Source organism: Xiphophorus hellerii, chromosome 7 (genome assembly GCF_003331165.1).
Source record: "Xiphophorus hellerii strain 12219 chromosome 7, Xiphophorus_hellerii-4.1, whole genome shotgun sequence".
In the NCBI taxonomy this organism is placed as follows: Eukaryota; Metazoa; Chordata; class Actinopteri; order Cyprinodontiformes; family Poeciliidae; genus Xiphophorus; species Xiphophorus hellerii.
This window is the reverse complement of record NC_045678.1, coordinates 17,479,418-17,586,132: the sequence shown is the minus strand read 5'-3', so window position 1 is coordinate 17,586,132 and position 106,715 is coordinate 17,479,418. Positions and strand designations below refer to the sequence as shown.

Below are 106,715 nucleotides of genomic sequence, written 5' to 3'. Positions count from 1 at the left end.
ACATTAGATTAAGCACAACTAACTAGTTAGATGACTTCTCATGGCATTGTTTTATTATCTATTTTACTGTAAAGGGGCTGTTTATAAAGCACCACATATTTTATGTTATAATTTAAAATGAAAATCACACATTTTCAATTTACAATTTTACACTACTATTGAAAATGACAACAAAAAAAAATATACCAATGTCCAGACTGTCAGAGAGTCTGTAGAAATAGTTGGTTTAAAGTACAAATCATATGTATTGGCTTGAAAAGAAACCAAATTTTAAACCGATTTGTTCAGAAATTGTGCAAAAATATGTCTAATATTATTCAGGATAAAGAGAAAAAAAAAAACTATGGTTGCCTCAAAGTTGAGGTTTCTCTCTGTGTGATGCTGACCTCCTGTGGACTGATGAGTATCTGCACTTAAAAAATGCATAAATGAAACACTGCAGATTCCAGCACATTTCATTGAAGTACATTTGAAATTTTATGGGCAATGATGCAAAAGAAGATTAAGACCTTTCTTTAAACTATTTTAATATGTTTTAATTATAAGACTGTTGTAATTATTTAAATGTTTGGATTTGAATGCTCCTTTGCCTTCTGTAGGGATCAGCTATTTTCATTCACAAAATCTTATAGAGGCAAAACTGCAGCGAATTTCATCGCTCAAGGCTGAGCTGTGCCGCTGCTGGATGCTGTGACGTCAGTCAGCTGTGTGTGGGCGGATGTGTGGGTGAGGACGACTCCCAAATGAGCGTGTGTGTTGAACGAGAGCGAGGAGGGAATGGGGCGGGGGGTGGCGAATTTTTCCTGACAGGAAGCAAAAGGCGGATTCTGTTCAACTCTGCTGTGCAGGATTACCTTGAGCTCTGAGTGGTGCATGTTGAGGCAGAACAAACACAAACCTGCTTTCAGGCTTCTGCTGACCTTCCGCTGCACATCTGCCAGAATAAATTAAGACTTCAGAGCTGCAAGAACATCTTTGCCCTGTGATTGTGCGTGTACTGAGATGATAAAAAAAGCCCCAATGCTGATGTTTTTACTTTAGTTTATTGCACAAACAGCATTGACAAAATGTACTCAATGTTGATGTTAAGAGAAGTGGAAATTTGACAAAAAAAAAAAAAAAAAGGTAAAAGCTACAACATTCAATGGCGAGTTTTTTGACACATGGGGTAAAAAGTCAGGTCTCAGAGATTAATTTATCTGGAGAGGGTTTTATTGTTGTATTTAATCAACATACGACAGAGTGGTCCAGAAAAAATGAGGCAAAGATCAGAGAACGAGCAGCTAAATGGGTACAAGATCAGTATCAAAATGTAGCACATTACAGTATCAGTTCATAAAAGCTTTTGGACAATATAGAAACACTAAACTACTCGACTCTTCAAGGAATCTTTCGAGAGACAAACTTATTAAAGACGTGTGGTTTGAGCAGAATGTTTTAGCATGTGTAACAGTCATAAATATTTACATGTCAGGATGGTAATCTTTGCATATACTAATAGGAAAAAATACAGTTTAGCTGATGAACTGACTGCATGACAATGAAGTATGTGCCACTAAGAGGTTTGCACTCATCATTGAGAGAAATCTCCATAATTAAAAATGTGCTTAATAACAGATTTTTCCTTTAAATAACCAAAATCTTAATGCTAGCCTACTTTGTGTACTCTAGAATCAGTTTGATGTGTGTTTGGGATCATTGTCCTTTTGGAACCAACTGTATGACAGCAAAACAAGCCCACAGCATGATGCTTCCACCATCACGCTTGGCATTTGGTACAGTTTGGAAGACTCCCCCAAACATGAATCTCATGATTGTTTTTGAACAGCTCCACTGTTGTTTCCTTTGACCATAAAACCTTTCTCGAGAGTGGCTTCGGTACAACTGTGTAACTGATAATGTTGATTTAAATTGATAGGCTTCTTGGTTGTTAAACATAACCCAGCATTTTGTTCCAGCTGCACTCAGAGATTCTCAAAAGCTGACCTAAGTCTGCTTTATCTGAACCAAAAACTAATTTGGTGGTTTTTGGGATCACTGTCTTGTAGAAAATTCTAGTTCCCAACTTCCAGTCATCACTGTTGCTGTAAGCTGAAGTTGTAGGATTAGGAAGTAGTCCAGTTACTTTATTATTCAAATCTACTTTGTGTAATTAACCAGTAATAATGGCAGCAAAGCAGCCCCACAGTATGATGCATCATATTTGACAATTCGTTTGACTTTGACTCCTGATATCAGAATTTAAAGGTTTTCTCTGGGGTTCAGGTAAGCAACGTGGACGATAACGCCGATTTCATAATCGTTTCCAATGCACAGTCGGCTCGATTCTTTGTGATTTTTGGATCATTTCTGATCATTCATTCCAATTATCATTCATTTGAGGGTGAAAGTTTGAGTCAGATAAGATTTCAACAGGAAATGGTTATAGTTAGTTTTAGAGTCCATAAAGCAGGCAACACTGAGCTTTAAAAAAAACCCTTACATTAACTATAGCAAAGATTTGTGGACTATGCTACAACGTCTGAATTCATAAAGAATCCTGCTGAATCCTTTTAATGGCTTCATCTAATTCTTGATTCTAAAATTATTTGAAGTTGTCACATAAGCATTCCAAGATGGAATAAATCAATTAGAGATCAAAAATCAAGATTAATGCCAATGATGAGTAAACGTCTCACGTGCACTGCATCAGACAATCTGATGATTCAAGTCTTTGGTTCGACGTGAGCACCGCCGTTTACAGGCCCCTCCCTCCAAAACAGAAACATGTTTAAAATGGCTTCATTTCCACTTCTCTTCATTAGTTACAAACCACTCCGTGTAAAAGCTTTCAGTACAAAAACTAAACACACAAACGTATGCTTATTTCTTTCAGCAATCGTACGAAACATGGGCTTGGAATCAGTGAACCCAAACTGCTTGGGCGGGAGGACAGGCACCCACAGATACACTCGGTCCTGAAACACGTCTAATATGGCATAAGGTCAGAATGACAGGAGACGAGAAAGGACACATGTTGGACACGAAGGAGAAGGAAAGGCAGACACAAGCTTTAGAAAGGCACAGAGCTTTAGAAACTTACCACTAAAGTAGTGCCAAACACACACTCACTCACGCACACACACCCCCACAGGAGGATCATAACACAGCTTCTTCTATGTTGGCAAAGGTGTTCAGGAAGCAAATATGAGATAAGTCAATGTTTTGCTGCACCCATTGAATCTTGTTAGAAGAAGCTGAGAAGATTAAGTGCGATGTAAGGTAAAAGAGAAGAGTGAATCATTAAATGGCACCGAGAGACATGTTTGATGGAGATCTGTGTTTTAAATTCACATTTAGTAGCTGTTAATCCAAAATGCACAGGAAGCTTTTAGAAAAAATAAAATAAAAGGTGAGATAACAAATGGGAACTTGGACTTAGAGGAGGTTCCTGTTGCCGAAGATGTTATTTGGGTCAACATAGTCCTTGACAGACTTGAGCATCCCCACGCCGACATTGGAGACGGTCTCCCTCATCCACTCCTTCCGAAGTTTCCCCACTGAATGGCAGAAGAGAAAAATAAAATAAATAAGTGGAGGAAGACGACCATGGGGGAGAAACGGCGGAATCGGCATGGCTGATTGCTCAGCAGGCTGCTGGGAGCCAATCAATCTTGTGAGAGTGAGTGAATAAACAGAGGGTGATAAATGCTTTTATTCAGAGAGGAGAAATGTTTTGCATGGCATGATTTATGGAGCTCAGCAGACTATCAAACTCATTAGGCTCTGTGTGTTCCCAGAGGAGGGGCCAGTTGGCGGCCGCGGCGGTCCGTTCCCGGCTCCCTCACTGTTTGAGACCCCCGCTAAAGTCAAACTCCCTCCCTGCATATGAGCACACCGCTCTTTCTGACCTACAGGGCCGAGCTGTCCTGAGCTCTGCTCCCTGGCGTTACCATGACGGCCAAGAAGCTGCCACACTGGCTCTATGTTCCTCTGTCAGCAGGACTTTGGCTCTCCGCCGCCACCGCCGAGCTTCCCTATGAAACCTAAACCTGAGGAGGGAGAGCAGCTTCACCACAAAACCTGGCGAGGCTGCCTTGGAGGTTCGCAGCTGTTCACACACACACACACACACACACATAAGCGCCCACATGCACACACACCAGAGTCAGCGCCCAGTGGATCTGCAGGACCAGCAGGAGGTCTGGTTGGGAACTTTGAAGTATGCTAAAGAAATGAACCAAGACCATTTGCTAGTTCTTGTTGTTTATAAAGTCAATAAAGCTGAATAACTTAAAAATATTTACTTTTTTCAGCATCGGGCAGAAAAGTGAGAGTAATGTGATGCTGAAAGCTGATATTGCTAAGATAAACTGCACAGCAGCCGAGGACTCCCTCTGTGCTTTAAATGGTTTTCCTTATTGTTTGATATAAAGCAGTAGTCCTTAACCGTGGTTCAAGTACAACTGATGGTGCTTCACTGGGCAAATATAAACAAATATTAATACAGGGTTTAATTTTCCTCTGAAGTAAAAACAAAACATTTCTGCTTCACTCCTTGTTTTACAGCCAACTGGAGCTCATTCCTTCAGTATGTAGAATCTAAATGCACATGTTCAAAGGTTAAATCATTTCCCACATCAACTGAGGTCATGTATGAGCAGGGTTGAACTCAGGTGAATCCCCAAAAAGAATTGAAGTTTGTTTTTGTTTTTCAATAAAATGAGTTTAAACAGCAAACCTTTCAAATGTAGAAACAGAAATTTGTCAATTTCTTGTTGAAAAATAGTTCAAATTTAGTTAGATTAGATGGAGGTATCCAGTGAGATCCTCTTCTGGCCACATTTGTAAATGTTTATCTTTCCACTTAACATGCTAATTAATTTGCTTGCATAAAGCTTCTCTGAGAATCAATTTTTGTGACTTGCCATTATTATGCGTGGTGTCAAAAACTGTTGACATACCATTTTTTATACATTAATGTCATTTCTTTCTTACAGATCTTATATAGTAACATTACCTTCTTTCAAACTAAATCTCAGGTTACTAGCTCCAATAAGTGATGATCAAAATTAAAAGAAATAAGCCCTGTAAATATATCACTGTCTAATAAACTTATATAATGTACATATCACTTTTTCAAACTACAGAAATGAAATAATTTAGACGCACCTGTGAGCTTACTTATAGAGAAGCGAAAAAAGATAAATCTCTAACAAATAGATTTATCCTTCCACGCCAAGTAAAGCCAAACTGAGTAACCACACCGTTTCCTAAGGTAAAAGTTTTAGTTTTAAAGAAAAGGATCTGTGGTTCCACTAACATAAGCGTTACTGAAAAACATATTATAAACAGCACAGGAAAGAAAAGAGTATACAAAAATGCCACCACAGTTTGATAAATATAAACAATTCGAAGTTGTGTCACTGAAAGAAACACAAAGTAAACAGAAACAAGAAACTTAAACAGGTGCTACTCAGAGTCAACACCTGAGATTAGACATAAAAGCCTGAAACAGAGTCAGCGTGATGATTTCTTCCTCATCCTTAGCAGGGAGCCGCAGTGTTGAAAGAGTGTCAGAAGGGAAGGACCCTCCCCTCAACACATTACATCCCCATGATATCACACAGCAGCCAGGAAACCCAGATGGGGATCAGCCATGAGGGCAGCAACGCCCGTCTCCTAACAAAACAGGGCCGACAGCAGGGTCACCAGGGACTCTCGGCAGCACACAGCCCTCCAGATGGTGGCAGAGGGACCAATCAGCTGCTGCCCAATAACCAAGAAAGTACCACGCCCCCTACAACAACCTCCTCCTCCGAACTCCGTCTCTCTTGTCCCACCTCCGTCCCTCCCTCCTCTCAGGAAAGAGGAAAGAAAACAGAAGGTTCTGGGACTGCATCATTGCCTCCATCACTGTGATAATTTACACATCTATCTTGTCATATTCTCTCCTTTTTGCTTTCTGTTGCAATCAATCTCCCTAGACCTGGTCTGTGCAGCTGAGACATGCAAAGCAGAGCAGGTAGCTATTTCAGAGATTTCCCCCAACCCCCCCCGTTCCAAAATAAAGAAACAGAGAGAGAAATTCATATTTCACATGTGGAAAAGTCTACAGAAGTTCCGGCAAGGCAAGAAGTGAACTTCTCTAAATTAGGTCATTTATTTGCCTCCTACGGCGCCTTGAAAATCTTTTTTCCCCACATTTTGACATGTCACAACAAACCTCAGTGTTCAATGTGTTTTTATGTTACAGACAACGTACGTAGAACATATTTGTAAAGCGACGTGAACTAATAAATAGCTGTACTTTTTTTGCAAGTTAAAATCTAAAATCTACAAAGTGTGATGTGCTTTTGTGTTTTTCAATGAAGCACCTAAATAAACTCCAATGCAACCAACTGCCAGGAATAACCCCGTCACTAAATATTCCACCAGTCAACGGGGGCACGTTCCAGCCCGCCTCTTTTGTCCCCAGCTTTGTTTTGCCGGTCTGTGCCACATGTGTTGATGCTACACGCTAACAGTCCTGCCTATGTTGTTCTCCCTGGTTTTCCTGAGCCTGCTGCGTGCAAAAGATGAACATAAACAAACACAACATCTCCATTACACCAAATAGGTGGCTGTGGGAGGGAAACTGCATTTACCATCTTTTTATATTTATATCCCGGTCATCAATTTCACTATATAATGCTTCTAGTAATATTATTGTACAGGAATAATTACTGTTATGCTGAAAATGACAGTAATTTTGAGCACTGTGTATGTATTTGCAGAGGTGTGGCTGGATGAAAACAACCTCACATTTAAGAACTGTTAGCTTTAAGAAGCCAACAGTTCTTATAAGAACTTATAACTTATAACTGTAAGTTCTTATAAGTTATGTTCTTATAAGTTCTTGTAAGAACTTATAAGAACAAGTTGGCTTATGAGATAAAGCCAAATAAAATCCTAATAAGAAGTAAAGAACTAGGCCTGTGGGGAAGTGCATAAGCAGAGGAATCCACCCTGAAGTTATGCTGTTCTTCTCATTCATGCAAAGAAAAGAGAACGTTAGATGAGCCCCCGTTCCTCAACACTGCGCCTCTCTAACAAAATGGGGCCAGGACACGAGCAGGAACTATTGTCCAAGAAGCTGCAATGAGGAGTTAATAGATTGATGATTGATGTTGAGGAACTCTTCATAACTACAACATGGTGACCTGGTTACAGATGACATGAGGCCCTGGACTTTTGGGTTTTCAAAAAGTCTAAAATTTTATTTAAAATGCAGATTCTTGAGTTTTTAAATATTTTTGTCAAACAGGAGCGAGGTGGCCAAGCGATGTAGCTGCAGAGGAAGTGTTCAGAAATCCTTCCTCTGCCCACTCAGCACAGCAGTGACCTGTTGTAAACACGGGGCCACAGAAATGTATATTTCCTGCAGTGCCCTCCCACCTCACCATTCTTGACTACATCTGTTTGATACACAAAACCTGCAGGAACAGGCTCCATTTGTCAAGCGCTGATTGTGGGCAGACAAACCGGCCTGTCTGCACTCAGATAGTGAGCCCCGCTGGTATTAATCACAATTACAGAGTGGGCCTCGCACACAGGAGCTGCATCAATATCCCCTCTTCTCCCCCGCTCGTCACCTCCCCCGTGCCGCTCGGGGGTGACGGGGCCACCGCTTGGAGGTCAGCGTAGAGCCGGCGATAACGGCGGCATCATTTACCCCGACCCACTGCCTCCTTTTTATTAGCAATCTTTTAATTTTGAACCCGTCCCCGCCTTCGGGAAAAATTGTGATTTAATATCGCAGCTGATTCACTGCATACTGTTTTGGACAGGTGTGATGAATAGCCTGAAGTGATGTATGAAAACAGCGAGGCGGATGGCAATATAGATAAGGCAACCGATTCGGTTATCCCTGATGGGGCCCATGGAGTCGTTTCGCTGGCCTCCCGCGCTTACGCTTTGCTGAAGTGAACAAACGAGTCGGAGTCATTCATCTGAGCTGCAGGAGCAGATTCTGGACGTGTGAAGAGAAGCAGGGTCCGAACACACATTTAGAGCACGGTCGGCTTCATGGCATGCAGCAGCCCGCATTGCTATCAGCGGGTCCCAGATCAACATGTTTGTATATGATGGACAGAGGACTATCCAATAGGAAGGTTTATGTATATTTGTGTAAAATTTTCAGCTTGTAGTACCTCCATGATGATGTGACAAGCTCCCTCCATTGGCAAGGATTTCTTCTCTAGCTGCATGCTGAAAGTAAAGACCAAAACAAGATCATTTCACTCATGATTATGGAAGAGAGTGAGAATTTCCAACTTGTCCATCAAAGAATACAAAAGAAACCAAAGCTGAACACACCTCCACTTGTTCATACACATGCACCGGATCACTGAGTCCTCTGTAGTTGAAGGCAAAGTAGAAGTAGACACAGGCGCCAGCGTCATACGTCTGAGTTACCCTGCACAAACGGGACACGTTTAAGCAAACTCATTAGTGAGAAACTTAGAAGCTGGATTTTCTAATAGGCTACATTTGAATTTAATGTGTTTTAAATTTTTTTTATCTGTCTGCCACAGCAGGCATAATAGTGATAATGAGAAGGTGGGAGGTTTGACCTCAATTTCATTCATACTAGAAACCACAAACAATCTTAAAGCACTGCCATATTCAGTAGGAGAAAGTCAATTGTCAGAGATCCATCTGCATTGCATTTTAACAAAACAAGCAGCTCAGGTGTTGTAACAAGTTCAACAGCCGCTGTGCTGCAACAAAACTCTCCAGTTTGCGTGTGGTTTTATTTTCTGGCTCTACTCCCCGTGGAGGCGCAGGGTGCAGAGCCCTTGTTCATTTGACATGGCCCATCACGTGGCACACTGACTGTTCTAGAGGTTAAATGGACAAATCAATCATGTGACAGACTGCAGCAGGGAAATGAATGGCTGCAGCATAATCAGGCCGAGGCTTAATCTGCACGCAATCTGCGAGCGGCAGCCTGGTGCTCCTCAACTGACCAGCCAGCCAGCCGTCTGTCTGCCTGTCTGTCTCACTGTCCGTCTGATCAAGGCAACTGGGATGGGAGTACAGAACAAACCATTTCCGGTGGAAACAAATGAGCCTTCATAATGTAATATTCATTTTACAGAAGAGTAAAAAAAAAAAGATTTTTAAAAGAAGGAAAAGAAAAAGTCAAGTCATGCTACTGCTGTATTGTGGATATTTGTATTTAATGACTAGAAAACCCTAACAGAAGTACCATTTTATTTCTAATTGAAAAAGTGTCCAAACTTTTTGACAAGTGGGGCAAAAGTTGAAAGAACTTAATAAATTATGTTCTCAAAAATAAATTAAATACTTATTATTTTAATAAAACAAGATAGATGGATTTTTGAAGGCAAAGGATCTATGAATTATTGTAAAGCCAAAACCCAAAAAGGGACTAGCAATGTCAAAATGTTTTGCGTGGATTTTTTTCTATAGTCTTTAGCAAGAAATATCAACAGGTTATGGATCACTCTCGGCTGTATTTAGCCATTTTTAAAGGAATGAGTAAATCAAAATCTGCTTTTGAATAAAAGTTACTGGACGCTTGTGATTCAGTTTAATATGAAATAATAAAATATTCATAAAAGATAAGTCCTGAATTCAGGCCTAATATTGAAAATTATAGATAGATTTTTAGACCTTTATTTTTTCTGAAAATGGGATCCATAAAATGTTTTTCAAGCAATGCACTAGGGCAAATTTTAGAAAGAGTGAGCAAGAGCAAGACTGCTATTCCACACTGTAGCATGACAGCAGGAGAAGGCCAGAAAATCTCTGCATCTCTAGTTTCATTTGACAATTTTACGTGACACATAAACATCACTTCTGTGCACCTTTAGTTTTCACAGAAAGCTGTTTTTTTGTTACCTGCAAGTTGATAAAGGTGGAAATTGAACTCCTTTGTCTTTACACTCTCGTATGATGCGTGCCTTCACATTCCGGCAAATGTCCAAAACCCTGAAAGAAAATTCATGTGAAAGACATGAAAACTCAAGAGCTCTTTTCTCGTACTACCAAATCTAAGCCCTTTATGCTTGTAAGGAATATCCATATGAATAAATTCATTAATGGCATAAAAAGGGTTAATTTTGTGAAAAAAGGCAGGAAGCCAGGAAGGAGGAGGACAACAGACTGACTGACAAGACGACCACTGAGCGAGAGATTCCCACTGGTGTGGAAATGGCCGCCAGTCCTAAGCATGTGCAGCCGGGTGTGGATTGTGCAGGATGGGGAGGAGGGTGGTTAATGAGCCAGGCACATATGCTTGCCTCAGTGCCTGATCTCTTGGTCTCTCCCGTCAGGCATCTTACACAACAGGGAGCTGCACGTGCTCGTGTTTGTTGTGCGAGAAAGCAGGGTAATAAAACATGTTGGAACTGCAGATCTCACAACATGGATCTGAGGAAGATCAGCGGCTCATGGTATACACGTTACGCCGCCCCCACACAGCACATGTGGTGATAAACCCACGTCCTTTTATATATATGCGTGTTTGCGTGGGTGTGTGTGCGTGTGCCAGCAATGCTGAGAAGGAAAAACAGCCTTTGATGCAGTTGTTTAAATGGTTAGAGAAAGCAGACATGAAGGTGAATGTCAAAGAGAGAGGCTGGGAATTTGAAAGAGAAAGAGGGTCACATCAAGAAAGCAGAGTGGTCTTTCAGAAGGAGTAAAGAACAAAATGCATTAAAAATTAACAGAGGAAAGCCTGCAGCCCTTTTTAATGCACTTACCTGTCCCAAGGCACAGAGGTTTCAAAAGACTCCCCTATCACATAGTAGTCCATTCCCAAGTCCTGTATAGAATACAGTATTAACATTAGGAGTCTGCAAAGTTAATGGATTCAGTATATTTACATGCACCTGGCAGAAATCACTTTTTGACCCTTTGGTCAGTAGCTTCAAAAGATTTTAACCTAGTCAAAATAATTTGTGGGATTTAGTGCGAAATATAGCTAAAACATGTCTAAAGTTGTGTTTTCTATGTAATAAATAATAGTTTTCAGTAGTGGAACAACTGTTGGTCTCCTTTACAATTACTTTAAAATAAATGAAGTTTTTATAAAGTATACTTTACCTTTATAAGGGATCAAAGTTTCTGTTATGTTTTAATTAATAATCAATGACTTTCTTTACTTTAACAGAAAACTATATATCTGGTCAGATGAGAGCAAGATTTGAGTTTTTTTGGTAACACATGAGGTGGATTTTGCCTGAAGCAAGGGATGAATATGTAACAAAGCAACTCACAGACACTTAAGTACGGTGGAGGATCTGTGATCCTGTGGGTCTGTTTCTGTTCTAAATCTATGAACATGTGGCAACTAAATTCTAATACAAATCTGCCGTTAAACAGAAAATAGCTTGTCAACGGATGCTTCAGCATTATACTGCTACAAAACAGAAATATATATACATCTTGTCCTATGACCATCTCAGTCCCTAGACAAAAAATAGAATCCCTCTGTGTCTGCTCCTGATGAATTAAGTGCCGTACTATTTATTGGCATAAGTGGGTTTTATGAGTTATTAAGGGCAGCAGTGTCAAATATAGAGCCACCTAGAAATGCAAAATATATCACAAATTTATTATTTTCTCCATATCTCTGCAGACAGTATGTCTATCTTAAATACTGCCTGGATTAGAATACATTTATTCTAATCTATTCTGGATAAGAATAAGTTCTGATTTTCTATGCCTGCAATATATTTGGTGACACTTATTGTTTAATGCAGTGCATACATGTTTTAGAGGCTAAAGAGGTGGTAAGGTTGCCAAGTTGTGAAGAAACTATAAGTTGTTTCAGTATCAAAACATCGAATGTTCAGATGCAACTTTAATAAAAATCTTGAGATGGAAATACCGTAATTACGGTAATTGTATTTTTTGTCATTATCTGGGGTTTATGTTTACTATGAACTAAAAGCAGAAAGATATTAATGCTTCTTACTTCATTAATCAAAGCATTTCAAAATTCTTTTGTGTTGCTGTAACAGTAGATTAAGGACTTTTTTACACTTACCAGTAAACAAATTTGCCCCCATTTGTATTTCCCTCCAAGACTCTCTCTTTAATAGAAGCTAATCTTTTTAAAACAAACCTAAAGAAAACTTCAATGAATGGAAAAACTCAATCTCTAATGGAAACTATCTGAAGCAAATGTAACTTCATTTGATGAAGTAAATGTCATCAAACACAGCTTGTTGTTATTTGGATTTGCAGAAGTCCTATAACTAGAATGAATGGAAGACAAGCAGGAATCAAGCGAAGAAATTATATTGTGACAGCATCAACTTTGAACCCCAAAGAAGTGAACGGATCAGTCAAACTAATGACTGAAAGATAAGATGGAAAAAATAAGATGAAGTGACAAAAAACTATAAAGATATAAAGCCCCTTATGCCCTCCAATGACTTTTTTTGAATTCATAAATACAAAAAACATTACTTATGATGAAAACACATCCAATAAGTTCCCCTTTTATCTCACATTTAAAATTCAAATTTAGATCCTTGGATAAAGCTGTCAGTAAGAAGCTTACTGAAATGTACACCCGTGCTCATCAGAACGGCCTCCATCAGGACTGACCTGCGTAACTCTCTATTGTTATTGTGTCAGGAGCCACTGTGCCCTCCTTCCACAACATTAGACACACTGATAACTGTGACCGATGGAGGACCTCCTGAGGTCATATTCTGCAGCCCATCATCTTCATTTTCTATCCTATCTTCTGTCAACCCTCAGCCTCCCTGCCCATCAGCTCAGACGGAGAAAAAGCCAGAGCAGTGACCCACCCGGAGGTAAGCAATGACGAAGGTCAACATGTAGCCCCTCTGTCCATTGTCCTCTCCTGCTGCCAAGCCCCTAGAAAGACACAACATGGTTAATATTTAACTGCTCCTTTCTTTCAAGCTTTGTTGCCCAGACTGCTGGCCCTCACAACAGCTGTCCTGGAGCTCGTCACTCCAACAATGTACAGATCAATGCTGCTGCGCTCCACGCATCGCCACAGGTCAGCCACACATCTATCACCGGCTGTGGGTAATCACATTTTCATTTACCATCCAAACTAATCAGGCCGAGCTCATTAGAAAATCACTATATTGATTTTTTTTTTTTTACCCGTCTTCCTGTTTCCTTACACCAGAGGAAAGCATTCCTTACTGGCTTAACCCAAGTAATCCATCACTGACACTTGATCTGATGGGTGTTCACCATTTCTTTGAAATAATGCAATTATGGAGAGGATGCTACATGAGACTGATGCGCCTCTTCTGCTTTAATAGCTTTCTATGATCCAAGGAAGCCTGGAAGTCTGAGCACAAGGCAGCAGAGTAAAACTAGAAAGGAAGGATGTTAGAAATAAGCATCATCCAAGATGAAATCATTGACAGGTGAAGTATTGCTTGAACACTGCGTAACCTACAGAGACAGGTTTTTGACATTCATAAGGTTGATGGTTGGAATGTGTTAAACATTTAAGGTACATGGTAAATACCAAATACATCACATTTATTTACAGTAAAAGCTGAATATTTATGCAAGCAGTTTTTTGGGCCATTTACATCTTCACTATACTTTTTATTTTTTCAAATTTTGTGCAAAACATTTATAGGGACAAGAAGGAGCCAACTGTTGAGTCGACTGTTATCTTCTTTGTGGACTTTTTATATTTACTTTGACAACAAATGAATTAAAACAGATTTCTATAATGCGGTTATGCGACTAATAAAATACACCTTTCAGAAAGAGGCACGGTGTGGCAGGAATCTTATATTTTTGGCCAAACATCCATTAAAGGTTATTGTTAATATCTAATATTAATTCTTGTCGTAATATTCAATTCTCAATTGCATGTGATAATTATTGCGTCATCAGTCATCCACAGTATATATTACATAAATGTCTAGGACACAGCATAATAAAAGTTGTCGAATCAGATGAAGATGTTGTGATTACATAAACTGCTATATTTCTTCAAGATCAAAGCTGTGAGCCATTGTTTACTTTATTTAAAAAACAAACAAATAAATAAATAAATAGAAATCAGCTGCATTAGAAGCTGCAAATTTCAGTTTCCATTGTCTGACTTGTTTGACCCTTAGGTAAAGAAACTAATTTTGAATAAATTCCGTTGAATCTTCAGAGATTCTTAGAAATTGCTGAAAACAAATGAAAGGTAACAGAAAATAAATGGCAAGAGGAGGAGTTTTATTCCCAAAAGAAACCTTAATAGAAATATTTAAAAAAATATTTAGACAAGCCTGTCTGTTTAACCTGCAATGTCTGCTATTATTTAAAAAATAAATAGGAAGTTGTAACTAAAGTATTCCTTTTTATTTTCAACTTCAAATTCAGGTCTTGAACATGGGAAAGCAACTTTAGGTTGAACTTGTTGAACAGGCCGGTGTTTTAAAAAGGAGGGCTGGGACAGTGGTTTCCTCTATAGTGGGAAGTCCCAGCTGTTCAGTAACATGATCAATCATATCAGCTGAGGACTACCAGGCTGTGTCATCTTCCTCTGTGCTGTCCTCAGGGGACTGCTGCTCTACTATCACTTCCCTCCGCAGACTCGCTTTAACATTACAGCTGTGCTGGAAAAAGGACATCTTAAGGTGACTCAACAGTTCACACAGATCCACACTTCTTTGACGCAGTAGTGTGTTAAAAGAGTTTTCTTTTAACCCAAGTCACTGCTACTCCTTATTCTAGCCTGCAATGAGCGAGACTTAGCTTGTTTTCCTCCTCATGTAAATACATTTAAAAGGATAGAATAGACCAAGTGTTCGCACCCAAATTTTGCTGCAATGTCATAAACTTGCTTCTCGTGCTGCAGCACCTTCTCACGGGCTCCTTCAAACAGCAGGGTGGCCACACACAAGCGGTTAGGGTCAAACCCTTTGAACTGAAAGTTAAAAAGGAGAATGTTTTTTATTTTTATTTTTTTTACAGAAAACACCAGAGACAAAGATATCCAAATTATGTTATGGTGTGTGTGTGTTTTTTTTTTTTTACCTTGGTGATGTAAAACTTCTTTAGTCCGTCCAGAAATGATGTGAAAATTGATGATACTTGTGGCTTCAGGGCATGACCTGTAAAAAAAAAAAAATCAAATAAATATTACTCAAGTGAATCAGACACTAAAAAACAATCAACGTTTCACTGGAATTTTCAGGCTGATTGACCAAGACTGATGACAACTGCAAACTCCAAAAAAAGTCCACAGATTCTGCTGAATTTTAACACTGTTTGGTAAGGAAGTCCTTTCTCACGAAGGAAGACTAAAGAAAAAAAAAAAAGTCGGTCAACACCAGTATCTATGAATTTAATGTAAATAATTAATGATTTTATAGGGGATAAGATAATAGTTTAAGACAATGAAAATTTTTCTCCCTTTACCATAAGTCTTAAAAAGAAATTGTAATCCTCCAAAATCAGCACTGGTGCTGTCAAAGCTTGATAAAAAAAAAAAAAAAACGGAGATCACATATTTGACCTCAAAATTCTGTAAATCTTGAACTAAAACTGACCTTTGTCTGATTTTTAGACAAACTATTTCGGCTGCCTCGTTTCCCATTCAGAGAGGCCGAGATGGTCTGATATACAAACCAAAAAAATAGGAAATATAAATAGTAACATTTGAATAACTTCATAACAGGCCCAATAGCTGCCAGCGACAGCAACTATAAATCAGGCAGTTTCCAAAGGGAAGTGGGGTTGACGCAGTGATATCAGTCTTCCTCACCCTCACTTTTTGATTTATTCCTGATCGGACGCACAAAAGCGCCTGTGGACAAGCGAAAATGAGGGGCTGGGGGCCGATGGGATGGTTATCAATCACAGCAGGGAAGTCATGGGTGATGTCACAGAGACTTAACAGTTCATTTATTTCCCCCCATGCCGAAGTCTCTTCATCACTTAGTGTCCTAATTGTTTCCATTCCAAAATTTGATTGTGGGTCTTGGGGTCTCTCACAGCTATCAAAGTCATTAATTAAATACTCAAAAATCCAGATACAAAATGATGCACACATAAACAAAAGCTCGCTTAACTCCTTTCTCTGGGTTTCTAGGTTTCTTATTTATTCCTTTCTTTCAACAGAATGTTTTAGTTAACATATAAATTAAATGATGTAGCATACAAAAAATGTATAGGTGATGTCAATGGTCAGGTATTTGTAGCCAGCATTATTAAAAGTAGAGGGAAAACACTAAAACCAATGAATACAAAAAAGAGCCTTGTGTTTGATGTAGGGGTCAAAGATAAATATACAAAGACAAATACAAAAAAGAAAGGAGAGGGTGAAAAAAAACCATTGGTCACCTCATCTTTCCTACTTAATGCTAAGAAGTGCCTACTCCATGAAAAGTGGAAATACAGGGGAGATAACGAGATCCCTGGGGACGGGGGAACTTTACAGAGATCTCCGGTAATGCCAGATGCATTCCACAAGACCTCAGGAAACAACATCATAAAACTTCAACAGAGCAACTACTTCATTCTGGCCCAGGTTATTTGTCATTATGCCTTCAGTCCTGGTCTCATTTCGTACACATGCTGCGGTTTTGTTGCAAATACAATAATCAGATTAACAATTTGGAGCTGTAGAAAGTGACATGAATGTTTGCAGCACTCTTTTTTTGAAACGTACATTTACATGAATTAAATGTTTGAGAAAACTCAATTTAAAATAAAGAATTTTGCAGTTTAAAAGCTGCCACGTTGTTTGTGTAGAAATGTCATAGATTACAAAGGAGTGGTAAAGAAATAAACCCTTAATCATAACTTCATACTCCATACAAGAAATAACTCAACACACTAAACACTGACCAAAGTGCACCAGATATGTTGGGTACAAATACAAATAATATCTACTTAAATCTACAGAGCTGGTTTATGTGGTAATTTTGAGTAACTACTGGGGTATCAAATCTTATAAAGTGGAACGCTGGATCTTTAAGGCAGCAGTTTTCTTAAAACTAGTTTAAAACAACAGAGCTAACATGAGGGCCAAGCTAGCTGATGGACATGCCTAGTGGCTGATGCAGAATGAACTGTTGGGGCAAAACTAAATGTATTGCTATTTTTTGATCTGGAGATTGAATGCTGCATGATTTATTATTATTATTATTATTATTATTTATTTATTTGCAAAAGCTAGATACTACAAACGTTTGCAAGTTAGTAGTACAGATTTTAACTGAGTAGGGTTGTTTCTTTATTTTTATTATTTTTTTTATTAAAAACCCTAATCAGCTAAAATTATTCTTTCAGCCATGAAAGGTCCATTATTCATAGAAGCAGAGGTTGTCTCAGACCATGAGTGACAAAGCAAAGGTTTAAAACAAGGCTTCACAATTTTAAAACAAAGATGGCATTTTAAGCTACTTTTAGGACCATATACTGCTACTATGAATAGCACAGTTAGCATTATTAGTATAGTAACCTTAATGGGTGTTCCAAAAGATTTCTTTACCTTAACTAAGATTTTCCAAAAGGTGCCAACATTTCTAAATCCAGCAAGTGCTGTTGCAAAGGATGTATTAAAGCGCAAAAGGACAAAACAAAGACTTTTCTCAACTCGGCCTTCCTCTTATCTGTTAATGGTTTCTCCATAGGAACCATTAACTTGACATCTTGAAAATAATTTTTATAAAAGCTTCCTTTCAATTTGCTTCTTATATCTTTGATGATTTTTAAAGCCTCCCACTTAACATAAGACAGAATGCCGAGGCCACAAATAATCTAATCTAATCAAGCGTTTGGTTTCAAGTTTTGGATCGTCATACTCACAAGTAGTCAAAGTGATCAAATACAGTATTTATGGCATGAATAACAACATACTTGAAATATGACAGATTAGAGCATACTATGAAGAAGCAAACTAAACTTACCAAATTTAAACTGTTCATTATCCATGAGCCGTATAGATGCTGGAGCACACCTCTGGAAAGCAAAATAAAGCTCAAATACATAAAAAAAAACATTATATAACAAAAAACAGTGTAGATGTTACAGCAGGTTGAAGGTTTAGATCAGGTTATCTTATTATAATGTAAGAAAACAAAAACATCACTAAACAAGTAAAACATAAAAAAACTGGTGACCGGATAGATGCATACATTGTAACAAAGAACAATATAAAGAAACGATGGCCTTCATACCTGTCTAGCCACCTCTCGAAGGCAGGCAACACCCTGCTCAAAATTGGGGAACACCACAGAGCCGTACTTCTGATACTCTGGTATGGGACGGATTTTAATTGTTACCTCAGTAACCACACCAAGGGTTCCTAGAGGAACAAAAAAACATATTTTGAACATGATTTTTATTTTTGCAACTTGATTCAGATCTGGGTCAAAAGTGTTCATTTCTGTTTCACTTTGTCCTTTATTAGTCATTTGTTTACAATCTACTTGCAAACATTTTTATTTTTTTCTTCCTTCTCTATGTTTGACACTGCTTATTGTGAACATGCCTGAGCATAGGCTTGTTTATGGTTAAGCTACAGATGCTGCCTTCCTGGGACTAATAAAGTTTTTCTGTATCTGAATGCAATTTACACCAGCTGAGCCTTTTAAAGCAGAGTTTAAAAGTATTTTACAAGGCTTTCCGGTACATGTCCTCTGGGTCATTCGTATGACCTTGGTCTCACATTTCACGGTAGGTCTGGTGTTCTACCACACACAGGGGGAAAGCTAAGATTTATCTGCATGAATGCAAGAGGAAATAAAGTGGGTCCCTATCAAGGGCAGTGGGGGCCATCAACAGCAACATATTTACACGTAAAGCAGCCACTGGTTGACATTATGACCTTGGCAAAAGTCTTTTTCAAGTTCCTGCTGAAAAAGACACAAAGCTCTCTTTTAAAACGTTAAGTTAATCTTCCATCATACAGGTCCAACAGTTTAAAGTCATTTAAGTGAGATGCCAGAATAAAGCAATAGGGTGGAGAAGGCTTACTCCAACTCTATAGAGCATAGAGTGTTACAGTGTTGCCCCTCGCTCACCTGTTGGGCCAGATTGTCAACAATCTATTTGAAAGAATACTGAGAAACTTTTCTCTTGGTTACAATAAAAATAGCCTAACTAATTCACAAACTAAATATAATGTTACATAATGTTATAATCCAAGTCTAAGATTTCCTTTATGAATATCAGACTGGCAATATATATATATATATATATATATATATATATATATATATATATATATATATATAGACAGTACAGACCAAACGTTTGGTCACACCTTTTAATTCAATGAGTTTCCCTTATTTTCATGACTATTGACATTGCAGATTCACACTGAAGGCATCAAAACTATGAATAACACATGTGGAAATATGCACTAAACAAAAAAGTGTAAAACAACTGAAAATACCCCTTATATTCTAGTTTCTTCAAAGTAGCAACCTTTTGCTGTGATTGCTGCTTTGCACACACTCTGCATTTTCTTGATGAGCTTCAAGAGGTAGTCACCTGAAATGGTTTTCACTTCATAGGTGTGCCCTGTCAGGTTAATAAGTGGGATTTCTTGCCTTATAAATAGTCATGAAAATAAAGAAAACCCATTGAATTAGAAAGGTGTGTCCAAACTTTTGGTCTGTACTGTATATACGTATATATACAATAAGCACTTTTACCTAAGAGCATCTAACAAATGTAGCAGGTGTTTTCTCCACATGTTAACACTATGTATCAAAATGACAAGCTTGTGATGTGGAGAGCATTAAAATAATTGTAATGTATATGTTGGGTTATATTTGCAGAAATAGGAATCCCTGAGAATAGAGAACCTCATATCTGTCCATACAACACATAAACACACCGGATTCAGAGGATTAGGAACGGTTACCATGGTAAAATAATCTCAGAGGGTTAAGCATTTCAGAATTTTATTACCGTTAAACCTATGTTCAGCAAGCATGGTAAAGTTTCTGCATATCAATTAGACTTGCAGAATATTTTTCATGGTCCCTCAGATAAAGTATCTTTATAATAGCTTATAGTGTGACATAAAATCATAACTTCTGTCAACATTTATGGTAATAATGAATTAGGAACCAATTATTGGAATGTACACCATTTTGTACATATTTTGGCCTTTTAAATCTTCAGACATCATTTTTTCTGAGATTGATACACATTAACAAGCAAGCCATCAAATACATCTGGAAATCTGTCAATCTGTTACTTTTTTGGTGAGTCCTTTGTATTAGTTATGTATCCTCTTTTGACATAAGTGTGGAAATTTACACATATCCTGAGGGGCTCATAGCAAACGCTTATCTTTAAGTCCCTACTTTTCTCTGCTCTTCTATTCTGGCTCAGTCTGTAATAAATACAACACATTTATTTAGATGGATACGTTGATTTCCATATTACTACATTATATTACAGATAACTAGGCATTCTGGATCATATAGTGGCTTTTATGGCGCCTGTAAAGTGGATATATATGCCACACGCTGCTCTCTAGTGGCCCAATGGAAAACATATGATTTCAATCGCTCCTCCTCGTAGGCACAAGGAGCGCCAGAGCATGGATTGGGATTTAGAGAAAGGGGAAATGGAAGGAGGTGGGGAGGAGCTGTAGTGCAACAAAGTGAAGGAGGTTGTGGGAGTGAGGATAAATAGGAGGTAAATGAGAGAGAATACAAAGAACCAATGCTATGATGCAGCAACATTTTGTAAATAAAGTGTTACAAGATTTTCCATAACAATCACCTCAGTGACGCCCTCCCCTCATGTAATAATCATTTGGCTTCAAGCATTAGCTCATTCATTTGTTTCACTGAAAGGAGTTTTGGAGAGATTAGTGATCAATCCAATACTTCTTCCTCCTGGTTGAAACCAGGAGGAAGAACTGCTTTGTATTCAGGCTACTCCAAGGTCAGAGAGATAAACAGTTCCCTTTGTTGTGCAGAGAATGAGCAGATTAAGCTTCCAGACAAATTCCTAATAAAATGGATGTGGTGCTATTAGCATGCAGGGCATAGCTGGTGCAGAGTAGCTGCTGTTTAAGTGGCCTACGGTCACACTGCAGCAAGGCGTTCTTAGCTTGAGGAGGTTGATCATTTTAATGAGGCTACATGGTGGGCTGACCTTTAGCTTCAATGTTAGGTCTCCCAGAGAGACACAAAGTCCAAGAAACGTGATTTAGTCCTGTTCTATCTCTATGTTGTGCACTGGCCCCATTTAGCCAGCTTATTTTCTACCTCAACTTAACTGGTTTTACTAAGTTCAAACCCAAACTTGGGATGTATGTGGAGGTGATGAGCTGATTTGCATTAATAAAAGTTGTTTATGATTTTAATTCTGATTCATAAAGTTGTCATATGAGCAAATATCGTGTAGTTGCTGTAAAAGTAACTATAAAACTTCTATGTAGTTTGTAGTTGTACGGTATATTAGTGGTATTATATATATATTAGTGGCATTTTATGTGTCTGAGCAACACAAAGTTCTGTCTGACTATAAAGCGTGTGGAAAATCAGTTAATGATTTTTACAAATAAAAATCTGAGAAGTTGGCAAGCATTTGTTTTCAGGACTGAATTACTCTGATACCCCTAAATTTAGTCCCATGCATGCAACTGCCTTCAGAAGTTTCCTAATTAATTAACAGTCCACATAAATTATATTCTTATACTGAGGCTGCAATTTATTTTCAGTATAAATCCAGCTGGGATTTTATGTGGGAAGATTTCAGAAGTTGCAGGAGAACATTAGTGAACAATCAGCATCAAGAAGACCAAGGAACACAGCAGATAGGTTGAGATTAAGTGACCTTTAATCTGACCTTTAACCTATCATCTTTAAATGGAAAGAGTATGGCCATAACTGCAGATCTACGAAAACCATTCATCTCAGAAGCAGTCAAGAAGCAAATGGTAACTTAGGAGGAGCGTTAGTAATCCCCAGCTCAGGAGAAGAGAGAATCTGTCAACAGGACAACTACTAGTCCTGCATTCTGAAGATCTTGTATTTATATAAGAGTGGAATGAAGAAGATAATTGTTTACAAAATACTTTAAAAAGTATTGTTTACCTTTTCCAGAGCCATGAGTGGGACATAGCAAGCATGTGCAAAAATGTGTTCAGGTGAGAAGACAACAAAATGCAACATTATGGACAAAGTGCAAAAACCACAGTGTTGAGGAAAACTGACAGCACATCACCCTGAATACAGCATCCCCACTGTCAGACACGGTGGTAGCAGCATCATGTTGTGGGGGAGCATTTCTTTAGGAGGGACAAGGAAGCTGGTCAGAGTTGATGCAAAAATGAATGATACAAACTTAGGAGGTTAAATACACTTACTCTAAGTGCAGTTACTGTGTGCAGGCTAGCGGTACAAATCCCACTTCTTTATGTAACTGGTGTCCTAAAAAGGTGTATTAAATTTTTTAAAATGTTTTTTAAGAGCAGTATTTGTGTTTGTGGGGATATGACTGCTCTGCCACACGTTTACAGCCATACTGTACAGTTACCTAAAATAGAAGTAATAGGTAGTTCTTGTCATTAGTTTTGTTGTTATCACAATAGCAACACAAAATATGCCAAAAAAAACTAAGTCCATATTGCCAACCCTTACATCAGACCACAAAATAGTGTACCAAGCTGCACCAACCTAGGTTGTAGCTCTCGGTGTAAAAGGGCCATAAGTAGCCCATTTCACGTACCCAGAAATTATTTGGTTTAAATATCTAAACAATAAATAGGCTGCTAAATTGTAAGGCTAAGCAGCCTTGCCAACCTTTAAATGCGTGTGTGTGTGCGTCAGGGTGTGTATGGGTGGGTGTGTGTGTGTGTGTGTGGGCATATAAAGCAGGAGGAGTTGGCATCAAACAACCAATCACAATCAGGATACAGAAAGTAAAGCTGGTAAAAAAAAGAGAAAAAATAACCCTGGCTATTCAAATGTGTAAAGTAACACGTCTATCTGTATCGCCGCTATATTATTGTACGAAGAGCAGAGCTGATTTACTTGTGTATTAAACTAATGTACCGTGTCAAATTACATTTCTGTGATTTCGATCCTACATACTGCTTTGCACATCCAATCAGCACAAATTGAGACTTATGCAGCAATCCGCAGCCAAACCAGGCAGCAGATTGTTGAGCTTTGCACAGCCAATATAAAGTTGGTATCCACAGCTGTTTAACATAGCAATGCCAAGCCTCTCTGAACCCCCTCATTATGTAGGAAAACTTGGCATATGGCACTATTCTCTGTGGGCATTCACAAGGACAGGGCACTGCAGATGGAGTGCAGCAGCGCTTACAACCTCCTCCCCTTGTTTCCTTACATATACCACTTCAGATGAGTTTAAACCAAAGCTAGTAAATGTGTAAAAAAAAATGCTACACCTGAGAACTGTCCTGATGTTACTGTTTTATCTCAAAGTCCTCACAGATATGCACAAGTTAATGTGTACTGAGAACATGCAAGCCAGTTAGCAAACCTTCGGAGCCCAAGATGAAGTGGTGAATGTCTGGACCCGTGGACATCCGTGGTCCCTGGCAACTCTTTTCAATCACGCCTCGAGGAGTAACCATCTTAATATGGACGACCTATTCAATCAGAGGACATCAAAACAATCAGATACTTTTGCAGAGCTTTATGTTCTCTTTCTTTGTTTTCAAATAGAAAATAGAAAATTTAAGCATGAAACAATGGCCATTTCCTTAGTGGGAAGGACTGGAACATGGAATGTGGAAAAACTACAAACAGGAAGAAAAGAAACAAGAAATAAAAAAATAATGAGGGGAAGGGGAAAATGGAGGCAGGACAAAGGGAAGGAAACAGAGGTAGGATACAAGGACTAAAGGGAAGGAGAAAAAAAGAACTAGAGGGAAGTAAAAAAAAGCATGAAGGAGCTATTTTTTCCATAAATATCACTTTCCCAGACTGTGTAAAAACCCCTCATGTAGTGTGTTTTTCATAACTTATACCATAACTACTGCAAAATATAAGTTTAGAAGTGAAGGCTGAGTCAAAAACCCCGCTGCCAGTTATGTTCTCTCTAATTACTGCGCAGTAACTTGTGTTCCCTCGTTGCGTGGTGTGGATCAAACACACAGCAAGGCAAAAGGGAAGGGAGGTGACTCACCAGATCTTCAATGTTGCCATAGATGTTCTTCTTCATGCCCGATGCTCTCGTGGCAACCCACCCCCCCAGGGAGCTGAACTCCATGGAGTCGGGCTCGTGCCCCGTACAGTAGCCGCTCTCATTAAGCTGCGATAAAAGTGAAAGAGCATGTGTCTGTTGTGGTAGTTAAAATTTTTTTTAAAAAAAGCAAAAAATGCTTGGAAACATTTGATGCTGTAAAGCCACAAGAATGTTTTATGACAAACAAAAAAAAGAGCATGCAGAGGGGGAAAATATAATTACTGCTCTGTAGCTGCAATTATAGTTAAACAGCAATGTATAAACTTAGGCTTTATAGCTCTGTAGATTTTTACAGCAACTTCACGTCACCCAAGAGGAATAAAAAAAGCAAACAATAACAGTCTACATGTAGCACTAATATAATATATAAAACAAAGGCTTTAAACTGGACTTTCTTATAAACCTACAGCAAAACATGTTCAGCCTCAATAATAATAAAAAAATCAATGGTACGTAAACATTTAAAAACACTACCGATGAAGCGCAATAGAATTAAGCACTATTTCCTCAGTATTACCTGGTCTAAACTACTTTGGTGATTGCATCTCACTTTACTCATTCACTAGAGGTACTATGGGTGCACCAGTATGGCTCTTTCTTGACAGTTGCAGATATTTTGAGTTTGAAATGAATACCTTTCTGGTTCTAAAGATATATCTGACTAATGCATACAGCTGAAGCTTGATGTGTAAAAACAAAATAAAATAAATCAAAAGAATACATAAAAAATACATTGTAAGCTTTCAATAAAATCACATCTAGTAACAAAGACTTTGTGCGTGTCTGGACATCACCATGTTTACTCTGTTTTAAATTATTCTTTTGTAAATTAATTGTCCCTCGGGGATAATTATGTCTAAAACAGAATATTTGAGTGTTTTTAAAGACAAAAACTACAGATGAAAGCTTTTGTCTTTAAAAGATGAAACTTTTCTTTGAATATAATAAAACATGACGACTGTTTTTGCTGGGACTCCCATAATGATCATGTAAAAAGGCATAGGTCAGGAACCCTGATCCAAAATTTTGGGCAGGGTGTGGACAATCTCTCTCCCTCTATATTAATGTCCCTTTTCTGACGCATTATTATATTAATGCAATGTAAACTTTATGTGCAATTTTATAATGCACCTCAAAATGCACTTGATTTGTGAAAAACAAACCTTACAAGAGAGGTTAAAAACAACCACTGATGGTATTCATGAATGGTCCCTCAAGATATTGTTTAGGTCATTAGGAGAATATCTAAGCCATGATTGTAAACGGTAATGAGAACAAAGACCTTTAACAATAAGAACAATACTCCCCAGAAGCACCAAAGGAAAGTCAGGTTTTGTTTTATCACAGTCACCCTCTGGAAAGCAGTTTATATATCAGACCCATCTGCTCCATCACCTCAGTTCAGTCTAAATGCAGGGGTGGTGTCTGCTTTAGATGCTGCTCACGCATTCCTCTACATCAAACGCCTGCTCCCGCTCCATTTTTCTGAATTAGCTTGATGGTGCCATCTGCTCACGACCACCGTCTCACTCACTAATCTCCCTCCTTCAGCACTCTGTTCTCTGCTACCTTCCTAAATCCCAGGAAATCTACTGAGCAAAGAGAGCCAAGGTCAGCAGGCAAGAACCAGCAGCATCAAAAAGGAGACACAGCTGGGGCACTGGTGTAGTTCTGGTGTAGTCTGTCTTAGCTCTTTGTGAGAATCATTACGGATGGATAAGCTGTATTTACCAGTCTCTCCAGATCCTGACCAACGATCCCAGACTCCACGTGGGCAGTTAAATTTTTCTCGTCAATCCACAAAATACGGTTCTGTAAGAAACAAGGAAATTATTGAGGAAGTTAAAAATGTTAAACAAATGCTTTAACCTTAAGAAACAAATATAAAAGGTTTTGTGTCATTTAAATGGCTGTAATCAAAAGTGCCGCTAAGAATCCTCAGACCTGGTCAACTCTTTAGAAAGAGTTGGCTAACACCATTCTTTAAACGATGCTCATATTTTCTCCACTGGTATTTGAGGGTAACAGCATGCAGATGTGCTACAGGATGAAGATAACAGTTCTCTTAATTGAAGTTAGCATTTGAATCCAAATACAAGCCTCTTGTTCAGTCCCCTGGGCATGCAGCTCAGCCATACTTGCAGGAAGTCATGTCATTTCTTCCATCAATCACTCCTCAGAGGTAATAAACTTTATGCTCCTATCACTTTGCTACTTTCATGTGATTTCATGGTTGCCGCTTTACCTCTGGCCCCTGACACCCAACACTGCTGTCTATGGAACCAAACAACTCTAACAGCATCCTAACAGCTTGTATATCACCACTGGATCAAAGGGCTGCAGTGCGCTTTTACATAGTGGAATATAAAGCATTATCATGGCTACAGTGACTTCTTCTGGATCATTTAAAAAGACCTAAATTTGAGAAATGTGGTTTTCATTTGTATTCATGCCCGACAACCTTTCACAGCAGTTACGCTGGCAAGTTTGTTCTGATATGTCTGAACCAGATTTGTAAATCTAGAGGCTATTCTTTTCCATTTTTGCAAAAAGCTATAGCTTAATTAGCTCCATTCAACTTCTACATCTCTGCTGAAGAAACGCATCCCCACAGCATGATACTGCCACCACCAGGTTTCAGAGGGCCGTGATCAGGGCCATTTGTACCGTTAAGTTTCCTTCCACCTACTGTGTTTTGTATTAGGGATATTATTTTTTTCTTTTTTTTATCTGATCTGACCAGAGCACCTTATTAAACATGTTGGGTGTTTCCTGCACATGGTTTGTGGCAAACTTTAAAGAAGACAAGACAATACTGGCTTTCGTCTCACCATGCTTACATGGCGGCCATTTTTGAGATGGCCTTCTTGGCTGTTTCCCTGGTTTTTATGATCTTAGTTCACTATTGTTCTCCTACAAACCTCTGAGCCTCTCACAGAATCTCTAGGTTGACATCTTGGTTGCATCCAAACCCAAAACAAATGGGTTTGTATACAAATGCATGCCACACTTTTTGGATTGTTATTTGTTTTGCAAAACAGCACCCAATAAGTGTTCCTATAAAAGGCTGAAAGGCTGTGGTTGCAACATCTCAAAATCTGAAACAATTCAATGGGAATGGATACTTTTAAAAAGCAATATTTATACATTTCTCTTCAGCAAATGGTGAAGAGAAATTCCTTTTAAGTAAAATGGTCACAAACCCAAATGTTTCTTTCTATGCATGATACCCAAAAACCCTCCTTAGAAAAGCATGTGAATGAATATGTGATAGCTGAAATAGCTTGACGTTGTATTTTACTGAAGGCATTTGTTTGAGTATTATTTCCTAATTAATCAACTCTTATTTCCTTACTGCATACAGTGAGCAAACATTTTATTGACAAACTGAAAAAACTTGTTCAAAACTGTTTAGCCAAACTCATCTGAGATTTGAAATTTCAATTTACTTAAATAGTTCTGACAATATGTGGTGCGTTTTATTTCATACACACAGGCCAGTAATTACACACCATCTGTGATGTATCCAGAGAGACAATCGATCGAGTTTCCTCTGGTGGGCACTCTAGGGCACTAGACACACTAGTCCCTCCTGAGAGAGACAAACAACACTTTAAAAACACACATTTTTCTCAATACAGGTCTCGTCTTGTCATAGTAAGGCTTGTGCAAGTGGAATCAGGTATTGTTTAGGTTACATTAAACAGAAATTTATAAAAGAAAAACTTTTGTTGACCGGAATACAGCCATCTTCAATAAAATGTTTTTGCGAGACAAACTCTCACATAAAAGGTCAGTGGGAGAAGCTCTTGAATAAGCTATGAACTGTGATTGAAGGCCAGTGTCCAAAAGTTCTAGATTCATGCTTTGCTCAAATGTCTTGGATATTACAACTTTAGGTATGATGCCCCTTTTGAGTTAAGTGCATTTTTGTTGCCCGTTAAAAATCCAGGGGGAGTTTCTAGTTGTGGAGAAAATTTCTTTTGGAAATACAAAAGCATGGAATTCCAATTCATACATTAAAGGAATATGTCCCAAAAATATTTTGTATAATTTAAAATAGCAAAATAGCAGCGCTGTGTGCGCCACTATTTTAACAACACACTGTCAGAAGAGCAATTTACCAATTTATTTCTGCAACTTTGTTAAAATTTCTACGACTGCACAATGGTATCGCAAAAAAAGGCATCACAGTATCAATGAAAAACAATATTTCAGAACACGAGATGAAGTATTTGATGGCCGGTATACTTTATACACAGTGTTATGTGTAGACAGTTTGCATGCAATTGTGACATTCAGTCTGTTTTACGGAATCTCAGAAAATCTCAGAGATTCCCAAAAAAAAGCCTTTGAAACATGTCTCAGAAGCATAAACTAATGCAAAAACTTACAAGGTTGATGGAGACTTTTGATTCCATGACTTACCTCCATAAGGTATCAAACAAACATTATGTTTGCAAGCCAGCTCCACAATTTTCACTACATCATTATGACAATCTGAAAGAAAAGTAAGCATTATTTATAAACACCAGTCGAAACAACAGAAACATAATCATCATGCAAAGCAACTACGACATAATAGACAGATTTACTCAATATTTCCTGAATCATTACATCAAGCAACCAGAAGTCACACTGGCTATCTTTTAATGTCTCTGCTCGACTGCCCTCGAGTGCTTCAAAAGGTGATGAGAAATGCTTCCATTCCTATCATTTTCTTGACTGAATACGCTGCTCCATGTAAGGAGAAACCCTGAATAAAAATCATAGATCAAGCATAATCATTTGAATCGTATAACTACGCATGCTGCAAAGGGCTGGAGAGTGAATATTCCACACCAGTTTCCATTTGAGTTTGGGTGCAGTTTCTTGGTGATTTGCTGCCCATTTGGGAGATTGCTAATCAAGTTCCAGCCATCAGTCAACACTCATTTGCATGATAAAATAGTGCCAGCCATAACAAGAGAAAACCAATCTGAGAAACATAATTCATGATTGTAGTGTGGAGGGCCAGACTGTGGAGGCTTGGATGACAACAGTCCTCCCCCCTGACGCTTCCTATTAAGCCTCCACTCATACATATTAATATTCCTGCCTCTGCAGAGATTAACCCTTTAAATCACCAAAGCCAGCAGGAGGATCAGTTATGCTAGGTGGGTGGAGGGAAAAACAACCTCCCACCCATAATGACGCTTTTCCACTCACTTGGCCACACAACCATATCTGGAACACGGCCGATTTTTCCATCTCTCAGGGCAAAAATCTCATGTAGGCAGTGGCCTGCAGCAAAAAAAAAAGTGTGACGTTTATGAATAAAACTTTTTCACACCAAAAATTGAAATGGTAAAAGTGAGTTTTCTTACCGTGGGCACGAAACACCCGATCTTCTGCTTCATGAGAGAAGGGAATACCTGTGGACTTCAGTTCCTCCACAAAGGCTTCATTTAGCGTAGGAGGCTGCACAGCACTGGTATTCAGAACAGGCTGAAACAAATGAAAACATTGTGGTTTCAGCTGCTGTGTGCTTCTATTCACTGGAGACACAATGGAAAGAATGGGAAAAAAAAAAGAATTGGACTCACTGTTGCTTGAGTTTTATGCTGCAAATTGGCACCAAACGTGCCTTCCATCCAGTCCTTCAGGCCAGGGATGATCATCCCACTCAGTCTATACCTGAGTTAGAAAAAACAATGCGAGTATAAAATCACCAGAGCACTGTGCATTCACGGCTTAGTTGAGTGGGGGGTGGGGGAGGGGGGGTCGGTGACTAATTAAAGAGTACCAAGTCCAGAGAGGTTAGACAGGCAGAACAGCAGTGACAGTCCTGCTCCTCTGATCACATTCACTGTTCCTTGCATAATTGAGCTGCTGGCAAAGACTGGGCCAGCCCATCAGGGAGCAGCAGAGTCCAAGACGCCGAGGAGCAGATTTCATCCTGATAAACCTTCTGTCACAGCAAACACCGAGGAGCAGAAGACCAGATCTTAATGTTGAGGTTGGAAAGACTTAAGACTTGGGAGGAGGTTCACCTTCCAGTAAGATTAAGACCCTAAATATGCAGGTTGTGTAAATATTTTTGCAACAGGTCATAGATAGGTGAATAGGAGAAGAGGTGGACGTGCTTCGACAGCAGGAAAGGAGAAATGCAACATCCTGTTTAGATAATAATGAAGGTACATCTTTCTGTATGTAATTCTAGTTCTGTGTTTCGTTTCTGCCTGGAAAAAAACAAAAGATGCCCATGTTGACCACAAAAACAAGAAGCAGCTCCAATTCTGCCAACACTGCAGAAGGCACGTAGATTTTTGAATACGTAATCATTTTCTACTCTAAACATTTAGGATAAACAGGGTTCATTTCTGTCCACTTCCATCCAGTTAAACTGGTACTTTGTTCCTTCTGTACCTGTAAACTAAATATTTTCACCCAATACCAAATGATTAGTAACTGAACAGGGTGAGAGGTCGCTCTTGTTAATGAGCAACAGTTTAGGAAGGCTGAAGAATCACAACTGATGACCTTCTCAAATGACAATGAGCCGTTTAAATGCCAACCACTAGGTGGCAGAAGCACCACGCTGTTGTGAGAGAAGGAGGAACTTGATTAATTTCACAAGCTGAGTTCAAAGCTGGGACTGTGAAAGAGATCACTGCACTGCTTCAGCTGTAAGTCATACACAGACAAAAGGAAGCTTAAAAAAATTTGAATAAAGTGAGCAAACATGGCTCTCTGAGTCACAAACTGATAAGAATGATCAGAGAAATGGATTTTGTTTTCCATTTTACCTTTTCCCAGTAAATTCTGCTTGGCCTTTTTTGTTGAAGAGGAATCTGGAGTCGCTGTATCCCCAGCCGTTCCATTTCATAATCTCCTGCCTGTGGAAAAATAAATATTGGAACAGGTTTGTAAAGCCACTTGTCCTCTTCAGCTTGGTCTAGAAGTATCAGAGCAGATTGTATTAAACAAAAAAACAAAAAAAAACATGCAACGGTTATTTTAAGGTACCTTAACCTGTCAAAACCTTTGCATATTATTATTTAATCTTCAATCTTTTAAATAAATAATAGATCCACACATTTCTGTCAAGCTTCTTCCCTTCTAAACAAAACGGACAAATAACTGTATATGTTCTGAATCTCTATTTTGACAACAGAAAAACCCTAATTCTGTGTGTCGAACTAAGAAAATATTACAGTCTTGGAAATTTGGTGAAACCTTCTCCATTCATCTAAAAACAGGCCGACTAGGAGCCATTTTATTAGTGAAGGAGGCTGCATCTGGCAGGCAGGCAAACATTTTATATCCTCTGGGTGCCTATCAAACCAAAAATATTTTACACACTGCTTTATAAAAGCACAATACCAAGGAAACGCATGAAAACAAAATATCCATCTACAGACAGAGCTGTCTGAATTGCAAGTTGGGATGAGTTAGTCCTAGCACTGAGGTTATGCAAAATTAAGGTTTCATAAATGCTCAAATCTTTCGTCATGCTGTTTCTACAGAGAAAATGATGACTCTACACACTACTGACGAACCAAAACTTTCTACAGCTGCTTAGAGCAAAGAGTAACACAAAAACTGCCTCTCCTCAACATGAGCACTGCCACTCAGATGGCTAAAATAAGGCTGCAACAGTTCAACCATGATGATAAAAATAGATCCAGCTGTTCAAAAACACTTAAACACCTAAATGGTGGCAAAAAACAAATAAAACAGTTAGTGTGGCATGCCATAAATTACTGTTATGGTAAAGCAGTTTTGAAACTGCAAGTGCCATTTCTGTGAAGCAGATAACTTCAGACTGAGTAACGGAGCAGATATCTGAAATAATTGACCAGATATAATTAAAATGCAATAATCAAAACCATTATTGTGGCAGAAGTCTGAACAATTATTGTTTTAAGTCCTAACAAAAAGGACTTAGATGATTCTTAATTAGAGTAAATACTGCAATTTTAGTATTTTCATTTGCAGTTGTTATACTGTGTGAACCTAGTGCCTACTCATTAAGCCTTTTTTTTTAATATGTTACCTATTTTTGACCTAAACTAATAAGAAATTCCTCTATCTCCGTCTTGTTTTCCAAGTACAAAGTTCTTCTTACTCTAGATTCTTCAAAAAGGAACCATGAAGGGTCGAGACAGATGTTTATCTTTTGAGGTAAACATCAATTTATTTCCATGTGAAGGTGATGCTTCATTGCAGACGCGTCAAGCTCAAGGTCCACAGCTCACGAGTTTATCTGGGCCACCAGATTAAACAGAAACCACTTAAAACTAACCTTAAATCCCAGAAGGCACTGGAACATGCAGCACATTTAAATATCAACTCTAATCCTTATGATTTTAGCAAAGGCTTCCCCAAAACCTGAAGATTTAGGCAATGTACTGAAAAGTGACAGAAGAAGGAGTGAAAACTTATGAGAGGGAGATTATTTGTCACTGCTTATCTTGTTCATGTACCTGTTTGCCAAACCTGAAGCTGAGGGAAATTTAGCAGGACCTTCTCAGCCAACCATTAAAACCATTATGAAGTCAGTTTACAGAAGTCCAAAAATCAGCCAGTGTAGCTGTGCAACTATGTGCCCTGCAGGGTTTTAGTGTAATTACCCTCATACTGTACGAAAAGATGGCACAAGAAATGGTTGTTTTAGACTTTTATTCTACTATTTTTACTATTTAACTAGTAAACTTTGTCAGGAGAAACATCGGTTCACATTTCTGACAAATTACTTTGGCACAGGTCATCTGATTCACAGCTTTGTTTGTGGAAAAATATAGATTGCTGCAGTCAAAACAAGTTGACGCCATCATAAGACTATAAAGATTAATTAGCTCTAGAAATGTGAAGTTTATGTGTAGAATGTTGCTCAAAATGTTCATTAACACAAATAAAATGAAGCTGAACTTAAAAACCCATGCGGTTGGTTAATGCATCTGGACTAAAAATAATGTTTCAGTATCTAGTGACTAGCGGAAATGGGGATTTTTTGGCTTTTGACCAATCAATGCCAGTCAAGGGAAAATGGGTTTATTCTGATCCTTGCCTGAATGATTGCTGTATTTCTTATTAGCTCAGCTACTGTTTGATGTCTTTCCCTACTTTGCGTGTGTTTCCAATTATAAAATGCAGATATAAAGTTAACTGATAATTCTGTCCAAGCTAATGAAGCCAAAAACACTCTGAAAGCTGCATTTGTGTGCCTCTGCCAAAATGTTGGGTTATAGCTGTGTAGTAACAAATAAGCAAGTTTATGTCACATGGTTCTGCAACTTGAGATGTGAACTCAAGTTTTCTTCTTGAAGTTTATGCACCCCATCCCTCACCACGGTTTGTTGTTTCTAAGCTGTAAAAAAAAATAAAGGATGCCAGGTGTTGTGCTGTTAATGACAAAAAAAAGAAGAGTAATTAATCATTAGATACAACATGAAGGAAAGTTAACAAATGGGGCTCAGCGTGAGCATCTGGCAGAAGGATCCTTTCCAAGGTACTTCTCAGTGCTTTCCTTTGCACTTTAAGTCTAGGCTGCATCAAAATCAAACTACCACTTCCTCTATCTACCAGGTTTACTGTAACATAGTTCAGTTCAAGCAAGTCGTTGCTCTTAAACTCCTATGTCTGCCTTCAGCTTTTGACTTTGGCAAAGGAAGTATCCCATTAACACTGCATCAGTGGAAGTTGCAGTGCCTGAAGCATGCACTCCAACAGCAAGCACACCCTACAATTCAGGATTGTTTTAGCTTGAAAGCATCTAAGAAACAATGCAAGAACAGTCCGAGTAAGGATAGATCTCAAAACATATCTTACGATCACAGAGAGGTATTTGGTTATGCAAAATTAAGCAAAAGCCAAAGAGGAAAGATTGTATGCAAGAACTGCTTCGTGGACCTGAACACACCGTAACAGCTAAGGCTCCAACCACTCATCATCTGCATTCATTTTAGGTTAACTTTAGTTACGCATGTGAAGCGTCATTCATGTTGATGCCATAGTTACACAGCAAACAATTTTTAATAAAAATCAAAAAGATGAATTTGGGTGAAAATTTGGAATGAATTTTAAATTTCATCTGTTTCAGTGCTTGTCAAAATTATGCAAAGACCTCAAATTTATAACTTCCACTATGAATTTGATATTTGCTTAAATGTCCTTTAGCACATGGTTACCACACCCTGTGTGTAACCATCAACATGCTCCTGGCATAACAAATTACGGGTATAGATATTTTCTCACTCTTCGTTTCATAAAGGGCAAAGCTCATTAAATATTTTTTTAGCCATGGAGCTAGCTTTTAAACATTGTTCATAGACTTTCAAAACAGTTTAGGTATGGGTAATAATAGAGGCGTTGAGATAACCTGGTTTCTCCCTTCCGAAACAAGTTTGGATGTGTTTGGGGTCGTTGCGATGTTGAAACACCCAATGTTTAAACCGCCTCCTACTTGTTGATTCAACATGAATATGGAGGTAGTCCACCAAAAGTTTAGAATTTTGCTCTATAAGCCAATTTTGTTTTTATGTTCAGCATTTTTATTTTATCTTAGAATTAACAGAAGATCCCAAACAGGTACCGTTTGCCAAAAGTTAGAACAGGGGTCTCAAACTGCAGTCCTCGAGGGCCAGAGCCCTGAAATTTTTAAATGTCTTTCTGCTTCAGCACACCTGGCTCATGAGCTCAGTAGAGCATGACTGCATGCAAGTGAGGCAGTTTCATCATGTAACTCAAGTGTGTAGGACAAGGGACAGATCTAAAAGTGGCAGGACTCTTGCAGTTTGACAGCACTAGGTTTGAAGGTCAATGTTCAGAAAAACACACACCAATTGAATAAATCAATTTGTGACAATAAAAAAAAATGTGGTGCGGATGTTTGGAACCTGGTTGGTGACTTTAAAAGTGGTTTCTCTGCAACTTATTAATACTTATGCAAATAATACTGAGACGTGTGTATGGAGTGGGAGACGGATAGACAGATTGGAGCAGTGTCTGCAATGATGCAAACATATATTCATGCAGAAACTGCATGAATATATTTTAACTTGTCTAGATTTGAGAGTATATGGATTACTAAAATTTGAAATTAACTGAAGATGTATCGTTTTTCCATCCCGGCTAACTTAATTGCCTCACTAAAGCTTGACACAATGTCAAGGCTTAATAAAATCTTGTTTTTAAAGAAACATATCAGCACTAATGAACAAATATTTAATCAAATTCTGTAACAGTCAAGCTATCGCAGTGTAAAAACAGATAGGGATGAAGAAAAATATCAGTTTCATGCGGGTCACAACATGATGACAGTACTCTCTACCAAGGCCAATTTATGACATTTTGGAGTCACAATCATTATCCTAAACTAACACTAGATGTCAGCACATAGTGGAGGCATTTCCTCAGCAGAAACTCAGCTGATAATAGGTTGAAAGTCAGGCCACCACCAGCCCTGGCCAATCAGATCATTGGAGAGGACTAAAGTTTTTGACATTCATATGAGCGATATGTTTTCACCGATTCTCCTCATAGGTAATACATAATTACTGCTGACATATTTTACAACAAACATTTATAAAGCACCCAATAACTTAACACAAAACAAATACCGTAGCTAGTCCTAAATTATTTGAATATAAAAAAGATAAAAAGTTTGCTAAAGTAAACGTTCAATAAGAGACCAGTTGGGGAGGTTTAAGTGGCACTCCGCCTACTAGTTTCGTAATGTTTGCCATCTCGGGAGCTAAACATGGAATAAGCCGTTATGTCAACATATACCACAGGCTTGGACAACTTTGCTGACTCCGAGGGAGTCTCACATGACAAATTAAACCATATAATAAGCTCATGGAGAGTTTACACCAAACTCCAAGCCGCACCCACTCACTAGCAAATGAATGGCTTATCTGTAGTAGAGACGCGTTAGCCTAGCCTGTCAAGCTAACCTATATCCGCTTTATTAATATTCGTCAGCCTTGTTTAAGTCCAGAGAGGAAGAGTGTATCAGTCTGTGGCTATGTGATGCACATTTAGGTCTTATCTAGCATGTTAATTAAACTAAACAGCAAGCAAAAGCTAAGAAGGATGGACAGTAGCTGCACCGCTCCATCACAGCCTTGTACCTCCTCCTAGGCACCGTCCTCCCCTCGTCCCTGTCACTGGTTTTGACATTCGGTTTGCTCCCCTGGGCTTTGCAGTCCACGGCTAGGAGGGCCGCATTACGGTCTGAGGGTCTCTGTAGATGCCCGGCGATAACGCTTAGTCTGTGCCGTGCTGTTTGATGCCTGCCGGACTCGTCTCCGCTGCTGTTGGACGCCATGCTGCTTCCGTGTTGTGGAGGGAGGGAACTGATCTCATGGAGCTCGCCTGTCAGAGGTCAGCGCAGAGAAAGTGTGCTGCCTTCACATCATGCAGGAAATGTCGCTTTCATGCCACAATGTTTACATTGGCAAGGCATTTAAAGGTGCATTCAATAAGAAATACATTTTTTTTTTAAAATCAGATTTTCACTCTTTCAGACAGTAATTATAATGCATAGCCGCGGCAACATGTTACTGTTTTTACAACTAGGAGCAACTGATCAGTATCTGCTCCAAATCCCAGGGGAGTTGAACAGGAAGCTTCATTGATGCTGAGCAGGGTCAAAAAGAGAGAGGAGAAAGTTCAAAAGAAGTCTGCCATCAATCATAATGGGAAAGGATCAGATCCCGGACTCCAACTTCTCTCTGTCCTGCTTTCCAGCTATACGGACAGAAAGACATTTAAAGAGGAGTGGTAACAGCAAATGGGGTGGATTAGCAGTGCTTGTCAACAACTGATGGTTTCATCCAGAACATGTTTCTGTGAAGCATTGTCCTCACTGCCCAAATATTGATCTGTTAGCATGTTTTGACAGTCCTGAGACTGTCATACATCAACAATGTCCTCTTAAAATTTGTTGCAAGATTGATCGCCATTGTAGATCGATCCTAGCCACAGCATCCCACAATGACTATTTGAAGATACTTGGAAGATGTGTTGCTGCAACATTTAATTTCCCTTTGGCTTGAAGTATTTTTTTATTGAGCTGAAGTGAATCCATATATTTAAATGTTTATTACATAAAGATGATATATTTCAAACCTCTGTATATTGTTAATTTGAAAGCTTTTTCTCACGTCTAACTAAAATTAATAAAAAGGATTTTAATTACAGAAATGTTATCTTACATGAAAAAAACAGCTTACTTGTTACCCAGCTGACAGTTCTCACAAGTACGGTGGATTCAAAAAGTTATTGCTGAATGACTGTCCAAAGATAAATCTCTCTAAGCTTAAGAATGGAAGATTGAGTGGAAGGGAAAAGTATGGCAGAAAACTGTGCACAACTAACAGGGATAACAGGCTTAGCTTACAAAGCAAAGTCAGTTCTTAAAGAGTCACCGCAAACAGATGTAACAGAAATATGGGCTACAGCTGTGCTATTCATTGGGCTAGGTCAGTGAACAACATTCACAGATAAGTAAAACTCTTGTTTTGCTGTACTTGCTTGTCCATTTTGAGTTTCTGATATAAAGGATGATATAAAACTAGGCCACTAAATTTTGATCTTATTAATAGTGTTATTTTTAAAATGGCCTTTCAATGTTTAATATTTTACTTTTTATAATGAAACAAAGCTAAGATATTAAAAAAAACCATTTAATAATATATGTTTGTAACATTGATGTTGGAGACAACGCAATAACTTTTTAAAGTAAATTTAGATGATTACCAATATATTCAAATAATATAAATATTGTTATATAGTAATTTGACAAAATGAACAGTGTAAAGGACTTAGATCATTATCTACGCGGGACCAGTTCCTCAACTTTCACCAAAGCTTCTTTTAAACAGGAAAAAAAATGTTACTTTTTACTTAAGCTTTTCCATGAAGGCAAATAATTATTTTGTCTCAGTTTTAAATCTCATTTATTTTAATTAAATAGTTTTTCTATGTTACATTTTTATTTTGTCTCCTTTGTTTTGAGTGTAGATAAAGCACTTTGAATTGTCCGATGCTTGCTTTACTATAGTTATAATTTCAATGAAAGTCTAATTTACCTCATAAAACTGTAAGTATTTGTAAATATGTGTGCCACATTAAAAAATGCACATCTGTAATTTTGACCCGTTGTTTTTGAAATACTTTCTAATCAATTGTAAATACTAATTTAACTATTTTAAAACTTTTTAATAAAAAGGCATTGTAGATATGGTCTGTGCAGGCAAAAAGAGTCATAACCATCAGAATTGTCATCTTTTGGCAGTAAATTTCAAAATATACAACACCACATCTTAAAGCACTGGAAATTATCTTATATAGATGAATGCACCAGCCCTTTGTAGATTTGTATTCTTTGATATTGCATTTTTTAGATGCGTTTAATTTGGGGAGAGATACTATACATAACAGAAATTCAATTGTGCCTATAATTACTGTAGCTGCCAAAATCAAAGAGTTACAATTTAGGGTTTTTCCTCTTCCAAGCAACAGTTTCCTCACAGATGTAAAACTAACACTTTGTTTAAATAGCAAACGAGACAGACCATTGAAGGCACCACTTCCCAGCATGCCTTGCTTACTTATTACCGGTTGAAAATGCTCCACAGACTGTGGAGACTGGAATTTCTATTACAGCCAGTTTGCAGATGTCAAGATATTTTACTCAAAATTAACTCAGTTTAAATAGAAATTATTTCTGGACACAATTATCAGGAATGTAAATGGAAACTGACACGTATAATACTAGATTATGAAAATAAAGTCCTAACCGAACCCAATAAATCTACATTTGCTTGACTTAGTTCAGAATCATTACATTCTGAAACATGTGGCAGAACTGTTTACCTTTCTGCCTCACCTTCCCTCAGTCACCTGAGCAGTGTGATTAGTGTTTCCATATGGTACCTTCCCTCTCCTTTAAGTAATACTTTAACATAAGCTTATAGTGTTTAAGTGACGAAACACACATAAAAAGACAGCACAGCACCGCCCCAACTCTCCATAAAAAAATAAGACTCAGAACACAAAAAAGACATAAGACATTAGGAAAACTTTAATAAATCAACATGTAAAACATATAAACACACCATGTTATACTGGAAAGTGAAATGTCCAAATGTTTGCAGATGCATTCACTCCCAAAACAAAGTTCTGTAATGCACTGACTGCAGGGAGTTAGAGTCTGAGTGTATCACAGAACTTTATTTGGAAAGCCACAGCAGTGCCACCTCACAGGTTTGTCCTTGTGTGGAACCTTAGTCTCTTCACTACTAGGTGCTCCTTCAACCTGCAGGTAAAAGAAAAAAAAAGAAAAAAACCTAGTAATGCTGAACAGTCATGTTGACTGTCCTGTGTAATTTGTGAAGAAATATGGAGCAAAATGTAGCTGAAGGGCTTGGAGAAGCAGGGCCTGCGGAGCATAGCTGCAATGTGGCTACCCTATGGACACATACACACACACACGCAGTGATGGCAGACAGGTTTGATCTTTTTACAGAAATAAGTTATCTAAATATAGTTTTAGTTTGCACAGTTTTCATCAAGGCCCCTCATTGATAAAGTGCATCAGGCTTGAACATCTGGGTGGTTGCAAACTTAACATCTGCACAATCTCTACACTGGCATGTATGATTCAAATTTTAAGAGTCTGCTTATGTCTTTCTCATTATTATTAGATTCTTGTGTATCCACAGCTCAACCTGTTGAACTTCACCAACTTTCAACACTAAAGAAAAGCCACTGAAAATGAGCTATTCCCCAAACAATTTAGACAGAGGAAGAAAAATGGGCTGAAGAAGGTCAAGAGTATCAAGTTGTTTCAGTTTGAGTATAGTTAGGAGACTTATCAGCTCACAGCAACTTCAGTTATGCAAAAATTATATCATAGAACAAACAGCAGAATGTCTCAACCAGAAATCATGGCAATGATTTCCAAAGTATGTGATGCATAAATTTGTTAGTTCTGCAAGCAATACTGTACCTGAAATAGGTAGACGTCATGAACCAGCTGCAATCCAACACGAGGTGGTCTAGATCAGCTCATAAATAAAAAAAAAAGCTAAGAAAACTGAAAACGAGCTGAGCCATAGCTACAGATTCACTGCATGCAAAGCCCCCTTTTTCAGAGCGGTAAATGTCCGAGTGTGGACTTGCAGCGCTCTGATCCTAAGGTGACTAGCTCCGCTTTTACCTTTTCTTCCCCCAGTGCTGTGCTGAGTAGTTCACTATATGCAGCTGGAAGAATGTCGACGTGGAGCTGCCAAACGTGAACGCGACTCCAGGAGCGCGCACCACACAGACTGAGAGGAGAGAAGAGGAGGGAAGGAGGGGTGCTTTTTTTTTTTAGGGTAATTTCACGCAGCCGCGTAGCGAGCTGCACTTTGGTGAGAAGTTTTGTTTTTTTTTTTTACAGATGAGTGCTAAATCCAAGACTAAGTCCTTCTTTTTACCCAGGCATGTTTCAGAAACCTGGTATTTTATTTGGGTGCTTTTCGATCTCACTTCTTACACGGATGAGTCAGAAAAACTCAGATGCAAATAACTGATTTTTTTTTTTTTTTGTATGTTTAATTACTTTTTTTTTTACATCCTTATAATTCCTGGAATGTGGAGCATGAGATAGGTAACTAAAGCAAGACGAGTAATTTTATTTGGTATAAGGGAAAAAGAACGAAGAAAGGTTATAACGTCACAAAGTGACCAGTTTGACATATTTTTCTACAATGATAGTGGTGGATGAATTTATTTACAAATGCAAAATATAATTTTAACATGTGAAATGTAAAATATAGCCAACAACTATAAGTGTCAGTTAAGAAGTATTCATGAATCTTGAACTTCTACGTATTTTCTCAGGTTACAACAATACATTTCAGTGTATTTTACTTGATTTGTATGTGATAAACCAATACAAAGTGGAGCACAACTGTGTAGTAGAGGTAGAATAATATATCTAAAAACCTTCAATTATGTATTCAGTCTCCCCAAATTATTACTTTGTAAAATCACTTTTTAATGCAAATCTGGGAACAAAGATTTGGGCAGGCTATTTATTTAGGAGTTTTGCACGTTGGACAGAGACCATCTGATTTTTAAATCTTACCACAGAGTCTCAAACCAATTCATGTAAGTACTTTGACTTGTTCATTTTAATACAAGAATATGCTTCCGTTTTAGTTCCATCTGAATGTAGTTTTGTTGCCTCTAGCAAGTTTTCTACCAAGATTGTTTTGTGTTTAGCTCAATTTATTTTCCCATCAGCTCTGACCAGCTTCCTGGTCACTGCTCAAGAAAAGCATCACCAAAGCATAATGCTGTCACCACCATATTCCATTGAGGGAATGGGGTGTTCGGGATTTTACTCTTTGGCCACATGTAGCATTTTTGATATCCAAAACATTAAATTTTGGTCACATCTAATCAGATGTTTACATTTCATACAGTCTTTTCATGGCTTTCCTTAACCACTTTCTTCTTGTAGCTCTTCATTAGATGTCAGATTTGTGAAGTGCACAACAAATAGTTGCCATGTAAATTCCTCCTACCTGAGCTGTGGGTCTCTGTAGCCCCCTTATGAGCCCCTATTGGACTCTTGTCTCTTTCATGCTCTTTCTGCCCGGCCTGTCAGTTTAAGTGAATGTCTTCACAGAGTTTACAGTTGTGACATACTCTTTCCATTTTCAGATGATGAAATTAACAGTGCTTTGTGAGAAGTTCATATGTGTTTAATTCAGCCTTCAGTTGTCTGTACAGTGGTACCTATCTCCGGTGGTCATTGGGTGAGACGCACAGCATTTACTACTCCTGGACGAGTATGTGCCGACAATGAACAATCCCTTGCATTGTGTCGTTAACTTTGCAGCAATCCCTCACACTGAGTATGCATATAGCGACAGCGGAGAGAAATACTCTCCTTAAACAGGAAGAAACCTCGAACAGAAACTGGCTCATTGTGAGTGGCCATGTGCCACCACTGATAGGAGGTTTGAGAAGACAGACACACACAAAAAAAGCAGAAGCACTGATCCAGGATTACTTTTATGTTAAAGAAAAGTAAAAAGTCAATGGCAGTAGTAACTGGCTTAATTTAGGGTAAAGTACAATTAAACAGATAAGCTCTTACCAAGTTTTCAAGTCTATAGTATGAAAGAGAGCATATAGAGTTAGTTGCAGTAAAAGTTCAACCAACAGCCATAGAGAGAAACAAGGTTAGATGCTAAAAGACAGTGCTAAGTGCATCATCTAACAAAGGAGAACACTGGGTTGTTGGCAGCAGTAGCTCAACTGATGCCCTCCTTTGGGAAGGCGTCACAGAGAAACAGATCAGCAGACCAAGTGGAGCTTCTGTGAAGAAAAAAACATGAAGTTAAAAGTTTCCATAACAGCAAATAACCCAGCACTGGAGAGTACAGAAGCAGAAGCATAGTGAGTAAAAGTGGCCATTGTGTTTTTTTGGTATTCATGGTGCTGATGTTTACAATCCAAAATGTCATCTTTGTCCTGAGTCCAGCTAAATAGAACTTGTTTAAAGCCAAAACTGTTACATGACCTTTGGAAAAAAGACAACATATAATTTTTCAGAAAGAATCTACTTAAGGAAAAGTGTTGTATTTTTGAAGAACTACAATTTTATTTCTATTTTCAGGTTTTAAATGAAAGAGATATCTAAAATGTAATTGGATGGATACATTTTCTTCTATGTGACGTTGACATTTATGTAAAGTATTGATTTACTTGAAGTACCAAGAAAATACATCAAAGTTTTGGTGATATTATGATTGATGAAGAAAATCAGAAAAAAATTCTGTGAAACACATCCTTAAAAAGAAGTTAATACGCCACCATTGCAGCAATGATTATGATTATTATTCTCTATAAACAATGTGTAATTTAGCTGGAAACCAGAGTAAATACACAAATACACAAACTAAGATCATAAATGCAAGAATTAAGATAGATCCAGTTCTGACAATGAGCAAACCCAATACAGCTAAATGCAGAGTAAGTTTTAGATATTTTACTGAAGATCACTGAATCTTAAAAACTATCAGTTTATTTTTTTCCTCAAAAGGTCAAATCTTTGACAGTAATGATTAATATCTAAAAATAAATGGGCAAGTCATCAAACACGTCTCAGAAGTAGAGTTCATGCTGCAGTTTCACTTAATATAACAAGCATATCAAGATGTTGAGCAGAGTTGCAAAAGCAAACTTGCATACATACAGACTGATCAGGAACTATCTACCATTTCATGCTGCTAATGCTTTCAGCAATATTCTTTCTCATTTTATTTACTGTGTAACATGCAACCTGCAGCAATCATGAAATGGAGAAGGCTATATGATCTGCCGCTTCAGTTATTAGACACTGTGCTCACAATGTGTTACTGTTACCTTCTTTTCTTTTTTTTGTATTTTTAAATGTCTGTGGTCAGGCTCCTTGGGTGCTTAGTGATCTAGTAGTTCCGCTTAGTGGAGCATCAAGTTGTAATTGTAAAGCACCTTTTACGCATAACTTCTCCTGGCTCAAACAGCTTTATCATACAAGAAAGGCACACAAGGGGCTCTTTCCCACAAGCGTGAACTGTGAACTGTGACTGGTATCATTTTAAATTTAGAATAAACAGCATCAATCATTGAATGATTTCTATTTTTCCCTGTTTTGATTTGGTATTTTGTTTATTATTATTATAAGCATTGTCATTTTTTTTATGTTCAGATTTGTTTTATTTTTGTCTTTTAAAGCTTTTTAGTACAGTCATTTTATGTTCCTGTAACCAAATACTGAGATAAGATAAAAGGGTTCCTAGACTTTTTCAAGGTAAAACAAATCCATGCCTTTTCATATTCCAGAGGAAGTGAGGTAGGAAAGAAAGCAGGAAATAAATAAAGAAGGAAGGAACAAAGAAAGGAAAGAATCTAGAAAGGGAGGACAGAAAGGAGGAAGAAGGGAATGGAAGGAAATAAGGAGGGAAGGAAGAAATGAAGGAACAAAAGAGCAAATAATAGTAGTTAATACACTGCACCTGTGTATAATTTGAAGCCCTGAGAGATTTGTTGGAGACTCCATGACTCCACCATGAATATCACCCAGCAGATAGGTCAGAAAGTTATGGAGTGGTTTAAGTTCTAAAACAATATCTTTGGAACAACTACTCACCTAAAATGACAAGTCAAGCAAAAAGATCAAAGAAGTTGCCAAGTACTTACTCTAGGGGAGACACAGAGACCTACTGTGTCTCCCCTAGACACAGTAGGGGACACAACATCTCCCTGAACATAGAATCTGCATAGTGAAGCATGGTAGTGGCAGAGTTATGATGTGTGGATGCTTTTCTTCAGCAGATACTGAAACTGGTCAGCATCAACAGGAAGATGGATTGAACTACATAAGAAGAAAACCTGTTAAAGGTGGGAAATGACTTATCTCACAATAAAAAATGGAATGAGCAATGGTTTGGTTTAAATCAAATCACATATGCATGTGCTGCAATGACCTAGTCAAAGTACAGACGTAAATTCAATTCCAAATCTGTGGCAAGACTTGAAAGTTAAACCTCACAGACACTCATATCAGTTTAGATCCACTTAATAATTAGCACAACTTTGTGTTGTTTAAAGAGATATGGGTAGGATATGCAGAAATTGTCCTCAAGTAAGGCAAGTGTTGCTTTAAAATACTTTCCTCAAGCAGAAGTAAAAGCTAGTCATTCAAAATGACTCAGGAAGAGTAAAAAATGATTTACTGAAATGAATAATCAAGTTCTGAGAAACTGCTAGTTTTTCTTTTTAAACATTATGTAATGAGATGAAAAAGATATAAATAATGTGTTAATTCTGGTGTTAAAAAACTTACAAAAATTCAAAATACTTCCAGAGAGAAAAGAAGAGAAGAAATACTATAATATTGTAAGGTCAATTTGCACCGGAGGCCCTGTAGATACAAAATAACACTAGAACAAAACTGCTTGTGAACATAAAAGGAGTATCACTTTACCATAAACTAGGTGTGCCTGTGCGTGTTTGGTTAAAATGTGCCTTTTCTTTACTCTGTAAAATGATCACTGGTGGGTAAAGTAGTCAAACATAGTTGTCAGTTAATAGTACTTCAAAATAATATTATTTAAGTAAAACCACTTGGATAAATAAGTATTTTCCCTCCCAAAAATGCTACTCAAGTAACTGTGAAAGAGTAAATGTAACTTCTTGGTCACCTCTGTTTATCTAACACATAAAAAACAATTCATTGATGTTTGTGGTTTTTACATGGCAACTTGTGAAAAAATTCAGGCTGTGTAAATACTTTTGCAAAGATACCTTGGTTTATGGTTTATTTTCCGTTGTGTCATGCTGTGTTCTTTGGTCTTCATGATGTTGTTTCTTCACTAATGTTCTCTAACAAAAGCTTTAAAGACTTCACAGAACAGCTGCATTTAGATTAAATTAGACACAGGTTGATTCTAATTCTACGTCTGAGGGCAATTGTTGCACCGCATTTCTTTTTAGCGGGATCAAGGTAAAATGAGCTGCCACACGTGTGCCACTTTGCAAAAGAAAATTCGAGCGACTGAATGACTTTCAGAGGCCATTTGAGCCCCAAGGCGTTTACTTCCATTCTAAACAGCTCACCGGCAGGGGGGGCTATTGTGCTAGATAATACTTGCATGATGAAAGAGTTGTAAGAATGTGACAGACCCTCCAGTTGTTTTGTGAGCTTGCTCAAAGTCAGTTAGAAAAAACATTATTTGATACAGATGACATATTATTTATTTAGTTTATTGTGTTAAAGTCTGTTAGTACGTTAAAAATAGACGCAATTGTATTTTATAATAGCATTGCTTGGCAGTGAGTGTGTTAAACAGTAATTTATCAGTCGCTTCCATGCGCATGCGCGCGGAGTCATTATCTCCAGCCTCATAGGTCGCCGTGAGTGGGACGATCCCGGCGCCGTAGCTCGGTGGGCAGGACCGTCGGTTCCGTAATATTCACAAGCTTCGGAGGAAGCAAGGTTTCCCGAAAGTCAGCTGCGGCGGCCCCGGCGGACAGGACTGGCTCTAGACCGCTCGCCATTTTTGAACCTGGCCTTTGGGGACTAACACGCTTATTTATCGGTCACAAGGTTTTTTTCTTTAACAGACAGGACAACTCTCCATGATGATGGAAATGGAAGTGATGCATTCAACTCAGAAGGTAAATAAAATTATATATATAATAAACCGATTCCTTCTTGAGATAAACCTTCCCACCCAACTTCCTTTCTTATACAATCTGCTAAACTGTTTAAAGTAATTATTTATTTTGTCTTTCAATTAATTATTCGAGACATGGTTGCTCACTTGTTTCTTAGTTATGATCTAGTAATGTATAAATATAAAACCAATCGCTGTCAAAGTAAATGATAGTTTAAAATAAGCTGCACTTTCAGTTCTGCGAGTCATTCTCTTGTGACGTTTATTCCCCGACAGGAAATAAAAAAAATAAAAATACATATATGGTCTTATTAGGGTTTCGGGCGTTTTAAATATATGGTCTTTCTATGTATCCTCTTCTTCGCTGAGGTGAAGCTTGGTAAATAGACAACCTGGACTCCGAGTGTTTGTTCATAATTATGCTCCCTCCTCCCCCTTCCTCCCCTTCAGGCATGTGATCCCATATCTGATTCACACAAGCTTCTTCTAACCACAGTGTAGGTTTTTTTTCCTTTTAGAGCATATGATCTTTTTGATGTTCAGCTTTTTTTTAAGCTGATCTTTGTAACTCCAAAAAAAAAAAAAAAGTCCACAAAAACACAGTTATTTACATGTGGGTTGTTGAAGACGTTTTTTTCTTGTGTATATGAGCTATTTTTGCTTTTAAATTGACTTTATTTAGATTGATGAAATCATAAAAGGTTGTTTTGGAACTTGTCCTGAGTGATGACAGAAAGGTGGTGGGGGGCAGTAGCCACCCCTATAAATTTGCTGGCCTCCCTTATAGCCTCACAGATCTTTTAGGCAAACACTTACTTATGGAACCCATATAGGTAGGAAATGGGCTAAATAATGAGCCCCAGATGGCATTGTCAACTGCCCGCATGTTGTATCTGGTTGGATAAAGGAAACTATGTTACATACCTTTTATAAGTTTTGATCAGAAAAACTTTGTATAAAAGCGGGATGTTTTGCACATTTTGAGATGATTTTTTTTTTAATGCCCATTTGAAATTAAGCACTACCTAGCCTGCCCCACTGGTGTTGCTGAGGTGGGTAGCATTTACTCAACCTAAATAGGTCCTGTAGGAAACGAAGTGAGCCCCGGCCCACTTTGGACTGATCCAGACTGAGGAAAAAATCTTGGTAAATATATGAAAAATGTTTTGTCTTTTTAGGAAAGAAAGAGACCAGTTTAAATCATTTGTAACATTTATTTACTTTCTAAACCAATATATAGACATGGGTCTGTTAGGTGTTGGAAATGAGCTTCTGTTTGTGATAGTCAGTTTCATTCAATGGCCTTATGTAAAATGTCCTTACTGGCTTTAGTACCAACACAGTTTGAATAAAACCCATAATCCATGAAAAGGCTGACTAGGTATATTTTTCCAGATTTCTGAATAAATTAAATGCAGTTAATTTTAGTGACCTACTTCTTAAGAGCTATTGCCCACACCTACACATGATGAAACTCTTGAAATTGTATAATGGTTTTCAGTACTTGAGATCATCAGTAGCTGGCCCTTTAAAAACTTTCTGGAGACGCCCCTGCTCACTGAGTTTCATCACTGTGGGTCTAAGGGTGGATTGTTCATCGAGCTGCAATGAAATAAGGTGTAATAAACCATCAGCGTTTGAGGTCTGTGTGGTTAGATAAATGAATTTAAAAAAGGCAATTAATACGTAGACTTGACGTGGAAAATAATCAACGAATTGATTGATGTGAGTAGTATTTTAATAGTACTTTTTCTTTTCCTATGTTAATTCCTGGGAACAGTTGCCTGACTGGTATGGCTGCATATTGTCAAGGAGAGACATTAGGAAATTTTAGTCGTTTCCGTATTCTGGTGCCAGTTGGGAAATCTATGTCACAAATGAATGTATTTTACGTCTTTACTGCTAAATGCTGTATCTGGCTCATGTGCTGTACATAAGGAATACACTGTTAGAAATGTTTGACATGGTGGACTTGTATAATTGCACATTTATAGTAAAAGTGTGAAGTGTTTCCACTGTGTAAGCAAGCTTTTTAGGTCAGGGTGTTTTTCAGGAACTTGTATGACCTGTTTGATGTGCTTGAAAGGCATGACTAACTGAACAGAACCCACTGTTTTTTTTCAAGCTTGGAAAAACATCAACAACCACAACTGTGCCTTCAGATACCCTGCAGACACATTTCAGTGGACTTCCTAATTCTGGTAGATGCCATAATTTCTGGTTGTGCTCTCACCTTTCAGTCCAGCAGTCTGATTTATACAAGGCAGCCATGGTAATGTGTAATCCATTTAGCGGTCATGGTTCTGATGCAACACTGAGGCAAAGAGGGTTAGAGGGTTCCTATTTTGCAAGGCCAAAGTCAGAAAGAGTGTGTCAACAGTGTCCAAAAATATATAGAGGTACTTATCTTTTGGTTTTCATTAATAGAGAAAGAAGGCTTTTGTCAAAAACAAAACAAAACAAAACAAAAAAATAATAATAACAATACCCTCTTTACAGGCCATTGTTCTGTTTTAGTTCCCATTCGGTTTCCTTTTTCCTGCTCATATAACAGAATAATAAGTAGCTCAAGTCTTAAGTGGGTTTTTATAAGCAAAACAGAGGAACAAATCAGTCACATGCTCAGTGGTCTCCATGCACGCCCCTATCTCGTGTTTATGCAACATCCTGAAGCTTGGTGAAACTGTTTCCTTCTGTAAATAAAGTCTAGTGAAAAAGCCAAGGAGAGCTGCAGAATAATTTATCTTTCTCACTGTTGTTTAAAAAAATGGCCAAATAACATCCAGCCATGAGGGGAGAAATCTCCAGGAAACAGTTTATTCTCATGGTTGTTGTCTTGCTGAGCTTCATGTGGGCTGATGTGAATATAATCATGGGGAAAAGATTTGTCTGTGTAAAAATAGCAGGAGGACGATGTTTTACTGAATCACAAACGTTTTAAATGTTTGTGTATAACAAGATCAAATCAGTTTTATTTAAAATAGAAGAAGCAAAAATTATTCTTACTGCTGCAAAAATGTTTTACAATATTACTAATGCTACTTCTAACATATATTAATAATAGTTTTAGTACTTTATACTTAAACAACACCTGTATTTAACAAGACTGGAAATATTTCAAAATATACTAGCCTTCATTCATCCAGCTGACAGTTCGCAGCAACATATAGGGGAAGTTAAATGCAGTGTAAAGCAGCAGTTGCTAACTCTAGTCACGACATGTGTTTTTGACATTGTAATAAAAGGACTATTCAATTTGGAGTTGAATATAGTCAAACTCAACATTAGTGTCTTTTTGTTTAATTAAGGTGCTCTATGAAATTTTATGACATGGTTCTCTGGGTTTAAAGTCTTTTTAATGAGATGAAGAGAAAGTGCAGGGGTGATCATGGTTTTTTCAGGCTGTATGAAAAGACTAGATGAGTAAGGTTGCCTCTCCTCTCCTCTACTTGTTGATGCACATTTCCCCATTTACAAAAAACACAAATTCACCTGTTTAGAAATTATTTCAATTGAGTCAAGTGCAGACAGTTATGGTGTGTAAACTAAAGGAGCTCCCATTCTCATTAGGTTAATGCTACAAGTGGCAGGTCTGATAAGCAACCGACTGCCGGCTCTGTCGCAGCAGAAAGTAATGGTAGTTAGTTGTCCAGTTTTCTTTTAGGTCTGATCTGATGATTTGGTTTTGTCCAACTAATGTTTAATGTTTTTATTCTAAGAAACGTAAACCATAGAAAATACAAAAAAGCTCCAAGAAATCTAACTGAAAATGACCATATTGAACAATTTTAAGCATGAAAGCAAGTCTCTATTTTTTTTCTTTGTGCTGAAGCCTATAACAAAATAATAAATGCTATATTATATTATATTATATTATATTATATTATATTATATTATATTATATTATATTATATTATATTATATTATATTATATTATATTATATTATATTATATTATATTATCCATACATTATATTACATCTGTAAAGCAATTTGAACATGTAATATAGTCATGGTTATCATTTTAGCTTCTACCTTGCTGAAAACATTTATGGCATTAACATCAGCTTTTCTGTGGAACAAGAGGATTCACACCTTTGTATAATTAGATGGGTATACGAGGATCAGATTCAGATTTCAAGGGTGTCTGATGGCAGCAGTGGAAACAGAGAAGTACATTTATTATTCATTCGGCTTCTTCCCCTTGACACTCGTGCCAGCTCTATTGTCGGTGAGCTGATACACGGCGACAGGGTGTGGCACGAGCAGCAGCCACGTATATCACAGCAGGGACTCTCGGTTTTGTTCCACTCCAGCCTGTGGTATCGCTGCAGAACTGCAGAGAGGCTCGCAGCACTCTAAGGTGATCTGTGTTTGTTTTCCCAGGACATGGACCTGATAGACATTCTGTGGAATCAGGACATCGATCTTGGCGCCAGGCGGGAGGTGTTCGACATCAACCACCGCCAGAAAGAGCATGAGCTGCAGAAGCAGCGCGAGCTTGAGGAGGAGAAGAAGCTGCACTTGATGCAGGAGCAGGAGAAGGCCCTGCTGGCGCAGCTGCAGCTGGATGAGGAAACGGGAGAGTACATACCCCGCCCTCCACCAAGCACCCCTCTGCAGCCGACCATCACACCCCTGGAGGTTACTCAGGTACAAGAAATACCATCATCACTCATGCTAGGAGTGTGACACTCCCACCTCATCTGATAGGCTGCTCCTCTGCTGTAGCTTGGTAACCTCTTCTTCTAGCATAATTAATGCCACTTAGGTGGGTCTGTTAGTTCTGCATCGATGTAATGTGATCCAAAGGCTTCTCTAAGGAGACCTAAACTGTTTAAAAGCAAAATCATCTTTAAATAGATGCTGTCCCACAATGAATTTAACAGCCTATTGTGCCAACTTCTGTTGCAGAATGCCGGCTTCACACAGGACACAGGTGACAGCATGTCATTTGATGAGTGTTTGCAGCTCCTGGCAGAGACGTTTCCCGTAGAGCAAACTCCGGTAAGAAAAGAGTCATACATAAGTCCAAAATTTCAGCCTAAAGCAGAACTTGTTGGTTCTAACACATTTTTCCAATCTCACAGACTCCCCCGGTTTGCCTGGACGCGCCTGCTGTTTCAGTACCCATAATGATGTCCCCAAAGCAGCCGGTTCTGTTGCCAGCCACCCTGTCCTCAGGTCAGCCGACTCCGCCACAGAGAATGTCTCCCGATCTGGAGGAGGCTTGGATGGAGCTTTTGTCACTCCCTGAGCTGCAGGTATAATACATGAGCTATAGTACATGGGTTTGTAACACCGCAGGCCTGTGTTGTAGAACAAAAAAGTAAAGAATGCATGAGTAGCCAGAGCCTGGTATTAAAGGGACAAATGCTTTTTTTGCATGGAGGTGGGGGTTATATAAGTCACGTGTTCACAGCTCATTCTGCCGTGCTCAGGTTTCATTGTTGGGACCTTTAAGAAGTAGAGATGGATATACTTACATTGCAGTGTAGCTTAACTGATTTAATAGCTTTTGGCTTAAGGTTGTAGAACCAGAGAGGGAGAGGCAGACGTGTAGCCGTTGCTCACTGGTGGAAAGGTGAAGATTTGCGTACTGTACCTTTTCATAGCTGCACCACTTATTTGCATCAGCAAATGGGTGCAGCAGACTGGCAGTTGCAGCTGCGACATGCCAATCAGTAGACTGAGCTAATATCTGTACCATACAGTCAATATAGCAACGTATCACTGAAAAGTTCACATATTTCTGTAACTCATGAAATGAAGCACATTATATAGATTAATTACACACAGACTTATGCTTTAAAGCCTTTATTTATGTTAATTACAGCTATTAAAACACATTTCAGATAAGAATATTACATTGGAACAATAAAAAAAAAATGTATACATCATTTGGGGACAAATTAAAAGTATGTTTTATACCTGTTATTTTCAAAAGGTAATTTTAATGTGACAAGCGAGCCTCATGGGAGGTATATTTTAATTTACTCAATGTGACATCACAATGTAATGTCCTTAGGAGATACCTTTTTATAGTTCTTGAAAGTTTTACACTTGAAGTTATGACTTTTTGTCATTTAAATTGTTCTATATATTTGGATGGCATGTGGTAAAAACTAGCTTCACCAGTTGTTTCCTGTCAGACATAAGTGAAGTTGTGGAACCGGTTCAGGTCTCACTACCCAAAAATGGCTTTAGATAAGACACCGTAAACTGTAAACACTCTTGTGATGATAAAAACAGAAATCAGCTAATGCATTGCAGAAAATTTCTCATAGTTAGCCAAATTCCCAGCATAAACCTCATTCTACTATATTTGGATTCTTTGACTTTGACTACTACTACAGAAAAATGATACATGGTTACAGAAAGATTTTACTAATAGAACTCCAGAAAGTGTAGGATGCATATATATTCAGCCACTCAGAGTCATTTCTATACTGGCCCACCTGTCACTCCAATTACAACTTCAAGTTTTGAAATGTTTGTCGCATAATGTTTTCTTTGCAAAAAACAGCTCAACTTCAATCAGATTGGATTTAGAACATCTATAAATATTAGTTTTAATGTATGGTTGCAGATTTTTAATTGGATTTAGGTCTGGAATTTGAGTTGGCCATTTAACAGATACATTACTCTAAACTACTGTTGTAGCTCTGGAAACTCTTTCTCAGTCTAAAGTCTTTTGCAGCCTGTAACTATTTTTTTATTGCCTGTGGTGGTGGCAGCATTATGGCGATGGTGTGTTCAAGGCAAAAAGTTGCATAAATGTGTAAATTTTTAGAAGTAATCCTTGCATCTAAATTAGCAATATCTAACTTTAATTTTTGTCTTAAAAGTTTGTTTTCTTAATTCATCTGACTTTTTTCCCTCCAGCAATGTCTGAACATGCAAATGGAAGACACGCTGCAGACCACAACATACCCTCTCCCAGCCAACCCTGAAGCACAGACTCCAAGCTACCCAAACTATCCCCAAGTCCAAGCTCCTATTTTTAACCCCCTAAACAGCATCAACAATGTCAAAACAAACAGCCTGAATGTTGGCCCCGCAGAGTTCATGAATACATTCGATGGCTCCATTCCCAGCGTGGCTCCGTCAAATGCTTTCAGAGAGATCAAAGTGGACACCCCCCAGCTAGATACAAGCTTCAGTGGAGAAGGTTTTGGTGGGGTGTTTTATCCTACAACTGAGCAGGATGAGTGCAGGAGTCAGCACAGCCAAGAAGAAAATGAAAGAATGTGTGACTCTCCAAACAAAGTCGCCTTTACGCAAATGGAACTTTACAGCCTCTCCCCTGGAGATTCGTTCGACGGAAGCAAACAGAGTCTGACAGTAGAGCATCTAGACTCGGATTCAGGAGTCTCCACTAATGGCAGTCCAAATGAAAGATCACCGGGCAGATCTATGTACGGAAGCGGGTCCTTCGGTTACAGTGATTCAGAGATGGAAGAGATGGACCAGAACCCCGGCAGTGTACAGTCTGACTATTCTGAGATGTTTTCCTTGAATTTTGAACCTGATCACTTTATGGTATCAGAACCAGTGTCAGAAATGACCGAGCAACCACAAGAGCATGAAAAGAAACCCAAACAATTCAATGCAGACCTGGCAGAGGACAGTGGCCATGATGGTGCTCCTTTCACCAAAGACAAACTCAAAAAACGCTCAGATGTGCGTCTCACCCGAGACGAGCAGAGGGCCAAGTCCCTTAACATCCCCTTCACCGTCGACATGATAATCAACCTGCCCGTTGATGACTTCAATGAGCTCATGTCTAAGCACCAACTGAATGAAGCCCAGCTGGCCCTCGTCCGCGACATCCGCCGCAGAGGCAAGAACAAGGTGGCCGCGCAGAACTGCCGCAAGCGCAAGATGGAGAACATCGTGGGCCTGGAGGGCGAACTGGACTCGCTGAAGGAGGAGCGAGATCATCTGCTGAACGAGAAGAGCAAGAACGTGACGAGCCTGAAGGAAATGAAGCGGCAACTGAACAGCTTGTACCTGGAGGTCTTCAGCATGCTGAGAGACGAGAAGGGAAATTCGTACTCTTCGTCGGACTACTCTCTGCAGCAGTCGACGGATGGCACCGTCTTCCTCGTCCCTCGCATTAAAAAGACTTTCAGGAGTGAAAAAAACCACTTGTCTCCTTTGTAACCTGGTACTGCATCATTATAGGATACTATGCAATAACTTTGTATTCACTCAGCTTTAAACTTTAGCAGCTTGACAGAACTGTTGTAATTTCTGCTTACTCCTCTTGAACGTTCCAATGTTTTTTGATATTTTACTTTTATACTCTTATATCCTCACAGATTCCTTCACCAATAGTTTGTAAATATAAACATTACCTGCTTCTGAGATTAGGAATGTTACTGTATCTGTATATATATATCGTGTGTGTGTGTGTGTACATATAAATATATAAATATATTTCTGTATGCTCATGATTGTTTGAATCATATTTCTTTTATAACTTCCCTCTGATTTGCTGCCCAGTTTTTTTTTAACCCTGTCTTCTATGCTTTTAAATAAACTAAATATAAAAGTGTACATCTTGTTTTCTCGTGATTTAGACACAACTTCGCGCTCGGGGCACAGGCTGACACAAATGGATGCCAGATGCATTGAGAGTCTAATGAACTGTTGCATAACACACCGCATGGTAAAAGTCAGTTCTGAACTTGGAAGCTTTACCAAACCTTTACAAGAAGCAGCAAGTAAGATGAATTTAGCAGAAAAACAAGAGAGCAACTGCGCCAGTCTGTTTTCTTTTATCAGATCAAGCTTTTATCCGACAGTAACCCGACTCTTGATTCAGTTGCTCCTGCCTAAAAATCATACCCACCCCAGTCATTATGTTGCGCAACAAAGAGCACAACTGCTAGCAAGATGAGCTCATGCTCAGTGTGATTACCTGCGTGACAGCTCCACAATTGAGCAATAAGCTGGCAAAGTCAAAGGTGAAAGCCTATGCAATCAGTCTGACCCCTGATCACACTTTCACACTCAAGATACTACAGAACCTCTGATCACCAAGCCCAGCTTGTGTACATAAATTTATCTGGAGAAAAGAGCACTTTAATGAAATCAGTTTTGTTGTTATAAAACTGAAGAGTCTTACCTGCAAAAACGCAGTGAGTGCTTTGAGATGAACAGAGAAGCTCAAATTAGTTGAAAAACCACAAGCATAAATCCTCACAGGGATTGACTGTAAACAGTGTCACAATCAAACAATATCTTTCTAGAAACCAGCTAGAGTATAAGCAGAATAGTTCAACCTTCTGTTTGTTCAAAAAGGCAGAGCTAGGACTGAACATGGCAGACTATCAAACTGAGGAAGTAAGGTGGATGGAATTTCCTTGTTTCTTACTGTCTGACATCAAATCAGACAAATTTCCTGTTTTAGTTCAGATTTTTAGATTTTTAAACTTGCTTTCTTAAATTTCAGAAGTTTAGCATGCCTTGGGAAAATCCAGATTATGATGTCATGACTTTGCAAGCTTCTGATAGGTTAATTTAGGATGGTTGAGTTTAATGAACTCTGAATGCTTTCATTCACCTGTGAATGTATTCACATACTTTCTCGTGTGACATCATGGAAACACATGAGACATCAGCCAAGATATGAAGAAGAAAGTGGATGGGTGAGATGCAGCTACACCCAGAGACATATTTCAGGAAGGTACAGAAATTATCTACGTTCATCTTAGAAACCGTGTCTCACCCTCTGCATTGCAAGTTCAGGCCATGTTCCTCCACAGAAATTTTACCTCTAAATATGAAACTAAGCCATAAATCCAGTTTTGTCCCTGATGCCATTAGCCTCCAAAATTTGATTTAGCGTAGTTTTAACAGTTTTTGTCTTTATTCTTTTTCTCTTATCTTGTCTTGTTCAGATAGGATGTTTTTGTTTTATTATTTCTATTACCTGGTCACTTTTAATCACATTCGATCTATTGTGTGTTTATGTTGTATGTCCTGTTAGATAAGGATGATTCACCTCACTACAGTCAAATTTATTTAATGATATAAAATTGATTGACTGATTGATTGACTTTCAAAAGTCTGCTTCATCCTTGGGTGAAATTCACAGATGCCTGAAGGTGCCATGTTCATCTGTTCAGTCATTTGTAACACCATAAAAATATCCACTTGTCATACCATTTAGGAAGGGGACACATTCTGCTCCCCAGTGATGAATGTGTTTTGGTGTGAAATATGTGAATCAATGCCTACGGAAAAGCAGAAAAACTTTGGAAGATCCTGGATGAAATAAGTCTTGTAACAGCAATGGCTAAAAGGCCATTCAGAGAGGAAGAAGCCACACCTCAGCACTCTAACCTTAAAAACCAGGTTAGAGTTTGTAAATGCACTCAGTGTCTGGGACAGACCTTAATTTTGGAGACGTGCCCTGTTGTCTGACGAAGCAAAAAATTAAATGTTTGTGCTGTAATGATTGTTTTTACAATTGAAAGTAAAACCGGATCCTAGCAAGTCTGGAAACACAATCCCAACAGTGTGGTATAGAGGTATACTCAAGGAGATGTCATCACAAAACTCTGATCTTAATAAGATCATATTTTGGGGCAGCACAGAAAAAGTGTGTGTGTGTACAATGCAGTCTACATTCTGACTTAGTTACATCAATTCTATCAGGAGGAATAGGATTCAGGAGTCAGAAAAACTGCTGTTTTAGAAACATATACTGTAGAACCATAAGACCTAAAGACGTATGATGGAACTTGGTTATCAAGGGCTTTATCTTCAACTATATTGTGAATTTAACAGAATAAAGGGAAGCTAAAATAGGGTAAATATTATCTCTCTTCATTTTCATCAAAACTCTTGTTGCAGTGTTCTGAATTGGCTGAAGGAGTTTGACCTCATTTTGTGGACTTCCTAATATTAAATAATTACAGTCGTCCAGCCTTGTGGTATAAAATTCATGGAATAGGTTTTCAGTAACACTCCAGGACATATTTAATTTTGGCAATATTCCAGAGAAGAAAGAAGGAAATCTAAGAAATCTGCTTAATATGGGATTTAGCGAACATAACCAGGTAAAAAATAACACCAAGTGTCTTTACTTTATTATCTGAGGCCAATTTATTGCCATCCAGATAAAGTGGTAGACTAAGCAGTTTCTTTTTCAGAGGTTCTGGTCTAAAGACAACTTCTGTCTTGTCAGAATTTAAAAGGAACCTGTTTTTTATGTCTTAACATGCGTGTCATCTACCTAACAGATTGCATTCATCAGGATTTATTGAAAGACATAGCTGAATATCATCAGCAAGGTTCTGGGTGGAAATTTATCCCACACTGTCTTAACCATTGGAATCATACATAAATAATAAAGAGAAATAGTCCAAGTGCGTAGCCCCGTGGTACTCCACCAGTAACCCTGGAATATGAAAATTTATTATTCACATGAGTAGAAACATAAGATTTAAACCAGACTAGTGCTGTTCCCTTGATAACTACGTGTTCAAGCCTTTCTAAGAGGATATTGTGGTCAACTGTGTCAAAAGCAGCACTGAGATCTAACAAACAAAACCAGAACAGACAAAAGTTCCTCATTTGAGGCCAAGAGAAAATTGTAACTTTCATAAATACCGTTTTAGTGTTGCGATGACCTTTGAAACTTGATTAAACTCTTCAAACAGATTATTTCTATTTAGATGCACACACACACTTGATTAGCAACTATTTTCTCAAGGATTTTAGATGAGAATCCAAAGTCATAAAATTAAAAATGCTCCATATTCCTAAGAAAATGTATGTATATCTGTAAATCTGAAACAAACAAAAATATTCTGCCCTAAAAAAATCATTTGGTAATCTTAACTAAGAAAAAATGTACCTGTAGTATGATTTAATATTATACTAAAAGTTTTTTTTCCCTACTGTGAAAATACATACCTGATTTCAACATATTGGAGCTAAAGCTAGCTAAGTCAACGTCAAAGCTGAAGGTCACACTATGAAGACAAAAATGTCCAACATTGTTAACTATAAAATGTTGATTTGTGGTTATTGTTGGTAGGGAGGCATGAAAGACATAGTTGCAAAAAATTGGAAATGTCTCATTTTAACAATGTAATGGATGTCATCAGCTTAGGTAGAAAAAAAACCCACCATCAAATCAAAAAAACATGCAGCAGAAAAATTAAAGCTGAAAAGTTGTGACTTGTTTAAAGCTTAATTCGTTTTCTAGGTGAAAGTTGATTCGCACATGTCTGCAGAATGACCTAAACCTCATAAATTATGAATGAATGAAATATCGTGAAGCATATTCACACTATAAAGGAGCTTCTACGACATCACACTGGGTGTCAAATTCATAAATAAAAACAACCACCAATAGAAAAAAAGTACCTTTTATTAAGATGAACACAACACATCACAGTTTACATGAAAATCAGAGCAGTTGGTAAACACTGTCGTGCTGTTGCGGAGCTGGGAAATATTGTTGGTAACAAGAGAACAGGTTGTTCCAGTCAGATAGCGCTCTAAAAGCACAGGCTCAGAGCTGCACGTAGAGGTTTGTCAAAACAACGATCAGTCTGGACCTGTTTGGCATACTGATGTTTCAGGGCTCTTTTAGGGATTATTGTGAACTTAAACATACAAATATGTCAGTGCTGTTTTTGGCCAGCTAAGTGAAACTGAGCACCAAATTTAATTACTTAATTTGTTCCAAAGACTGACAATCTTTAAATGCATGATGTGTTTGGTTTGCAACTCAAGATTCAACATTACTTAAGTAAACACATCTTTTAATAATAATACCTAGAAGTAACATTCCCCGGAAATTGTTATCCATCTATACAACAAAAACTGTTGCCACTTATACCTGAGTAGGGTTGGCCAATATAACAAAATACATTATATTATATCAGTGTGATATATATTCCCTTATATATCACACTGTGATAAGATTGATGCTGTCCATTGCTTTTTTATGCACTTGTGTAGACCTTTTGATTCTTTAACTAGTTTTTATGTTGCAAAATTTTACTTTACTGGGATGCTTTTGCTGTTTACATCTTAAACTAAAACATGCTTTTAGAATTAGATCAAACACATAAAGACTGAGCATACTCATGGTGTATTTAATCTCAACTGTACCTTGGCAAATGTTAGCAAAATGTAAGCTAATCTGTTCAAACATGTTCTCTTTTGTACAATTGTGATAAAATTGACTGAATATAAAAGAAAAGTATCCTTTTTTGGCCAACAAATTATGTGTTTCATCGCTATTAGGATCTCTGACAATTAAAGTGTAATAAAACATCAAGAATTGGTGAACAAAAGTCAAACACTGGGCAACATTCTTTAAGACACATTTTTATATAAGATGACTAGTCAGAACAAGTAGCACTAATACATGACATTGGAAAACCTTTGATAATGTCAAAAAATGTCTTACCCATCCAGAACCTCCCATGTTATCAGGCCTTTACAGCATTTTCAGCAAGAAGAGAATGCCCATTTCCACATCTGTAAATCAAGCAAAGTGGTTACTCTTACCTGCTCCTTCTTCTCGAATCAGCTTTTTCTGTGAAATACTCGCTTCCCTTTTCTTGTTAATGTCTGACATCTAGCATTTGAAGGTTAAACTTCTGTATCTCACTCAACAGGATCTCGAGTGTGTCCAGGACCTAAGTCTTTCTTCGCTAGCACCATCTGCTGAGGAGCTTAGCTAGCCTTGGAAACGAGATAGATGCTCACTACCAGGAACGACACTGCAAGCTTCTTCCGTGGGTGTTGTGCTCCGTGCTGCCTTCTCCCTTCTCTCTCAAATTGCTGACTGGTCCACTGTGCTGGGGGATGAAGGTGTTCTGTCTGACAGTCATCTGCAATCCTTCCACACTAGCGATGCTGAGGGCCCAACTGCAGGAGGTTGTAGCTTTCAGTCCTATTCCCCTCTCCAAACACTGTCATTTGTATGAGCTGTTTTCTAGAGTCAGAACCTCCCTTTACATTAACCCTATACACATTAAGAAGGAAATACACACTGTATGGAAACATATACACCACAGTCACCCAAAGAGATACTCCTTGAACTTTTTGTCTCATTACAACAACAAATTCCAGAGTAAATATATTAGATTGCTGATAGGCCAACACAAAGTTACTCATAATGGTGAAGTTGACAAATAATCTGAAAAGTGTAGTACATTTGTATTTATCCTCCCCAAGTCTTTAGATTGCAGAAGAACATTTTACTGACATTACAGCAGCAGATCTTTTGCGATACAGTATATCCACCAGCTTTGAGCATCTAGATACTGAAAATCAAGCTCAAGCTTTTTCCGACTCCATGGAGTGCATCTGTGAACATCATTTTTCAAGTTTTAGAAACAGTTTCTCAACTGGATTAAGGTCTGGACTTTGGTCATTCTGCTTTAATGTAAGTTGTTACATTGTTACTCTACCTGTATGTTATTGGGTTAATGTCTTGCTACAAGGTAAACCACCGTCAAGCCTTTTGTAGCCCTCTACAGCACTTCCTTTCAAACACTTCAGAAAAGCGTCACTCCAGAATAATGCTGCCACCACATTTCACGGTGATACACCACATATGTGGTTTTGAATGTGAACACAATGTCTTATCTGCACTTATGTTTTTACAACATGCTAAATGGCTAAAGGCAAACTACAAATGAGACTTCCGATGGCTTATTTTCAACAACAGCGCTCGTCGAGTCGTTGTACATGTTATAATTCTAATCTGGCTGCCATCAGAACTCAGTGTGAACATTCCTCAAGTGACCTGCATTCTAAAAGATGGCTAGTACACATCAACGTGACTCTACAACAATCTGAAAACGTTGCACAATAATAACTGTCAACATCCTGATAAGCTCCATCAGTGGTGCCTACCAAACCTGTTTTGTCTGTTTACATCTGATCTTCCAGCTCTCTACCTTATTGTGAAATTTTGACGATTAATTGAAGAAAATCTAATTATGCTGTTCAGGATGTCAAAGTTGTATTTGGGTAACTTTTACCTACAGTGTGAATGTAGCCTAATAGTTGTCTTGTTGACAGATATCCCACCTGGGCTATAGATTGCTGCAGCTCCTGCAGAGTAGCCATGGGTCTCATTAGTCCTTAATAGTTCAGGTGAATTGCCACATCTTAACTGGTTTGCTAATTTGAAATAAAGATTTTAACAGTTCTTCTCCAGAGGAAGTTTGGGTTGTTTTCTAACTTTCTCCCAGAGCTGTCTGTTGTGCTCCTTGGTGTTCATAATGCTGATTTATTACAAATATTTCCTTACGGACCTCTGAGTCAATCAAAGAACATCTGAGATTAAATTAGGCACAGGCGGACTCTTATTTACTAATTCGGTGACTTCTGAAGGCAACGGCTTGAACTCGATTATTTTATTTAAGGATCTGAGAGTAGATGGGGTTCAACACAAAAGAATGCCACAATTTTCAAAATGATTTTTGGTATGTAAACTTCCCAAAAACCATAAATATTTTTTCTTACACTTCACACTTATGTACTACTTTGTGTTGGTGTATAGTACAGAATCTCAACAAAATACATGCAAGTTCGTAGTTGTAACGGGACAAAATAGGAAAGAAAACACTACTTATAAAACCTCCACAGTTAATTTCGACAGGCTACACCAACATTTCATTGACATGGAAAAACAATAATCTGTGGCTTATTTAAATCTTTGCTGAACCAATAATGCACCGAACCTCATGTTACTTTACTACACAATTTTATTTTGTCTTTTTTTATCTAATGAAAATATGTGAACAATCTAGATTCTGGTTTGCTGGGAACATAAGGAGTAAGGGATTCTGTTGGTTCTAATCTAGGCTCTTTATACTTGTACACTGGTACTACGAAGGATTTACATACTGTGCTTTACATACAAAAATTAAAATACACTTGACACTTGCAATCAATAAATCATAATAACTTCAGAAAGAAGTAATTCTAGCTCATCTAAAGGCCTGATGTAACAAAAAACAACTTAAAGACAAATAATTGACTGGCAGAAAACCAAGCCATAAAAAAATTAAAGTAAAAAAAAAATGTAGGACTGAAGTTTAAATTTTTTTTGCTTTTTATCCCCAATACCATAGGCACAATACACACACACTTTAGACGCAGAAAAAAGGAAAAACTTTCTCAGCAGGGAAACATCTAGCACAATTAGGGAAGGGCATCATCTGCACTCATGTCTTGTTCTTACAGTCCTTCTTCCTTTAACTTCTCCGACTTAGCTGCAGTTAAGTCTGACTTCTGTGTTCCTCTAATGCTTTCAGATGACTGCCTCAAAGTAACCTGCAGCTTTCCTGACAATTCCTTTGCTCACCTCCTCGCCTCTCCTGCTAAGAACTGAAGCCTGTTGAATGGATACAGGATAGAACAAATAGTTAATCTGCACTTTCATGAGGCTCACTCTGTACTGTGCTACGAGGCTGGAGTGAGACTTAACACCGCTTACCGAAAACATGCGGCGTTCAATACCGCCGTGAGCCGTAGCCTCCACCACTGCCTCCGGAGCTGTAGCCACCTGGAATTAAGGAGTTATCGCCATAAAATGATGTTGTTCTTAATCCAGATATGTGTTTAAAAGTCTGGATTATGCAGACTTTTAAAGGTAGAACTCACCACCATATGGTCCACCAGAGTTTCTGCCACCAAAGTTATTTCCCTTCATTGGCCCATAGTTTGACTGCTGTCCACCATAATTTCCAAAGTCGTTGTAATTTCCACCCCCTCCATATCCTGAAAAGGTAACTCAAATTTGAAGTAATACATTCAAAGTGCAAGTGGCACATTTGTTTTTGAGAGGATAAAATTTTTACCTCCCCGGTTGCCTCCATAACCTCCATCACCGCTGCCACCAAATCCACCGCCCTGGTTTCCGTAGCCTGGACCGCCACCACCGTAACCCCCTCGGCCACCTCCATAACCAGGTCCACCGCCATAATTTCCTCCCGGACCTGGGAAAGCAAAGAATGACCAATTCGGTACTGCCTTACCGTTTACAACCTTATTCTGCAACATCATCAAAATGATAAAGGATTAGTTCTGGTGTAGGCAATAATAGTTCATCTAACTGTCGTAGGCTTGTAGTACTAGCTTGTAAAAAATTTTAAATTTTCTTTACTTCCATTTTAAACAGAAGCTGGTCTCTCTTTTTTACAAGACCAGTCCACCTATGGGTATTAATGAAGTTACTTACCATCCCTGATTTTAACTTTTGAAAACAACTCAAATTATGGTCATGTTGGTGAAATATAACCCTGCATTAGCAGTTAATACACATCAGGGAATCCTAATCTTTATGTATATAGGTCTAATTCTAATTCTGTTTCTAGATTAAGTAAAATATCCAGAGCAATTGGTGATATATAAACCCTTCGAAGAAAAGAAATGGTACATTATGCATACAAATATTTGTGACTCTAAGCTGTTACAGTCTGTACTGAGGGTTCCATTATTTTAGATTAAACCATTTTGTTCCTCAAAAAAAATATATAATTTCACACTACAGTTATTTTCAGACACCACAGACTAACATTGGCCCTCAACCTCCAGCTGTTTTTATGACTTGTTGGTAAAATGTTCTTTCTTCAGTTCAATTTAAACTTACGAGAACAAAACTTATAAAAAGAGCTTTTCTCCAGCTTCATCAATGAAGTTTACTGTTTGCATGACATAATTAATAATAAATGGGTTAATAGGAACATGATGCACCGTCCTCAGGTCTCTCCCACTAAGTGAGCGGCCTGAGTGGGAGTTCATTACAACTGACTCCCTCTGACTGCAAACGTCTGTGAAAAGTTGGAACCCTCCCGATTTGTTAGATCAAATACCATGATATTTCACATTCTTATATGCTAGGTTTTTAATATGCAGCTGATCAGGGGGCTGATACAAGTTATAAATGGTTTTAGTTTTACAATGGCCTGGAGGTTGAATCACTTCTCTAAAAACTCACTGCATGATGACATCTGTAATACAGAGAGGAGAGCTACTACTGATATTAATTTCACAGCACTTCATTTCCAAACATTCTAAGCTGCACTTCAAGCATTTTGCACAGAAATAATGGTGGCAGTGGTACTAATTTAACTCTAAATGAGACTAAAGTTAAGTTTCATACCATTGTCAAAATCATCATTATAACCACCGCGTCCTCCGTAGCCATCTAGGACAAAAAAGCACATAATTGTCAGACAGTGCATTTAAAATAGGTTAAATTCTTCACATATCGGACCTTCTCTAAACAAAAGTAGGTTCTTTCCAAATCATTATTAAAGTCAACAACATAACATCTGACATATACAAACCTCGACCGAAGTTACCGCCGCTTCCAAAATTTCCACCTCTGCCCATGAAGTTTCCTGATCCTCCGCTCCTTCCTGATAGGTGACATTTTAGAAACATTCATTACACAGCTGACTTGCCACCTACAATTCAGGCATAAATAGCTGCAGTTTTACATTTTTAGCAAACTCACCTCGGTTACTGGATATAGCATTCATTTCCTGTTTAGATAGCGCTTTCCTGACTTCACAATTGTGAAAGTTTATTGTGTGAAATTTCTGCGCTGTAAGAAAAATGGAAATTTAAAACACATAATCATAGACAGATTTTTTTTTTTTTTACAAAAAATTTATTTTCTAACTAAAACAAGTGCGTACCGACGATTTTGTCCACAGTGTCATGGTCGTCAAATGACACAAAGCAGAATCCTCTCTTCTTTCCTGTGGATCGCTCCTCCATGATGTCGATGCAGTCAATCTTTCCGTATTTCTCAAAATATTCCCGAATGTGGTGCTCCTCTGTGTCCTCTTTGATACCACCAACAAAGATCTTCTTCACTGTCAGATGTGCTCCAGGTTTGTTAGAGTCCTTTAAGAGAACATCGAGTGAGTGCAAATGCCAACCACACCAACATAGCTGTAGCATCTGAAGTCTGGTTTGAGGTGTAGATTTTTACCTCTCTGGACACAGCCCTCTTGGGTTCAACAACTCGCCCGTCGACTTTATGAGGCCTCGCTTTCATGGCCTCGTCAACTTCAGTTACAGAGGAGTAAGTTACGAAACCAAACCCTCTGGATCGTTTACTATTAGGATCCCTCATCACCTAAATGCGATATAAAAATAGACAGACTCAATTGTGTGCAAGTGAATTGCTTGTGTTATTACTATGTGGGAAAGTCTTTTATACACTATGATAAATCTACAAACCACACAGTCTGTCAGAGATCCCCATTGCTCAAAATGGGCCCGTAAACTCTCCTCTGTGGTTTCGAAGCTCAGACCTCCGATAAACAGCTTTCGGAGCTGTTCTGGTTCTTTCGCCTCATGGTCCTGTCAAAGCAAAACACAAGAAGAATTGCAGCAGAAAGTCATACAAGTGGAGACAGTTGTTGAAAAACAAAACATGACACTTTTAGTGTTTCAAAAAAATGCAAGAGTACAGACATGAACAAACTGTAAATAACTGGGCCTTCCCTTAAAACAAAAATATTCACATTATAAATAGGAATATTATTATAATTACATAGACTGACAAACAAGCAAAAAAAAAAAACCAAGCCTGTTATTTTCCAGGTCGACACACAACATTTTGCTTTACTGCAGTTGCTGAATCTTGCAGATGCTCTCATGCAGCAAATAGTGCATCACGTGCTATCAAATTACAGGATGGAATTTCATTTTACTTTAATTTTAAAAACGTTTTGCTCTAGAAACACTGATCTGAAAAGATGGCATCAGAATATTTTGAAACAGGCACACTGTTCTTTGTTTGTCTGGAAGGGAAAAAAGGCACCCAGCTGTGCTGACCCTCTGCAAGATACTTTATCACAAGAGTAAACGGTGAAATTAATGATGTCTTAAATGCAGTGTAAAGTTGCTGCACAGCAACAACTTTACACTGTTGCGGTGTAACACACATTGAAGATATCAATGTGTGTGTGAGGCTGTTATCATACAGTCTTATGTTGATGTTAACCCTTTCAGAAGCTCATGTTTAAAATGTGACTACCACACAGACTTATGGCAGACTGACCAAAGTGTCTTTACATTTCAACAAATTATAACTCTTCTTGTGTGTAAGAAGAGTAATAGACCATAATGACTCCAATAAAGTTTTTACTATTACAAAAAAATGTGGATGTAGCAATTTGTGATTTTGCAATCTGGAAATAATATTCCCTCCAAAATCCTTTTTTACTCACTAAGGATTGAAATTAGCAACTATTTATTTTTCAAAAGCATGCCTGATCTGCTGGAGGTGCATATACCTATTAAACTGACATATAGTTTTTTTTCTAGGATTAAGAAAATGGCCAAAGAATTGTTATGACATATTTTTTAGATGTAATGTTTTTGATAATTATAGGGACACAGTTTCAAATAAAGTCTACTTTCTATGATGGGATCTGTTTCAATAGAAACATAAATAAAAAAATAACACAGGTAATAAAATATGAATTACATTTGAACATTTATTTTAAAGTAAACACTTGAATAATAATGACACATTCTCAAAAATGTGTCATTATTATCATAAATCTTATGTAGAAAAACTGAAAGCATTTTTAAATGTGATCATGTTTTTCTTACACATTTTGTTTCACTACGAACTATGGTCTATGTAAATATGCTCAGTGAATAGTCAAGATGAATCAAAAGTAATGCAATAACATAAATACAGACAAAATAGGGTGCCTGCTGAACACTAGAACTTTACGTCTAGAGACCCCACTGTTGTTGGTCATTTTTTTAATCACTGCGAGGCTCAAGCAAAACGTATATCAACCTAAATATCAACAAATATGTTGCAGGAACTGCCTATAGTACTTGTTTTTGACTATTGACAGCAGAATCCCATAATGAAAAAGTCCTTCAAATTTAAATAAGGTAACCAAAACTAATGGGAATCAGCTACTTTTTTACTCACTATGGAGTAAGACTCTCAGATATTACGTTAAAGAATCTTAATAGCTCAGCTTGAGAAGTGTCACCTGCCTTTACATCGTATTTCATGTCAAAATGGCTGCTGCAACAAGAATAGCACGGTAAGAGCAGTAGCTAACATCCCTTTGCTGCAATCATGAGAGCTGTGGGTTAGAATACTAATATATAACAGATACATATATATATAAAGAGACATATTATAGTCCGTTTTAAGCGTTAAAGTGAGGAAATAATCATTATTTTTAGGTACACTGCTAGCTGTAGTAATTATGAAGAAGTTAGCTTAGCATTAGCGCTAGCTAATAACAACGTTGCTAGGCATAGTCAGGTACCGAGAAGGAGTGAAATCGCGGGATATAGACATGCAGCCTTTACTTAAATCTTACATTTTTGTTGAACATAATAGAAACAGTGGCTTTAAATATTTCTGCATGTATATGTTTGTTTTTAATGGTTAACAGCATCTTACCTCCATTTTGCAGATATGCAGGGCGGAGACGTTAAGTGTATCACGTGACCTTCTTACGGTAGCTTGTGGTACTTCTCTAAAAGTTTTACAACAAAAACCTTAAATATAGACGACAACGACTGGTTTATGCATTGAGCAAGTTGCACAAATTGTTATACGTATTGCTATTTGACTTCAGTTCAATTAAAACTGAAGTATGATGATTGGTAGCCTTGTCATTGCTATTTTGTGGTCATTAAAAAATAAGAATTGTCGCCACCTTCTGGCTAAAAATGAAAAACACCTTGAGTGTGTCTCGTGTAAACAGCGGTCGTGTTCAAAGATGAAATATCCACGTTTTTTTTCTTTTCCAGAAAAGATATTTAAAAACTAAAATGAATTTTAGAATTATTGCTAATGTTATATTTTTTTAATGTAAAAATAAAAATGCATTCATAAGTGGATGAATATAATATAAATGGATGAATATAATTTTACAATTGTTGGGTTTTTTCTTGCCTTTATTATACTCTAATTGAAATTTGAATTTAATGCTTTACTTTGGTTTTAAAAAAAGTTTGTCACAAGTGTCTTCCACTGTTATTGTGTGAATTGGAGGAGGAAAAGTCTGATAAAGCAGGGATGTTATGATTTCAAATATCTGTACTGTCATTTACACAGCTTTTTCATGAGTTAATTACTGACAATACATACAATATTTTTTTATTGCACAAGTATACATGCACATTTGGTAAATTTTTTTAAATGACAGTACTCAATTGCACACGCACATTTCTTTGAAACAGAATATGCTATTTTTAATAACTTTACAGTATATTTTTTTATGTTGTAAACTTTCCCTTACTATGCAGTCTCATACTTTTCTTTTTTTAATATCTTTTACTTTAGTTTGAATATGTGCACTCCTATTTATCTTTAACTTGCTGCTGGTACACCTGAATTTCTCATGGGACAATAAAGCACACTTCTATTTTGTGCTCTTAAAATGTATGAATAAGCTAGTTTATCTACTGTTTCCTTGTCAATAGCTACGCCTGTGAAGCATATTTGAGGAGCTATCAGACTCTATGAGTATGAAAAGTCTGATAACTTTGGACATATGTACAAAATGTTAGAGATAAGTTGAGGCAGTATTAATCAGTTGACATGGGCACTTTATCTAACTCTATGAACTTGCTTCTAATGTACTGAGTGCAAACAGCAATAGTGCGCTGAAATAAATAGCTTAAGATAATTTGTTAATCCTAGTGCCATAGAAAAAATTCTGGAGGAAAGTACAACATGCAGCACGAGCTAAAATACATGTTCAGACTTTTTCTTTGTAAAGTAACTTGCCAGTAAACTGCCATGACTTTAAACTACAGCAAAATTCCAGTTTCCCTCTGCATTTTTTTCATGTTAGACATTAATTTGTACTTCCAAAATAAACAACACAAACCTCATTTTAAAACTTACATAATTTGCACTGAAATGGACTTTTATATCCGTTTCTGAACTTTCTCCCACCCACCCCAACTTCTTTGGAGATTGGGATTTGGAATAATTTCTTCAAACTGCAAATCCGATGAAATTGACAGAAAACATTTACATTCTTTTTAGCTGCAGTTCTGCATAATATTTTTCCATCTGTATTTTCAGAACAGGTTGAAGAAAGATACTCGACTGGAAAAAATATGATGCATGAGCCAGATGCTACTTAGCCTTGTTGAAGCTGACTGGCATCTTCAAAATATATGACACTTTTACGGTTTAAACAATGTCCATCATTAACTTTATAGTAGTATGTGAGGAAAATACAGCCCCAATAAAAAGGGGTAATGTTTCTCTGACACTGTTAATGATGACTATTTATGATCCGTCCATAGTTCAAATTTAAGAGCATGTCTGATTTGATTCTTTTAGTCCACTGCAATTACTTCATTTGCCCAAACACTGATGCATTATTGTTTAGTACAATATTTGTGTTTATATAATATCAAAGTATTGCATAAGCATGTGAACATTATCTTTGGCTTAAACAAGACCCTGTTTGACCGTTACTAGATAATAAATGTATTGGAGACTTTAATGGTAATAAATCACTCACATATTTGCCGTAGTCTCACATATAACGCCCTTAGTAATTAAGCTCTGTCAGACATCAGAGATCTGATTGTTTCATATATTCCTAGCAGAGCACTTCAGCCTCAGACTGCAGGTTTGCTGGTAGTTAATAAAAAGTCTCTAAAAGCAGAATGGCAGGCTGAACTTTAAGTTGTCAGACTCCTGTTCTGTGGAAACAGTTCTTAGTTTTAGTTTATGAGTCAGACACACCTGTCTACTTTTAAACTTTCTGTCTTGATTAAGCCAATAGTTATATCTAAGGATACTGATCAGTTAGTTAGGAAGTAGAGAAAACATAGTCAATGTTTTTGGAGTGGTCATCAAAAAATTTAACTTTTAATTGCAGGGCCTTGCCTCAGCAGAAAAAAATAAATATTACATTAAGAAATAGTTATTAAAATGAAAGGCAGCATAACCATTGAAATCCAGAACAATAGAACTGAAGGATTAAGTTATTAGTTCTAGCTCTTAAAATGATCTCTATGCTCAAACTTAATTAAGTAGTAATGGAGCATAAACACAGGAACACAAGAAACATGCAATTCAAGTAAGGCAATAAGTTACTTTTTGATAATAAAGGAAACTGGTAGAAAGAAAAGCTACTTGCCAAACCTTGTTCGTAATTACATTGAAAACAATAATTTAAAAGTTTATAGCAACTCAAATTATGACAAAGATGAGGACACAATATTATATCTGGTACACAGGAAGAGCAGGATGAAGATCTTCATTTAGTAAAACTATATAGAACAATGTCTTAAGTGTTTGGGACTTAAAAACTCTGATAATTATTGTTTCACTGAGACCTGTTATTTCAAACATTATTTAACCCATTGTGAATCAAACCAAAGTGAAAATCCCTCACAATAATAAAAAAAGCCATATGAGTTCTATGATTGTACTGCTCAACCATTTGTAAATGCATTTCATTGTAAGACAAAAGCTTGACCTTTCAACCCTATAATCTGAACTGGCTGCTTGCAAATGTCTAATAAATATGACAAGGTTGTAAATTGTGACATCTTAATGAAGATTAGCTATCGAGGAATATTTTATCTGCTTCTTATGTAAATCAGAATAGGCAACTTGATCAGATTAAAAAAATCAAGTTGCCAAATATGGTCAGTAGTGTGATTTTAAGCTATATAGGTAATGTTCTATAATGTCTTTTGTCTGCTTCTATTTGTACCATATTTCAATGTTTTATATAAGACCTTTAAATTATGTTAATATTATATTAATAAAAACTGGACACATTTATGGCTGGATGTAGTGGTCCTTTTATGAAAATGGTCTGGCATCCAGTAGGACAATCAAACACAACAAACCCGGTGGCTTGTTTTTACATCCCAGAGCCACCAGTGCCCACAACAAACCCACGCTCAGCAGCCATTGCTGCAGCGTCTCATTGCTGAGACTCTGTGTGTGGGATTTGCAAGGAGGAGATGAGCTCAGCGAGTTGACTGCAGCAACAGTAAACAGGGCAGTATCAGCCTCTCACAGATGTGGTTTGATGGATGCTCGGCGTACACCTTCTCGCCCTCGCCTCGGCACAACATGTTTGTTTGGTTGTTGATCACACCCCCTCAGTCTTTATGCCTAACTGCCCCCTGACACAAAGATACATCACCGGTCCCACACATCTCTGCTGGCCACGGACAATTCGATTCAGTGTTCTTGTGGAGGCTGCTTTTGACTTTCAGAAAACATTTTAGGAAAACAGCTGCACATGATGTTACTTTTCCAAATCACACAGCCACTGTTTTAACACCACAAATGTGTATCCCGGGTGTTCCGAGGTGGGATTTAGGTTCAATTAGCAGTTCATTTGCATTAAATAAAAAAGAAAATGACCAAAATTGTTGGTTAATTATGCTCATAAAAGTGTTCTCTGCCCCAATTTACCATAAAACCCTACAGTCTCGGGCTTGGCAGTAATTTTCTTCAGCAACAAATGAGTGATATAATGTCCCGCTGAGATAGAGAGGGATGACATCCTTGCCTGGGCCGAAAGGCAGTACTTACCACAGAACCACGATTAAATAATTAACAAGGGTTTTATTCCTATTTTATGCCCGCAAATTATGGTTTGCTATAAATCCGCAAAGCCAGCTATAGAGAACCGTGTCAGCAAAAAATTCAAGTGCAGTAAATCATTAGAGGGAGGAGTCAGTGACTGCAAAATATCTTTGAGGTGAATATAACCTTTTCCCCTTCAGTCTTATCAGGAGGCCAAGGTGAAAATCAGAAGCTCTGGTCTTTGTGTTGAAGGCTCTTTTGATTACCTTTTCACTTTGTTGACAGAGAAAATTATCCAACAGTAGGTGGCACCAAATCATCATTCTCAATATAAGTGATTCTGAAACTATATCATGCAAGCACTCAGGAAATATTAAGCTGTCCAAATACCAGCAAACATTTTAAATTGTTTTAAAATATTGTTTTACTTATATATTTATGAATGCTTAGATTTTAATACAAGACGAAGATAATCTGAAAAACAATATTTTTTCAAATAATTTCTTAATTTATATAAATAGCTCCCTCCCCTTCTTAAAACACGAGATAGCTGTGATTAATCACATTGAATCCATTGAAAACCTGTGGTCCATTTCATTTACCAAATCAAGACCTGGATAATGACAGACCTTTTGAATAAAAATAATACATTTAATAGAGCCTGTCTGACAGCATGAAGTAGGCTTGAGGATCTCAAAAAGCTACACATTGTACTGTAATCAAAATAAATCTAAGATTAAATGAGAAACATTGGCTTCTATCTGTCTGAAACAGATAGTTTTAAATCATCTCTAAGGCTTTAAGACCCCAGTCTAAGTTATTCTCCACAATTGGAGAAATCATGAAACAGTTTGAATCTGAGATGCCACAAAATAATCCAGAACAGCTTCTAAAGCGCTGCAAGCCTCATTTGCTTCAGTTAAAGCATATGCTTCTGATTGAGCAATTGGAAAAAAGATTCCAAGGCTAAAAATACTTCTGATATAAACCCCCAAAACAAAACAAACCCAAACACAACAAACAAGCAAGAAAAAAAAGAAAAAAAAACAAAGAGTCATTTCCTATTTGCCAAAAACATCACAGTGACTCCCAAAAGTTATTCAGTGAACTGAAGAGACAAAACTGGGCAAAGTTTGCTCAGGTTTGCCATTTCAGGACTTGGACAACTTGTTGTAGTTGAGTTCATCTTTGTGACAGAAGATTCTGTCAGAAAGTCCAGGTTAATTAAAATCATAAGGTGAACCTCAGCAGAACAGTGATTCAAAGTGACCTATCAAGCCCACTTCTGAATAACTGAAAAATATATATATATATGTTTTAAGGTTTTGGAGTGATATAGTCAAAGTCCAGGTTTTGGTCTAATTTAGATGCTGTGTATGATTAAGTTCATTCCCATATGACCTCACTGTGGCTGAATTAATAGAAAATCTGCATGGGTAAAGAGTCTTCCAAAGCAATTTGAGAAATACATATTTTAAATAAATTATTGCAAAAAGTTTATGGCAGTTTTGCTGCCAAGAGAGACACATTCAGTCATAAGGTTTCTAGGGCAATTGCGTTTTCCACTTAAGGTGATTTGGAGAGCCATAATAAATGAAACCATCATTTGAATTCTACTTTTTATATTTAATCTGCCTATCTATACAGCTTTTAAGATTTGTTTGATAATCTGATAGATTTGTGACAAAAAGTAAAACAGAAAAAAGAAAAGATAAACTCCAAAATCTCCAAAGGTTAATCCATATTCAGTATTAAGACATGATTAAGCATTCATCATTACTTGGTTACTAAGAACCAATAAACCAACCTTTCCTCAAACTCAAACTTCAGAATGTAACTCAAACAACAACAAAAAAACCCTGCACAAATGATAAACTTTTAACTAACACCAAAGTTGTTCCAGAACCACATTTTGTTTTGGATGTCCTCTAGATGGCGCCATGGTCCATGAAACCTTTGGCCCTCCAGCTGCAAATCATATCACCTTGTAAATGTCACACAATATTCTTTGATAGGAAATTACTGTTTCCCCCTGTGTCAAATGTCTGGGTACTTGATTATGTGCAATAATTCCAAATCCTAATTAAAGTTGTTCTATTAGTTTTTTGCCATTAATATAATTATGAGGGAGTGCATTTTTATTATTGACCTATTAACTGTTGCATTGCGGATCCTCCTTTGAGGGATACTGCCTGCAAATGATTCATTCATTTAAAGTATTGCTCATTAGCTTTAAAAACATTTCCACCATTTGTTACTGTTATCTCTGTCACTGAGATGATGTTGTGAACCTAATGCTCTTTTCAAATACAGCCTCCCTCCCTGCTATTTGTGCCTGAGGGCGTTAAGGTTGACCTTGTCCTGAGAAAGCATAGACTGGCTGCATGACTCCTCTGGGGAACCGTGTCGCCTCTAACCTGGGCTTGGACGGACGGACGTACGCAAGTGGAAAACTGTGAGGAAATAGACATTTGGAGCAGGGAAACCATGGAGTCAATTTAGTCACTGCCTACTACCTTTTCGCATGCAAGTACAAAGCCAGCCTCACACGTTGGTGTTGACAAGAATTTCTCTCTGAGGAATTTAGGGACACAACAATTCCTAGCATCTGTTTCCTGCTCTCTTGCTCTGTGTGAAGGAAACAGAGTGTAAATCACACCAAATATAAATAGAATCAGGATTACATTTTTCAGAAGCTAAAGTTGGTTGCTGTTCCACAGTGTTTTGGTTTGTCAGACACCAAAATTTGTACCTGCTGTAAGAGGAGAAATAATAAAAAATTATTTAAATAATTATTTCATATTTACATGAGTAATATTTAATTTACTCAGGTAAATTAAATATATTGCATTGATAAGCCTCAATGATCTAAAGTATATTGAACCAAGGATCATATTTTCTTCACGTGCTTTAACTTAGAAACTTTGGATTCAATGTAATCTTTGTGTTAAATTTTAAAGCACAGCAGGAGCCTCCTCAAATGTAATTGGATCAGAGTTCAAAGAACCTCGTCCACAGCAATGAATGCTAACATGGTAGAATAATGTATAATCATGCTAGTAGGTTGTGTTGATGAAAAATAACTAGTCATTTAGCTGAGTAGTTAGTGCAAGCTAATGCTAGGCAGTCCAACATGCACCCCCCCCCCATCCCAAAAAAAACATCAAATATTTATAATTACAGTATTACAATTATAAATGTTCATGGCTAAGTTAATTTATCAATAAAAGCACACGTTTTTATGCACAACTGAGTCAAAAATATTAAATAAATAGGATCAATTTAACCCAAATATTTCTTGCTTATTAATTTTGGAAATGTCTATTTCTTATCAGTGTAATGCTGGTAGCCTTGACTGCCACTATAAAAAATGGCTCCGTTTTGTCTTTGGTTCAAAGCTTAGTTATCTGGATTTTGTACAGTGAGTGCTTACTCATATTTGTGTTCTCTTTCAGTCACCGTGTGCATTTATTTTTTCCCATGGACAGCCACTTTCTATGGTTTTGGGATCATTTAATCACGCTCATCTGCTAGTTGTCCCAGTAGTCACTCCTCCAGGTATTCATTCTCATGGTTTGTTTTCAGTCAGTGTTGGATTTGCTTGTTTCCATACCTGTTGCCACTCCTGTTGCCTCATATACCTCCCAGTATTTCAGCCATGCTGGTTTGTTGGACTTTCTATTATTAAATTAAGCTTTTCATTAAGTTCTACCTTCCTTCTGCGTGCATTTCCATTCCATTCCAAAACAAAATACATTAATTTTTGACATTTGTTGGCCATTTGTTGGTTAGCATAACCTTGTATATTGTGTCATACCTATAATCCAGTCCTGTTGTGTTAAATACTGTCAGGGCTTTGTGATTGCATATTTGACCAGGGACTGGGTCACCAATATAACTCCAGTGAGTTAGGTTGCTTTCTTTTGTTTTCTTGGGGTTCTTCCTTTCTTATTAACCAAAATTCCTGGTTGTTTTTATTTAAATCTACAAGGGTTTAAAGGATTCACCACTGTACACCAATGGTGGAAAAATTCAAAATATATCTAAATCAAATAAAATTATGTGCATCTCTGTAAGGTGTGCAACATTTTTGATTAAAAAATAATGAATGCATGTAGTGAAATGATGATCCAAACGGAAAAAAAACAGCTCATATTTGCAGGATTTCCTTTTCCAAATGAAATGGATTTTCTGAGATTAATTCTGATACAATTACAAAAAAAAAAAAATCAAATATTAGTTTGTTTTTTTTCTCACTTTTGAATAACTTTCTATGTCATTTTAAAAGAACAAAAAAAGAGAGAAGTTTATTATGCCTGGAAACCGTCCAGTGCACTGGCCTATTGATGTCCAAAGAAGAGACACAGATAGTGTGTAGTAATAAAAGTCTTTATTTACAGCTCCTCAGCTGAGAGCAACAGAGGAGTGCTGTGTTTCCTTCTGGCACTAATTGACTGCCTGCAGCAGGAGAAACATAGACTCTCTTCCCTGCCCCTCTCCAGCACACTTGTCTCAGATGTAATAGTAAGCACAATGCAATCTCTTATTGAACTTTGAAATTCATTGACCTTTACACATGTAAGATTAAGAAGTATTCCTTTTGATTACTCTGGATGTATTTATTAGTACGAGGATTATTCGGGTAAGGTGCAGTTTGTTCCTCTGTGCCACCCTGTAAGACTAATCTTTTTAAAAGCTCGTAGTGATCTGTGCAGCCCAAAGGCAATTGTGTGCGGTCCATTCAATGCGTGTCCCTTCTTCCTGGGTGAGAAATAAGTAAGGGGGGAAGGATGGGGGAGACAGGGGAAAACCATCTTTGCCGTCCCTTAATTCCTGTGCACGGAGCAACAAACGAGCACAAAAGTGCTGCTTTCACAGTTTTCTGTGGCCCGACGTTGAGCTCCAGGCACAACGAGACAAAGGAACGGCGGGATGATGAAGTCCCGAGCAGCACAGGGCAGGTGTTTCCTCTGTCTCCTGGGAGTACTGCGGAGTACACCTGCCCACCACTAACCCACCGTGATGGATCGATGAGGCAGTAACTGACTCAGCACTTTAAGAGCCCTACCTGGGATTAGAGCACCAAGGACCTGATTGAAACAAACTGTCATCCCACAAACAATAACACACATCCATCTTGAAGGGTCGACTCCTTTTCTTTCCCCTGCGCTTAACCGTCTCTGAGAATGATTGTGCTGTTGATGATGAGAGAGAGCAGCTACATTTCTGTAAACATGAGGTCTGATGCCACTGCTTGGACTCCATATATACAATCTGCATCATTATCAAGCAGATGAAATATGACCTTTGCACCTCATGGGACATGAGGGCATGTTCAAAAATCTATAAAACTGGTGTATGGATTCCTAAACATGAAGCAGTTCTCATTCAGTCAAGAATTTGCAGGAAGAAAAGGCATGCGTTTCACAATGTTTGGAATTAGATAATAGTCTGTTTAAGGACGAATGAGCATAAGGCCTGCAAGGTCCCAGGAGTCGGTGACTAATTCAGTATAATAGCCACTGCTGGCGTGGGTCATTTTGCAAGTCAACCCAGGCAAATACTCCACAGCCCTTTATCTAGTTAGATTATGATTACTATCAGTGAGCTTTATAGAAAACAGTTTTCATTATGTCCTCATAAGAAAAAAAATCCAAACAAGGTTTGTAAAGATTTCAAGAGGAAAGCCTCATCTATTCTAAAACACCACAACAAAAATATGACAGCAATTATTTTTCCTGAACGTATCGCATACTTTTGACAGAACTTATTCAAGACATAACTTCACATTTTCTGTCTTGAATTTTTTCTCTGATAGGTGCTCTGGTCAAAACAAAGGGGTGGCTTGCAATATTCTTCAGAATCCGCATGCAGTGCTTAAATTCAACTTTGGAGGGAGCCTTAAGCCTGATGTTGATCTTCAAGCTCACTATTAATTTCTTTTACTTGTCTTTGAGTATTGAGGGAAAGCCTCAAGAAACCATTCACTTTTCTCTTTATTTTGAGCTACATGATCTTTTTTTTAAATGAAATATTAATAACACTGACCTTTCAGTCTGTCTAGTTTGTGATTTTAAAATGAGATGTTAATAGGTTATAAGCAGGACTATCTTACCTGCTGTAGGTAGCTCTTGTGGTATGTTCATTTAGCATAAATTCAGATTAGTTTGTCCATGTTTCAATGCATGTTTGAAACATGCATTGAAACATAACATGTAGGGTTTTCCACCAGAATAGTTAGTCAAGAGAAAATTAAGGCTGTGTAATTTACACTTTATTTGAATTGCTTCAAATAGAGCCAATTCAATACTGTTAAATGACTTTAGCAGACTTTATTCTGAGGTCTAACCAGCCAAAGCAGCCCCATTTACTGTACAGTATATCCCTTTAATATTGATCTTGATCATTTTTGCATTCTACATTTAACACAACTTAAAATAATAGGATAAAGCTCCTATTATAAATATTTTTTATCTGATTTGTTTTTACTTCACTTCTACTTATAGCATTTACTGGTATGGTGACCACTCAAAGCAATTTACACTAGAGCCACATTGACCTGGTTGCACTCAGAAACATTCGTCAATTGTCTATACTGCCTACAAAGTTTCAGGGCTGGTGCATATCTGCAGCAGTCATTGTGCAAGAGGCAAGATTCGCCCTGGACACGTCACCTATCCAGTGAAAGAGAACATCAAAACAAAAAGGACAAAGAAATATGCACACGCACTTTATTGTTCGAGCAGTTTTTGGAGTGAAGAAGGAAGCTGGAGTACCTGGAGAGAACGTACACATGCAGAGGAAGAACATGCAAACTCCATGCAGAAACACCCCAGGGCAGGATTTGGATAAAGAGGATTCTTGCTGCAAGGTAACAGTGCTACCAACAGCCCAATAAAAAAAAAACTTCTAGGCATCCTTGGATCAAGTACCTTACTCAGGGGGATATCGACATGTGGCAGAGGAAGAAGCAGAAATCAAAACCTACCATTTTCCAAATGCAGGACTGAGCCACAACCACACCTGTGGACTTACTGCTGTAATATCTTTGGTTTTTACCATCCCTATCTGCAGTGGTAAGCACTGTTAACTAAAAAGTTAGCTGTGCTAATCCTATGGCACTAAAGCGCTATATCAATGTTATTTTGCAAAAGCTAATGCAGAAACGCCAAATTCATCTATGTTGATACATGCTACATATCAGAAAGAGAACATGAGGATGCTCTCAAAACAATTAATATTGTTTTAAGGAAGTAGACGTCACCTGTGGTCTCAGTTCCTCTGGGATTAACAATTAGCTTTAGCCTCCAGATCTAGCTATAGTTTGTAATAGAATGTACAAAATGAACACAGTAATTGTTTAAAGATTAATAAAATAACACAGAAAGCTATAATACCTTTTAGGTGGAAGTTGATTTATGGTGATTCTGACCTTAGTTTTGGCTGGCTGTTAGTTTCAACCTTTCTAATACTTTATTCTGGATTTATACCAAATGAAGATGCCAAGAGTTTTTAACTGCAGGTAAAAAATGATTTACTGTCCATAACCTTATAACAGAGATACACTTCAAAAATCCTTAAATATCTCTTATAGTGACATCAGCCTTTAGCTGCTTGGCTCTCTTAGAGACAAACAGTAGAAATGAAGCATTTGGCAAAGCCAACATTTAAGCAACTTTCTCCTGTGGTGACTAAAGTACAACAGCAAGTAGTTAATTAAAGTCACGCTATCATAACTCATATACTCATGGCTAAACAGTGGTGTAATTGTTTAGACGGGGTGCACAGGCTGCTTGATCTGACGGCAGAATCAGAGTATCTGCAGTGCTTTGCTGTATTCAGCCATGCTCTCTTATCTCGTCTTGTTCTGCTTATCTGGCCCGTGTACAGAGTTAGGTTTTGCAATGAGCGTCACGCCCACACCTCGCCCCATGTGGATGGGCTGGCACCCTGTTCCCACACATCCGTCCACACATAAAGCAGACTGGCTGTTTTGAGCTTCCATCTGCAAATCTCCCTCGATGTCCACGGTACGAAGAAGGAGAGGGTTTGCCTCGGTGACACGTCCCTCGTCCAGGTGGCAGTGACAGATTTAGAGGATGTTGTGGACGGAGGTGGACAAAAGGCTGGCCTTTCTGAGGATGTGTGTGACATGTAACATGCAGCGGTGGCGTAGAGTGATGACATCCTCTGTTTAATGAGCACGACCCCATGTTGGAGTGAGCTTGCCTGCCGCAGAGAGCTGTAAATCTGCCTGCTATCAGTGCTGCCCCACTAATACAGGAAGTATTATCTAATGGGAGCAACAAGGAGGGCTAATTTCAATGGAGCCGATACCCCCCACCACGCGGCCGTTCATATCTTCTTGCGGTTGTGAGGATAACCCAGTTAAAAACTTTTACTGCTTTTAAGAGAGTCTGGTGTAAGTTTTGTGGGACAGGCAGAGACTGGACACATCTCTCCCCTCTGTAGGTGTAGTTAGTGAAATCTAACGCGTTGCCAGACAAATCCCAGATGTCTGCTTGTTCTGCCTTTGCTTCGTTACATTCCTGGGTCATGGTGGAACTCTAAAGGACCTCTGTGTCAGTGCCCCCATTCTGGCCTGCAGCTCCCCTTTCAGCCCTGATTTGTAGAGTGCTGGTGTCAAAGGGGACTACTTTGTAGATGGTGTGCTCTGCTTACCTGTTTCCACACAGCAGAGGCAATAAATGTCACTCCATGACACTCTCTGGACTGTCTCACTTGGACCATTATCAGGTTCAGATGCAGAGACACCACCACACTCAGGGAATTAAAAATAATAAAACTTGTTAACAGAAGTCCTATAGCCCATCAGTTTCCCTGAAACTAAAAAAGCTATTTAAAAGAGGAGATAGCCACTTTCTTTGTGGATGTAGTGTCTGGCATTTATCTACAGCTGTAATGCAATTGTGCGTTCAGAGTTTTCCTCCACTGAGCAGGGGGTAATTGCTGACTAGTCTTTTAACCTTATTAAATCATCCAGAGGCGGTGTTGGAGAGAAGATAGAGTTGATGATACTGCACCTCTCATGCTTTTAGGAAAAGGAAAAGATGCTGACTGCACCTCATCCAGGGGATTATACACCAAATTCAAGCAAAGCTGCAACAGCTAATTAGAGGGAAAAGGAGGCACTGTGACAATCACCATGGGATGAACCTCAGGCTATGCACACACTGATTTTTTTCTGATTTTTTTGCACTTTTGTCCAAGTTAACTTGGCACAGTCATTATTGCTACAGTTTCTGTTTTTTGTTTTTTACAGCCCTCCTTTGCACTTTCCTATCATTTAAATTTATACGATCCTCCTGCCTGACAATTGTCAGTTTTATTGCCACATATCTATTGACAGCTATTATTCTATCATTTTGATGCCTGTTCATAAAAAAAACAAAAACAAAACACACACACACATTAACAGGTCTAATCACTCGTGGCCATTTTTCAAAACCTGATGTTCACAATATGACTGCTGCAACTCTGAAGAGCTTTGGGCTGGAGCTTAATTAGATCCTGTGGAGCTAAATCAAATCAGTCTAAACGAGAGCAGAGAGCTGAACCCTCCCCAAACAAACGTGTGTCTGCTCTTCATGATTGCTATCACAACAGGACTCAGTCTGGAGTACAGAACCATGGTTCTATCAAAGCAGAATCACTTTGTCCTTTCTTGTTCCAGTTTATATTCACCAGCTTCCCATAGTCTTTCATGTCTTCTTGTTCAGCTTAAAAACCAATGGCTAAGAAAGCTGCAGAGTTTTCACCTTTTACTCCTTCCTCCTACTCATACTGCTTAACCTTGACAAGTCAATACAATACAGATGCAATTTGCTTATCTCCTCCTGACATTACCACTGTTCTCCCTGCTGTGGGGGACATGAGGTCCTCTCCATTAGCATAGTTTACAAACAGATTGCTTTCTCTTACTGAGGCACACATACAGTATACACAAGAGCACACATACAGTATACACCCCGTTGCTTAAGAAATAAGTCATGCCATCTAATTGGCTTTCTTTGACATGAAAAAGATTGTTTCCTGATATTAAAAAACTTGCATAAAAAATTCCATTATATTTTTTTTATTAAACAATTTAAGCAACCCTTGTTTAGATTTTAATCTAAACAAGATGACAATAGTTGATTCTTCTAATGTGTTTTCCCCTCTTATCTTCCAAAGAGCGGTTTGAAATAACCAGAAACTTATGTAGAATTATTACATTAATTGTGAAGTAACTTCAATCCACCAATTTTCTGTCCCCATTTTATCCTTGCAGGGTAGTTTGACAGGGCTGGTTGAAATCTCCAGCGTTCATTGGGTAAGAGGTGCGACTGCACACTAAGAAAAGCATAAAAACAAAAAGTCCCAGAAAAGCATAAAAAAGAAAAGTCTCACAGTTTGCCTCTGAGGAAACACTGCAAATCATTTATATGATTTTCAGTTTTTATTTCACTTGTGCATTCAAAATTATGAGGTACAAAATAAAGACAATAAACTTACAATGTGTAATTCATTTATAGACAAACAAATGAATTTGGTAAATAAACTCGATAAATGATATAATGATACATTATAAGAGGAGACATTACATGTCCCTGGATTAACAAAAATGAAACAAACTAAGATTTTAACCATATTCTTAAGGAACTGATTAGTCACAGATTTTTTTGTTTTACAATTACAGGAAAAAACTCTACAAATCACAAATACTTTATGTACATGTTAGTTTTACTAGAAAAAAGCACAAGGTTGCCTGTGAGAACTTAGGGACAGGGGAAGAGGCCCTCTGCACCACCTTCTACTTGTTTAAAAGTACAATATACACTTTCATGTCAATTCAATCCAACTACTTGCAGCATTTTTTTCATAAGTCCTTTTTTTGAAAATTGGTTTGTAGGTGGTTCTGAATAGTTGCTATCAGTCTATTTAAAATGGCAATCTTTGTTAACCTTCTCACAGTTTCCTATATCACCCAAAAAACTAGGCCACAATTTTTGACTAACTAACTAACTAACTAACTAACTAACTAACTAACTAACTAACTAACTAACTAACTAACTAACTAACTAACTAACTAACTAACTAACTAACTAACTAACTAACTAACCAAGGACTTTGGTAATTAAGTAATTCAGCAAGTTTTTGGATGAAAGATTTCAGAGTCACACTAGCATGTAAATTAAGTCTTGTGTTGGTACAGTATACCTGGCTGGCAGTATACCTTGTGTTGGCTGGCCAGTAAACAGAGGCTTTTAGCATCTGGTGGGTACTCTTGGGCCAAAGGAACTGTCCGTTCTTTGGTCTCCAGTTGCAGGGTGGCTCTAACCCAGGCTCATTAGTCACCAGGCTCTGGACACCCCTCGCTCATCCCATCACATACGGTGGGGTAATTGATACACATCAGCTGCAGCTATAATCTCTATGGTTAGAGACAGGATGCGCACCTCGTGTTTGGTTAAGAAGGTGCTGTTCGGGGTCCAGAACTCTCGGCCTGTCTCTTTGCCATCACTCCACTTGAAGGTGAGATGATTTAGGGGCCTGGGAGAAAGTTAATTTCTCTTGATCATTGTGTGCAACCTGGAGCCTTAATGGCGGGCGTAATTAATTCTGCTGATGTTAATCACCAGGGCTGGTCCCCACAATTATCAGCCCTGTGCAGATGGGGCGCGGCGCAGACATGAAAAATTAGGAAAATGAATCTGTAATGGGGTGGCAGATCTAATCTGCGTCAGAGAAAACAAAGTTAGGGAGAGGAAAGAGCCCCGGCATTCCAGGTGAAAGCCACCAATGTCGACAAAACCTGTGTGGCAGAGCTGAAAAATGTCGCCTTGTCCAAAGTGTTTTGTAATTACTAGGGCATTGAATTGTTCTATTGTTAATTCATCACTGCTGGAGGGGTTAGGTTCAACATCTCTTTCCTGGGCTAGGGGTTGGTGAGGAGAGGAAAAGATGGTGGTCACATGTTTCTGGAGTCACTGTAAGGTTAATCAGCTTCCACACTCAGTTGTGTGGGCTTTGCAATCAACCTCCATACTCGTCACGGTCTGCAGGATAAAACCTGTGTGCAAACTCTCCTAAATGTGCACGCACACACACACACCCATACTCTCGGGTAGGCACACACTTGAATTGTTTCAATCATGGATTCCACTGATGGGGGAATTACTAAAGCATTAGCGGTCAAAGGACAGATACTCCCGGAGGACGTATCCTCTGCCAACGTCAAACAAAATTAAGCAAAATACAACTGATTAATTGAAATTGCAGGGGAGCCATTTTTCAAGCCCTTACTTGGCTCTGGCAGTTGGGCATGCCGTCATTCCTATTTGGTCAGCTTAATTAGTTTTCTACCTATTTTGTCTTTAATAAAGCATGCTATAGGCTCTGAGAAAATCTGGGATGTTAGAATGAATCATTACTCATTATCGCTGACGGTGGAATGGTGAAAACCAAGCAATAGACTGAACTGCTGGCTATGATTTAGTTAAACCATATTATTAATGAGTTGAACAGGCAAGTCTGTTTCATTGTTGGGCCTCACAGAAGCAGTTGTGTCTTTAAATATCAAACTGATTTAAATCTTGCACATGAGCAAGAATGAATCTACTTCACAATGAGAGTAATCTTATCTTTTTGTCCCATGTTTTAATTTATTACTCCCCAGCTGACCTCTTGCCCACAGAAAAGCCACCCACCACTCGATTGTCAAGGTATTTAGCTGTAATTACGGTTCTGATCAATGCACACATTGACAATATTACCCCTAAAGTTTTTTTCCAATGTGCAATCAAAGGTCAAAGGCTCGTTTTTGTGTAATTACTCACAGGGGGAAAGAAGCAGCTCTTAAGGTGAACTGCAACAAACAATAATAGATGGAGCAGCTGGCTGTCCATTGTTCTTTGGTCAGATGTTGCATAGTGGCAGTGACCAGGTGTTTATGCAGGGCACAGCCACACAGCCTCACGGCAAGGTAGGACATGGACAGCTTTTAAACGAGCCACACAAAGATCTGAATCAGAAAAAGCAAGGAGTCTGATACACTGTTTAAAGCTTAAGAGCCAAAACAAAATTAAAGGCACCAGAATTACTCTTTTTTTAAAAAATTATAATTGAAACATTAGGTGTTCCAAGGCAAGTACTTATATTTTTACATATACCATACATGCATAGGTATATGCACTGTCTACTATTAGTAATACATGCCAAGTACAACACATTTCCTTCATTTTGCATTCAGACCATAAAGAAACATATTCGGTAACAGAGATAGGTCAACACAATGTATGCGAATGGTTTAATGAGATAAAACACCTAATAAAAAGGTTAAACATAAAAATTCCACTAGATACATACTGGTAAGTTTCAAAAATTTTAATATTGCATAAAAGAAAAGAAAATCCTATAAATACTTGTTTTCTCATCTCATTCAGAGGAAGTCAAGTCATTAAATCTTTTGTGCAGACGTACTCTGAAGGGCACAATGACAAAAATTACTACAGTCATAATTCCAGGGGATTATATGCAAATGTACTTTCGCCTGTTTGTGTGAGAAAATTGCATTGTGGTTATTAGCATGACCCCAGAGCTCTGAGACGCTATCTGGCTGGCAAATGCCGCCACTGCTCAGGTGCTCTCCAAGGATTTACATTTTTATTACAAGAAGATAGGGGGAACAAAGACATGCTGACTGAGATCAAACCCACAATTTAACGTATCTAATTGAATGTATTCAAATGTGATTCATTGAACAATTACACTCCCAATCCACGAGCACACAGTGCAATTGTTTTGCCTATACCGGGCTCTCCTCCCCTTCCCTTATCCTCTTGCTAACGCTCCTACTCCCGTTAAATTAGAAATCGGACTGGCCTTTGTAGGAGACACTGAGGGGGAATCAATAGGTGCATTAATTACAGCAATTCATTACCCAAATAAACATGGGACCCAACCTTTGCTGGATACAAATTCGGGGGATGTTAAGTGTTTGGCTGGAGACAAAGGCCTGGAATCCCCATTGAATTAATCTGACGAATCAAAGTCCGCTGAGTGCCAAGGCTCCTCATGGGAGTGTCCAGCTTGGGATCAATTCCTATGTACCGGCAGTGAGTTATGGCTACAGGATACAAAAGGTGGTCATGTGACGTGGCACCAACACAGCTATGCTGCTGCTGTGTTGTGCTCTATCTGTCTTTCTCTTTCCTGCCCTCACTGGCACTTAATGGGAGTCCTGCTGGCCCAAAATGTAGTAGGCTAACAGGCCTGGCTCCTGCTCCCCAGATCCCAGGCTACCCTGCTCTTTCTAAGCTTGGTTCTCTTGCAGAACAGGCCTCAGAGACTCCTGAAGGCTCCTTGCAGAGGACGAATGTAAAGGACATTCTTCTCCCTTGCTGTCATCTCCACAAACGTGTGCCTATTTGTGAATTATATCTCTGGCGGTGGCCATAATAAAACATGATAATGATGGATCACACCAATAAATTACTGTTGAGTGAATTGTTAGGTCGGATGCATTGCTGTGTGCAAAAGGCGCAGAAAATGTGTGGTTTCCCAGTACACTCAGACAATTCTAAACTACCCCCAGTAACGAGGTAGTTTAAAATTGCATCCCTTTCTTTAAAAAATAGTCCTAAAAGTAAGAGAATGAAAGAATACAATATGGACTGAATGACAGGTGTTAATAATTTTGTACATAGATGTTAACCAGGAAAATTAAGCACTTTCTTATTTTGACCTGACCACAAAGGTAATATGAAAATACAGCAAATAAAACAAGTTGTTGATAAACTAGTAGGTCAAGCTGAAGAACAGAAGCAGCACAGGTCTTTAAACTTTCCCCGAGAGGAGAGGAGACACCATCTCAATCACAGCAACTCATGTAGCTGAAAGTGTTCAGCTTTGCTCATAAATCTGAACCAGTATTGTTGTTTCATAAGGCATCATGGGGACCAAAAACACATATTATGATGTACATAGTTCTATATAGTAAATTTGTCATGAAATGTAAACAGCTGTGGTAAACAGAATCTAAATTGCAGAAAATGCGGCATGCATGAAAGTAATGTAACTTATACTCAAGAACATTTAAAAACAACCAGGACAGGTTATTTTCATGATTGATCATTTAAGACAGGGTTTATTTGATTTAAAAAAAGCCCAGGCTTGCCTTTAGCATTTTTTTATTACCAAATAGTTCATATGCACCTAAAAAGAAACCATGTCACCCAGAAAATACTCAATTGTGAAGTAACTCTCAAGAAGGTTCCCATGTGGGATAAAGATACGAATATCTGAGTTATGGAAGTGATTCTTGGGAAAATTAATTTAGTTTAATTTACATTAAGGACCAATTTAAACCTCAAATTAATCTCTACAGCAGCTGAAAGGCTGTTTGCTCATCAACTTCAGCTGTACAAAGTATAGTGGGTGTGATCTGCAGGAATCTGTTTTGACTGTAGAGGAATTGTTTTCATTATTCATCTTAGTACATTTTTTAATCTCTAAATTAACAGATGTGAAACACTTTTAATCTGAGTGATGTGTTAAAATAATTGCATAACATTATTTTTCTGATGTTCTGAATTTATCTGCGACTGCATAGCCTCTACTGACTCTATAGACACTGTGTATATTAGTGAATAAATAAAGTAAATGCTCTAGATTTAGTCAAATGATAGTTTTTATTTCTTGTTCCGGGACAGGTGTTACAAAGTTACCCCCCAAAAAACAGCAGCAGCAACAAATCCAATTGAACACTTCTTATAATTGCGAGATAATAAAGATAAAATGCTATCAACATATAAAACATTACACTAGATGAAAAAGAGTAAAAAATAAATATGAAGTCTCAAGCTGTTTATTGGCTTAGAAGAAAAAGCTGTATAATTTAATTTTATGTCTTTGTCCATGTTATTATTACTGTTTGCACAAAATGCATACAAGAAGAGTAGATAGCATTATTGTACAGAAATTAGTTCACCAGCCAAATAACACAGCAAACTGCTGGATCTTGGAAAGCAATGACAACAGGGCTTGAAGACCTTGACCTCAGCTGATGTTAAAGGACAGGGTTAGTTTGAGGAAACAGCTGAAAACAGATTTTAGCTCCTCTTTCAGCAACCTGCTCCCTCTGATGGAATCTCGCCAGTGTTTAACCCAGTGTTGAATCTATGTTTTTTTGGGGTTTTTTTTTGTAGTGAGTTTCTGATTATGTATCATTTATAGTAGATTACTTTACAGTTTCAAAAGTCAGTATACTATTTATGATTTTACGAGTTAGACCAACCCAAAGTAGCTCAAACTTGTGAAGTGGAGCATGTCTGGAGGCTAGTTGTTCAGCTTTTTTTTGTAACTGAAAACATTGATTTTTAATTCTGGTCATAAAGTTACAAATTTATTTAAGTCTGAACTTTGACTGGGCCAAAATGAGTCTGATCCATTCAATACCACATGCTTCTATATATTTTTTATGTAATTCTATGTAAAAAATGAAACCATCTGCAGTATATACAAATATATGTTTAACTATTCCATTTGATTATTCAAGGGTGTTAGTTTTAACTGCATCCATTTTCCCATCAACTCTAACTGGCTTCCCTGTCCTCACATGGGGAAAAGCATCCCCATGCAATGACGCTGTCACCAATATGGGGTGATGGTGTGTTTAAGGTGATACACATAATGTTTTGCATGCAGGCCAAAAGGTTTTGGTCTCATTTAACCAGTGCATTTTCTATGCAGAATTTTTGAGGTATGGTTTAAGACAAGACAGTATGTTGTAAAGAATCCAATATCCAGATAACAGATGCAGATATCATGTTTTTAGTGATTGCTTGCAACACAACTTCAATTTTCCCGGGTATCAAGAACCTTCATACACTGAGCCACTGGGATATTTCTATATCCCTAGTGCCAGAAGTCTGTTAAGGCCTCCTGGTGTCATGTAAAACCCGAAGGGTCCTCATGTCGGACTCTGATGTTCTGAGATTGTGGTCTATGCATTTACAAAGCCTGCACTGTGTTTTGACTGACTGTTGGATGTTTTAAGCTACCTCCAAATTAGGCTAATTAGCCAAATTAGGCTAATTAACTTATTAGCCAATAAGGATAATTATGAATTTGAGTACATTCATAATTTTGATGATTTGAATTCCTATGATAAAGCTAAATCGATGAACTGGGAAATCTGTTCAAAACCCAATATAAATAATTTATTTCTGAATTTTATGTGCAGTACAAGTCATGGGGTCCATACAGCTTTCCCCACTGAGTCCATCTGGATATAAAATGTTACAGATGCTGTTCATTTCTCTTTTTGCTATCATAAATACTGCCCCAGTTTGAACAAGCTGGGCGCACTTTAATAATGAACGCGAGCCAGCTGAACTCAAAGGGTGCACTCTTTTTAGCTCATCTGATACAGAATCTGGCTAATGCGAACTGACATTTAGCTGGCCCTAAACTTTCAGCAACCCTGAGATAGTATCTGACCTGACCCATTTTTCATCTACTGCACAGCCACTCTTCTCTTAACTTGTAAGTCTTTAGCATCACCTTTGCACTAATACATGGGTTTTTCGCTTAAGAAACACTTCAAATTCAATAACTTAAAAGGATTTTAAACTTTAGGAATATTTGCTTCATGCTTTTGAACTTTGTTAAACCTTGAAATATTTAATTTCCACCTCTTAAGGCTTAAAGTTAAAAAGTGATCAGTTTTTCATAAAAGTCCAGCTGAATTGGCGCCCATCCAGAAGTGATACTAATTAAAAATCAATCTGTGGGCCATTAGCGCTAAGGTGTGTGCCAAGGTTGTGTGTATCAGTGGATCATTTGTAATGAGGCTGGCTTTAAATCTGGAGGAGAACAGAGAAAGGTTGGGGAGCGAGGGGAGGTACAGATCTGAGATAATCCTGGGACCTTCTGTTGCTCTGCTTAACAATTGATACTATGTGTAAAGATGCTGAACTTGTAGTCTTCACTAATTGATCCACTTACCCTCATCGGGAGAAAGCAGAGAAATAAATGTGGGTGTTCATTACATGCGAGAGAGTCCATAGATAACTATTAAAGCTGGATTTGTTGGCCTGATTCTGATGGCTGGGGAAGGGGTTGCAGAGCAGGAAGGCATTTGTCTGCTTTAGCAGGAGTGGTGTTAGATGTTTATGTGATAAATGTTGGCTAACTCGGAGCAGCACCTTGGGAGCTGCAACCTGGAGCCATGGACTCTTATTAAAGTTACACGAATTTGTTTCATAGCACCTTTCTAAATTCTGACCAATTACAGAAGTGCAGCTAGTACCTACGTTTTCCAATGTAGTCCAAACTCTGAAACAGAAAAACTTTTTCGCTTAAACAGTGAAGTTAACAGAAATTTAATCATGATGAAGAAACCCTGTAACATAACCAATAATACAGGAGGATTTGAAAAACAAAAGTCCTGGTTTTTTATACGAGTTTATATGAAACACAAGGTGACCTTTCATGCAGATCATGTCTATCCTCTTAATGCCCTTTATGGTAGAACAGCAGCTAATGTGGCATAAAACTCTGCCCTCTAAAACATTTACGGCAGTAAAAATGAGGTCTCACACACATTAACAAAGAATTCAGGGGAGTACTATAAAGATGGCTGGTCAAACTGCCCTTTACTATAGCACACATGTTGACTTGAGGTTGAACCGCAGTTAAACCTGTGTAAGTATGGTCCTCCCTTCTTCTTATAACCACTAAATTGTGCACCGTCGTTGGCTATAAATATTCAAGAAAGTCAACAAATTAATGTGTGCAATCAATCAATCTGACCTTAATTTATGCAGGTGACATAATATAATGTGTTTGAAATTTCTGATCACCTACCTGGTGTAAGGAAGTTTGCCCATGCTTTGTAACGCAGTACAAAACATGGGCAAACTTGCATATGGACAAAGTCTACGAGAAGCTCATATAAAAATACTGAAACAAATAGAATAAATTGAACTTTAAATTTTTTTAAACTTGATATTGCAATGACAAAAATTCTGTTCCCCGCACCATCACCATGCTCACACACTCATATATGCTTGCATGAACATGAACATGCACACCCCTGCTATGTGCACGAATGCCCAGAAGAAAGCTTTGCTATTTATTACAGCATTTTTTCCAGACCTCTGTGTCAGACTTGACTATTAACGAGCTTATAGAAACTTGTTCTTATTGTGACCATCATTTCCCCCAATGTGCCACACTGGAGGCTTGTTTAAGGTTATTCCACAGCATCTCAGATGGAATTCAGTCCAGAGTTTGACTAGGCCAATCCAAAGCACTCTGTTTTAATATAGAGGTGGATGTGTTGAAATGCACAAGCCAACCCACAAAATGAAGGGCTTTTTCTCTGTTTTTATTTATTTATTTATTTATTTATTTTTTTATTTTTTTATAAAAGATATGACAGGACAAACATCTTCCACAAAGTTTATTCTTTGCCTGTCAGTCCACACAATATTGTCCCAGACGTTTCTTCTTTTTGGTCATCAGTAGTTTAAGTTTCGGATGTCTTTTGTGCCCACTCTCTTTGTTATTGCTGAATCATTAACATTGACGCAAATTTGTTTTGGGTTGTTTTGTGACCTACTGGATGTGTTGTTGATATACTCCTGAAGTACTTTTGGTAGATTGGTAAATCCTGAGAAGTTTACCCATTGTTCCATGTTTTCATTTTTGCTGGAGACCCAAAGCCCCAGGAAATGACATTGTAACCCATTGTAGAATGATAGGTGCCAGTTACTTTTTTTCTCATGTGCTGTTGTTTTTTGGGGCACAATGTGTTGCTTTATAAGACATTTCAATCTATTTTATGTTGCTAGAGATGTTCTATTCAAGCGATTTCTTGATGTAAAGTCAGGCCAGGGTCTGCACAATGAAACAGGAACAAAAGACCTGGTAAATCACAGGAGAACTTTTATTTTCCAGTAAGGTAAGCTTTTTCTCCCTCACTCTGTGATGATGTGAAACATTTGCAAATGATGTGACTTCGACAAATGTTTTGTGTTGGAAAACTTTATCCAGTGTGCTGAGCCAAACCTGAAAACAAACCCTCGTGTAATAAACTCAGGCTTGTCCAGTCCATATTAGACCCAGGATGGTGTTAACAAAACTACCAGAAAACTGATGTTTTAACCCATCAGTTTTTTGCAGTGCATATTTCTCAAAGTGGAGCAACAAGTTATTGATTTAAATTAAGTTGTTTTTATTGATTTAATAACTATTGTAGGCTGATTTGGAAAGTGTTGTGGTTTCAGAGTGATCAAGATAAAAAAAGGGTGACTGTCGGTAAGAGTGGGGAAATGTGTCAGAAGAGCGATGCGTGAGAGTTGTTGCATGTTTTTGATAATACATGAGCCTTGAGAGCGATCTGTGGCTGCCGTGTCAGAAGAAGCTCAAGGAGAGCTCAATAACAGAGCTGTCAATGTATTCCCTGCTTGAGTGTATTTTTAGTGCAGGCATCATGGCTCTCATGCATATTTCAATAGATACTTTGTATATTAGGTGCGAGAGCACACACAACCTGGAGTGAGGACTTGTACAACATGACTCCAAGAAATATGGGCTTGATTCACAGATTTGACAGAACAGCACTGAGTGGCCCCAGATAGGTCGGCTTTGACTTTCAGTGGATGGGGTGGGAAGACCTTCATTGATTGCATTTTGAGACAACAAAGAGATGACATTGAATCTACAATAAGGGATGAGACAAAAAAAGATGCACAACATATTAAAACGGCAGCGCCAGCAAATGTGCAATAATGCAAAACAATGCAAACAGGAGAAAATTAATCGATGCTTTAGCGTTTAGATGACGATGGTCATAAATGCAAATACGTGAAAGGCGTTTTGTTTCATGGCGCCTCAGATTAGATTCTCAAAGAGTGGACACAAAAGTATGAGGTATGAATTTTTATCAGTGCCATCTCATATCACGTTGGAGATATATCACTGCTGACTTGTGAGTTATGTAATCTAACAGAAAACTGGACCGTTATGGGTCCTATAGGGTTGAGGTTTTCTGTCAGATTAAATAAAATCTTATCTGGGTTAAATGACAGTTTAAAAACCTTTCCATTGGTTTGGTGGTGATAGTCTGTTTTAATATGTAGATTTAGGGACCTCAGCCCCTTACTCCTGAATTTAGCTGCTGACTAGCAGATGCAGTTCAACAACAGCAGCATTTCAGATTCCACTCAAGCGCTTTGAGAGAATTCAGCAGTATTTTCCATTACATTGCAGATCAGGAATTCATTGTCAGTGATACCTGGGTTTTATTAAAGCCCCCTCTCAGTTTCCTGCAAGGCTTTTGTTTAATATGCATCTATGAAATGATGGTAAATGTGTTCCATAAGTGATTCCTGTTATCTGACAGGTGGATGACATGCTCCAGGTCTGTGGAATGAACTGACCCTAACTTTTGTTGCATGGAAGTCTACTTTCAGATTTTGGCTACAGTGAACTTTGAAGAGTTAACTTTTCTCAGATGTGTTACATTGCTTTGGACAAAACAAGGAATGTTTAGAAAAAGGTGATTTTCTTTTTCCTATACAACAATGGTGCATTGTTTTATGGCTCCATAATGTAGTTCAAGCAGGAATGGGTTTGACACTTTCTCCATAAATCTTTTGCATCAGCCTTTTGCACTTAGTCCAACTGTTCAGTGAGCAAAACAGAATAGAAAACAAAATTAGCTTTTTATTCTGTCGCATTCATTGTGACAACCATATTTTACATCAAATAGCGATGAGAAAAGAAAAGGACAATTTCAAAGCCAATTGGTAGCAAAAGAGCCACTTCACTATTCCATATTATACACTTTTATTTGTAAAATATGCTAATTTTCCAATATAAGTGGGAAATAGAGAAGCTGGGCACTTCATAGTACCGAGATATATGGAGGTCAGTTTTGGAAGAAAACCTAATAGAGTTTGAAAATACTTGCAGGTTCATCTTTTAGCAGCACAACAACTCAAACCATACAGCCAGAACAAAATTGGGATGGTTTAGAGCTAAGCATATTCAAATGTTTAAATGGCCTAGTCAAAGTCCAGATCCTATCCATCCATACATTTTCTGTACACCCTTGTTTCTAGTGGGGTCAGGAGGGGTGCTGGTGCCTATCTCCAGCGAACATTCCGGGCGAGAGGCAGGGTTCACCCTGGACAGGTCACCAGTCTGTTGCAGGGCAACACAGAGACACACATGACAAACAACCATGCACACACACCACACACACACTCACACCTAGGGAGAATTTAGAAAGACCAATTAACCTGACAGTCATGCTTTTGGACTGTGGGAGGAAGCTGGAGTACCCGGAGAGAACATGCAAACTCCATGCAGAAAGACCCTGAGCTGGGAATTGAACCCAGGACCTTCTTGCTGCAAGGCAACAGTGCTACCAACTGCGCCACTGTGCAAAGTCCAGATTTAACTTCTAACTTCAATTTTAAATCTATGGCAAGACTTGAAAATTCGGGTCTGCAGTTGCTCTCCATCCAATCTGAGAAAGCTTGAGCTAACTTGCAGAGAAGAATGGGCAATAAGTGTCTATTATAGTTGTGCATAGTTGGTACAGACTTGAAGCTATAATTGCAATAAAAGGTGGTTCTATAATTCTTTTACAGAGGCCAATGACATATAGGCATCACTCTTCAAAATTTTATTTGCATGAGAAGGAAAAACATTTATAATTTTCCTTTCACTTCACCAACATGCATTACTCTGTGTTGAATTCTTATCAGCGCCATCTCATATCACTGATTTATAGGATTTAATCATATAAAATCCTAAAATAATACAATGAAGTTATAAGTTATAAGTTCAATGGATGTGAATGCAAGGCACTGAACGTTTGGTGAATATTTTTGATCCATATTGCATGAGGGAAAGACGCCGCCTAATTGTTGTTCACAACTTGTTATAAGACGTTCATCACGCTAGGTCTCCCCCTTCATAAATATACTTATATGTAACTTTTATGTTCATAAGGATAGAAAAATACAAGAAAATTCCTATTATTTTTTACGACAACAGTGTAAAAAGTGCATGCACTCACTGAATATTTTTTAATTCATAAATGTGGTTCTTGTGAGCCATCCTAGCTAATGGCCACTGGCTTTTAGAAGAACAAAAATGATGCAATTGAATTTGATGATTCAATACTTAAATTAACTAAGGGTGATATTTTAAGATACCAACAAAAGAAAAGAGGTTTTTTGAAGCAGCCTTGGAGCAGTAATTAAACAGAGAATGCCAAAGTCAGAATGCCCCTACACAATTGGAAATCTTTTGTGTCTATGGATTGGCCTAGAACTTTCAAGGTGCTCTAACGAGAGGGAGCGGCGCGGTCACATTGATGGCAGAGGGGGCATCAGATTTCCATTATTGACTGCCTCAGATATTGCACTGTAGCTGTGTGTAAATTGGTTCCTGAGGGGTTTTCAGCTCTTTGAGCCTGGGAGAAGTGTGCAGGTTTGGCCACCCGCCCCCATCCTCTGTAAATCTTAGCAGCAGATCCCTCCCAGTCCTTTACTGGCGCCTGAGCCCCCTCCTCTGATCAATACCTAATTCCAGCCTGTGCAATCAGCCTCCATTTCCCTGGCAACACTGATGTTGCACAACTTGAGTGCTCACTGTTACAACAAATCATTTCCTTTAAGCAGACGTAATTGAGTATTTGTACAGTGGGCTGTCAGCTGAGACTATTTACATCAAGGCCAAACCTGCAGGACATTAGTTATGCCTGTTCGCCAAGGGAAGAGCTCGCCAGAGCTGGAGACCTTACAAAGTAGCCAGGAGGAGGTAGCTATAGCAACCCATAGTAGTACTGAGCTGTGCAACTCCTGGGAGGATCGGGGTCACCACGGTGCAGGAGATGGGATGGGCCTGCTTTTTTTCAGTGAGGGGTGAGCTTGAACATTTGTAAGGAAAATAAGTCACTTGTCCTTGTTCACAAAGAAAAGACACAAAAACATGACTGATGTGCACAGGAATATCTATGGAAGTAAATATGTCCTATAAATCAGTTTGCTTTACCATTTCATCTGGGGAAACGACGGTTTAATTAATAAATTAGCAAACTAGGGAAATGTTTCATAGCTATCATATGTTCAGAGAGATGTTCATGGGATGTACGGTTCAGTTTGGTAATAAAATGCAGCAGATGTACTACAGCATCACTCAAATTCAAAAAAAGAACTTTTGTATGATGTCATGTCATGTAATAAAATTTCTCAAAGGTGCACTCCACAAATCAGTGTTTTCAGACTAGCAAGACTTACATTGTAAATGGTTTCCTTACCAGTGCCAAACTCAGGTCTTAAATATTTACTCTATTACTCATAAATTAAGCCGTTCGTCCATTAGGTTGCTTCTTTGTATAGTGTATGTATTTAACTGGATGCCAAAACTGTATTGAGAAGCAGTTTCTATTTAGTTTCATTTTGGCTGCTAATTTTCCAATCAAAGTTCCCAAAATTTGTTACAGGGGACTTATTATGCAAAATTCACTTTTGCATATTTTTGTACTTCTACTTACATCTCAACTGCCTCTAAAAACCACTCAGAAATTTTTTTGGCAATAAGTTAATATTTTTTGGTGTCTGGAAAAAACTGTTTCAAAAATCTTCACAATGTAATGTCACAAATCAGCAGGCACTTCCCCTCACCTAGCAACCCCAGAGAAGCCCAGGCCAAGCGGAGATCAGGTAATGTATACTGGTTAACGGATGTCTTGCAGAAAATTTCCCTGCTGACTCAGCAGATGTTTACAGCTGAACATATCCTAACAAGGAAAAGGGGGGTTGTTGGAAGCAACCTGGGCTTGAATCCTGTTTTTCTTCTGCATTGTGTATGCATATTCTATCTGTACATACGTGGGCTCTCTCTGGGTACTCTGAGAGAGTCCTCCCACAGCTCAAACACAGGATCCACTGAGACCCTGTTGCTAGCCCTAACAGTTATTAACTGTTATGTTAATGTGTCTCCGACTAATTAAAGCAACAGCAATGCTGTTGTGTCCTTGGGCAAGACACTTTATTCACGTTGCCTGCTTATGGTGGTCAGAGGGCCTGGTGTGTCAGGACAGCTGTGGCTACAATTCAGTAGCTTGCCACCACCGGGGTGTGGGCTTGTGGCTGTGTGTGTGTGAATTACTGAATGTAGCTTTGGAGTCCTTTGCACTTTATAAAGTGCCACACAAGGACAGGTCATTTAACATTTACCAATTAAATTATCATCTGAAAAATTTGTGTCTTCTCAGATTATCTTAGTCTGATTTCTACGTAGAGTAGTGCCATAAATATAGTAAAAACCAAAAGAGATAAAGAAAAAGAATTAAATACAGAACTAAAAATAAATTTTATAATAAATTGTTTTACTATATATACAGATTTCTGTAAACACTTTACAACTACCAAACATTTAACAAGTAACTTATACAGAGAAAAAGAAGTAATTCACAGATCATATACAGTCAAAGCACATCTGAGCACAATCATATTCAGTTTTTATTGTCAGAGCCAAGTCTTAAACAGTTTTACTGCTTCCCAAACAGCTCAGTACTTGTCAACCTCACGACCACTCTCTTTTATTGGACATTAATGTAATCATCATAATATGACAGTTGCTGAACTCTGTGTTACAGCCACTTAAATCTGAAAATCTGATTTCTATTATCACTCTTTGAGAGACAGTTTTACTATGTTTTGTCAAAGTTATTGGTCATTTATCCCTGGAGGATGATAATACGTCTGAGTACTGTGAATGTGTAACAGTCTGTGAGTCATCAGAACATAAAGACTGGAGCATGAGGTGGCTGTCGTAAATAGTGAATTGTTTATGATAACAGGAAATAAATTTGATGCTCGGCTTTTGCAAATCAAATGCTTTTAAAACCATAGATCTGAGAAGTAATGCTTTTGTTGATCAAATCAACCTATGTGCTTCCTTTAAACTGCGCACCATTGAACATTATGTGCAAATGGTGAAAATGCAAGGTAAATGCTCCTAACAAATAAAATCTCGCACTATGATCCCTTCAACACAAATTCTCTTCTGCTATAGTTTGTTTTGAATGCCATTCAGCAATGTACGACAATAAAAAGACTTTATATTTTCTCTGTCAGAAAAGAAGTTGAACGAATGACCTCTAAGTCCTTAAACATTGTTATAGCAGATACAGTTAGAGGGTTTTTTGTGTGTTTGCTGCTGGTTCTGTATAGATTAACCCTCCCCAGGGTCTTAGTGGGCCCTGATTCAATCAGTGTGTCTCCGTGTCCACTGTTTCCTGGCACTGATATATTACAGGGAGCAAGCGGTGGTGTGTGCTGTCACTATGGGGATCAAGTTATGTCACAGCTACTTCACAGCAGCTGCAGTTTTATTCAGAGATGCTGAGGGCTGAAGGCATTAGTTTGACGTGCCAGCTATGATCCCTTTATCTGAATGTGGATTGAAGCAGGGAAGATGAAGGTCGTCTGGAATATTTATTTATTTTTTACTTCACACTGGGACAATAAGGGCAGGAAAAAGTCCAGTGGTGAAAATGAGTGAATGAATATAATTTTAAGGTCTTTAACAATCAGATAATGAATTACATTTTATTTGCTAATTTACAGCTAAATTGTTTAGAGAACATAAAAAACGATGGCTGTCCATCTCTAAAAAACATAAGATGTTATTGGAAAGTTAGTAAATTGGAGAATGAAGCATAAGTTTTAATGCATCTGTTCAGGCTTTATTTGAGCAGGACATAGACAATAGCTGTAAGGTAAACAGAAACAAAACCTGACTGACTTGAAATAGTCCTAATTATGAACATGGATGTCAGTTTAGTGTAATCTCCAAAACCAAACAAATGACATAATATTAGAGGACAAACGTCTACCCAGCTCTCTCACCCCTATGTAAATCCTTTAGGATCCTGTATGATTTCCTAATATCATGCCTGTCTACCATGAACACAACATAGAGAACACAAACTGGAGTCTAAGAAGCTGGGTCACTGCACAATTAACAGGCCGTTTAAGACAAAATCTTTGTCAAAGAATCGTACACAATTTATATACAAAGGTAAATTGCAGCTTCATGTTTTTGACATTCAACATCAATAAGTATCTATAGTCATAGTAAATGACTATAGATTGGATCAGATTTAAATAAAACAATAACAATATTACTGAAAACTGTGTGCTTTGCTGGGATGAAACTGAAAGGTGCGTCTGAACTCTGGAACACATTGCATTTCTCTATTTACATTGTATAAGGTCGAGTGAGCTTTGGGATTGAGTGGCATGTTAAATATGAATATCAGTGCTTTGGGCGCACAAAGATGGTTTGAGAAGAGAAAGTTAGGATCAGGACCAACTGCAATAGAAAAGTTTACTCAGGCCTGTTCCACCAAGCGTTAGAGGGAGAACAGATGATACTGGTGAGAAATTCAGCATTTTGCTTAAATCCTGAGCTCTGATGATTGAGAACAGGTGTGCCAGGTGCAGATTGCTCAGCTCTGCCCCTTACAGGCAGAACACTATAATGCTCAGTGAAAACCACCACACTGCTCCAACAACAACCCCAGTCCATGACAGTGTAGGGGCTACCCTAACCCTAACCCTATTGCATAACCATGTGATGCTAATATAAATACAAGAACAGAACAGTTAATTTTCTAAATTTGAGCTTTAAGTATTTTTTTTATTTATTTGCTGCAAAGTATAAACTATACATAGTTGTGAACAAGCTGTGGCAACATTCAAAGAAATTCTAAGTTGATCATGAGATGAGTGCTCATTTCTATATTTTACTATTTGTCTTGAAAAAAAAATCTGTTCTCTGCTTTATGTCAAAAATAAACACTTGAGAAATATTACTGTGTGTGGTGACTGCTTACAATAAAGTTTCATTTTCTGAATTGAATTGCTAGAAAACCTTTCCATAATATTAGAATTTATTAAGATGCACTTGTACGTCTTCTGAATAATGTAAAAAAACAACAACAAAAAAAAAACTAGTTAAACTTGACTTGGTATGTTTGAAGTTGATGTTGATTTCAGTGATGTACTTATATGACAAGACCTTGTCCTGTCAACCTGTGCTCCATCCACCCCAGTGAGACCAGAGCAGCATATGAAGATATTCCAACGCTGATTTGATTCAGACTCAATTACCATAACACTCAGATATATTCTTCTGGTGCATGTTTTATTCAAGGTCACTCTGTGTTCTATATATTATAATAAAAGAATATGCAGAATGTGATTATGCTGCACTTATTCAACTTGTCATTTCTCAAAGGGTTAAGCAAACAAACTGAATTAAATGTGAATGCTCCTTCTGCTCCAGAGGAAAAACAAAACGCCGATGTGCTGCTTTGCATATTGTCAGAGACCTCTCGACGAACAGAGGAGACGTGATTTAAACAGAGGCTTGCTCTTTCTGACCCATCCTGCTCCTGTAAATATTATTAATGGTCTGAAAAAACATTTTTAATTTTCAGCTTTGCAGTTTTTTTCTGGTGGCCAAGAGTCAGTTCTCTGGCTAAAACTACCAGCTTGTGCCCATTTTTCAAGACCTCAATGAATATTCAAAAGATGTTCTTCACAAAGGGTGGAAAAGAAAAGGGGAGAGTTAACATTAATTAATATTCGCTGCAGTAAAAATGAAAGCTAGACCAGCGCTAATTTCAATAGACAATTAATCATGGCTCTTGGTAATTACACCGGGGAGTTTACACATGATTTTTTTAAGGGGCCAGAGTAAAAGAAAGGAGATAATCCTCTACCCATCACAATCACTGGCTTCCCACCAATCCCTGCAGAAAGAGCAATTAGAGCAAACAGCAGCAGAGCAGTAATTGTGTACCAAGAGGAGACAGAGGCAGAATCTTAATTGCGGTGAACGAAGATCGCTTGCTCTCACACCTGAATGTGCTCAGGGAAAAGAATGTGCAGGCCAGAGCAAGTCTGCAACACCTCCAGGTGCTGGAGTAAAAATAACCCCGAACAGGAGCTCCTGCTGTATGTGGGTGTGTAGCGCATGACATGTGGGCATCCACAGTGCCCCAGTCTAGTTCTGTCACACTCTCTCTGCCACACATACGCATTTCAAGTCTCACAGGGCATGTTACCATTATTTCACCCATTTTATTCCGGCTCTAATGTCTCCTTTTGGCTTGTTTTTTGTTTAGATGTAAGAGTGTGAGAAAAAAGTCTTTATGACCCTTGTGATGCACAGTTAACAGGAACATAAATAAGGGTTATTTTCTACGAAGCGCCATTACAAGGTTTATGCAGCATGCTGCTGGGATTCACCACGGTATTCTGGTCTGACTTGTAATATGTAGGGGAATTACTGAATTTTCACTTTACAAAATGTCATTTTCAATTTTATTATGGTTGAATTTCAGATTTTTTATTGTTTTATTTTTCTTTTAGTACAGCATATGACTATGTGTCCCTTGTTTTCTTTTGAAATTTTGACAAATTTCTTGCATGTTAAATTAGTGTTGCTCCTCACATTGACTGTGTTCTTCTAAAACATTAATAATAATATTTTATTATTAATGCCCAAATAAATAAAAAAAACTTCCACAAAACCAAGAAAAGATAAGCATGGGTATGTATTAGAAAAATGTTTGTCTTATTATCATTAATATTTTATTATTATTTATAGGCTAAAATATTTACTCATCTATTTCACTCATAATACAAATGATAATTTGGAATTTATTGAATAAATTATTTTTCATTTATCATTTATTGCATGTTTTACCTTATGTCCTTTTTTATCTTATAATTTCAGACATAAGTCTAGCTGGAACCAGAAGACATTTGACTGATGGAAGTTAACTTTGCTCACTGTAACATTTATAGCATTCACAGAAGTTAATCTCCTGTGTATGAGGTGAAAAATGTCATCTGCAAATTTGCATAAACATCCACTGTTGCATTGTGGCACAGACATGGTAAATAGCCTGTTTTTGTTTAGCCCTGGGGCACAATGACACAACCAAGGCTGCCATGCACAAGCGCCACCTCCTCTGGCCACCAGCAGGCAAGGTGGGTGAAGCGTCTTGCCTAAGGACACAACGACAGGCAGAGTGGAGTTCAAACCACCAACCCACCAATCATGGGATGAATCCCTACCACCATCTCCACCATCACACTGACATAGTCAGTCACTTCCACTGTCTGTCTGAGAATGATGTGGCCTATGAATTTTGTGTAACTCATTGTATTTTCTCCTCGCTGCAAGTCAAAATCCTTGAAACAAACAATTTGTGAATATCAGTCTCTGTGACTGATTCTCCCTTAATTGGTTATTTATAAGAATTTAATAATAACAGTATGTTTTCTTTATGCCTGCAAATTATGCAAATCTGAAGCATCTAAGCATTCCAGACCAGTGGTGTCCAAACTTTTTTTTTTTTTAGAATTTATCGTATCATTTATTGTTATTGTGAACAAATTCTTATCATGATACAAATTAATGACATTTGAAGACTAGTGTTCAAAAGAAACTGAGTTAAAAATATGTTTGTTTTCTACTAGCAGTATTTCCATTCTAAACCCGTGAAGAAACCATTTTGTATCTTGGGAATCCATGTGTTTAACTCTTAAGAATTTTGATGTCATATTGAGAGAAACGTTAAAGGTTTACATTACAGAAAATTCCATTTAACATTACTTTTTAAAAATATGTATATTACACTGCCTCTGTTGATTGCGGCTCTAAATCAGGTTTGGTGCATTTGACATTTATGAAATATGAAAGGTCACAAACCAAGATCAAATCAGATATGTAATCTTTTAATGTTTCTCTCAATATTACATCAAAATTCTTAAGAGTTAAACACACACTGTAAAAAAAGTCAGTAAATTTACGGTAAAAAACTGTAAAAAACCAACAGTTTTTGACCGTCGTATCCAAAAACATTGCATTACCGTAGAAATTACATGGAACTACCGTAAGTCGAAACTGCAAAGAAAGTCAGTAAATTTACGGTAAAAAATTGTAAAATGCCAGCAGTTACTGACCAGAATATTCACAGCATTATACTGCCGTAGAAAATACATGGCATTATCATAACTGAATAAACATATATCCTAAATAATTGTGACAGTCACGAATGTAGAAAATACAGAAATATAGTGTAAAAATATAAGTAATTGTAAAGTTCTTAAAAAATTGTAATATTGCCAGCAGTTAATTACCCTAAACTTAACAGTAGCAATCAGCCAAAATTACAAATTTTGCTGATGTTTAGATCTACAATGTAAAAGCGTAAACAAGACTGCAAAATAATTTTTTACAAAGAACAGAATGCTGGTGTGATATTTTGGTTTCTTTTTTAATAATGCCTTTAATACACCAAACTGAAATCTCAGCAGTAGACCAGGCATCGATCTGGCGATCCACCGATTGCAAAGCAAACTCCTACAGCCAACGCCACCATCATTTATGAGAGCATTTGATCATTAACATTAAGAGAACTGTATGTTAGCCCCTCTTGCTTGAATGAAGCTGAAGTTGGTTTCCAATTGCTGCTTCCAATTTGGGAAATGGCTAAAGGGCAATTCCACCTAATTTTTCACTGCAATCAGCATCTTTAATTTACTCTAGCTAAAAAACTACAACACCTAGACTCTTCAAATCTGGACTAGATTATTCTCAACTCATATCAGAATATTTAGAACCAAGTGTGGGATTTGTAAAACCTTTATCTGATTTGTGAAACTTCAATAAAGAACAATTCTAGTGTTATCCAAAATCATACAAGTTGTAAAGTCACCCATCATTGAAGTTTCACAAATCCCACACTTGGTTTTAAATATTGTGCTATTAGTAGAGAATAGTCTAGAGCAGGGGTCCCCAAACTTTTTCCTGCGAGGGCCACATAGCTGTTCCTTTCTCTGCTCGGGGGCCGGTCTTAGTTTTTGGAGAAAGATACCTTAGAAACTTATTGTCGGCGGGGGGGGGGGGGGGGCTGTTCTGTCTTTGAAACTGTCGACGGGGGGGGGGGGGGGGGGGGGGGGTTGCTGACTACGACACATTCGCGGTCGCTTTTAGATAGATTTTTACCCAGAATGGAAATGGAAAAAACCGTGAGTGAAACGGTGACTGGGACTGACTAGTATATATTTGAGGGAAAGTTAGTTTAACATCTGCTCAAGAGCCCCCTGGTGGTTGAAGAGAAATCCACAAACCAGAAAATACAATATATGAAAAAATACACTGAATGCTCTCTGGTATGAGGAGGCGGGCCAGATCCGGCATTGCCAGACCAAATGACGCAGGCCGTAGTTTGGGGACCCCTGGTCTAGAGAGTTTTTCATTTTGTTATTGTGATAAATAGTAGGGTTTACAGTAAATGGAGACTGTTATTTGTCATGTAAACAAATAATTATCTAGTTTGCATTGCTGCTTGATCCTTCAGCATCAGCAGCAAGATTCTTTTAACTCTGTTCCTGTAGTGGTGTCCTGAACTCAACACAGTAAAGTCACTGTGCTAACTAAGGTTGCTAACTAGGGTGCTGAGAGCCCAGTAGGCCTGGTCCTTGTCAAGATGCTGCTACTGTCTTTGAAATCAAATTTCTGCTATTTTTGCACGTTCAGGAGGAGAAGGGCAACACATCACAGGTGAGTCCCTTTCACGGTTTCAACTGAAGTTAGCTAACTTTAACCAACTGACAAAGAAATGTGTAGTTTCTGAGCCATGCTGTTTATGTACATGCACTGCAGCTAGATATTTTTACTATATGGAACATTTAATCTTCACAGATGCAACACTTCCATTAATGTTTCTGTAGGAACGGCTGCATAGATTATATTTCTGGTCTACTTCAGACTACATGTGCTTAAAGTTATTGTTAATGGCAGAAGCAACTTTTTCCAAGTTTGGTTCAATAATTAATTTGAATTACTTTGAGTGTGAAATGTTCATGCATGCAAGTTAAATCTCTGAAGAACATGTTAGCTTTTGTTTCAATATTTTGGTAATACTTAGAAGTATAAAGCTTGGCATCAGAGATATTATTTAATATTTTCCTTTGACCTCTTGACTCTCACACCCAAAATACTTGCACTAAAGTCACTGGGTCCATGACAGTTGAAGGATTTGAAGATAAGAGAATTTAAATATTAATATTTTACAGCTTTTCTCAGTTTGGGTGCATCTCTCAGAACAGAATTGAAATTCTTAAAACTACCTGTTCAATCTTCAAATTACTGTGTCACTTCTGCACATCAAAACAATTAGTTTTGCAAGTTTTGCTTTTGTACATCATGTAGCTGGTTATGTACACTTCTATGCTTTTATAATTGTAATTTGCTTTTATCGTCTTGATCAAAATATGTTAACCCTCCTGTTGTCCTCGGGTCAAAATGACCCGCCACTGTGTTAAACCCCCCCCCCCCCAAAAAATCCCCTAAATGTAATTTTTTTAACTTGAGATTTTAAGACTTTTCCTAGATTGGCCCAGACAATAGAAAAAGTTCAGTGTTGCTTTTATTCTCATTTCCATGTAAGCTGTACAAAAAAAGGTACAAAGATGGTCTTCAGGTCAAAATGACCCGTGAGGCAAATGGAGTTGAAATCAAGGTCACAGAGTTATTTACAAACCATAAAATGTTACAAAGTTTTAGTTGTGTCTCAGATCAATCAGTAGCAGAAGTGAGCAGAGAGTGGAAGGCCAATTTTCCGAGCCACAATGCCAGTCAAACTCTTTCACACCTACTCAAGACTGATGCGATTTGATGACCGTGAATCAAGACCAGCAAGACGTATGACAGACAAACTTGCAGCCATAAGAGAGGTATGGGACAAGTGGGTGGAGCGGTTGCCCTACCTCTACAATCCAGAGCCTGATGTAACAGTGGATGAGCAACTGGTTCCATTTAGAGGTAATCTGTTTTCATATTTGTAATAAAAGTGATTTTCACTATTGATTTCTTTGACTGTTTTCTGTGACACTGATACTAATCACTGATGCTAATGTCTTTTGTCCAAAGGTTGTTGTCCTTTCCGGCAGTATATGCCCAGCAAGCCAGCAAAATATGGGATCAAGTCATGGGTGGCTTCTGAATCAAGCTATGCTTGGAAAATGCAAGTCTATACTGGGAAGTCAACCAGTGGATGCCCAGAGAAGAACCAGGGGTTGCGAGTTGTGCTTGATGTGACAGAGGGACTGAGGGGTCACAATGTGACATGTGACAATTTCTTCAACTCTTATGAACTCGGACAGCAGCTCCTGAAGAGGAAGATCACCATGGTTGGTACAGTTCAAAAGAACAAGCCTGAGCTCCCACCTGCACTGCTTGGGTCAAAGGAGAGAGAGGTCTTCTCCTCAAAGTTTGCCTTCACACCCACCACCACTCTAGTTTCCTACCTCCCAAAGAAAAACAAGAATGTAGTTCTTCTGAGCACACTGCACAAAGACGGCGACATTAGTGACCGTGAGGACAGGAAGCCAATCATCATCCTGGAATAAAACCGAAACAAAGGAGGTGTGGACAACCTAGATAAGGTGATTGGAGCATATAGCTGCAGAAGAATGACTGCCCGCTGGCCCCTGGTCATCTTCCACAACATCATTGATGTGTCCTCCTACAATGCCTTTGTGATTTGGATAGAGATCAACCCAACCTGGATGTCTCATAAGCACAACAAGAAGAGGGTGTTCCTGGAGCAGCTAGGAA

At 38.0% G+C, this 106,715-nt stretch overlaps 3 protein-coding genes and 1 long non-coding RNA gene across 6 annotated transcripts; 2 read left to right on the top strand and 2 right to left on the bottom strand.

Moving 5' to 3' along the window:
• Positions 1 to 1,024: 1,024 nt before the first annotated feature.
• Positions 1,025 to 36,561, bottom strand: agps (alkylglycerone phosphate synthase). Its single transcript, XM_032567150.1, has 20 exons — positions 36,312 to 36,561; positions 30,984 to 31,073; positions 29,781 to 29,871; positions 29,562 to 29,682; positions 29,404 to 29,478; positions 28,624 to 28,695; positions 27,708 to 27,787; positions 25,927 to 26,007; positions 24,136 to 24,261; positions 23,488 to 23,596; positions 18,183 to 18,310; positions 17,913 to 17,964; positions 15,034 to 15,110; positions 14,811 to 14,923; positions 12,813 to 12,882; positions 10,752 to 10,813; positions 9,889 to 9,978; positions 8,338 to 8,437; positions 8,172 to 8,229; positions 1,025 to 3,539 (listed from the first exon to the last, which is right to left on the bottom strand). Exons 1-20 carry the CDS (start codon positions 36,506 to 36,508, stop codon positions 3,418 to 3,420), a joined length of 1,914 nt encoding a protein of 637 aa, XP_032423041.1. The 5' UTR covers positions 36,509 to 36,561; the 3' UTR covers positions 1,025 to 3,417.
• Positions 36,562 to 46,189: 9,628 nt separating this feature from the next.
• nfe2l2a (nfe2 like bZIP transcription factor 2a) lies at positions 46,190 to 54,863 on the top strand. Its single transcript, XM_032568625.1, has 5 exons — positions 46,190 to 46,404; positions 50,789 to 51,055; positions 51,317 to 51,409; positions 51,493 to 51,666; positions 53,288 to 54,863. The coding sequence occupies exons 1-5, from the start codon at positions 46,366 to 46,368 to the stop codon at positions 54,566 to 54,568; spliced, it is 1,854 nt and encodes a 617-aa protein (XP_032424516.1). The 5' UTR covers positions 46,190 to 46,365; the 3' UTR covers positions 54,569 to 54,863.
• A 3,912-nt stretch (positions 54,864 to 58,775) lies between these two features.
• Positions 58,776 to 67,987, bottom strand: hnrnpa3 (heterogeneous nuclear ribonucleoprotein A3). Of its 3 annotated transcripts, XM_032568627.1 has the most exons (12): positions 67,857 to 67,987; positions 65,651 to 65,773; positions 65,400 to 65,546; positions 65,101 to 65,311; positions 64,917 to 65,006; positions 64,747 to 64,818; positions 64,560 to 64,604; positions 63,256 to 63,393; positions 63,059 to 63,175; positions 62,892 to 62,960; positions 62,760 to 62,789; positions 58,776 to 59,914 (listed from the first exon to the last, which is right to left on the bottom strand). In XM_032568627.1, exons 1-10 carry the CDS (start codon positions 67,860 to 67,862, stop codon positions 62,908 to 62,910), a joined length of 1,002 nt encoding a protein of 333 aa, XP_032424518.1. In that variant the 5' UTR covers positions 67,863 to 67,987; the 3' UTR covers positions 58,776 to 59,914; positions 62,760 to 62,789; positions 62,892 to 62,907. The 3 variants fall into 3 exon arrangements, with proteins under 3 accessions (XP_032424518.1, XP_032424517.1, XP_032424519.1); XM_032568626.1 differs by having other exon boundaries at positions 58,776 to 62,789; XM_032568628.1 differs by lacking the exon at positions 62,760 to 62,789.
• On the top strand, positions 67,049 to 76,050 carry LOC116723599 (uncharacterized). Its single transcript, XR_004340012.1, has 2 exons — positions 67,049 to 67,488; positions 74,292 to 76,050. It is a non-coding gene; the product is annotated as an uncharacterized LOC116723599 (long non-coding RNA).
• The last annotated feature ends 30,665 nt before the right edge of the window (positions 76,051 to 106,715 follow it).

Bases quoted from the DNA above. Each gene is read 5' to 3' on its own strand.
- agps (XM_032567150.1), bottom strand. From the start codon at position 36,508: ATGGCGTCCAACAGCAGCGGAGACGAGTCCGGCAGGCATCAAACAGCA. The intron at 28,696-29,403 runs GTGAGTGGAAAA...CTTTTCTTTCAG, and splicing joins AGATATGGTTGTGTGGCCAA to ATTGTCATAATGATGTAGTG. The intron at 17,965-18,182 runs GTATGAAGGCCA...TTTGCTTTCCAG, and splicing joins TTCGAGAGGTGGCTAGACAG to AGGTGTGCTCCAGCATCTAT.
- nfe2l2a (XM_032568625.1), top strand. From the start codon at position 46,366: ATGATGATGGAAATGGAAGTGATGCATTCAACTCAGAAG. The intron at 51,410-51,492 runs GTAAGAAAAGAG...CCAATCTCACAG, and splicing joins TTCCCGTAGAGCAAACTCCG to ACTCCCCCGGTTTGCCTGGA. The intron at 51,667-53,287 runs GTATAATACATG...TTTTCCCTCCAG, and splicing joins TGTCACTCCCTGAGCTGCAG to CAATGTCTGAACATGCAAAT.
- hnrnpa3 (XM_032568626.1), bottom strand. The intron at 65,547-65,650 runs GTTTGTAGATTT...TATCGCATTTAG, and splicing joins GATCTCTGACAGACTGTGTG to GTGATGAGGGATCCTAATAG. The intron at 64,605-64,746 runs GTTTGTATATGT...TTTTTGTCCTAG, and splicing joins CGGCGGTAACTTCGGTCGAG to ATGGCTACGGAGGACGCGGT.